Below are 144,179 nucleotides of genomic sequence, written 5' to 3'. Positions count from 1 at the left end.
TAAGTACAGGACTGAGAAGCTGGTGTGCAGGGTGCGGGGATTCAGACTCTTGCACCAGTGGGAACTCTTCGAGGGGATGTCAGACCAGTACAAAAGTGATGCATTGCACCTGAAACCGATGTCTGCAATATTCTGGAAGGCAAGTTTGATGGAGTTTTTGGGGAGGATGTAAACTAAATTGGCGGAGGTAGAGGTAGGAGCCGAAGTGAGAGGATTCAGGTTGGGACAGATGGTAAAAAAAAACTAAGACGGCATGCAGTCAGACTCTCAGGATGGGCAAGCAGATGATGGGACAGGGTTACAGCCACAGGAATGAGTATCAGTGCATTAGGGATGCGGAGACAAGAGGAATGGCAAATACAGTACTCAAGGTGTTCTATCTCAATTAACAGAGTGTAAGAAATAAGGTGGATAATCTTGTTGCACTGTTACAGACAGTTACATATGATGCTGTGGCCACCACTGAATCATAGCTGAAAGATAGTTGTAGTTAGCAGCTCAATGTACAAGATTACATGCATCGGAGGGAGAGGAAGGTAGGCAGAGTCGGTGGCGTGGCTCTGCGGGTAAAGGGTGGCATCAGATCAGTAGAAAGGTGTGACATAGGATCGGAAAATATTGAATACCTGGGGATCGCGTTGAGAACCTGCAAGTGCAAAATGACCATGATAGCAGTTTTTACAGGTCTCCAAACAGTAACAATAGGCCGGCTAGTGGCGTAGTGGCATCAGCGCATACCAAAAAGATCGGTGCAAAAAGCTTGTCACAGACGGCGCTCAGACGACTCCATCAGGAGTTAAGGGTGCGCGCGCGCGCGCGCGCGCACACACACACACACACACACACACACACACACACACACACACACACACACACACACACGTGTGAAATGGGAAGGGTGATGTTCTGATAGTCATGAGAGATTTCATCTTGCAGGTCGATTGGAAAAATCAGGTTGGTAATTGATCTCGAGAGAGTGAGTTTGTTGAATGTCTACGAGATGGCTATGAGAGCAGTTCGTCGATGAGCCTACTGCGGGATCAGCTGCACTAGATTGTGTGTTATGTATTGAAACCTATTCGATTAGGGAGCGTAAGTTAAAAGAACACTTCGGAAGCAGTGAGTACAAATCGACTGAGTTCAACTTGAAATTTAAAAGGGAGAAAGTAAAATCTGACGTAGCATTATTTCAGTCGAGTAAAGGAAATACAGTGGTATGAAAGAGTTGGGCAAAGTAAATCGGAATGAGATGCTGGAAGTGATGACAGCAGAGCAGCAATGCATGAGTTTCTGGGAAATTGAGGAAGGTGTAGAATAGATGTATTCTAAAAACGAAGGAGAGCGCCCAAGGCTGATACAGAAAGTTAAAGCTAATGTAAAAGCAAAAGAGAGGGCAAACAACAAAGCAAAAATTAGCTGGAAGATAGAGGATTGGGAGGCATTTAAATACCTACAGATGACAACTAAACGAATCATCCGGAGAGAAAGATGTAATATGAAAGCAAGCTAGCAAATAATATCAAAGTGCATAGTAAAACCTTTTTCAAGTATGTTAAAAAGAAATAAAGGAAGTGTTGAGAGTGGATTTAAGGCAGCTGGAAAATTATATATAATAACTGGGGATAAGGAGATGCCATGTGAACGAGATGAGTATTTTGCTTCAGTCTTCACAGTGGAAGACACCCGCAGGGTACCACATGTTGAAGTGTGTGAGTGAAGGGAAGTGAGTGCAGTTACTATTACAAGGGAGAAGCGACTGAAAAAGCTGAAAGACCAAACGGTACATAAGTCACCCGGAGCTAATGAATTGCATTCTAGGGGTTTGAAAGAGGTAGCATTAGAGAACGTGGAGGAATTAGTAATGATCTTTCAAAAATTATTGGAATCTGGCATGGTGCCAGAGGATTGGAAAACTGCAAATGTCACCCCACTCTTTAAGAAAGGAATAAGGCAGCATAAAGGAAATTATGGACCAGTTAGCCTGACCTCAGTAGTTGGGAAGATGTTAGAGTCAATTTTGAAGGATGCGGTCTTGGAGTACTTGTTGACTGAGGACTAAAGAGTACAAAGTCAGCATGGTCTCCTTAACGGGAAGTCGCGCCTGAAGAACCTGTTGGAATTCCTTGAGGAGATTATAAGTATGATAGATAAAGGGGTGCAGTGAATATTTCATATTTGGACTATTAGAAGACTCTTGACAGGGTGCCGCACATGAGGCTGCTTATCCATTTAATAGTCCATGGAATTACAGGAGAGTTACTAAGATGGTTAGAGCACTGTTTGATAGGTAGGAGGCATCGAGTAGGAATAAAATCATCCGTTTCTGCTTGGCTGCCAGTGACTAGTAGTGTACTGCAAATATTGGTGTTGGGTCAGCTTCCTTTTATGCTGTATATCAATGACTTAGATGATGGAACAGATGCCTTTCTTCCCAAGTTTGCATATGATACGAAGATTGGTAGGAGGGGTAGGTAGTGTTGAGGAAATATTTAGGTTGAATAAAGACTTAGGGACAGGTTAGGAGAATGGGCAAGATCTTGACACATGAAATAAAATGTTGGGAAATGCATGGTCATGCACGCTTGTAGCAGACAGCAATAAAACGAGAGCTTTTCTTTCATTTCTTTCATTTGACAGTAACCTCCAAAAGCTTAAGCATCAAGATCATCACTCTGACTATGTCCACTTAGATGACGGTCGCTGGGCTTGCGACTGCCTTTCTTTAGTTTGCTCTTACTCATCAATCCCAAAGATCAACTGGTCGGAAGCCAATTCTCGTTTTCCTTGCCGCGTCCTGCTGGATCCTTTTATCCTCGGACAGTGGAACTGTTTGAAGTTCACTACTCTCCAAACTTCTGAGGTCCGGGTTGGCCGCTGATCAAACCTCTTTTTTTCTGTGAGAGAGCCAATTTGATCGAGATATCAGCTTCCCAACTTTTTATTTCAGACATCCCCATCTCCCGATTTCACACAAGACCCATTACCTTGTAATACATCCGCCTCCTCCATACCTTCTTGCTCGAACTTTTCGCCCTGATGAAGGGGTGACAGTTCACTCTTTTTCATAGATACTGCCTGGCCTGTTGAATTTCACCAGCATTTTGTGTGTGTTGCTTAGATTTCCAGCATCTGCAGATTTTCTCGTCCTCGATGCCCATTCTAAACTAGGTTGAATTTAAGACAGTTCTCAATACGCTATTCTAACAAAAAAGCAAGAATGTCCAGAGTAATGTCACAGGGAAACACTAGGGTCATGAGCGGAAACGTCTAGTTGATCGTCCAAAGAAGAAAAAATAAAATAAATATTCCAATAGTCAACCAGTGCATTAAATTGATTCATAAATGGGTCTGAATGAAGAACCATGCTCCAATAGTCACCGAAATGTTTTAAGATAGAATGAAAACTGACGGCTGGTTTTATCAAATGATAAAGACCTGAAGAGTGTGAAATCATATATACTCAAAGGGGTGCTTCCTCTTCAAAAAGAAACTACAGCATCTTCAATAGGTGATGACCATAAAATGTGCGAACCATCATTAAGTACCCGCATTACTGAGAGCGTGCCATCTTATCATTTATGTAGCCAAGGAAGAGGTACAGGGGCCTGACGATATAGATTCAAAGTTTTAAACCTATCCTCTGCCAAATTTCTGAATGCAGCATGAACCCATGAATACCTCACTATTTGTTTTATTATGTTGCTCCTTTTTTGCATTACTTAATAATTTAATTTTATTATATTTTCCCTCCACAATCGCTCCAACAGTCCCCCAAATTTTTCGAACATTTTGTGTGTGTTGCACGTCATATTCATGTTAGAGCCATAGAACCATAGAACATTGCAGCACGGAAACGGGCCTTTTGGCCCTTCTTGGCTGTGCTGAACCATTTTTCTGCCTAGACCCACTGACCTGCACCCGGACCATATCCCTACAGACACCTCTCATCCATATACCTGTCCAAGTTTTTCTTAATTGTTAGAAGTGATCTGCAAAATCAGTTTTTATAATTAAATTCTACCGCAAGGTGGCAGTAAAAGTTAATGTATTAATTCCATTCAACTAGATTGAGATGTTTACTTGTGCCATTCAGTGGAAAAATAGTAATGCAGCTGTTTGAGAAGCAGTGAATACGAGACAGGACTACCATCAGACATTCTTTGATTCAGATGGGAAAACTGTGTGAACGGTCTAGCATCTTCCTTTGGTGGAATCAGCAGCTGCAAAGCAGTAGAAAGGTAAGTTTTCCATAAGTACAGTGGTTACACATCCCATTTAGTGGCCGATATTAAAACAATGCACGCAGAATATATTCGTTACCGTTGTGGTTCTTATTCTGTGCTACATGTTTTTGCACGCCGTTACGTCAGGCACATCGAATCTATGAGGTTTGTTAGGGCGTATTCTGGAGTTAGAGTATATACAAATACTACCTTTAGCAACCAATCTTTAGACCTGAACGTGGATTGTAGGTTAAATTCAAAATGCAGTACTGGACAATAGTTGCTTGGACATGTAAATACCAGTGTTTGAAATCCAGACAATGCTGATTAACATTAATTTTGTGTGCCTGGAGAATGGGTGCGAAGATGGAGGCATGAAAATTACATCTCATTCAACCGAGAAATTGCAGATACACTGTAGCACTAGAATTCTCCCCCTGCTTCTTCTGGTCATTAACATTTAACGTGTGATGTACTATTGGAATAAAGTACTGCAGGGCTGCATCATCAGCAAGTTGCTCGCTGGCGGAGATAATGAGGAAGAGCACAAGGTACTGCTGCCTGAGTTGATGGACGCTTACAATCAAATGATGAGTGGATGCCATAATCGCTTTTCTTGTGATAACAAGACCCCTTTGGACATTGTTAATCTAATGTGCCACAGGTTGGATTCGTTGATTTATTGGATGCGGGCAGAGGCTGATAGCGGGGCCTAATCCTCCACTGTAGCGAGGACTAGGCCTAAATGCCTATGGTGCAGCCCGTTTGCAACCAATCTGAGTGAAGGGAGGCAGCTGTAGCGCTTCACCGGGGATGGTGTGCGCAGTGTCCGTACGGAGTCTGAGCTACCTCCCAGACTTAAGCTCTCCGGAAAACCATCTCTGGGTCTGATTTGGTCGTCTGAAGCGTCACTCCATGGAATCGTGCCTCAACGGGGTCGCTCTCTTTACCTTTCGAGCGGTACCTGTGGAAGCGTAGCGCAGCTGTGGTGACTGAAGATTTAAAATGGTCTGAGGGTTCTCGACCATACACAAACACATTTTTCCGGATGTGTTTTCTATATATGTTTGTCTTTGCGAGTAATGCTCCTCTAAGCCTTGTAAAGTACCTAGCAGCTTGATGATCTCGTGTGTGATTACTATGTATGACTGTTGGTAATGAGCCTTTGCATTTTGACCCAGTAGTAATGCTGTTACGTTTGGTTGTGTTCATGTATGGTTAAATTTCAATTAAACTTGAATTGAATTGAGTTGGGTCAGCAGGGTTCTGCCTCCAAGATTGTCTCAAGTTGTTGAATAAAACAATTCTGTATCCATTAACGTGACATTTGCGTGCTCGTCCGGGATAACTTTGTAACCCATCATGTGGCGAGCTATCTTAGCAGTCATTGAACAAGTCCCATTCCTCCGACTCCAAACAAATCCTAAGCTGGTTCTCTGCCTCCCGCGACTACCTCTTTGTTGTATTGATATCTGGAGCATCTGCCTCTATGCAGGTAAGGGAAGGAGGGTCAACTGACCTGATTTATCAAAATGCGGTCTGGGCATAGAACGGTAGGGATTCCTATCTTTCAATAACAGTGTTCTATTGTGTTGGGTCTTTTGGTGCTGCAGGGATCTGATAACGGTAAACGGGCAGGAGTTTCTTCAGTCAAACCTGGCTAAAATCTCTAAATATGTACTAAAATGTCCCAGAATTTACCATCTTCTGTTTCTTGTTTGAAGATTACATCATGCAGTATCTCAAGCAAATCATTCCAGTTGGCCGCTGTAAACTGCAGCTGGGATGATGGAGGATAATTTCCTAGATAAACAGGATGGACAAAGTTTGACAGTTAGGTGTTCAAGCTCGGGAAAACCATCATTCGACACATCGAAACATCACCGAGAGCTTATTACGGCACCTCTAAGATTGCCTTTATTGGATCAGCAGTTCGATCCATCCACTGACTAGAGGAGACTTCGGGTCTGATCCTTATATCTGGCGCGCAGATAGTAAGCCATGTATCTAATACGTGAAAACAAACACAATTATATCTCATTTCCCTCTGAATCGGTAATCTTGTTCTGATGTCCACAATTTCATTCTCCAGTGAATGCGTATATGCTATCTAGATGCTGGGTAGATGGGTAGAGGAGGTATCATTACTCTGTGTTTCAGCTGTGCTTGGAAGTCGCCTCGCCGGCCTCACTGCTGGTAATAGCGATGAAACTTGGTCTGCTTAAATATGCCGTACCTGTTTGCTTTAGAGTTAAGTCTGCCGAGTCCTTCAGAAAGTCACGAAATTTTTACTTTCTACGTCATATGCAAAAGTATATTGTTTAAAGGGAAATTATATGCTGCATCTGCCAGTTAGTGTAGTTCCGAAAAGGTACATATGGAAGTGTTGTGTATCGACCGCAGGACGATGCCAAAAACTCGAAATATATAATAAAAGACGAACATATTCAGGATGATAAATTCTGAAAATATCAAGAGAAATCAAAACAATCCAATGGATTTCAGGATCTTGCAGCAATTTATGTCAATCTGATTACATTACACAAGCAAACATTATTCACCAAAATCTTGCTTTAATATACAAAGTCATAAGAAAGAGAATACCTCTATAAATACAGTTTTAGAGTCAGAGTCCTACCAATTAAATTGTGCAAAATCCATTATTAGAGATAGGAATATCCATAACAACCAATCGGATATATGTAAGGACCTGCTTAACATTTCTACTGCTAATGCTGTAGTTCCCAGCTGTATCCCCTCTAGACATAGATCCTCTCTCTCCCAGGTGTAAGGAATTTGTAGTTTCTCTTGACGTTTCTCTAGCTGTTGATTTTTTCAGGAAGTGTTCCTTATCCAATGTCCAACCCTCCTTCTTTCGCAGCCGGGCTGGGAACCTCCATTGCGGAGGTTTGAGAGCAGAAGTTCGTTCATGATTTCACAGCAGGACGAGAGCGATACAACACCAAACCTCAGCATCACTTTGTAAAAGGAAGCTCGGTATGGGCTTGAGAGTAACGCCCTGATGCTGAAAATGGGAAGCATTTTTAAAGTGATCGATGAAATAACTTACCTGAGGGAATACATGCGCAGACTATTTTCTAGCAGAAATAAAATTCGATAATCAGGGTTACAGGGGGATTTTACAGGCTTTGTGTAGGATTTCGTAAACGTTAACCAGCGGGTTGGGTCGGTGGTGAGTAAGACAAATTCGTGAGAGGACACGAATATAAGAAGAAAGATATAATGTTGTGTCATAGTGGGGTTTTATCGACATTAGTTAGACCTTTCGGAGGCTCCTTTCTTAGAAAAGGCTCCTTTTCTAAGAAACGGTGCACTGACATTGGAAAAGATACAGATGGGGTTCATGAGAATCTTCCATGAATGAAAGGGTTAACGTATTAGGAGCTTTATATTGTTCCTGGATATTCCCAATAGTTCTGAATAATTGGGTGGAAAATATCATTGAAACATACCGAATTCTGAGAAGCTTACGTAGAGTGTACTTGGAGAGGACTTGTTTTGTGGTGAGTGAGTGAAGGACCAGAGAGCACAGCGTCAGAATAGACGGCCACCCATTTAAGAGAGGGGAGGAAAAATGTCTTTATCCAATTGGTGGCTCATCTGCTGAATGCTTTGCCACAGATGGCTGTGGAAGCCAGTCCACTGTGTATACTTAAGGCAGAGAATGATAGGTTCCTGATTAGTCACGGGGAGAAGGAAGTAATCTGGGTGCAGTGGGGTAATACAAACGACATGATGAAATGGCGCAGCAGACTTGATTGAGAGTAAGGTCCTGAGGCTGAAAATGGGATGAAGCATTTTTAAAGTGATCAATGAAGTAACTTATCCGGAGGAATACATGTGTAGACTATTTCCTGAGAGAAATAAAATTCGAAAATCAGAGTTGCAAAGGGATTTTACAGGACTTTTGTGGGTTTCCGTAAAGGTTAAACTGCGCGTTGAGTCGGTTGTGATGAAGACAAATGTAATGTGAACATTCGTGAGAGGACACGAATATAAGAACAAAGATATAATGGTGTGGGTTTATAGAATAGTTTAATTCTGCTCTTATGTCTTTTGGTCTTATGGTAACGGTAACGTTGTTCCTGTGTCGGCCATTGCTACCTAATCTGCTGGCGATTAGAAGTTTTCTCTGCCCCTGTTTCATATTTGCAATATGTGCATTGTTCAAATCTCTGGAGATAACATTATTTTGTTGAAAATGAGCCGACTGGTTACTTTAAAGGTTTATTATTGGCAGTTCACTTCACATTATTTACTGTGTTGTGGCTGCAATTTCTGCAATACACTCAGGAATTGTCTCTCAATTTTCAGAATCCTCTTTGCCGCTTTACGAAAATTTCGGAGAAGAATATGACTATATTGACTAATTGCGCTTGAAGAAATGCAAATTACTATCATTAAGATTAAACATTTTATGGTTTCTTGCAACCACCGTGCTATTTCCCCGTATGTTCTGTAATTCATTTAATGTAACGTTGTAAATGGAATTCAACCCCCTCTGTGATTTGAAGTGAGATCCTTGCGTGAGAGGAAAAACAAAGCATAACTTCTCAACAGTTTGGCAGATGCCAGTGATGCAAAATGTAAAATGGCTTTAAATTGAATTTAGCGCTGTCTGTAAAGGTCTCGCTATTTGATACAGCTAAACTTCTAGCACGTTGTACTTGGTATGGTTTTTTCAACAAACGATGCAGTTTTTCAATTTTTTTTTTCAATCTATGCATCGGTCCTTGAAATACATTTGCTTGTATATTCTCCATCCGATTAACCATTATTTTTGAAAGAATTTTAGCGTCCACATTTAATAATGAAATAGGTCTATATGAGGAACAATCAGTAGGGTCTTTATCTTTCTTAAGTTATTAAAGAAATAGAGGCTTCATAAAATGTGGAAGGTAACTCTCCTAGCAGAAAAGAATCTTAAAGCATTTCCAACATATAAGGCGTAAGCAAATCTGCAATTTAAAAAAAAAATCGTACAGAAAAACCATCCAATCCAGGAGCTTTACCAGATTGCATTGAAAGAATAACTTTCTGAATTTCTCTTTCAGTAAAAAGAGCATCAAGAATTTGCTGATCTTCAACAGATATTCTAGGAAAATGAATCTTTTGTAAGAAGGCATACATATTAGATGAGTCAGCTGGAAACTGAGATTTATAGAGTTCACTATAAAAGTCTTGAAAAATGTTATTAATATCTTCATAATTGCAAGTTAAACTACCATCGCCCTTACAAATTTAAAAAAAATGTCTTTTAGCTCTACCTGCTTTAAGTTGAGATGCTAATAGTTTGCTACTTTTATCTCCTTTCTTTTTCAACCTTTTTATTAGTTTCATAAAATATAAATTAACATAGCAATAATACAAAATTGTTTGAAATACATTGTTATACTTAAGATGAGTAATTATAAAGCCATGTAGTATAAATTGACAAAACTCCCAGTCATAAAGGATAACAATGAATTATACAGGAAAGAAAAAAAACTTTATCTTTTATCGTTATTACTTTTATCTCCAAACACATAAAATTGACTTCTTAATTTAAGCAAATTTCTTTCAATAGGATAAGTTCATAATAAATTATATCGTGATTGAAGTTCAAACCTTTGTTTAAATAAATCAACATTCGGAGAAACTGCATAAGTGTTATCCAGGTCTTTAATTTGTTTTGAAATTCTATCAAACTCTACTTTTGTCGGTTTCTTGAACTTAGCCAAATAGGATATTATCTAACCTCGCAAGTATGCTTTAAGTGTATCCCATATGATGAATTTCGAGACCTCTGACGTATTATTAAAAAGAAAGAAATATTTTATCTGAATCTCTATAAATTTGACAAAGCACGAACTTTGTAATAAATTTTCTGGAAAGCGCCAAGGCAAGTTTACATTACTAACATCATTTAACTCAAAAGTTAAGCTTAAAGGTGCATGATCTGAGGGAGCAATAGCATCATATTCACATTTCTGGACTTTGGACAAAAATCGGAAATCAGCTATAAAATAACCAATTCTCGAATATTTATTATGAACATGTGAATAAAAAGAATAATCTCTATCATTAGGATGTAAATCTCTCCAGATTTCCATCAAAGCATAATCAATTAAAAAGGAATTAATAAGTGTTGCCGAACGACTCGGAAGCTGATGATTGGTGGAACTCTTATCAATCAAAGGGTTGAAACAACAGTTGAAGTCACCTCCCATCAGCAGCATATATTCATTTAGGTCTGGTAATAAACCAAATACATTAAAAAAAAGAAGTATCATCTACATTAGGTCCGTATAGATTAACCAAGACAATTTTTCTATTACAAATTGTTCCTTTAATAATTAAAAATCTACTATTATAATCTGAGGCGATGTCTTCCTGAATAAATAAAATATTAGATTTAATAAAAATAGATACTCCATTGTTTTATTTTGACAAGTAGTATGGTATTGAAGACCCTTCCACGTTTTGAAATATCTATTTTGATCGCCCGTTCTGATACGTGTTTCTTGAGCAAAAATTATATCGGGCTGGAATCGATTAATTATTTTAAAAGTCTTCTTTCACTTAATAGGGTGAATCCAGCCACGGACATTCCAACAAATAACGTTTAACTGGTTAAATGCCATTGAATGTTATTCTTAAACAGAACAGTACACGCATGCCATCGTGGGCTAATCAAGGGTGGCGGTGATGAGTATAAAGAAATAGAAAACACGCATGCTCCGGATCGCCATAATGGAGAAAAATACAGTACAGGAAATGTGTGAAAAAAATCCTACGATAAACCCCAAAATGCAAAAATACCCCCAAACCTCCCACCATCCCCAAAGACAGAAATCCAACACAGGAGAAAAAAGTCCGGGACGCATCCCCAAGAAGAAAAGCAAAAGGACGGAACTCCGCTTGCCGCTCAATTTAAATAATGATTTAAAGTTTTTACTCTCAATTCCGCCACCCCCCTTACAAAGAGAATACGTAACCTTAAGATAATAAAGCCCAGCAAAGAAGAAAAAATGTTTATACTTAATCATTGAAAATAAAGTAGGGAATGAAAAAAAAAGTCTCCAAAGAAGTCAAAGCAATGCGATTAGCCCAAACATTATAATCTCTAAAAAGCGAAAAGCAGAGCCATTATCTTTAAATTGCTACCTTACTTAATAAAATAATGAAGCTAATTATCTATTACTAAACACTCCATAATATAATAAAACAAGGTCTATATAAACTGTATGCAAACTATTACTAAATTAATAAAGAAAAAGGAAGATAGAAACAGATAACCAAACCAGTTAACCATCTATCCGCTGAATTAATTCACTCCGTATGCTAAATAGACTTCAAAAAAAGTCATTCTTTAGTCAAACCAAGAAGACCACCTCTTCTTTAAGTAATCCAACGATCAAAGGGTATCTTCATCATACAGAAATCTTCAGAGCCTGTTTTCTTTCAGAAAATTATTCATCAAATCTAATATCCTTCATAGATCAGCTGATTCCACAATAGAATTGACAAAATCCGATGCGGCTTCGGGATCCAAGAAGACACGAGGTGTAGAATCTTTAGGAAATAATTTTACTCTCACCGGATATTTCAGAGATAGAAAAAGTCTTTTTTCATGGGCTATCTTCATGATGGATATGAATTTGATCCATTGTTCCAGAACTTTCCATGGATAATCTTCTTAAAAACGGATCTTGCAACCGTTAAATTTAAAAACTTTCTGTTTTCTTAGAAATTTTATGATTTGGTCTTTAGCTTTAAAGCGAAGAAAGTTGAATAAAATTGGTCGAGCTTTATCTGACGAAGTGAAAATTCTGTGAGCTCTTTCAATATCGGGAGGCTGAGGTAGAATACCCGGAAACAGAGATTGAAACAAATTGGCAAAATAGTCCAAAAATTCCCGTACTCAGTACCTTCTTTAAGACACACAATTCGAATGTTATTTCTACGCATTTTTGAGTCTAAATCGACAATTTTGCGTTGAACCTGTTCCAAGCGGGTTGAACTATCCACAACCTGACGTTTCGATTCTTTAAAATTATTATTCAAGGAAGCAATATTTTTCTCAATAGCCTGTAAACTCTGTCGGAACGACTTCAACTCAGAAGTATTATTGTCCATTTTGTTATCGAGACCCATCAACGCACGTTTCAAACGCTCAGCCCAGACAGCCATATCTTCTGATTTTTCTTTCGATGTTTTTCCCTTTCCATTGCTGGGTTCAAAAAGCTGCTTCCACTTCGTAAAGAATACGAAATTATTTCCCTCCAAGATCCAAAAAAATAAGTTCAACAATTCAAAGTTTAGACTGGGGAAAAGGTTGAATTAAAGGCAGTCACAAAATTCAAAGTTGCTGGTGAACTATCCGCTGTATCAGATCCCCAACACCGAATTAACCTGCCAGATCTTCCTGTTTCTACCCTCACTGGCGCATGACACAGGGAAAAATGCAGGAATTGCTACGCTGGAAGACCTGCTTCCCCACTTTCTGCTTAGATCGCTAAATTCTCTACTGGGGAGTTCTTTGTTTTTCCTTTCTATGTCAATGTTATCAATATGTACCAGAACATCTGGCTGCTCACCCCCTCCGTCAAGATGCTGTTAGCGCTATGGGAGATGTCCGTGGTCCTGGCACCTGGGAAGTAACATATCATCCGGGTGTCCCGTTCATATCCACAGAATATCCAGTCTGTTGCTTTGAATGTTGAATATTCCTCTGGATGTTTCCTATCACGACCGCTCCCTTCTTCTACCTCTTTTCCTTCAGCAGCACGGACCCATGCTGAATGTCAGTGAACTGGTCTCATTAGCATTCACTTGGGAGGTCACCCCCGACAAGCGTATCCAAAACGGTACAATCATTATTAAGAGGAATAGACACAGAGGTGTTCCGTGCTAACGGACTATTCACATTCCCAGCAACACATATCAAAGTTGCTGGTGAACGCATGAGGCCAGGCAGCATCTCTACGAAAAGGTACAGTCGACGCTTCGGGCCGAGACCCTTCGTCAGGACTAACTGAAGGAAGAGTTAGTAAGATATTTGAAAGTGGGAGGGGGAGGGGGAGATCTGAAATGATAGGAGAAGACAGGAGGGGGAGGGATGGAGCCAAGAGCTGGAGAGGTGAATGGCAAAGGGGATATGAGAGTCTCATGGGACAGGAGGCCCAGGGAGAAGGAAAAGAGGGAGGGGGGGGGAAACCCAGAGGTTGGGCAAGGGGTATAGTCAGAGGGACAGAGGGAGAGAAAGGAGAGAGAGAGAGAAAGAGAGAGAGAGAGAGAGAGAGAGAGAGAGAGAGAGAGAGAGAGAGAGAAAATGTGTGTATATAAATAAATAATGGATGGGGTACGAGGGGGAGGTGGGGCATTAGTGGAAGTTAGAATAGTCAATGTTCATGCCATCAGGTTGGAGGCTACCCAGATGGAATATAAGGTGTTGTTCCTCCAACCTGAGTGTGGCTTCATCTTTACAGTAGAGGAGGCCGTGGATAGACATATCAGAGTGGGAATGGGATGTGGAATTAAAATGTGTGGCCACTGGGAGATCCTGCTTTCCCTGGCGGACAGAGTGTAGGTGTTCAGTGAAACGATCTCCCGGTCTGCGTCGGGTCTCGCCGATATACGAAGCCCTCCTGTCAAACAATTGTCACTGACCTTTGAGAAAACTTCATTGCTGCACTCTGCTCCTGCCTCTGATTGGTCCACCAGGATGCTCGAAAGTCCACGAAACTCTCCTTTTCAACAAATAACATCCATCTGCGAGAATCCTTGTCGTTTGTGCTTTGCTCCTGCCGCTATTTATGCCGTCGGAATGAGCCCGTGCGCCCGTGAAGTGTTACAGGTTAATACACAGGTTAAGACTGTCGTGAAGAAGACAAGTGTTGTATTTGCATTCACTTCAAGGGGAATACAATGTAAAAGAAATGAAATAACGCAGAGCCTTTATAAGTCATTAGTCAGGCCGCTCTTGAGTATTGTCAACTGTTTTGGGCCCCATATCTCAGAAAGGCTGTGTTATCATTAAATAGATTTCACAGGAGGTTCACGACGATAATTCCGAGAATGAACAGGTTAACGTATGAGGAGCGTTTGGTAACGTTGTCTATGGAATTGTGAAGAATGCACGGGGACCTCATTTAAACCTCCCGAATGTTGAAAGATGGGTCCACGCCTAGCTAGGTATGTCCGGCCGTTTGCCACTCCCTAGGGTTGGGAACCGTCTCGTTGTGTTCAGCATTCTGTGCATGAATTCCGGCCCTACGTACTGTTCCCGAGGAGAGTTCCCGGCATTGTGTTCCAGTTCCCTGCGTTCCTGTCTCTCAAGTCCAAGGCTCCGTGTTCCCGTGCTCTAGAGCAAGGCACTGTGCTCCTGTCCTCCACAAGACCAAGGCTCTGTGTCAGGCGTTCCTGTCCTCTCAAGTCCAAAGTTCCGGAGTTCCTGTCGACCTATGTCCAAGGCTCAGCTTTTCCTGAGTACCAAGTGAAGGCTTCGTGTTCTCGTCCTTTCCACGTGCTTCGTCCTGTGCTGGAGCTCCCTCGTACTGTACTGGAGTCCCCTTGTCTTGCCCAGGAGTCTCTCGTTCTGTCCGGTAGCCTGGCCGAGTCCTGCCCCGCAAAACCACGTCATGTCTTCGCCTAGTTCCGGAGTCCGAGCCCGAGTCAAGACCCAGGTTCTGTGTCCTTGTCCAGTCTCTGGCTCGGAGTCCGAAACCAAGCCTCATCATGTCTTCGCCTCGAATAACCCAAGCCATGTCCAGTCCTGTAGCCACGTTATGTTCTCGCCTAGTTCCGGGGTCCGAGCCCGAGTCAAGACCAAGGTTCAGGGTCCTTGTCCAGTCGCCGGCACGGAGTCCAAGCCCAGGCTGCTAGTTCCCAGCTTCTTGTCCTGGTTCAGCTTGCCTAGCCAATGTCATAGCCCAAGACTGCGTTCTTGACCCAGTTCTGTAGTCAAGTCCTGTTCCGAGTTCATCAGTGTCTGTGTCTTGTATGTGGGTCCGCTCCAAGCGCGCCCTCTTATGACAGAACTGCAGGGCACAGCATCAAAATTGAGGGGCAGCCGTTTAAAGCAGAGGTCAGGTGGATTTTATTTCCCCCAGACAGCAGTAAATCAAAGGAATGTTCTGCCACAGACTACAGTGGAGGACAAGTCAGTGGGTAAATTAAAGGCGGAATTTGATCGTTTCCTGATCTGTCAGAACATCAGAAGATATGGCGAGAAGACAAGAGTATGGGGCTGAGTGGGATCCGGGATAAGCAATAATGGACTTGCTGGGATTAATGGGCTAATTATGCTCCTATGTCTTATGGTCTCATGATCTAGGCGTCGCCGACCTGCGAAAAACCTCCTCACTGTGTTTTACGCTAGCCCGGATTGGGCCGCTGGAATTACAACACGGAGGGTAGATAAAATCAAGACTAGGCATAGAAAACAAAGTAGAGGCTTATTAAATATAGAAACAAAACAGGGCACGTGTGCATTGATACATTAGAAAAGACACGGGCGAAAATAATCACCTCAGAGTCCACCACTGCTGACCAGACCAAGACAACTGAAGAAGTACATAGTTAAACATCCATTTATCTGCTGCCTGCTAACCACTTTTCCATCTACTTTCATGCAGTGCATTTGTATTGGCAATTGTCGGGATGACTTACAACGGGCTGAAAAGCTAGAACATGTGGAAATTGAGAAAGAGGATGTAGTGGAGTTTTTGGAAAGCATCAAGTTGGGTAAATCCCCGGGTCGGGACGAGATGTATTCCAGGATACTGTGGGAGGCGAGGGAGGAGATTGCTGAGCCTCTGGCAATGATCTTTGCATCATCAATGGGGAAAGGAGAGGTTCCGGAGGATTTGAAGGTTGCGGATGTTGTACCATTATTCAAGAAAGGGAGTAGAGATAGCCCAGGAAAGTATAGACCAGAGAGTCTTACTTCAGTGGTTGGTAAGCCGATAGAGCGGATCCTGAGAGGCAGGATTTATAAACAGTTGGAGAAGTATAAAGTGCTCAGGAATAGTAAGCATGGCTTTACGAAAGGCAGGTCATGCCTTACGAGCCTGATTGTTTTTTTTTCTGGTTGTGACTAAACACATTGATGAAGGCAGTGTATATGGGTTTGAACAAGGCATTTGACAAGGTACCCATGCAAGGCTTATTGAGAAAACAAGGAGACATGGCATCCAAGGGGAAATTGCTTTGTGGATCCAGAACTAGCTTTCCCACAGCGGTTGAAGACAGGTCATATTCTGCATGGAGGTCGGTGACTAGTGGTGTGCCTCAGGGATGTGTTCTCGGACCCCTACTCTTCGTCATTTTTACAAATGATATGGATGAGGAAGTGGAGGGATTGGTTAGCAAATATGCCGATGACACAAAGCTTGGGGGAATTGTGGATAGTGTGGAGGGCTTTCGGAGTTACAGCGGGTCATTGTTAGGATGCAAAAGTAGTCTAAGAAGTCGCAGATGGAGTTCATTCCAGATACGTGTGAAGTGGTTCATTCTGGTAGGTCAAATACGAAGGCAGAATATAGCATTATTGGTAAGACTCTTCTCAGTGTGGAGGATCAGAGGGATCTTGGGGTCCGAGTCCATAGGACACCCAAAGCAGCTGCGCATTTTGACTCCGCGGTTAAGAAAGTTTACGGTGCATTGGCCTTCATCAATCGTGGGATTGACTTTAGGAGCCGAGAGGTAATTTTGCTGCTATATAGGACCCTGGACAGACCCCACTTTGAGTACTGTGCTCAGTTCTGGTCACCTCACCACAGGAAGTTTGTGGAAACTATCGAAAGCGTGCAGAGGAGTTTGACAAAGATGTTGAATGGATTGGAGAGCATGCCTAATGAGAAGAGGTTGAGTAAACTCGGCCTTTTCTTCTTGGAGCGATGGAGGATGAGAGGTGACCTGATAGAGGTGTATAAGATGGTGAGAGGCATTGATCGTGTGGATAGTCGGAGGTTTTTTTTCCCAGTGTTGAAATAGCTAGCATAAGAGGGCGCAGTTTTAACGTGTTTGGAAGTAGATGCAGAGATGATGTCAGGGGTATTTTTTTCACGCAGAGAGTGGTGAGTGGGTGGAATGGGCTGCCGATGATGGTGGTGGAGGCTTAAACGATAGGGACTTTTAAGAGACACACTTACAGGTACATGGAGCTCAGAAAAACAGAGGACTATGGGTAGCCCTAAGTTATTTTTAAGTTAAGGACATGTTCGGCACAGCTTTGTGGGCTGAGGTGCGTGTATTGTTTTCTGTGTGTATATTTGCTTTCATGCGTTCTAACACATCTGTGCAATATAATTTCTGGGTTAGTATGGTCTCGTTTGGAGTAACAGAATACAACAAATGGATAATCATTTTTCCCTCTCCTTATCTCGACATATCGTTAAAGTACTCCGGCATATCGACCATCTATGAGGAAACTGAATTAATTCATGCTGACACTGCCCGTTTATATGGTTTGCATCGTGATGCCCCCAAATAGCCGTTAGCACAATGCTATGACAGCTCGCGGCTTAGCAGTTCGGAGTTCAATTCCATTGTCACTGTTCAGGAGTTTGTTCGATCTGCCAGTAACCAAAGTCCAGAGAAGTTGCGGTTAACAGGATAATTTGTAAATGTCATTGTTTTGTGATGAAACAAGGGTAAAATAGATAGGTTGCTTGGCGACAAGTCTCGTTGGTCCGACGGACCTGTTCTCAACTGAATCGCTAAATTGATAAATAAATAAAACCTATTGTTCTAATTGTATTTTGTCACCGCACACGTCTACACAAAATGAAGCAATTTCTCGTCACACGTGAAGAGGAGATGACCATATGACTGAAAGACGCCAAATATCGTTCCCACTTTCTAGAATGGCCAGATAATTGGAGATCTGTAATGTTAAAATTAGCAGCCGGGAAGTTATAGGAATAAATCATTTTGGTGGAATAAATCCTACTGGTCTGCACTCGAGTTTCCTTGGAAAAGTGCAGAATAACTGGAGATAGCCAACGTGGTCTTGACAGCAGCAGATCTAGTCCGATCAATCTAATTATTTTTCGGGAAGTAACAAACTTTGATAACGAGGTCAATAGAGTATCGATGTAGTATGCATTGACTTCAGTAAGATCATCAGTATGGTCCCGCACGAGCGTAGAGGGTACGACGATGCCCGGAATCCAAATTCGTCCTGTCAGTAGGAGAGAGCACAATGGCGAGTGTTGTTTCTGCTATGAGTGGTCAGTGTCCAGCGCCGTTCCATTCCTATCAGTGTCAGTATCCTTGTATTTTGCAATATAAACGAATAATTTCGATGTAGATGTTCCCGGCAAATCAGCACATGTTGAAGTAACACCAAGGCTGATAGAGCTATTGATAGTTTGGAGGGTAATCTGAGGCTACAGATGATATCAATGCGTTGGAGAAAACATCAGGATAATATAAAGACTTCAATCCAGATAAATGTGAGATTATGCATGTTTGGAGTACTAACGTGGACAGGCATACATTTTGATGACAATTCCTAGATGGTATAAATCAAAGATATCTAAAGGAAAATATTAGCTTTACTTGTCACAATGAAGATAAGTTATCGCCTGCAGGCAGACTGACAGGAAGGGAAGGCAATAATAGCAGGTTGAGCATCACTGCTTTAGGGACGCAGGATCAAAAAGGGTAGCAAGTACGAGACTCAAAGTGTTATATCTCAATGCAAGGAATATACGGAATAAGATGGATAATCTTGTTTCACTATTACGCATTGGCGGGTATGATGTTGCGGCCAGCGCTGAATCATTGCTGAGGGATGGTTGTTTGTTGCAAGCTGAATGTTCAAGGTTACATTTTTTAGCTGAGAGATAGGAAGACAGACAGCGCGAGTGGCATGGCTCTGCTGTTAAATAATGATAGCAAATTATTAGAAAGATGACATAGGATCGGAAAATGTTAAATACTTGTGGATTGAGTTAAGAATCTGCAAGAGTAAAAGGACACAGCAATATATAACCCTCAAAAATGTAGGTGGGATGTGGACTACAGATTACAACAGAAAATAGAAAATGCGTCTCAAATGGGCAATGTTATAGTAGACGTGGGAGATTTCAACATGCAGATCAATAGGAAAGATCAGATTGGCAACAGACCTCAAGAGTGTGAATTATTTGAATGCCTACAAGATGGCTTTTTTTGTAATTTATTTTTTATTGAAGTTCGCCATCAAACAGATATTCCTATAAGATGTATTTCAGATAGTGTACATATATATCATATAATCATATTTGTCACAAATCTCCACATAATATTTATCTGAGGTATACACTTATAGAAAGGAGAGGAAAGAAAGAACAATCGAAAGAAGAAAACTATGTACAAAATAGGGAGTGATCTTTTGCTTACAGCATATTCATTGACTTGTGAGAATAAAATCAGGCCTATGAGGTGTTATTGACAATAGACAAGAGACAATAGATAATAACCAAAAGGTGCAGGACTAGGCCATTCGGCCCTTCGAGCCAGCACCGCCAGTCACTGTGATCATGGCTGATAATCCACAATCAGTATCCAGTTCCTGCGTTATCCCCATAACCTTTGATTCCGCTATCTTTAAGAGCTCTGTCCATCTCTTTCTTGAAAGCATCCAGAGACTTGGCCTGCACTGCCCTATAGGGCAGAGCATTCCATATATCCCCCACTCTCTGGGTGAAAAAGGTTTTCCTCAACTCCGTTCTATATGGCCTACGCCTTATTCTTAAACTGTGGCCTCTGTTTCTAGACTCACCCTCAGCAGGAACATGCTTCCTTCCTCCAGCGTGTCCAATCCGTTAATAATCTTCTATATTTCAATAAGATCCCCTCTCAGCCATCTAAATTCCAGCGTATACAAGCCCAGTCGCTCCAATCTTTCAACATATGGCTTTCCCGGGAATTAACCTCATGAATCTACGCTGCACTCCCTCAATAGCAAAAATGTCCATCCTCAAATTTGGAGACCAAAACTGCACACAGTACTCCAGTTGTGGTCTCACCAGGGCCCTGTACAGCTGCAGGAGGATCTCTTTGCTCTTATACTCAATTCCCCTTGTTATGAAGGCCAGCATGCCATTAGCATTCTTCACTGCCTGCTGTACCTGCATGCTTGTTTTCAGTGACTGATGTACAAGAACACCTAGATCTCGTTATATTTCCCCTTTTCATAACTTAACTCCATTTAGATAATAATCTGCCTTCCTGTTCTTACCAACAAAGGGGATAACCTCACATTTATCCACATTAAACTGCATCTGCCATGCATCTGCCCACCCACCCAGACTGTCCAAGTCACCCTGCATTCTCATAACATCCTCCTCACATTTCACACTGCCACCCAGGTTTGTGTCATCGGCAAATTTGCTAATGTTACTTTTAATTCCCTCAATTAAATCATTAATATATATTGTAAACAGCTGCCGTCCCAGCACTGAACCCTACGGTACCCCACTGGTCACCGCCTGCCATTCCGAAAGGGACCCGTTAATCGCTACTCTTTGTTTTTTGTCAGCCAGCCAATTTTCAATCCATGTCAGTACTCTGCCCCCAATACCATGTGCCCTAATTTTGCCCAATAATCTCCTATGTGAAACTTTATCAAAGGCTTTCAGAAAGTTCACGTACACTACATCTACTGGCTCTCCCTTGTCCATTTTCATAGTTACATCCTCAAAAAATTCCAGAAGATTAGTCAAGCACGATTTTCCCTTCGTAAATCCATGCTGACTCGGACCGAACCTGTTACTGCTATCCAGATGTGTCGTAATTTCATCTTTTATAATTGACTCCAGCATCTTTCCCACCACCGACGTCAGGCTAACCGGTCTATAATTCCCTGTTTTCTCTCTACCTCCCTTCTTGAAGAGAGGGACAACATTAGCCACCCTCCAATCCACAGTTATGAAGTTAAACCATTTTTGCCAGTATGAATCAAATTGATCCAACTTATGATTATCAATGCTGTTATCTTTTCCATTTTGTAAAAGTCCATTGTAATTTCCATCCATACATTTAATGTTGGGCTCTCTTGTGATAACCTTTTCCTGGTAACGGTCTTTTTACCAGCTACCAGCAGTATATTCATTAAGTAAATTATCTCTTTTCAACTATTCTTCAGGTATATACTTAATATCATATATACTATATATTTAATAAAGATTTCCGTCTATATTCCCCCTTACCTGTCATGGTCCGGTCCGTGAAGTTCGTATTCCGGTTCACGGTCCGGTCCATCGACACTTGCACCAGGTTTTCCTATCTGCCCTGTTTCTGTTCCTGTTCAGCACTAATTAAGGCAGCTGATGCCTGTTGGGTTTGGCTGCATAAATACCTTGAGAGACCAGAGCGTGGCTGCTGGATTATTCTTGTCTTTACTCCTTGTATCCGTTCCTCTGCCTTCTGTTTCCTCGCCTGAAGCCTTGCCGGTAACTGCCGCCTCGTCAAAAGTTCTTGTTTCGCCTTGCAATGCCTAAAACCCTGCCTTGTCTTGCCCGTAACTATCGCCTCGCCTGACGTTCTGTCTTGCATGCATTGCCTGAAGCCTTGCCTTGTCTTGCAGTCTTGTCCTGGAGCCACGCTGCACCTAACTCCCTTCCTGTCCTTTGCCTCGGCCAAGGTAAACCAGGCCGTCTTGCCGTTACCTTGGATTGGTTCTGTCCCTTCCTGTCCCTTGCCTCCATCGGGTAAGCCAGGCCGTCTTGCCGTTACCTGGGGATGGTTCTGTCCCTTCCTGTCCCTTGCCTCCGTCGGGTAAGCCAGGCCGTCTCGCCGTTACCTGCGGTTGGTTCTGCCCCTTCCTGTCCTTTGCCTCCGTCGGGTAAGCCAGGCCGTCTTGCCGTTACCTGCGGTTGGTTCTGTCCCTTCCTATCCCTTGCCTCCGTCGGGTAAGCCAGGCCGTCTCGCCGTTACCTGTGGTTGGTTCTGTCCCTTCCTGTCCCATGCCTCCGTCGGGTGGTGAAACGCGCCTTGCCCAGGAATACCGTGCCCTTCCCAGGAGTACCGCGCCCTGCCGAGGTGATCCGCGCCCTGCCCAGGAGTACCGCGCCCTGCCCCGGAGGAGCCTGCCTAGCCTCAAGCCTGAACACTCCAGCCTCCTGCCTAGCCTCAAGCTGAAGACTCTATGCTCCTGCCACCTGCCAAGCCTCGCTCAAGTCTCTAGCCTCCAGCCTCCTGCCAAGCCTCGCCTCAAGTCTCCAGCCTCCTGCCAAACCTCGCCTCTAGTTTCTTGCCTCCTGCCAAGCCTCGCCTCAAGTCTCTGAGACTCCAGCTTCGTCCTTGCCTAGTTCTGGGGTCCGAGCCAGAGGCAATACCCAGGTACTGGGTCCTTGTCCAGTCTCTGGCTCGGAGTCCTAGCCCGGGCTCCTAGCTCTCTTGCCTAGTCCTGTTCCAGGTTCCCGGTTTTCCTGTCCATGTCCTTCCCCTCGCCCTGTATCCTAGTCCTGTCCATAGTACTTCAGTGTCCGTGTCTTGCTCTTGGGTCCGTTTCCAGCCATCTCCTTATTACATTACCAGAATATGTATTATCTCCTTATCTCCTATATCGAAAACTTTTTCAAAATTTAGCTTGCTTGAGATGATAATAGCAACTCCTCTTCTATGTCCTGATTTATATGAGGAGAAAAACAAATTACTGAAGTCCATTCTCTTTAATTTTCCTTTCTCATTATCACTTAAGTGAGTTTCCTGTAAATATATTACATGGCCTTGTTCTTTTTTTTTTAAATTTTTGATAGAATTTTACGGCGTTTCATTGGATTTAACAGCCCGTTGGGTGTATTGGGTGTTATGTAACGAACCGGAAGCGATTAGGGAACATGAGGTATAAGAACCCCTAGTGGGCAGCGATCATTATGTCATTGAGCTCAAATTGAAATTTGATAGTGAAAAAGTAAAGACCATAAGACCATAAGATTTAGGAGAAGAAGTAGGCTATTCGCCCCGTCGAGTGTGGTCCGCCATTCAGTCATGGACTGATGCACTTTATCTAGTCATTCCCACTTCCCTGCTTACACCCCATATCCTTTGATGTCCTGGATAGTCAATAAACCGAATGACTTGACTTCCACAGCGGCACCTAACAACAAATTCCACAGATTTACCACCCTCTGACTAAAGTAGCTTCTTCGCACCTCAGCTCTAAATGGACGTCCTTCAATCCTGAAATCGTGCCCTCCTGTACTAGAATTCCCTACTATGGAAAATAACTTGGCCATATCTTATCTGTTCTTTGATATTCTTTGACATAAGGTCTGATGTAGAGTGGAGTGAAGAAAATTACAATGGTAGTAGAGAGGACCTGGCCAAAATAAATTGGAAGGAGATGCTGGCAGAGATGACAGCGAAGCAAAATATGCGCGAGTTTCCGAGAAAAATAAGAATGGTGCGCGATAGATGCAGTTCAAATAGAAAGAAGCGCACAAATGGCAAAATAGTAAAAACATGGCTGAAAACGGAATTCAAAGTTAATTTGAAAGCAAAAGCGAAGCCATACAACAAAGCAAAAATTGGAGGGTAGACAGAGCATTGGGAACCTATTAAAACCCTCCCGAAAACAATGAAAGACCCAGGAAAAGGAACAAATATGAAAACAAGCTTTCAAACAATATGAGGATAGATTGAAAGCACGTTGTTCAAGTATATAAAGTAATAAACAACTAAAACACCGATGAGAGTGGATATCGGACAGATGGATTAATGGAGGCAAAGAGATGGCAGATGAACTGGATGAGCATTTCGCATCATCTAAACTGTGGAAGACACTAGCAATGTGCCAGGTGTTGCAGAATGCGAAGGAAAAGAAGTGAGTGCAGTGACCTTTACAGGGGTGACGGTGCTCAAAACGCTGAGAGTCCTCAAGATGATTTGGTCACACTGAACAGATGAAGTAAACCCCAGAGTTGTGAGAGAGATAGCGTTAGACATTGTGGAGGCATTAATAATGTTCTTTGACGAATCATTAGCCACTGGCAAAGTTCAAGAGCCCATGCTATTACAGGAAAGTTATTCGCATAGATAAGACGATAAAACCAGAGGACATAGGAGCCGAAGCAGGCCATTCGGCCCATCAAGCCTGCTCCGCCATTCAATTATGTGCTGATTCAATTCCTCCAGATATACCCTTTGATGCCCTGGCTAAACAAGAACCCATCTATATCTGCCTTAATTGCACCCAATGATTTCACCTCTACAGCCGCTTGTGGCAACGGATTCCACAGGTTTACCACGCTCTGACTAAAGTAACTTCTCTGCATCTCTGTTCTAAATGGACTTCCTTCAATCCTGAAGTCTATGATTCTATAAGATACCCCTCATTCTCCTGAACTCCAGGGAAAACAGCCCAAGAGCCGCCAGACGTTCCGCATATGGTAACCCTTTCATTCCTGGAATCTTCTCAGATCCCTCGCCAATGTCAATGTTTTTATATTCTATCCCTCGAGAGATGAATGCCAACATTGCATTCGCCTTCTTCACTACCGACTCAACCTCGAGGTTAACCTTTAGGGTGGCCTGCACAGGTACTCCCAAGTCCCTTTGCATCTCTGCATTTTGAATTCTCTCCCCATCTAAATAATAGTGTGCCAGTTTACTTCTTCCACTAACGTGCATGGCCCTACACTTTCCAACATTGTATTTCATTTGCCACTTCGTTGCCCATTCCCCGAAATGATCAGCCAATGCTCCACCCATGCTAGTAGCTTCCCTGTAATTCCATGGGCTCTTGTCTTGCTAAGCAGCCTCACGTGCGGCATCTTGTCAAATGCCTTCTGAAAATCCAAGTACACCACATCTACTGTATCTCCTTTGTCTACCCTGCTTGTAATTTCCTCAGTAGTTTAGTGAGGCAGGATTTTCCTTTCAGGGAACCATGCGGCTTTGGTCTATCCTGTCCATTCCCTCCATGTACTCCGTAACCTCATGCTTAACAGTCGATTCCAACAGCTTCCCAATATACTGATATCAGGCTAACAGGCCTATAGTTTCCTTTCTGCTGCCTACCACCCTTCGGCGAATTTAAGTCATCCAGTCATCCAGTACAATGGCAGACTGTCGATCTTTGAAAGATCATTGCTAATGCCTCCGTAATCTCTCCAGCTACTTCGTACAGAACTGGAGGTATACTCCAACAGGTCCAGGAGATTTATCCACCCTCAGACTATTAAACCTCCTGAGCACCTTCTCAATCATAATTTTCATTGGACATACTTCATTTCCCTGAAATTTCTGAATGCCCTCAACACTGCAGATATCCTCCACTGTGAAGACCGTTACAAAATACGTTAAGCGTTGGCTGATTGTTAGTTATCACAGAGTGGGAATCGAAGAATCCTTTTCCCTTTGGCTGCTCGAGAGTTGTGGTGCTCGGAACGCTTCTGTTTATGCTAATATAGATGATTTAATTGAATGGCTTTATTGCCAAGATTACAGATGATACGAAGCTTGGTGGAGGGGAATGCAGTGTTGAGAAAATAGGTAGGATGCAGAAGGATTTAGACAGATTAGGAAACATAGGCAAATATGGCAAATGAAATACTATATTAGAAAATACACGATCGTGGTCTTTGGTAGAAGAAATAAATGTGCAGGCTCTTTGTCTAAGTGAGGAGAAAATCCGAAAATCTGAGAGTCAAAGGGACTGTGGGGCCTTGTGGAAGGCACCCGAAAGGTGTAAAGGTTTAACTTACAGGTTGAGTTGGTGGTGACGCAAGCAAACGGATTTTACCATTCATTTCAAGAGGTGGAGATTAAAAGAGTAGGGATGTGATTCCTAGGCTTTATAAGACACTGGATAGGCCTTATCTTGAGTTTTAAGAACTAATGTGCTGGCATTGGAGAGGTTTCAGAGGAAATTTACAAGCACCATTCCGGGAATAAAAGGGTTACCACATGAGGAAAGCTTCATAGCTCTGGGCCTGTACTCGCTGGAACTTAACAGGAAGAGGGGGGATCTCTTTGAAATCTTTGGAAAGTTCAATGTCCTACACAGATCAGACGCGGAAAGGACGATTCACCTGGTCGGAGATTTAGGATAGCACAACCTCTGGATGTAGGATCGCCTATTTGAAACAGTTCCGGAGAACTTTGTTCAGCCAGAGAGTGGTGAATTTTTGTAAGGTGCTACCACGGCAGCAGTGGAGGCTAAGTCGTGGGGTGCTTTTAATGCGGAAATTGATATTCTTGGATGACCACGGCATCACACCTTACGGTGCTAGGTCCGGGGAGTGGGGCTGAGGAGGCGAAAATTAAGGATCAGCCATGATTGAATAGCACAGCAGTGTCAATCGGTCAAGTGACCTAATTCTGCTCCTATATCATATGGTCTGATTGTCTTATGTTGGCAGATAATGTTAATATATTTCTTTAGTGCACCCTGCATGTAGTTGTCGTTTATGACGTCTGTATTTCTGACGCGTATTTTTATTCATCTACACTGCGGCGTCCTTTGTCCTATTTATAAGTCATCCCTCATATTCTGTGCCTGAATGCAAATATATCCTGGTGGGAATTTAGAGATGGGGAATTCTCAATGGCTTTAATCAATTTGTTTCTTTCAGCTTGTTCTATTTCACATTGGAGCGTTGAGCAGTCGCGCTAGCGCCAACGTAGAACGTAGCTACTGGGCGTCGATCATTATTGCGGCAGAGAAGCAGAACAAACTAACAGGGATAAATTTATTCTCCGTTTTCAGTGTCCGAAATTTGCGCGCCTGTCGCCCACGTTGTGCTGCATTAGAGATGGAAGTTTCCAGCTTAAAAGGCAACCTCGTTTTCCCGTAAGCGATCCGCGGATTTCCCTGTCGTACTTCTGCCAGGTTCAAAATACGAGACGACGTTGTACAATTGGGGACATCTTTGGGTGCAAGACCAAAGGTCGAAAAAAGGACAGGACGTCCGGAAAGATTAATGCCTTTACAAAATTTTATTTGAAGATACCTGGGATGATTGAGTAGCAAATAAATTTGCATTCGAATTGCGTTATTGTTGCATCCATATCAGAAATCAGACAGCAACTTGAATCCAACGCACAGGCCAGCCTCATAAATTCTTCAAAAAGTTTCGACTGAGGAAAATCGCATCGATACCAAACAATGATTTGTAGATAAAACTACAAGCGCATGTGCTGCAAATCTTATTCTGAAGATACTGCCGGGAAAGCTGAAAGATTCACAGATAATCACCATCTTCTCTGACAACAGCTGCTGTGCAACTTCAGATGATATAGCAAGATAAAAACCCATTAACAGTACGTGCATACATGACCCAGGAAGAGAGTTACAGTATACCAACACTTAAAACGTTTATACAGATACAAAACGTGTGAAAGGGAGGCGGGAGTGGATATCGGCCCGCTGTAAAACTTGCTGGCGGAGTGCTAACGGGGAACAACGAAATAGTGAAAGAACTGAGTAGGTATTTTCCATCAGTCTGCAATGTGGAAGACAACAGCGGTCTGATGGCTGTTCCGGGGCTCAGGGGGCATGCAGTGCTGGAATACCATAACTAGAAAGAAGGGTCTTGGGAAACTGAAAGGCCTGACATTAGATAAGTAACCTTGACGGACGATCTACACCCCAGAATTCTGAAAGAGATCGTGGAGGCGTTAGTAATGATCTTTGATGAATCAGTAGATTCTGGAATAGCGCCGCTAGACTGTAAAATAACAAATGTCTCCCCACACTTGAAGAAGGGAGAGAAGCAGAACAAAGAGAACTATCGGCCAGTCAGTGTAACCTCAGTGACTGGCAATCTATTACTCAGGATGAGGTCTCAGGCTACTTGGAAGCACATGAAGAAACAGACCATAGTCAGTATAGTTTTCTCAGGGGAAAACTTGCCAGAAAAAAAAATCTGTTGGAATTCTTTGAAGAAATAACAAACAGAATAGACAAAGGAGTATCTCTTTATGGCGTGTATTTGATTTTCATAAGGCCTTTCACAAGGTGCCACACATGCGGCTGCTTATCAAGCTACAAGGTCATTGCATTACTGGAAATATTCTAGCATGGATGAAGCACTTACTGATTGGCAGCAGGCCCAGAGTGGCTGTTGGGAATTAATGGCAACACTTCTGACTGGATGCCAGTGACAACTAGTGGTCTCACTGGAGTTCTACGTTGGGACCGATTCTTCTTACGTTATATGTAAATAAATTCGATAATGGAATTGGTGCCATTGTTGCAAATATTGCAGATGGTATGACAATAGATGGAGAGTTACGAAGTTTTGGGGAAGTAGAAATGCTGCAGTAGGACTTAGACGTATTAGGAGAGTAGGCAATGAAATGGCAGCTGAAGGCAGTATTGCGAATTGTAGAGTATGGAAATGCACTTTGGTAGAATAAATAAAAGGGTTGACTGATTTCTAAATTGAGAGAAAATACAAAACAAACTGAGCTACACAGAGAATTTGGAGTACTCGTGCAGGATTCACTAAAGGTGAATTTGCAGGCTGAGTCTGTGATGAGGAAGACATCTGTAATATTAGCATTTATTTCAAGAGGACGAGATATAAAAGCAAGGAGGTAATACTGAAACTTCATGAAGAATTGGAAGGTCCTGTCTTGGAGTATCCCAGGCAGATCTGTGCTCCTTAGAAAGAATTTTCAGAAATGTAAACGGCTCAAAGAATGTTCACGAAAATTCTTCTAGGATTACATGGCTTATCAGATAAGATGGCTGTGGGACTTTGCTTACTAGAATTCAGAAAAATGAGCGGTGACCTCTTAAAACTATTGAATGGTGCAAGGCCATGATGAGTGGATGTGGAGTGGATGTTTGCTGTGGTGGGAGACTATAGAACCAGAGGGCGCAGCCTCAAGATAGTGGGGCGACATTTTAGAATGAAAATAAGGTGGAATTTCTTTACCAGACAGTAGTGAATCTAAGGAATTCTTTGCCACAGGTAGCTGTGGAGGCCAAACCACTATGTATATTCAAAATAGAGGATAATAGATACTTGATTGGTGAAGGCATGAAGGGGGAGGAGGCAACAGACTGGGGATGAGAGGAAAATTTCATTCTGCCATGAAGGAATGTCAGAGCAGACTGAATGGGTCAAATAGCCTAATGGTCAATAGGTAATAGACAATAGATAATACACAATAGGTGCATGTGTAGGCCATTCGGCCCTTTGAGCCAGCACCGCCATTCACTGTGATCATGGCTGATCATCCACAATCAGTATCCAGTTCCTGCCTCATCCCCATAACCTTTGATTCCGCTATCTTTAAGAGCTCTATCCATCTCTTTCTTGAAAGCATCCAAAGGCTTGGCCTCCACCGCCTTCTAGGGCACAGCATTCCACGTATTGGATAGACATACGGACAGGAAAGGAATGGAGGGTTATGGGCTGAGTGCAGGTCGGTGGGACTAAGTGATATCCAAAGTTCGGCAAGGACTAGAAGGGCCGAGATGGCCTGGTTCCGTGCTGTAATTGTTATATGGTTATGTTTATATCTACCACTCTCTGGGTTAAAAAGTTTTTCCTCAAGTCCGTTGTAAATGGCCTAACTCGTATTCGTAAACTGTGGCCTCTGGTTGTGGACTCACGCATCAGCGGGAACATGCTTCCAGCCTCCAGCGTGTCCAATCCCTTAATAATCTTAAATATTTCAATCAGATCCCCTGTCATCCTTCTACATTCAAGTGTATACAAGCCAAGTCGCTCCAATCTTTCAACATATGTCAGTCCCGCCATCCCGGGAATTCACCTTGTGAACCTTCACTGCACCCCCTCAATAGCAAGAATGTCCTTCCTCAAATTTTGAGACAAAAACTGCACACAATACTGGTGTGGTCTCACCAGGTCTCACCAATACTCCAGGTACCTCAGGGCTAACGAGAGGGAATTCAGGAACAGCTATTATCGATCAACTATCAGGCTCTTGATCCAGGGGGAATGCTTTCGCTCCATTCATCCTACAGTCAATGGATACACTTCCAATGACTTTTCCACTGATGTGTTCTCTCTCTATATATATCTACAGATATAATGATTTGGGATGGAACCATTTATAAATCTTACTATATGGACTATGTGTACCTTGTTCATATAACCATATAACAACTACAGTACGGAAACAGTCCATCTAGGCCCTTCTAGTCCGTGCCGAATGCTTACTCTCACCTAGACCCACCGACTGTACTCAGCCCATAACCCACCATTCTTTTCCTGTACATATAGCTTTCCAATTTTACTTTAAATTACAATATTGAGCCTGCCTCTGCCACTTCTACTGGAAGCTCCTTACACATTGCTACCACTCTCTGAGTAAGTAAGCTCCCCCTCGTGTTACCCCTAAACTATTGCCCCCTAACACTCAACTCATGTCCTCTTGTTTGAATCTCTCCTACTCTCAATGGAAAAAGCCTGTCCACGTCAACTCTATCTATCCTCCTCATAATTTTAAACACCTCTATCAAGTCCCCCCCTCAACCTTCCACGCTCCAAAGAATAAAAAAAACAAAACAACTTGTTCAACCTTTCTCTGTAACTTAGGTGATGAAACCCAGGAAACATTCTAGTAATCCTTCTCTGTACTCCCTCTATTTGTTGACATCTTTCGTATAATTCGGTGACCAGAACTGTACACAATACTTCAAATTTGGCCTTACCAGTACCTTGTACAATTTTAACATTACATCTCAACTCCTATACTCAATGCTCTGATTTATAAAGGCCAGTATACCGAAAACTTTCTTCATCACTGTACCCACATGAGATTCAACCTTCAGGGAGCTATGCACCATGATTCCTAGATTCATCTGTTTTGCTGCATTCTTCAATGTCTTACCATTTACCATGTATGTCCTATTTTGATTAGTCCTACCAAAATGTAGCACCTCATACTTATCAGCAGTAAACTCCATCTGCCATCTTTCAGACTACTGTTCTAACTGGTCGAAATCTCTCTGCAAGCTTTGAAAGCCTACTTCATTATCAACAACGCCACCTACCTTAGTATCATCTGCATACTTACTCATCCAATTTACCACCCCATTAATGTATACGACAAACAGCATTGGACCCAGTACAGATCCTTGAGGCACACCGCTACACACCGTCCTCCAACCTGACAAACTGTTATCCACCACTACTCTCTGACGTCTCCCATCTAGCCACTGTTGAATCCATTTTACTACTTCAATATTAATACTTAACGATTGAACCTTCCTAACTAAACCTCCGTGAGGAACTTTGTCAAATGTCTTACTGAAGTCCATATAGACAACATCCACTGCTTTACCCTCGTCAACTTTCTCAGTAACATCTTCAAAAAATTCAATAATATTTATCAAACATGACCTTCCACAGCCAAATCCATGTTGGGTGCTCCTAATCAGACCCTGTCTATCCAGATAATTGTATATACCATCTTTAGGAATACTTTCCACTAATTTACCCAACATTGACATCAAACTCACAGGCCGATAATTGCAAAGTTTACTCTTAGAACCCTTTTAAGCGGTGGAACAACATGAGCAATACGCCCATCCTCATGCACCGTCCCCGTTTCTAATAACATTTGAAATATTTCTGTCAGAGCCCCTGCTATTTCTACACTAACTTCCCTAAAGGTCCTACAGAATAGCCTGTCGGGACCCGGGGAATTATCCACACTTATATTCATTAAAAGGGCTAATATTTCCTCTTCTTTAATCATCATGGTTTCCATAACTTACCTATCTCTTTCGCTTACATTACACAATTCAATATCCTTCTCTTTAGTGAATACCGAAGAAAAGAAATTGCTCAGAATATCTCCTATCTCTTTCGGTTTCACACATAGCTGTCTACTCTGATTCTCTAAGGGACCAATTTTATCCCTCACTATCCTTTTGCTATTAATATAACCGTAGAAACCATTTGGATTTATTTTCACCTTACTTGCCAAAGCAACCTCGTATCCTCTTTTAGCTATTCCAAATTCTTTCTTAAAATTATGTTTATAGTCATAGTCATACTTTATTGATTTCGAGGGAAATTGGTTTTCGTTACAGTTGCACAAACTACGAATAGAGTATAAATATAACAATATTAAACCAAACAAATTAAATTATAATGTGTAAATTATGACAGGAAATAAGTCCAGGACCAGCCTATTGGCTCAGGGTTTCTGACCCTCCAAGAGAGGAGTTGTAAAGTTTGATGACCACAGGCGGGAATGACTTCCTATGACGCTTGGTGTTGCATCTCGGTGGAATGAGTCTCTGGCTGAATGCACTCCAGTGCCCAACCAATACATTATGTAGAGGATGGGAGACATAATCCAAGATGGCATGCAACTTGGACAACATCCTCTTTTCAGACACCACACATTTTACAAACGCCATGTCATCCAGCATTACAGTATGGGTCTCCCAGTCTGTGTGTGGAAAATTAAAATCTCCCACAATGATAAACTACAAATATCTGCTATCTCCTTTCAAATTTGCTCCTCCAATTCTCGCTCCCCATTAAGTAGTCTATAATACACGAACCCTCTAATCTATCATGCCAGAGCACCGCTGTAATATTTTCTCTGACAAGCAATGCAACACTTCCTCTTCATGTAGCAATATCTTTCAATTTCCTGTTTTAATTCAGCATATTTCTAGTGTTTATCATGAATTGATTTCTGTAAGTTATGTGCGTTTGGAATTAACGTGTCTCTGAAATGAGTTGTTCTTATTTGTTTATCCTCTGTTATGTAAAAAACTGTTATTATGGTTTCTTCTGTAATAACTAACGGCAATAACATAATTTGTGGTATTCTTACTCCAGAACTTAATTATTAGACATATTACTATGGTGTTTGTTGCTGTTCATTACATTATTGTTGTTGTTATTATTTTTTTCACAGCTCAAGCTGATAAAACCTGAGTTACGGGCATAGCCAAGCACGCTCATTTATCAATGGGTAGGAACTTTCACACTATTTGAGTGGTGTTTAGTACTGTGCCTTTCTGTATATTTACATACCGTAAATGTTGTTGTGTAGGCCTAACTGTTTAATGCTATACTTCAGTGCCTTCGGGATGATGCCAGTTGTAGACATTATCATTTGGACAATGTATATGTACCCTGACCATTCTCTATATTCTTCCAGTTTCCTCTTTAAATTCAGCATAATTCTATTGTTCTTCACACTAATTTCTTTATGTCATGTGTATTTCGAATGGCTACATCTATTAATTCATATCCAGACGGTTATTATAGACTGTCCTAACTGAAGTTACGGTTCCATTGTTATATAATTTGTGGAATTCTGACTCTAAAAGTGGATCAGGCTTGTTTGTATTTTAAAGCAAGATTTTGATCAATGTTGTTTGCCACTAGACTGTTCCTGGGTAAGTGATCAGATTGAGTTAAACTCTTGCAGGATCCTGTAATGCTTTGGTTTATTTATGATTCTCTTGGTGTTCTGGGCATTTAGTGCCCTGAATTGGGCTGTCTTTTATTATGCATTTTTGACGTTTATGCCTTAACCACCACGTCTTGTATCGCCGCAATGAAGCCTCTGTTTCCAGGAAGAGGTATCCAATTCGGAGCCAAGTGTTCGACGCTTTCCTGTTGACACCTATTTTGCTCAAAATGTGGGAATGTCTTCCATGGGAAATTATACCTTTCGATCCATTAACATTTTCGTCTGCAGTGATACTTTTTCTGGTTTGTGCTTTCATTTTAGTTTTGCTGTGTGTATTTCTTATCTGAATTTGGTATGCTCGCAAAGACTGCTCGATCCTGTTGGCCTTGATGGAAATATATCCTTTGAAGTTTTATCTGAATGTTCTGGAATTTTGTTATGCCTCCTCCACTTTCTGTCCAAATTAGTGTTAATCAGAGCGCGTTCGAGTTTACATAGTGTTTTCTAGCAGTTGTCATACCAGTTCTTATTTTTCTCTGTAAGTATTCTTGATCGGTTTCAGAACAAGATATTATTCCAAAAGAACACCATAATATGGGTATAGAGAAAGTGTTTATTGACTTTGGTACATTTTACTGCTGACCTCTGCTTGTCATGTTTTCTGAAGCCTTGAAGTAAATTTTGGCGAAGATTGTCCCTTTATCACACTATGACACGTTTTCTTTGTTGATATCCCAGATACTTCAAAATTTCATGCTCATCCACCAGTTACATTATATCCTGCTGCTCTGTTTTGTCTTCAATTAGCTCTATTGCACCTTTTAATATCCTGCACATATCTAATCAAAAGTTCATGTGTCTATTTTTAGACAGTAGTTATACTATTTGAATTAATTGTTCCAACTTGACTGATGAATGACCTTATAATTTTAAATCTTCCAAGATATTATTATGTATTTGTTGTTGCTGTTGTGTTTTTTTTCTCAGCTCACGTTTGTAAACCTGCGGCACAGGCATAGCCGGTCACGCTCAGTTCTCAATTTCTAGGAACTCCTGGACTATTCTAGTGGTGTTTAGTATTATGTCTTTCTGACGATACACAGATGATGTTGTGTAGCCTAACTGGTTAATGCTACTGTGCAGTGCCTTTGTGGTGTTATATGCGATGACAGATATGTACTTTATGATCTTTATTTTCCTGTTACTTTGAAAGGAAAGGTTAAAAGTTTGAGAAAGCAATGGTTTTCAAGGGATATTGGAAGTTTGGGTCGGAAAAAGAGAGGGATCTTCAATAAATATAGGCAGCTTGGAGTTAATGAGGTGCTCGAGGAACATAATGAATGTAAAAAGAATCTTAAGAAAGAAGTTAGAAAAGCTAAAAGAAGATACGAGGCTTTGGCAAGTAAGGTGAAAATAAATCCAAAGGGTTTCTACAGTTACATGAATAGAAAAAGATTAGTGAGGGATAAAATTGGTCCATCAGAGAACCAGAGTGGATGGCAATGTGCGGAGCTAAAGGAGATCGGGGAGATTTTGAACAATTTTTTTTCTTCGGTATTCACTAAGGAGAAGGATATTGAATTGTGTAAGGTAAAGGAAACAAGAAGGGTAGTTATGGAAAGTATGACGTTTAAAGAAGAGGAAGTACTGGCGCTTTAAGGAATATAAAAGTGGATAAGTCTCCGGGTCCGGACAAGATATTCGCTGGGACTTTAAGTGAAGTTAGTCTGGAAATAGCAGGGGCACTGACAGAAATATTTCAAATGTCATTAGAAACGGGGATGGTGCTGGAGGATTGGCGTATTGCTCATGTGGTTCCATTGTTTAAAAAGGGTTCTCAGAGTAAACTGAACAATTATCGGCCTGTGAGTTTGACGTCAGTGGTGGGTAAATTGATGGAAAGTATTCTCAGAGATGATATATATGATTATCTGGATAGACAGGGTCTTATTAGGAACAGTGAACATGGATTTGTGCATGGAAGGTCATGTTTGACAAATCTTATTGATTTTTTTTTGAATGAGGTTACTATGAAAGTTGATGAGGGTAAAGCGGTGGATGTCGTCTATGTGGATTTCAGTATGGGCTTTGACAAGATTCCACACGGAAGGTTAGTTAGGAAGGTTCAATCATTAGGCATTAATATCGAAGTAGTGAAATGGATTCAGCAGTGGCTAGATGGGAGACGCCAGAGAGTAGTGGTGAATAACTGTGTGTCAGATTGGAGGACGGTGTGTAGCGGTGTACCTCAGGGATCTGTACTGGGTCCAGTGTTATTTGTCATATATATTAATGATCTGGATGATGGGGTGGTAAATTGGATTAGTAAGTATGCAGATGATACTACGATAGGTGGCGTTGTGGATAATGAAGTAGGTTCTCAACGCTTGCAGAGAGATTTAGGCCAGTTAGAAGAGTGGGCTGAAAAATGGCAGATGGAGCTTAATGCTGAGAAATATGAGGTGCTACATTTTGGTAAGACTAATCAAATTAGGACATACATGTTAAATGGTAGGGCATCGAAGAATACTGTAGAACAGAGTGGTCTAGGAATAATAGTGCATAGTTACCTGAAGTTGGAATCTCATGTGGATAGGGTGGTGAAGAAAGCTTTTAGTATGCTGGCCATTATAAATCAGAGCATTGAGTATAGGAGTTGGGATGTAATGTTGAAATTGTACAAGGCATTGTTAAGGCCAAATTTGGAATATTGTGTGCATTTCTGGTCACCGAATTATAGAAAAGATGTCAAAAAATAGGGAGAGTACAGAGAAGGTTAACTAGAATGGTACCTGGGTTTCATCACCTAAGTTACAGAGAAAGGTAGAAAAGTTAGGTCTTTATGCTTTGGAACGTAGAAGGTTGAGGGGGACTTGTTAGAGGTATTTGAAATTATGAATTAATTGTTCCACCTTAAAGATGAATGACCATATAATTTCAAGTCGTCCAAGATATTATTATTTATTTGCTGTTGTTGTTTCTTTTTTTCCTCTCCGCTCACCCTGGTAAACCTGAGGCATAGTCACATCCGATCAAGCCTAGTTCTCAATTTCTAGGATGGTGGTGTTTAGTATTGTGGTTTTCTAACGATGCACAGATGTTGTTGTGTAACCAAACATGTTAATGCTATTGTGCAGTTCCTTTGTACGCTTCTACGTGATGACAGATATGCACTTTGATAACAAATTTAATTCCAACTTTGCACCTTTAACTTTGGGTGGGTTTGGAATTTGAAACGCAGATCCTGAATGGTGCTGAAGGTGGGTACTCACAGTATTTATGAGAAGGGCAGTCGAATTGTCAATGAATTAAAGTCCACATAGCAAGTGCTTGAATTTTGGATTTTGTGGTAATTAATTGATAATCATACTGATAATAATTTTCTGAAGAATCTGCTTTTGTGCTACGCAACTTTAAGTCCAAAGGTATAAAGTATTAGTTTTAAATTAACTGGAATAATTTGGTGATTTTTGTATCTGTGGTTGCTTATGGCTGGGCTTCAAATTCCAGAAAAGAAAGGCAGGTGCAGTTATTGATAACATTTGCAAAATTCTACCTTCAAGTGCAAGAGTGTCGGAATCATGGGTCCGTTCGCTTCTCAAAACATGGAGCAGATGGCCTGGCAAGGAGAAAGCTGGAAAACTGTTCCAGGTTTTGCTATGCAGTTATACCCAAATGGAAATGGGAATGCAGACCAAAATGAACTGCTTTTCAAATACGATGACCACAATTCCACGAGCTATATATCGTGTTTTGGAACGGAAATGATGAGGGCATCAATCTCCGGGAAAGTTAATTAGGTGAAGGAAGTTTGCTGTTAAACGTGAAGGATCGGAATATTTTGAGGTTCGTGGTAATAAGAGCTGACGTCAGAGCCACCCCTTCACAGATTCTTGTTGCAAGGTTTTCTGCCTAAAATGGCAACCATGTTTGCTATTGGTGTGTCGATTCTGATACTGTGCAGTGACGCTTCCTGCTCTCATTGTCACCTATTTACGAACGTTTTTTTCTGGTTCTTTAATAGATATGCTCTATGTTGAATCGAGCCGTACACTGAATCGATATTCTTCCAGAAAACTACCGGTGAAATTCTTTTTGATTTATATGCAAGAAAGTGAAATGCAGATTTTGTGGATTCTTGTGTTGCTCCTGCACATTCCAAGCTGTAAGTAACTTTATTTTCCACTTTCATTGAACTATTCGCAACTTAAGATATTAAAATCTCTGAACGGCTTTGAGCCGTTTCGTAAGTGAGACCACTGCTGATTTGTTTCTGGGAGCCTCGATAGGAAAGGTGTCATTCTAATGTGGAGGATGCAAAGCGAGTTCATTACGATGGAGCGTAATGGAAACCGCGTACGCACTGTTTGATTTTTTTTTTTGCGGCAGGTATTTACACCAAATATACGATAGACCGATCTGTTGCCATATAACTATCAATGCAGGATTCAGTCATCTAAAGTCCATCCACAATTTAAACTCATATTTGTCTCCGTCACTCGAGTGTTAATATGAATAATTCAGTCACGGCTCGTTGTTAAGAGAAATAAGAGGAGCTATCTATAAAGGTCCTTTCCTCATTCTGTGCGTTGATCTGGGATATTACTCCATGTATCTGCCGGCTCAGGAGGCTTAAGGCTGATCTATTAGAAAGCCCATGCCGTTTTCAAGCATTGATCGCATTCAGCAGACTGTGCTGTCTTTGAATCGACATGTTTCTTCATATTAATGTTGATGTTCTTTCATGGAAGTTAGTTCAATCAATGAAACAAAGATAGAGTAGAGAATGTTGGAACTACAAATCAGAGGATTTATTTCTCTGCTACACGATCATCGAGATATCTTTTCAGATTCTCAGAGGTAATCCAAATGTAATTTCTGAATCTGATATGTTTTACGGATTCTGTTCTGAGCTAGATAAAAGATAAACGAAGCTGAAATGTCTTGTAAATTAACATACACATCAAATCGAACACCGAGGCATCGAAGACAGAAAACCAGTTATTCATTGCTTAGTTTTGTTTTTATTTTTTTGCATCGGTTGTAACTGAAGGCTCAGAATTGAAAGATCGTATTACCACAACGATTAGAAAAGACTCTGCCTTTGAGAATAATTATTGTTTCAATGCTGGTGCGAGATCTGCCAAATTTTCCACCATGACGAGGGGAGATAAAGTTGTGGAACGGGTAGATTGAATTGGTATTGGGACGGTGAATATATTGCTATATTTTTACATTGTTCTCTACAATTTGCATATCATTTCCCACGAAATTGTTTTCTATTTGCATAGACTCTAAATTAGGATAATAACGGCGTCAAAGACGATGGGGAGGATGCAGACGAATGGGGTTGAGAGTGAAAATAAATTAGACGTGATAGAATAGTGGAACAATCGCTCATCGTCTAAAATGCTGCATCTCTCCACTAACAACCCAGCTGGTCTCTCTGTCTAGAGCACGGATTTTGAACCTGAGTTACAGCGACCTCTTGCTTAATGATATTGATCCATTCCATAAAATACGTTGGTAAACCCTGCTCCAAAGAAATTCCGTGACCTGTTTTAAATGAACGTTGTTCAGTTGTTCAAATCTTCTCTTTAATTTCGTTATGAGGCTGAACATCAATGGCATATGTCATGAAATTTGGTGTTTTCTGTTAAGTATAACCTTAATGTATTGCAAAACATAAGAATGAAAAGTTGATAAATTACTATACATATCCACAAACAGATAGGCAGACAGACAGACAGACAGACACACACACACACACACACACACACACACACACACACACAAACACATACACAACGGGTGATTGATAAGTTCGTGGCCTAAGGAAGAAGGCGTCAACTTTATAAAACCTAGCACATTCATTTTTGCGGATCCATTATTTGTAGAAGTCAGCGTCTTGGACCTCCAGTCAGTGGTCCACAGAAGGGGTGATTGATGGGTTCACAGCCTAAGGTAGAAGGAGATGGGTTATTAACTTTAAACTTTCAGCGTAACCAGTCAAAGAGTTGCCCTGTCTGTCTATGTAATAGGAGCTGTATAACTCATCTCCTTCTACCTTAGGCCACGAAGTTATCAATCACCCCTGCTGCGGACCACTTTCTGGAGGTCCAAGACGCTGACTCCTACAAATAATGGATCCGTATACTTCACGACCGCTGGACTAAGCGCTTAAATGTATGAGGTGACAATGTTGAAAAACAAATGTGCCAGGTTTTCTAAAATTACGCCTTCTACCTTAGGCCACGAACTTACCAATCACCCCTCGTAGAAATGAGAAGAGGACAGGTCCTGGGTGATGATGGTTATCAGCGATGTATGGCACATCTGAGGCATCACGTTTTGAAGGTGTATTTGATGCTGAGCAGGCCAGTGTCTATGAAGGAGATTGCAGAGTTCAGAATCACAATCAAAATCAGTATCAGATATATTATCACAGGCACGTGTCGTAAGACTTGATAACTTCGCTGCAGCAGTACATTGCAATACACAGTACTAAAAAAGAAATAAATTAAAAAAGCAATTACAATAAGTATATTCTGTATATTAAATAATTAGATTAAAAACGAATTTTTGCAGCTTTATTTCGATCCTGTGCATGGTCCTCCATCTTCCTCTGGAACGTCTCCGAAAGATTCACAACAGACTTCTCAGTGAAATAATTTGCTTCTCGGGTAGTAACTGGGAAATTCGCAAGGAAGCAAACGAACCTTCAATACAATGTAACCCGTTTTAGTGCTCTCCTCTAGCTTCCACATGGTTGGGATTTAATCACCGTTTCGACCTCATTCCCCTTGGAGAAACTTCTGCATCTGAGCGCGGTGCAGAACACTTGCTGTAAAAGAGTTAATTTTATTTTTCTTTGTGTCCTGCTGCAGATACAAACATAACAAGATGCTGGGGGGAATCGGAAAGCGTTTTCAGGCAAATTAGTTCCTGTAGCATATTCTTCTCTCTCGGGGTTTGGCGTTTGTATTCTCCGGTGTCTCCATATTGTTTCCCGACAATAAAACGTATTTTTTCGCGTTGAACACAGAACATAACGCAGCATAATATCGCAGGGATAATGATGTTGTGCCCAACTTTTAACCAACTATTAGATCTATCTCACCCTTCACTCCTTCTTGGGAATATTTATGAAGTTGCCATAATTTCTACAATCGCCATATTTACCCTATACAGAACTGACTGTACTATTCTCAAAAACAGACAGACGGATTCCTCAACGTCTTTAGCATGGGTGGCAGTCGGAAAATGCATTTCACCGACTCTAAACTGCCTTAATGAACAAAACACCGCCCCATTTAACGGGATCCAACATCAAATTCGAAATACAAATTTCTTCAATATTATTGGTAGAAGCAGTTCCATTCCGCTGGGAAACTGTGTGGTCTATTTACAAGTAAAGAGATGTAGTTGATGGAATATTGAAATATTAACACAAGATACTGGTATTTCCTGCTACATCTGTGTAGAGATACAGACTGACACTTCGTGAATATGCTCTTTACATTCTATTGTTTGCGACGTATTTCATTTCGAGAGCGCAAATATTACTTTGCCAGTTATATTTCCACAGTATATTATACAAACTGTTCCGTATTAACCCAGAATAGTTCCGTTGGAAACTAATTTGCTTTAGGCTGCCAAATCAGCGGCAAGAGCCGGCCACAGCGACGTGTTTTCTCGGAGTTCGGCAACGCTTGTTCAAAGGCAGACCTTCGCTGGTTTACGCTCTCATTCAGGCGGCCCATTAAGTCGCAGCCCACAGCGACGGGTTTCTCGCAGGTCGGCGACGCTTGTTTTAAAGTACAAAAAGGAGAAGCGAGGCTGTTATTGTTAGGGCGGCCATTGCTTGGAGTCAGAGGGTCAGATTTTGGTTCAAAGGAGTGTTAGGCTCAACAGAGGCGTTGGCCTGGGTAACTTTCTGTTAGATTCCTTTTTATCTCTGAGTGTAGCAGATGGCCGTTCCGTGTTCTTCATGCCGGATGTTGGAGACCAGGGAGACCCACAGTCTCCTAGGGAACTACATTAGCATGGTGCATCCTGCAGCAGCTCTTTGAAGACCGCGTTAGGGATCTCGGGCAACAGTTGGACGCCCTTTGGTTTGTACGGTTGAGTGAGGAGATAATCGATCAGAGTAACAGGGAAGTAGTCACCTCTAAGCTGCAGGAGGCGAGTAGTTGGGTGGCTGTCAGGAGGAATGGAAATGTCCAGTGACATGGAAATGTCCAGTGAGGAGGTGATAGAGACTACATAGAGAGAGGTAGTGGGTAGCACCCCTGTGACAGACCCCTCAGAAATCGATATATCGTTTTAGATTCTTTTGAAGAGGCAGACCGGACAGAGGCGGACCACAGTGAACGAGACTCTAGCATTCTGCCCAGTGCCAAAATCAAGAGAGCAAGAAGAAATACGCTAGCTATAGAAGATTCCATCGTAAGGGGGGCGGACGAGCCGGACAAGGATGCCCGGATAGTGTGTTGCCTCCCTGGTACCAAAGTACGGTATGTCTCAGATTGAGTCCAGAGTATTCTGTGGAGAGAGGGCGAGCAGCCGGAAGTCTTGGTACATGTTGGTACCAATGACATAGACAGAAAAAGAGAGGAGGTCCTGAAGAAAGATTACTGGGAGCTAGGAAGAAAATTGAAAAGCCGGACCTCCAGAGTAATAATATCAGGATTGCTGCCTGAGCTGCACGCTAATGATGGCAAGAATAGCAAAATTAAGCGGACGAATATGTGGCTAAGTAACTGGTGCAGGAGGCAGGGTTTCAAATTCTTGAATCATTGGGATCTATTTTGGGGAAGGTATGACTTGTACAAAAAAGATGGATTACACCTGAACTCAAAAGGTACTAATATCCTAGCGGGATTGTTTAATATAGCTGTTAGGGAGGATTTAAACTAAGTTGGCAAGGGGAAGGAAACCAAGGTGTTAGGATCGAGGAAGAGGAAAATAGAAATAAGTCAAAAATACTGTGCAGCAAAGATGGTAAGAAGGACAGGCCGGTGAATATACAGGATAATTTGCTGCAAAATAGGAATATAGCACAAGTGGCAACAGGTACCGATCTAAATGTACTGTACTTAAATGCACGCAGCATTAGAAATAAAGTGGGTGATCTTGCTGCACAGCTGCAGGTTAAAAGGTATGACATTGTGGCCATCACCGAGTCATAGCTAAATGATGGATGTGATTGCAGCTGAATATCCCAGGATACACAGTGTACAGGAAGGATAGGAAGGTAGATAAAGTGGGTGGCGTGGCCCTGATGGTAAGTAACGATATCAAATCAATAGAAAGAAGGGACATAGGATCAGAAGAGGTAGAATCCGTATGGGTAGAATTAAGAAATGGCAAGGGTAAAAAGACACTACTAGCAGTTATGTACAGGCCTCGAAACAGCAGTCAGGAGGTGGACTACAAGTTGCAGCTAGAAATAGAAAAAGCGTGTCAGAAGGACAATGTCAAGATAATTATGGGGGATTTTAATATGAAAGTGGATTGGGAAAGTCGGAAGGTAATGGATCTCAGGAGAGGGAGTTTGTAGAATGCCTACAGGATGGCTTTTTGGAGCAACTTGTCCAGAAGCCCACCAGGGGACCGGCTGTTTTGGATTGGGTGCTTTGTAACGAACTTGAGGCGATAAGGGAGCTGGAGGTAAAGGAACTTTTTAAAAAAGGAGGGAGAGAGAAACCGGGGAATTATAGACCGGTTAGCCTAACGTCGGTGGTGGGGAAACTGCTGGAGTCAGTTATCAAGGATGTGATAACAGCACATTTGGAAAGCGGTGAAATGATCGGACAAAGTCAGCATGGATTTGTGAAAGGAAAATCATGTCTGACGAATCTCATAGAATTTTTTGAGGATGTAACTAGTAGAGTGGATAGGGGAGAACCAGTGGATGTGATATATTTGGATTTTCAGAAGGCTTTTGACAAGGTCCCACACAGGAGATTAGTGTGCAAACTTAAAGCACACGGTATTGGGGGTAAGTTATTGGTGTGGGTGGAGAGTTGGTTAGCAGACAGGAAGCAAAGAGTGGGAATAAACGGGACCTTTTCAGAATGGCAGGCGGTGACTAGTGGGGTACCGCAAGGCTCAGTGCTGGGACCCCAGTTGTTTACAATATATATTAATGACTTGGATGAGGGAATTAAATGCAGCATCTCCAAGTTTGCGGATGACACGAAGCTGGGTGGCAGTGTTAGCTGTGAGGAGGATGCTAAGAGGATGCAGGGTGACTTGGATAGGTTGGGTGAGTGGGCAAATTCATGGCAGATGCAAATTAATGTGGATAAATGTGAAGTTATCCACTTTGGTGGCAAAAATAGGAAAACAGATTATTATCTGAATGGTGGCCGATTAGGAAAAGGGGAGGTGCAACGAGACCTGGGTGTCATTATACACCAGTCATTGAAAGTGGGCATGCAGGTACAGCAGGCGGTGAAAAAGCGGAATGGTATGCTGGCATTTATAGCGAAAGGATTCGAGTACAGGAGTAGGGAGGTACTACTGCAGTTGTACAAGGCCTTGGTGAGACCACACCTGGAGTATTGTGTGCAGTTTTGGTCCCCTAATCTGAGGAAAGACATCCTTGCCATAGAGGGAGTACAAAGAAGGTTCACCAGATTGATTCCTGGGATGGCAGGACTTTCATATGATGAAAGACTGGATGAACTGTGCTTGTACTCATTGGAATTTAGAAGATTGAGGGGGGATCTGATTGAAACGTATAAGATCCTAAAGGGATTGGACAGGCTAGATGCAGGAAGATTGTTCCCGTTGTTGGGGAAGTCCAGAACGAGGGGCCACAGTTTGAGGATAGAGGGGAAGCCTTTTAGGACCGAGATTAGGAAAAACTACTTCACACAGAGAGTGATGAATCTGTGGAATTCTCTGCCACAGGAAACAGTTGAGGCCAGTTCATTGGCTATATTTAAGAGGGAGTTAGATATGGCCCTTGTGGCTATGGGGGTCAGGGGGTATGGAGGGAAGGCTGGGGCGGGGTTCTGAGTTGGATGATCAGCCATGATCATAATAAATGGCGGTGCAGGCTCGAAGGGCCGAATGGCCTACTCCTGCACCTATTTTCTATGTTTCTATGAACCTCTTGGAAGTAGTGATCATAATATGATTGAGTTCAGTTTCAAATTTGAAAAGGCGAAGCTGGTATCAGGTGTATGGATATTTCAATGCAACAGGGGAAATTGCAGTGGTATGAGAGAGGAACTGACCCAACTCAATTGGAAAAGTAAACTAAATGGAGGGACGGCAGAGCAGAATTGGATGAAATTCCGACAAGAAATAAGGAAAATGCAGGAAAAATATATTCCAAGAAAAAAGAAAATCATGAATGGAAAAATGGCACAAATGTGGCTAACGAGAGAGGTTAAGGCAAAAATAAAAGCAAAAGAAACGGCCAACAAGGAAGCAAAAATTAGTGGGAAAAATGAGGACTGGAAGGCCTTTAAAAACTCACAGAAAGAAACTAAGAAAGTCGTTAGGAAAGAAAAGATGAATTATGAAAGGAAGTTGGCGATTAACATAAGAAAGGATACTAAGAGTTTTTTTTTAAATATATGAAGAGTCAAAGTGTGACAAGGGTAGATATGGGACCGATTGACAATGATGCTGAAGTAATTATAATGGATAACAAAGAGATGGCGGAGGATCTGAATGCGTATTTTGCATCAGTCTTCACAGTGGAAGACATGAACAATATACCTGATAGCCAGAGGTATCAGGGAATAGAATTAGGTACGGTCAAGATAACTAGAGAGAAAGTGCTTGGGAAGCTAAGTGGACTAAGAATAGATAAGTCTCCCGACCCAGATGAGGTGCACCCAAGGGTTCTGAAGGAGGTGGTTTTGGAGATTGTGGAAGCATTGGAAATGATCTTCCAGGAATCAATAGACTCTGGCAAGGTTCCGGAGGGCTGGAAGGTCGCAAATGTAGTTCCGCTATTTACGAAAGGAAGGAGGCAACAAAAAGAAAATTACAGACCTATTAGTCTGACATCGGTGGTTGGAAAGATATTGGAGTCAATCCTCAAGGGCGAGGTTCTGAAATACCTCGAAGTGCATGACAAGATAGGCCGAAGCCAGTTGGTTTCATGAAGGGAAGATCCTGCCTTACCAACTCATTGGAATTTTGTGAGGTAATCTCGAATTAGATTGACAAGGGAGAGGCTGTGGATGTTGTGTATTTGGATTTTCAAAAGGCCTTCGATAAGCTACCGCATATGAGGCTGCTTAATAAGATGAGAGCCCATGGAATTATAGGAAAGATATTGAAATGGGTGGAGCATTGGCTGATAGGCAGAAAGCAAAGGGTGGGAATAAAGGGATCCTATTCTGATGGGTTGCCGGTTACTAGTGGAGTTCCGCAGAGGTCGGTTTTGGGGCCGCTTCTTTGTACGATGTATATCGATGATTTGGATTATGGATTAAATGGTTTTGTGGCCAAGTTTGCGGATGACACCAAGATAGGTGGAGGAGCAGGAAATGTTGAAGAAACGGAAAGGTTGCAGAGAGACTTAGTCAGTTTAGGAAAGTGGGCAAAGAAATGGCAGATGAGATACAACGTTGAAAAATGTACGGTTGTACATTTCGGAAGAAGAAATAATCGGGCACATTATTATTTAGTTGGGGAGAAAATTCAAAAATCGGAAGTGCAAAGGGACTTGAGGGTCCTCGGGCAGGATACCCTAAAGGTTAACCACCAAGTTGGATTGGCGGAAAGGAAAGCGAATGCTATGTTGGCATTCATTTCAGGAGGAATAGTGTATAAGAGTAAGGAGGTGTTGATGAGGATGTATCGGGCATTAGTAAGACCTCATTTGGAATACTGTGTGCAGTTTTGGGCCCCCTATCTTAGAAAGGATATACTGATGTTGGAGAGAGTTCAGAGAAGATTTACGAGGATGATTCCTGGAATGCAGGGGCTAACATGAGGAGCGTTTGTCGGCTCTTGGATTGTATTCATTAGAATATAGAAGAATGAGAGGGGTTCTCATAGAAACGTTCCGAATGTTGAAAGGGTTGGACAGAATAGATGTGGAAAGGTTGTTTCCCTTGGTGGGTGAGTCCAGGACAAGAGGCCATAGTCTTAGAATTAGAGGGTACCCAGTTAAAACAGAGATGAGGAGATTTTTTTTTTAGCCAGAGGGTCGTGGATTTGTGGAATTCGTTGCCACATACAGCTGTGAAGGCTCGATCATTGAGGGTGTTTAAGGAGGAGACTGACAGGTATCTAATTAGTCAGGGTATCAAGGGATATGGGGAAAAAGCCGGAAATTGGAACTAGATGGGTGAATAGTTTAGCTCATGGGGGAGCTGCGGAGCAGACTCGATGGGCCGAATGGCCTACTTCTGCTCTTTTGTCTTGTGAACTTGTGAACCTTCCTGGGGAATGCCACAGAGACCAGGTTTCTGGCACTGAGCATAGGTCCGTTGTGGAAAAGGGAAGTAGGGATAAGAGGGGAGCGGTAGTGATGGGGAACTCAATAGTCACAGTAACAGGGAGGAGATGCCGCGAACGTCAACGGCGCAGCCGAATGTTATGCTGCTTCCCAGCTGCCAAGGTCCGGGATGTTACGGCTCTCGTCCAGAACATTTCCAAGGGCGAGGGAGAGCAGCCAGATGCCTTGGTACGTTTCGGTACCACTGTCATACGAAGGCGAAGTAAAGAGGTGCTGGACAGAAGGCTTAGAGAGTGAGGTAGAAAGCTGCAAAGCAGGAACTCCAGAGCAGTAATTTCTGGATTGCTGCGGGTCGAAACTGGATGTTTTGGCAGATTAATACGTGGCAGAGAAACTGGCGCAGGGGGCAGGACTTCAGGTTCCTGGATCATCGGAATCTCTTCTGAGGGAAGTATGACCTGCACACGAGTGAAGGGTTGTGCCTGAACCCGAGGGGTACCAATATTCCCGCGAGCAGGTTTATTGGAGGTGTTGGGAGAGTTTAAAGTAATTTTGCAGGTGGCTGGGAAGCGGAGTGTAGGGACACAGGATAGGATGAATGGTAAAAAAAAAAGAAAATATAACATTCACTCAGACTTTCGGGAAGGCATGCAGATGAAAGGACAAGAATGCACCCCTGCTGGGTGAGTCTCAGAGCATGTGTGATGGTGAACCAAAAAGGGCAGCAAATACAGAACTGAAGTTTTATATGTAAACGCACGGAGGATAAGAAATAAGGTGAAAGATCTTGTTGCAGTATTACAGTTTGTCAGGTATGATGTCCCATTACCTAATCGTGGCTGATAGTTGAGGCATTCATAATGACCTTGAGTATTGTAAACAGTTTTGGGCTCCTCATCTGAAAAAAAAATGTGCTGGCATTGTAGAGGGTTTAGAGGAGATTCACAAGGATGATTCCAGGAATGAAAGGATTATCATCCGAGGAAAGTTTCATGGCTCTGGGTCTGTACTCGCTGGAAAATCGAAGGATGAAGAGGGTTCTTATCGAAAACTTTGGAATATTGAAAGGCCTGCACAGAGTAGATTTGGAAAGTATGTTTCCCATGGTGAGGGGGGCAACAAGAGGGCACAGCTTCGTAATAGAGGGGCGACCATTTAAAACAGCGGTGCGGAGAAAGTTCTTTACCCATATGTTGGTGACTTTGTGGGATTTGATACCACAGGCAGCTGTGGAGCCAGGCCTGTGGCTGTATTTAAGGCGGAGCTGGGGAGTGGGGCTGAGTTGAAAAAAAAAGAATCAGCAACACTTGACTTGGGGAACAGGCGACGGTCCAAACGGCCTAATTCTGCTCCTATGTCTGATTGTCTTATGGTCTTTTTGCTCAATGCCGAGGGGTGGGCTGAACCTTGTTTCTCAGGATTTCCGGAAAGGTGCGACTTCATCTGAATACTGAAGTACTGTATAACCGCCCAATGAAATAATCATAAACACAAGAGATTCTGCAGATGCTGAAAATCCAGAGTAACACACGCAAAATACCAAAAGAATTTAGGAGACCCGACAGGATCCATGAAAATAAATTTAGATTGGATAGTTTAGGCGGTGCCCATTGTTTTGGAGCCCTGATGAACCGGACTGAAAGTTATTTATTTCCCTCGGTGGATCTGCCTGACATGCTCTAGTATTTTGTGCGTGTTGCAGTGATTGATTGAATCAATCAATATTTTAATATCCATACCAGCGATATGATTTTCACACCGTAAGTAAATATTTAAGCTCCCATATCTTGTTGTCCCTGAAAGGTTGTTTGCGAATTGCCTTCTTCAACTGCTGCGGAATTCGAGGTATCTGTATAGCCACAGTCCTTTTTGGTGGAAGCCAGCAATTTAACATTGCAACACGAAGAGAACGAAACATGTTATCAGTATATTACCAAGTATGTTGGTGAGTCAGAATAGTGGGTGGCTCGTTGACATGCTTCTATTTCGCCTTGGAGAATGGAGACCGTAATGATAAAAATCCTATATGGAAAATTTCAGAACTAACAAAAGATCAAGCAGACACTATGGCAAATGTTTAAAGGAAGAAACTACAGAATCAGCTTCTTCAGACAGTATTGGGTAACTCTGCTGGCTGGGCAGCATCCTTGCAAAGCCAACTTTTAGTGTTGACAAATGATGTCGGCGCTGAACATCGATAATTAAATCCTCTCTATACCTGTCCCCTAAGTTGATGAATTCCTCCATCAATGTCCGTGTTTTTCTCTGGATTTCCAGCATCTACCGAATCTCTTGTGTTCATGATTTCTTGCGGAGAATATAGGAGTAGAATAGGAAAATAAGCATTAAAGGATGATGTTTGGAATTTATTTGATTTTTTTCTGATGGCGACACGGCGGTTAATAAGGATATCGCGACCTATTATTCGTATTGTTCTGTTACATTTGGTCGATGATTTTCTGGAGATATTAAGCAAGGACGTTACACAAGTACCCGTTTTTTTTTAATTGTTCCTTGAAAGAATATCCAGCAGTTCCGTATAGGGTGCGCACCATTGCAAACGATTGTACGATTGACACGTTAGTCTTTAGAAGATTGAACAACTTTCACGTTTGCTTTATCTGAGTTTTGATGTCGCTGGACGTCGAAAATACACTAAAAAAATTGCAGATGCTAGAAATGCAGATTAATATACACAAGATGCTGGAGGAACACAATAGCTCAGGCAGCATCTGCGGAGGGGAGTAAGTAGCTGGTTTTGTTGATTATTCAACAGACTTGATATAGGCCGCATTTCGCTTTGTAAGGCTGCGGGTAAATGCTCTTTTAAATATCTTTTCACAGCTGGAACCATAATTTTAATCTGAGGTACACAGAATGCGTGAAATATTGCTGTGCAACGCAATCTAAGAGGTTAACATCTAAATAGATTTTGAAATTAAAATGATAGATATCGAAAATCGGGACCTATTCCATATAACTTGTTTAATATTGTCTTAATAGATCATTATTGAATCAGTGGTAAATATAGTTCTGGATTTGAACATATAAAGATGCAATATCCTCATCATGATTATGTGACATTCGTATAACGGGACTGATCATGGTCCACGATTGCTCTTGACAAATTGTTCGAGGGATGTGGTTGCCATTGTCTTCTTCTGAGCGGTCTCTTTACAAGGCTGCTGACACCAACCATTGCAAATACTCTTCAGAGATTGTATGCCTGACGTCAATGGTCGCATAGCCACGACTTGTGCTATACAGCAGCCGCACTTGACACGCACCGTACCATTTTACTTTCTTTCTTTTTCAATCTTTTTTATTGATATACATAACAATGATATTGATACAAAGAGATCGGGATTACATTAATAACGGTTAACGTATGCAGACACAGACTCAGAGTAACATATTTAATTTAAACCTCCCAATCTCTCAATAACTGAACATGAAAAAGAATAAAAAAAATGCCCCCTTCACTAAAAAAAAACAGAACAAAACTAATCTAAACAAAGACTGCGCTGCCATATTTCATCGGTTGAGAGCATTATTTATCATTAACTCCGCTCCTCTATACACAAACAAAAAGTTATTAAAAAGGATTCGGAAAAGGTAAACTTGCATCATATGAAAATATTGAAACAATGGCCTCCACGTTTCTTCAAATTTAACCGAAGAGTCAGTGGTAACACTCCTATTTTTTTTTGAAATGTAGTTGGGGGATTAGCATCTTTCCATTTAAATAAAATGGATCTTCTGGCTATTAATGTAACAAATGCAAATAGATGACAAGCTGAAGGGGATAAATGACTTAAATCTATCATAGGTAAACAATAAATTGCAGTAATAGGATGACGTTTTAAATCAATACACAAAACTACTGAAATAATATCAAAATGTCTTCCCAATATTTTCCAAAATAGGGCAAGACCAGAACATATGTGCCAAGGAAGCTACCTCAGAATGACAATTGTCACAGACAGGATTTATATGACCATATAATCGAGCTAACTTATCCTTGGACATATAGCCCCTATGAACCACCTTCACTTGTATCAAAGCGTCCCTAGAACATATTGAAGAAGTGTCAACCAGTTGGAGAATATTCTCCCATTTCTCTGTGGGTAAAGATACCTGAAGTTCTCTTTCACATTCATTCTTAATTTTATCAGACATACCTAAACGTATTTTCGTAATTAAATCATAAACGATTGCTATTAAACTCTTCTGATAGGGGTTTAAACCTAAAAAAAAGTTTTCTGTAATTTCAATTTGATGTGATAGCGGAGAACTAGGTAACATACCTGAGAAAATGTAATCTGCATAAGTTATATTTATTAGACAACTGTCCATGAATACATCACGAAAACATATTATTCCATTCCTTTTCCATAAAAGAAAAGCTTTATCGGTTCTGGATGGTTGGAAGAAAAAATGAATATAATGGAACTTCTTAGGATAAATTTATTCAATCCAAAATATTTTCGAAAGTGAAACTGTTTTCGTATTGTATGCTTAATTATTGTGTTAATCATTTGTTTATTCAGTTTCATAAATGCAAAGGGAAGTGAAGCCCCTAAAATAGAAGCCAATCAGAACTCCTGTACAGACTCACACTCGAGGTTCACCCATCGTGGACATTGAATTTCATTCAAACCTTGTGTCCATTGTCTTCTTCTGGGCATTGTCTTTACAGGGCGGGTGACACCAACCACTGCAAATACTCTTCAGAGATTGTATGCCTGACGTCAGTGGTCGTATAAGCATGACTTGTGCTATACACCAGCAGCACTTAACACGCACCGTACCATTTTAAGTAAGAGTCTATGACAATAGGTCCATCTATTGGAGTCAATCTGTTAAATAAAACTAACGACTTAAGTGTCGTATGGCTAGCGTCTAATGAAATTCACCCATGAATTCGAAACTCTATATAATCGACAATGATAGTATTATGTCCCAGAGTCTATATCTGACCTATTGTAAATTTTTGCATTGACACAGCATACTTGCTGCACTAGCGGCTAAAACATAAGCCAATATTGAGTGTTCCGCCATGTTGAGCGTGTAATTTATTTGAACAGCCATGATTCCAGCATCTGAAGGTGCTCACAGCTGTTAGCCCATTATCAAGGGTTTCATCATAATCAGAGAAAATGATGAGATAATGATTGTCCAAAATCAGTTATTGCTCGTTTTGAACTAAAGGTATCCATATTAAATTGTAGTACATGCCTGCAGCCCATAGATGCACATCACCATAAGATAGCGGGTAGAATGGATATTATGTTTCGTCTTAGTGCCAGGTCAAGGACGTCTCGGATCAGATCCACAGCATTATAAAGGGGAAGCGTGAGCAACCAGAAATCTTGGTACACATGGCACCAATGCCATACAGTAGGTAGCAATAGGAAGGAGACCCTTAAGGTCAATTTAGGAAGTGAGGCAGAAACCTGAAGAACAGGAGCTCCAGGGCAGCAAACTATGAACTGCTGCCCGTCCCACGGGCAGTGCTGTGAAGAGTAGGATAATTTCTTTGAAGAATGCCTCGCTGAAGAAATAGTGCTGGGGTTGGATCTTCAGATTTCTGGATCATCAGGACGTCTTCTGGGGAATGTATAACCTGTGCAAAAGTGACGAGATGCATCAAAACTGGAGTTCGACTAATATACTTGCAGGCAGTTTTACTGGAGCTGTTGGAAATGTCATGGCCCGGTCCGTGAAGTCCGCATTCCTGTTCACGGTCCGATACGTCGATCCATATTCCCGGTTTTCCGGTTTTTCGTTGTCCTGTCGTGTGCCTTAATTGAGACACATGATTCTGATTTTGGGCTGACTACATAAACATATCCTTAGTTCAGCTTCAGTTGCTGGACTGTTCCCTTCCCTTCCTTTCACCTTTTTTATGTGTCTGGAGCCTTGCCTTCAGCCTGTGTCTGGAGCCTTGCCTCGCCTGAAGCCTTGCCTCGTCTCAAGCCTTGCTTCACCTGTAAACCTCGCCTGCAATCTTTGCCTGCACCGCTGTCAAGTTCTACCGTTGGAGCAAGACCGGAGCCTTGCTGTGTCTAGACAAGGAACTGTCTTTCGTTGTTTGGAGCTGTCTTTGTGTTCACGCCTTCGCTAGGTAGGTCTGGACTTTTGTCGCTACCTTGAGTTGAGAATTGTCTCTGTGTCCACGCCACCGCTAGGTACATCCTGCCGTTTGCCGCTGCCTTGTGTTAGGAACCGTCTCTCGGTGTTCTGTGTACGAGTCCCGGCCCTACGTCCTTCTCCCGAGGAGGGGTACTGACTGTGCAGAGTGCCCCGGCTCCATGTCTCTTTCCAAAGGAGGGGTCCCGGCTAGGTGTTCTATGTCTCTGTGTTCCTCTCTCTCCGAAGACCAAGGCTCTGTGTTCCATGTTCCTATTCTCCCAAGATCAGGCTCTGTGTTCCATATTCCTATTCTCCGAAGATCAAGGCTCTGTGTTCCATCTTCCTGTTCTGCCAAGACAAAGTCTCTGTGTTCCTGTTCTGCCAAGACAAAGTCAAGGCTTCGGGGTCTAGTCCTGTCCTTGTGACTCGACCAGTCCAGGAGTACCTCGTCCTGCCCAGGAAAGCCTCGAAGAATCCAAGCCTCATCCAGTCCTGTAACCACGTCATGTCTTCGTCTAGTTCTGAAGTTTGACCCCCAGTGCAGACGCAGTTTCTGGGTCCTTGCCCAGTCTCTGGCTCGGAATCCATACCTAAGCCAGAAAGAAACCAAGGTCTCGTCGTGTCCTCGCGTCGAGCAACACAAGGCTCGTCGTATCATCGCCTCGAGGAACCCAAGCTTCGTCATGTCCTCGCCTAGATCCGAACTCCGAGTCCTAGTTAAGACCCAGGTTTCGGGTCCTTGGGTCTCTGGCTTGCAGTCCTTGTCCAGGTTCCAAGTTCCTCGTTCCGCGTCCAGATCTCGCTTCTCTCTTCTCTCTTCTCTCGTCAATTCTGAGTCCAAGTGTGTGTTCTTGACCCAGCTCCTAGTCTGTATCCAGTCCCGTCCCTAACCCTAGTCCAGTTCCGAATGCTTCAGTGTCTGTGTCTTGCATTTGGGTCCGCTCTCAGCGCACCCATTATGACAGGAAACGGTTTAAACTAATTTGGCATGGGCTGGGGAGTGGGGGGTAATCCAGAGTGATAGTGCAGAGGATGGCAGTTAATTTACAACTAAATGCAGTGTGTAGTATGGCTATTAATAAGGGTAGACATACAGTATCATAAACTTAGAAAATACTGCTGCTGATGGAAATCCAAGAAAATAGACACAAAATGTTGAATGAACTCAGCAGGCCAGGCACCATCCATGGGAATGAACGAATTGTTGACTTTTCCGGTCGAGACATTTCTTCAGGACTGGACAGGAAAGGGACGACTCCGGAAGTTCTCACATATGATAGGGCATTGTTATATGACAGGGTCCGTTGTTATTTGTCATCCAGAACAATGATCAGGATGATAATGTGGTAAATTGAATCAGCAAATTTACTGATGATACAGACATTGGAGGTTTAGTGGACAGCGAGGAAGGTTTTCAAAGCTTGCAGAGGGATTTGGACCAGCTGGAAAAAATGGGCTGAAAAAAGGCAGATGGAGATTAATACAGACAGGTGTGAGATATTGCACGTTGGAAGGACAAACCAAGGTAGAACATACAAGGTATATAGTAGGGCACTGAGGAGTTCAGTAGAACAGAAGGATCTGGGAATACAGAAACAAAATTCCCTAAAAGTGGTGTCACAGGTGTCACAGGGTCGTAAAGAAATCTTTTGGTACATTGGCGTTTATAAGGCATTGGTGAGTCCGAATTTGGAGTATTGTGTGGAGTTTTGGTCAACAAATTACAGGAAGGATAGTAATAAGGTTGAAAGAGTATAGAGATGGTTTACAAGGATGTTGCCAGGCTTGAGAAACGGAGTTACAGGGAAAGGTTGAATAGGTTAGGACTTCAATTCCTGGAGCGCAGGACAATGAGGGGAAATTTGACAGAGGTTTATAGATTTATGATGGGTATAGATAGAGTCAATGCAAGCAGGCTTTTTCCACTGAGGCTGGGTGAGAAGGAAATAAAAACAGAGGACATGGGTTAAGGGTGAAGGGAGAAAAGTTTAAAGGGAACTTTAGGAGGGGCTTCTTCACACAGAGAGTGGTGCAAGTCTGGAATGAGCTGCTATTTGAAATGGTAAATGCGGGCTCACTTTTAACATTTAAGAAAAACTTGGACAGATACATGGATGAGAGTTGTATGGTAGAAAATCTTATACATCATTTAGATATTGGTGAGCACGATGTTTTGGGCTTCAATGAGTCGTAGCTAAAAGGTCGTAAATGGGAGCTTAACAACCAAATATAAACATTGCATCACAAGTGCAGTCAGCTAGGCAGACGTGGCTGGATAGCTCTACAGTGAAAAAGAAAATCAGTAGAAAGTGATGAAAAGGGAAGGAAGACGTTTAATCCCTGCGGGTAGAGTTGTCAAACTGCAAGGGTGAGAAGACTCGGATGGGAGAGAAATACAGGTTTCCTAACAATATCCATGATGTGGTCTGCAAATTACAACGGAAGGTAGAAAAGGCGTCTCAAAAGGGCAATGTTACTTTAGTCATGGGGAATTTCAATATGCAGGTAGTTTCGAAAATTAGGTTAGTGCCGTATCCCAAGAGAGACGATTTGTAGAATCCCTACGAGTTTGGCTTTAAAGAGTACTGAGTGGTTGAGCTCGCCAGGGGAAGGCTATTCTGCATCGGGCATCAGAACACTGATTAGAATAGGCAGCTTTGGCAACAGACCCTATGGAGACAGTGATCTTGATATGACAGATTTCGCTCTGCAAGTTTGTAGAAGAAACTAAAGCGAGGAGAATCAGTAATGAGTTGGGAAAGAGAATTGTTGAGGCACGTGAGCGGAGATCATCGACGCTGAATGAAGGGGACTCGAGCAGGGATGACGGCAGAGCAGCAAAGGCTACTGTTCTGGAAGAAAATCAGAATAGATAGATGCGAGATAGACATATCCCAAAGAAGATGCACTCCAAAAGCAGAATGACCATAAGACCATAAGACAAAGGAGCAGCAGTCGGCCATTCGGCCCATCGACTCTGCTCCGCTATTTTTTCTTGAGCTGAACCATTTCCCATTTAGTCACCCCCCCCCCCCCCCCCGCCGCGGACAAACGTTCCTCCTATGTTAAACTTCTCATTCCCGGAATTATTCTGGTGAACCTTCTCTGTACCCTCTCCAACGTCAGCACATCTTTTCTTAAATAAGGAGACCAAAACTGTCCACAGTACTCCAAGTGAGGTCTCACCAGCGCCTTATAGAACCTCAACATCACATCCCTGCTTCTATACTCTATTCCTCTAGAAATGAATGCCAACATTGCATTCGCCTTCTTCACTACCGACTCAACCTGGAGGTTAATCTTAAGGGTATCCTGTACGAGGACTCCCAAGTCCCGTTGCATCTCCGAACTTTGAATTCTTTCTCCATTTAAATAATAGTCTGCCCGTTCACTATTTTTGCTAATGTGCATAACCATACACTTTCCAACATTGTACTTCCTTTGCCACTTCTCTGCCCATTCTTCCAATCTATTTAAGTCTCTCTGCAGACTCTCCGTTTCCTCAGCACTGCCGGCCCCTCCACCTATCTACGTATCGTCAACAAACTTCGCTACAAAGCCATTTATTCCATAATCCAAATCGTTGATTTACAATGTTAAAAGAAGCGGCCCCAACACGGACGCCTGTGGAACACCACTAGTAACCATAGCTAACCAGAATAGGATCCCTTTATTCCCACATCTGTTTCCTGCCAATCAGCCAACGCTCTATCCACGTATTTAAATTTCCGGTAATTCCATGGGCTCTTATTTTGTTAAGTAGCCTCATGTGTGGCACCTTGTCAAAGGCCTTCAGAAAATCCAAATATACAACATCCACTGCATCTCCCTTTTCTAGCCTACTGGTGATTTCGTCAAAAATTGTAATAGGTTTATCAGGCAGAATTTTCCTTTCAGTAATCCATGCTGAGTTCTGCCTATCTTGTCATATGCCTCCAACAACGTCCCAAACACCGATGTCAAGCTAACAGGTCTATAATTTCCTTTTTGCTTCCTTACCCTCTTCTTAAATAGCGGAGCGACATTGGCAATCTCCCAGTCCTCCAGAACCATGCCAGAATCTATCGAGTTTTGAAAGATCATCGCTAATGCCTCCGCAATCTCCACAGCTATTTCCTTCAGAACACGTGGGTTCATTCCATCTGGTCAGGGAGATTTATCTATCTTTAAACTATTCAGCTTTCCCCGTCGAAATTGTGACTGAGCACACTTCTCTTCCCTGCCACGCTTGAGTTTCCGGTATACTGCTGATGTCTTCCACAGTGAAGACTGATGCAAAATGCTTTTTCAGTTCTACTGCCATCTCCTTATATCCAATTAAAATTTCTCCAGCATCATTTTCTATAGGTCCTATATCTACTCTCACCTGTCTTCTACTCTTTATATACTTGAAAAATCTTTTAGTATCCTCTTTAATATTATTTGCTAGCTTCCTTTCATAGTTAATCTTTTCCCTCTTAATGCCCTTCTTGGTTTCCTTTTGTAATGTTTTGAAAACTTCCTAATCCTCTGCCTTCCCACTATTTTTTGCTTCCTTGAATGCTCTCTCCTTTGCTTTAACTTTTGCTTTGACTTCTCTTGTCAACCACGGTTGCATCCTTTTTCCACTCGAAGATTTCTTCTTCTTTGGACTATGCCTGTCTTGCACCTTCCTCACTTCCCGCATAAACGCCAGCCACCGCTGCTCTGCCGTCTTTCCCGCCAGTGTCCCTTTCCAGCCAACTTTGGCCAGTTCCTCTGTCATGCCCCTGTAATTTCCTTTACTCCACTGAAATACCGACACATCAGATTTCGGCTTCTCTTTTTCAAATTTCACAGTGAACTTAATCATGTTATGATTACTGCCTTCTAAGGGTTCCTTCAGCTCAATCTCTCTAATCACCTCCGGTTCATTACACAATACCCAACCCAGTACAGCCGATCCCCTAGTGGGCTCAGCAACAAGCTGTTCTAAAAAGCCATCTCGTAGACATTCTACAAATTCTCTGTCTTGAGATCCAGTGCCGACCTGATTTTCCCAATCCACTCGCATGTTAAAATCCCACACAATTATCATAACACTGCCCTTCTGACAAGTCTTTTCTATTTCCAGTTATAATTTGTAGTCCACATCCCTGCAGCTGTTAGGGGCCTATAAATAACTGCCATCAGGGTCCCTTTACCCCTGCGATTTCTTAGCTCAACCCATAAAGATTCTGCACCTTCCGATCCTATCTCACCTCAGAATGGCAGAGCAGTGGCTGACAATGGAAGTCATAACTAACATAAAAGAAATTGAGGGGGCATACAGCAATGCGAAACTTAGTGGGAGGTTAAACGATTTGGAAGCTTTCGAATATTAGCAGAAGGAACGAAAAAGCCATAAGTAGGGGAACATTAAAGATGTTAGTTGGCCAATAATATCAAAGGGGTCACATTTTTTCAGAGCTATAAAGACAAAAACAGATTCAAGAGTGGATATTGGAACGCTGGTAAATTACGCTATTAATGGGGGACAAGGAAAAATCAGACGAACAACATAACCCATTTTGAATCTGCCTTTAACTTTTTCCACCGAGGTTGGATGGGACTGCAACAGAGGTTATGGGTCAAGCGTGAAATGTGAATGATTTCAGGGGAATATGTGAGGAAACATCTTAACTCAGAAGTTCTGAGAGCATGGAACGAGTTATCAGCCTCAGTGGTCTATGAGAGCTTGACTTCAACGTTTAATCGAAGTTTCACAGGTATATGGATGATAGGGGTATCGAGGGCAATGGTTGGTGCTGTTCATGTGGATGGGAGTAGAGCGTTTAAAATCATCCGGCATGGAATAGAGGGGCCGAAGTTCCAGTTTCTCTCTGAACTTTTCTACGATTCCACGACTCTAAATACAGCTTGAACTGTTGAATTCCTCCAGCATTTTCTGAGAGCAAGAAATAACAAGGAAGCGTGGAACATGTTCATACTGTTTAATTACGTAGTCTGCTTTCTGTCTGCTTTACGTTGTTTTAATATCTAACGGCATAATTTGGGCTCAGGTTACACAATTAACCATTATCTCTTTTTTTTTTAAGATTTCGGAGAAGTCAGAATGGTGGGAGACCTCTCACGTTGCGTAGGAGATTTACAAATTAAATTCCGAGATCAGTGGCTGCCCGTCTGTAGCAGTCAGTGGAATACTGTCTATGGGGATACCCTCTGTAGACAGGTTGGATGTGGTTCTTACGACAATTTAGAAGTCAGGCCTATTTCACCAGAAGACGGTCCTGTCCTGCTGAACAACCTTCAGTGCAAGGGAAATGAGACTTCTTTATTGGAGTGTTCGTTCACTGTTTCAAACCTGGAGGAATGCCAATCTGGGACCATCGTATACATCTACTGTAAAGGTATTTGCGGTCTGCAATTTTGTCCAATATTCTCGTTCACTGACTTTAATCCTTGGATTTAACATCGCCCAAAGAATTCGTAACTTTGTTACAAGCTGACTTTCTTCCATGTCTCTGCAGTCATGGTAACCAACCAAACCAAAGTTCTAGTCATGGCAGATGCAGACTGTGAGATAAATTTTAGTCTTTGTCTCATAACAGCAAAACGTATCCTGCTCTAAGCGGCATTTGGGCGTAGAAAATTGTATTTCCGTCAGTTTTCATTTTCTTTTCCAGCTGATAGTCCCTGATTGGGGTTACGCTTCGACCAAATTATCCAACAGTTTTCAGAAGTTGCTGTCCACATTCTTCTGGCCAGTTCACGCTAATCTAATCCGTGTTCGGTTGTGTAGCTTGTGTGGCGTGCATATCAGGGTTCCGATTCAAATTGTGTTAGGAACTGATCATGCTGACACCACCCAGCTTGCACATACAGGCACCTCCTAGTCTCCACCTAGCCAACAGGATTCCCCTGCCTCTGGTTCAAGACTAATCACCAGTTTAGAAAACTGCCAAATTGGGGCTGGCATAAACATCTTCTACCTCATTTATTAATCATCTCAATCACGTTCTGCTGCCTTCTTCCTTAAACTTTGACTCATCAAGTAACCAGCACCCTCCGCTTTAAATATGCTCACTTACTGAGTCTAAACAGCCGTCAGTGGCAATATGTTTCACCGATACATCACCCTCTGGCAAAAGAGATTTCTCTACGCCCTTTTCTAATCCGACGTCTTTCATTTCTGAGAGTATGCTCGCTGGTCTTTGACTCCCCTGCTATAGGGAATATCCTCTCCACAGCCACTCTACCAGTGGGCATACAAAAATAGTAATACTAGAAATAGTAACACTTCACCTGTGAAGCAGCTGGGGTAGTCTCTCTGTTTCCGGTGCTCTCGAAGCGGACTTCTCTGCATTGGAGAGAAGTATCTTAAATTGGGGGACTGCATCGTCAAGCGCTTCTTCTTGATCTGCAAATGTGGAACTTCCCGGTGCTAAAATATTTTATTTTCTGAGTCGATTCCAACATCTCGGCTCGTGGCTTTCTCATTCCAAACAATGAGAGAATCCAAGCAAGGCACGTAGAATGCAGGAGGATCTCAGCAGGGCAGACAGCATCTATGGAAAAGTTTAAACACGAAGAAAGGTCTCGGCCTGAAACATTTCTCCACAGATGTTGCCTGGCCTGCTGAGTTTCTCCGGCATTGTGCGTGTTTTGTCTCTTCTATTCCCCTGCCTTGCCTCTTACCTCTTCTCGACTGTCGGTCACCTCCTGTTACGTCCCTTCCTCCTTCTCGTTCTCCTATGGCCCACTCTCCTTTCCTGTCAGATCTTTTCCTTTCCAGCACTTTACAGTTCCTACCCATTTAAATTCCCCTATCACCTTCTAGCTATCCTCCTTCCTGTCGCCCCAACACTGTAGCGTATCTTCTCCCCACTTCCTTCCCAATCCTGATGACGCGCATCGGTCAGAAATGCCGACTGTGTATTGTTTCCATAGATAATACCTAACCCGCTGTATGTTATAGGTATTTGTGATTTTATTTTGTGGAAATGTTGTTACTCAAAGATTTTGTTTACCGCCTGTTAGTCCTTCCTTGATATTGCTGTTTAGGCCAATCTCTCCACCACATTTGAAGGCCGCGATGCGAAAAAAAAAACAGAATTTAAGGTGGAGCCATCCAGATTCAAAATGCTTGATTTTCCTGTTCGCTGGTGGCTCCATCTGCTCCCTCCCCCCAGTAATATGATAATATGTTCCACATGCAGTTCGAGTGCACCGAACGCGTTAAAATACTTCCAGCATTCGCGTTCTGGTGCTGGAGAGCGCAGGCAACCCAACAACGCAGAGCGATTGGTTAGATGAGGTCAAATACATTTTCTGACTCCTCCATTATCTTTTATGTCACTGAATCAATCGATAGACACGTAAATCAGTGCAATTGTACTTAAATTAAGAGAAGAAATCGTGTCTTCTGTGGATCTACTAGCAAATAGTTATGATCATCATATCCAATTCATTCAGCATGTAATATCGAAAAAGCATAAGGTTTGCAGAATGTATATTCTCAATATTCAGTCCATTTGATTTCAATTTTAACGAATGGATTTGAGAAGAATTTGTGGTTTTCTAGAAGTAGACAGCAAACCTTCAGCATACTAAGGCGTTAGTTTAGAATGAACATTTCTTGAACCAGTGGGTATTGTATTTGTGTATTTTATTACCCCCAATGCTGCAGAGTAATTGCGTTTATTTAAACACGAGGTTGTTAGGTTGTTCATCAGTCAGGGTGTGAATGGTAATTCGGAGAACGCAGGAGAATGGAGTTGAGAGTGATGATAAATTAACCATACGGAAATGGCGGATCAGTCTCACTGGGCCGCATGAAATAAATCTGTTCCAATATACTATGTGCTTTTAATCTAAATACAACTGGTAAAATGTCGATTTTCACATTTTCTTTTTAAATTTGTTTCCTCTTCTTTTGGAAATTTGAACATATGACGAAACCAAAAACATGACCTGCAGAGAAAAAAAAATGTTTTCATGTTTATTGTTGCATTCGGCTTTCCCGTTTGCTGGTAAGTCAACACGCTGAAATACCATGCACTACCGACCAGAGGTAGTCAGCTATGTGCCTTTCCATTGTACTGGCTGACGAGTATGGCCATCCACGTCGGTCTACAAAAGGGGATCATATCCAGAAAAATAAATGACAGGCTACTGCTCACGGCGACAGTATATCTGAAAACATATAAATTGATAACTGTGTTGACAGTTTGATGGAGTATAGTTCCGCAGTACTCTTTCAGTCACCTGGATCTCCTCAAAGGATATGCAATTTTAGCATTCATCCCGAGAGTAATAGAGCATGAAAGCAAGGAAATAATGCTGAGGATGTGTGAGGCATTAGTCAAACCTCACTTGGAGCATTTTTGTGACGCTTCTTTACTAACGAATGTACAGGCATTGTGGAGCGCCAAGAGCAGGTTCACGAGAATGATCCCGGAAATAAAAGGGTAGAGAGGGCTTGATAGCTCTGTCCTCGCTAGTAAAAAGGGTAAGGAGCGTTTAATAGCTCTGTCCTCGCAGAGATTAGGAGGAATTTCTTTCGCCAAAGTCTAGTAAATCTGTGGAATACGTTGCACAGCTTACTGTGGAGGCTGTGTTATTGGATATACAGTACTCAATGTGGATTGTAATATGTTCTTAATTAGGTATGGCGTCAAAGGTTACAGGGAGAAAACAGGAGAATGGGGTTTGATAGGGATAATAAATCAACCATGATTTGTTGGAGCAGATTCGCTGTACCGTATAGGCCAATTTTGTTCTTATGTTGTGGAGTTTCGTTTACATATTATTTTATTCTCTATTTATACAGGTCAAATATTTCCGTCAGCGAATAATGCGTCTTGTATGAATCCGTTAAATCCTGTTTTAATTTAACAGTATCTGAGAAGGACTAACTCGATGCATTTTTTATATATACAATAGATAAAGAACAAGTGGTTCTGTCAGATGGAGGCAGCCCTTGTGCTGGGAGAGTAGAAGCAACCAACTACCCACCTTTATTCTTCATTATCTGCGGTCGTAATTGGGATATGAATGAAGCTGATGTCCTGTGCAAATTCGCCGGCTGCGGTGATGCTGTATCGTCATCGGGGAATTCACAATTTGGATATTCACAGTGGCCCGTTCTGCAAACTGAAATTAGTTGCAGTGGTACCGAGAATAACCCCTGGACGTGTGAAAGGAGACAACTGGCTCATCCTAACTGCTCTAAGGAAAGTGAAGCAGCCGGCGTTGTTTGTGCAGGTAAATTCTTGGATATTCTAGGAAAACTTAAAATAGAGCGGCACCTCTCCAAAACTACCGACGGACATAACTGAATAAGAACTGACCCGTCTAAATTGACACATACTCGTCCAAGCAGTATGATGGCTCACAGCTGCATGTGAACCTTTTACTGTAACTAAGCAATTTTAAAGAGTCAGTCTCTAGACAAGTCAGTAACTTTGAATGGAATGTAAAAATATAGGAAAACGAAGCAGAGGAAAGTATATGTTTGATCTCGACCCAGAAGACAGAGATCTATAGAGCAGCGAGATTAACCATGCAGTAAATACAATTAAGGAAGGCATTTATCTGTGCGTTTATTTGTTTGTTTGCTTGTTTGTTTATTTATTTGCATATTAACAGCTAATTTACTTACTTATTCGTTCATTCGTTCATTCATTCATTGACAGGTACAGTATGGAATAGACCCTTCTGGTTCAGTGAGGCACATCGCACAGCAACTCACCTAGTTAATCCTTGCGAAGCACAGGATTTCTTATGATGATAAATTAGCCTACCAGTCAATATTTCTTTGGACTGTGGGAGGAAATCGGAGCATATAAAGCCAACCACACTGTCAAAGGGAAACATTATGTAATATAAGTAACACACTTAGGTTTAAACACATAGCTTAATATAGTGTATTCTCTCTGAGAGATGATGACAAAAAAAAAAGTAGTCGGAAGTACATGTTTGGAAGCAGAAGTATTTGTGAAGCCATATGCAACAAATAAGAAGAGACATGCTGCACATACTCAGTATTTCTGAGAGATTATATGTGTTCGCGGCAGACCAGATGTCATACCACTCTGATGCACACAGGAAAAAAAAATATGTTCAGGTGTGTCGCTTAAAGAGGATAGAGAGGTCAACTGAGTTGTTTGTGTTCCGTGTGGTCACTCTCCGGATAAAGAGATCTCACACCTACAACGATGACTGTGCATTCATATGTATTACAGACGGTCGGGTGGGTGGTGAGATACCAATATTTTCCGTTTTAAAAATGTATAAAATGTATCAAGCTCATTGGTAAGTAAGGTTGTTTTGATTATGCTGTCTGACTTTGTTTTGTCATCTGCTGTCGCAAGCAAGCTCTGTCACGACTGATGGCTGGTCTGGCAGTCGATGTTTGAGTAGTGTTGTCTCCTGACTTACCCCATAACTTTCCAGGGGGCGTTTATCGATTTCTGGTAAAGGTCTGTGAATGCTGCAGGACTAAATGTTAGTGAGGAATGGGCTTCCCGCTTCATTCATGACTTCCGGTTTGGGAATACTAAGATTATCCTCTTTGGTGCACAGTCCTCAACAATGCACCTAAAGCTTGTCATGGCGGTGACCGAGCAGGAGCGCAACCTGGCAGGCGGATGTACCGAAGTGTAGACGGGGTTAGATCGGCCATCTACCTCTAGGCGAGCCTGATCTTGACTTCTGTGGTATTCTCCATAGTATCAGTAGATTATCACAGGGTCAGATTTAATATAATTGACGTTTGGCAGGTCATGAATTGCGGAGCTGTTGCTTTGAGGCAGCAGTGTGGTGTAATCCATAAGAATAAAATAAAGCAAATTATAAGAATAAAAATACATAAATTAACAAAACAAATGGTCCAAAAGACTGAAACAATAATAAAGTGAGGTAGTAAACATGGGTCCATTGTCCATTCAGAAAGTGGATGGCAGAGGAGAAGAATCTGTTCCCAAAACTGGCAGTGTGTGTCTTTATGCTGCTGTACCTCCTCCATGACGGTAGCTCTGAGAAGAGAGTACGTCCTGTGTGTTAGTTTCCTTCATGACAGATGCAAACTTTTTGACGCATCGCTGTTTGAAGATGCGCTCGATGATAGAGAGGATAGAGTCCATGCTAAAATTACAAATTCTCTATCTCTTTCCGATACTCTGCAGTGGCCCCTATATGCCAGGTCTGCATACAAAATGTCAAAACACGCTTCACAGTACATGGCAAGAAAACTGAAAGAGAATTTGTTGAAATGCTAAGTTTTCTCAAACTTCAGGTGAATTCAGAAACTGTCGTGCGTTAATCTTAGAATTATACCTTGAACCTGGAGTTTAAATTTCTGCTAATTTACCGCAGGACACAGAATGCCCAGACTGGTTGATGGATACGACGAATGTTCCGGAAGATTGGAAGTACAGCATGGAGAGTCGTGGGGCTCTGTGTGCGATTCAAATTGGGATTTACAGGATGCCCGCGTAGTGTGTAGATCATTGAAATGTGGGGAAGTGATCTCAGTAATCGGAGGGGCATACTTCGGCGAGGGCAGCGGTCTCATGTGGCAGGAATCCTATGAATGTGAAGGCAATGAGACTATTTTGTGGGATTGCGCAACCAAGTCAAGAAATGAACACAATTGCACGCACAGAAGTGCTGTGAGCGTTATTTGTTCAGGTAAGTACTTCAGTCGTTTATTCGCCTGGATTCAGGAAGCGGAGAGAATTGATAACAAAGAGTTAACAAAGTATTATTCGCGAAACTTTTAGCGATTTAATTCGAACTCCTGTACAGACAAGCAACAATAAAACAAGAGAGGCTCTATAAGAATTCTGCATTTCAAATGTCAAAGTTGAAAGTAACTTCATTTACAAAGTTCCATCTACTGCGCTAAGATTCATTTTCTTGCATGAACTGAGAAGCAACTGAAGTCAAAAAGCAGATAAATTATGCAACAACAAAAAGGTAACAAGAAATAAACAATACTGAGCACAGTTGTAGTGCCCTTGAAAATGATGTGGGGGTAGAAGGATGGGTTGGCACGTTTGCAGACGACACAAAGGTTGGTGGTGCTGTAGATAGTATACAGGATTGTCTATGATTGCAGCGAGACATTGATAGGATGCAAAAGTGGGCTGAGAATTGGCAGATGGAGTTCAACCCGGAGAAGTGTGAGGTGGTACACCTTGGAAGGACAAACATCAAGGCAGAGTACAAAGTAAATGGCACGATACTTGGTAGTGTGGAGGAGAAGAGGGATCTGGGGGTACATGTCCACAGATTCCTGAAAGTTGCCTCATAGGTGGATAGGGTAATTAAGAAAGCTTATGGGGTGTTAGCTTTCATAAGTCCAGGGATAGAGTTTGAGAGTCGCGATGTAATGATGCAGCTCTATAAAACTCTGGTTAGCCCACACTTGGAGTACTGTGTCCAGTTCTGGTCGTCTCACTATAGGAAGGATGTGGAAGCATTGGAAAGGGTACAGAAGAGATTTACCAGGATGTTGCCTGGTTTAGAGAGTATACATTATGATCAGAGATTACGGGAGCTAGGCCTTTACTCTTTGGAGTGAAGGAGGATGAGAGGAGACATGATAGATGTGTGCAAGATAATAAGAGGAATAGATAGAGTGGATAGCCAGCGCCTCTTCCCCAGGGCACCACTGCTGAATATAAGAGGATTGGCTTTAAGGTAAGCGGTGGGAAGTTCAAGGGGGATATTAGAGGAAGTTTTTTTTTTAACTTGGAGAGTGATTGGTGCATGGAATGCACTGCCTGAGTCAGTGGTGGAGGCAGATACACTAGTGAAGTTTAAGAGACTACTAGACAGGTATATGGAGGAATTTTAGGTGGGGGTTTATATGGGAGGCAGGATTTGTGGGTCGGCACGACATTGTGGGTCGAAGGGCCTGCAATGTGCTGTACTATTCTATGTTCTATGTTCTATGAGTCCATGTTCAGTAATCAGTTCAGTACTGAGCTAAGTGAAATCATCCACGCCTATAGGAAGAATCGCGAGAGTCTCGGCTGATACCAAATGACATATTCCTCACAGCTTGGAAGCAGACTGTTATCATGGATGAAGTCACATTCCATTACACTCAATCCCGCCGAGGTCAGTCGGCTTTACACGTGAAGATAGGGGCTGAGGGAGAACTGGATCTGCCACGATTAAATGTCAGAGCAGGATTGATTGCCCAAATGGCTTCATTCTGCTCCCATATCTTATAGTCGTAATTTGTTAGTACTGCCCACGAAGGATTGTGGGAACAGTATGTGGACAGGCTGACGACAGGGCAGGCCGACGACAGGACAGGCCATACTGAACCTATTACCAAGCAAAGACATGCTATGTCTCAGATGTGTCCCTGGGCGAGCATTTGGGAGATAGTGACCACAGCTCCATGACTTTCAGTACAATCGTGTATAAACTTTACTACAGAATGGATGGGAAAATATTTAATTGATCGAGGGTATTTACCGTGATATTCGACAGCAAATTGATAACGTTAATTTGGAACAGATGTTCTCGTGGACATACACAGGAGAAATACGGAGGTAGTATCTTGAGAACCTTTGGTCCATTGAAATTGAGAGCAGAAGGTGCGGTTGAAGGGACTGTGCTTGACAAGAGGAAGAGTACTGCATTACTAATGCCCAGGAAGCAATATTCAGACTTTTGGCAGTAATAAGGTAGCCAGAAGGGAGAGAGAACATCAAGGTTGTTTTATGTAATTTCCAGTGAAACAGAAGGAATTACATGTTACGTCAGACATGTTGCGGCAGAAAACAAACTCAATTGTAGTTCACAAACAAATATAAAAGAAAAAGAAATTTTTCATACATAGGTTGATGGTAAGTCAATAAATTGACTCTGGACGCGTGAGTACGTAAGGTGACAGGAAATTATAAAGTAGTGTTGGTGATGTGTGTGGTGGGGTCAGTCGGTACTGGAAAGGATAACAGTTTTCCCCAATTCTTTTAATTCAAAAGGTCAAAAAGGACTGCGGTTAATTGGTGGCATGAATAGATGTTCGGGTAGAGTGGAAGTCTTAAGGGGTGAAACATGGGGAACGGTCTGCGATGTCTTCTGGGATTTAGAAGATGCGGCTGTCGTCTGCAATCATCTCCATTGTGGAGCCGTGCATTCAGCGCCCGTGGGAGCATTCTTTGGTGAAGGAAATGGTCCAATTTGGAAAGACGTCACTGAATGTCACGGTAATGAAATGCGTTTGAATGACTGCCGCATTTCATCATGGAGAGACCACCCCTGTACACACAAAAATGACGCCGGCGTTATCTGTTCAGGTAGGTGAATTGCCGTTAAGTATCAGCCGCGCTTATCGAAACAATAGTTTGAAAGTAATAGTAATAGCATCAATTCAGAAACAACGAAGTGAGCTATACCTTATAACACATTTTATACATGGAGTATTTGAAATTATGTACTCTTTCATCAGTTAAGCTAAAAGAATTAATTCAAAATAGTAATCGAAAGATATAAACATGAATTTTGGACTGGATAAATGCAGAACCTTAAACATTAAGATAGGTGCAATAGAGCTAATAGAATACAAAACAGAGGAGTAGGATACAATTACACTGATGCATGAATATAAAAAAATTAAGTATCTGGGATATCAATCAGGAAAGGAAGTAGATCCCGTTGGGAAAAATGAAACTGTTCGGCGGAATTTACCCCAAGGGTTAATACAATCTACCAGACAGAGCCCAACAGTAAAAAATATAACAAAAGCAAAAAATCATTTCGCTTTACCTATATTAATATATCCTTTTGACATGATATTTTGGCCCGAAACTAATCTGGTACATTTACAAAGAAAAAATAAGATCTGAATTGACAACTTCAGAAAACAGTATGTACATCGAATACGCTGAGGTTAACTCTGTCCAGGGCAAAAGGGGGAATAGGAATATGTGACATGAAAAATCTACACATCTGTCACATAAAACTTGTAAAAATATACTTTCATCAACTAAACCAGGAATCAGTACTCCAGTCACGCATATGCAATTCCCTTATGAAATATACACCAATAAACCTAAATGCGACCACAGCCCAAATAAGGGAAGACTTATCACTGTTGAAGAAAATGTTAGCCGACGCTAGAGCATGACCCTCTAGGGAAGACATCCCCACGATTTGAGCGACCAGGTGTAGACAATGAAGCATAGAAATCCTGGCTCAGAGCTGGAGTCTTCCTCCCAGAAATAGAGGGTTATTTCTGGCAATACAGGATCAGGAGGTTAACACAAGTAAGATCAGAAATACACACCTGAAGAGAAAGAAATTCAAAGTGATAAACGGAGAAAATGCCGGGGGTGGGGGTGTGAAGAAACAGAAGTAATACAACAAATTATAGGATCCTCTTGCTGTTCAACACAATCTGATTACTTATGCAGGCAATATTAAGTGGCAAACATCATTCATCTGAATTTTACTGGAAATATATTATCATAAATAAAATCTACCGAAGTAAACATTCAAGTCTGATCTAGCTTTAGAGTCAGATCAGACAGATACCACAAATTATATTATGATCAAACACTTATTACAGAAGTAGAATATAAAATTACCGTCAGGATATAACAATACAGGATAAAAAGCAATAACACAAGTTTTAACACAGATAACGTAAAAAAATGAGTAAGTGAAAAGCACCAGAAATATGCTGAATTAAAAGAGGAAATTGGAAGAATTTGGAATATGAGCAAGGTACACATCGCACCGATAGTAATAACAGCTGGTGTCATTCCAAACTCACTACGCAATAACATAAAACCGTTATGGCTACACAGTAATGTCTACATACATCTTCAGAAAGCCACAATATTCAACACCACAAGAATAGTCCGAAAGTGCCTCGTAATTGTCAATTGAGCCTGGTTAGCTATAAACATACCACAGTGAACGCAAGCTTGAGCAAATGAGAACAAAATAAATAATAATCATAATAATAGTAAAAAAAATGTGTAAAACAGGAGAAGTACGCTGACTAAAATGAGGGAATTGAAAGACGATAGAACTTGAACAAGGAATACAGAGATTTTTCCCAGAAACAAGGAGTTGCTTCTGGCAAGACAGGTTAACTCAAAGGTATTATGAATAATACATAATATAAGATCAAAAAATAAAAGACGATAAATGCAGAACATGCCGAGAGAAACCAGAAAGAATCCAACACATTACAAGATTCTGCAGCAGTTTAACTCCATCTGATTACTTGGAGAGCAAAAATCAAGTGGCAAACAGCATTCACCAAATTCTTGCTTTAAAATACAAACTCATAGACATAGAAACATAGAAACATGGAACACCTACAGCACAATACGTGCTCTTTGACCCACAAAGCTGTGCCGAACATAACCCTATCTCAGAACTACCTAGGCTTTACCCACAGCCCTCTATTTTTCTCAGCTCCATTTAGCTATCCAGGAGACACTAAAAGTACCCTATCGTTTCCGCCTCCAGCACCGCCACCGGCAGCCCATTCCACGCACTCCCAACTCTCTGCGTAAAAAAAAACTAACCCCTGACATCTCCTCTGTACCTAATTCCAAGCACTTCAAAACTATGGTCTCTCGAGCTAGGCAATTCAGCACTGGAGAAAAGCCTCTGACTACCCACACGATCAATGCCTCTCATTATCTTGAACACATCAGTCAGGTCACCTCTCATCCTCCGTCGTTCCAAGGAGAAAAAGCCGAGTTCACTCAATCTATTCTCATAAGGTATGCTTCCCTCAGGGAACATCCTTGTAAATCCTCTCATGATGTATGTCGTACCTTATTATAAATGCAGCCCTGCTCTGGATTTCGAGTCAGCGTCCCACAAATTATGCTACGACAGAACAGTTATTACAGAGAGGACAATAACGATCAAGATATGATAATAGTCATAGTCATAGTCATACTTTATTGATCCCGGGGGAAATTGGTTTTCGTTACAGTTGCACCATAAATAATTAAATAGTATTAAAACCATAAATAATTAAATAGTAATATGTAACTTATGCCAGGGAATAAGTTCAGGACCAGCCTATTGGCTCAGGGTGTCTGACTCTCCAAGGGAGGAGTTGTAAACTTTGATGGCCACAGGCCGGAATGACTTCATATTACCATCTGTGTTGCATCTTGGTGGAATGAGTCGCTGGCTGAATGTACTGTGCCCAACCAATACACTATGTCGTGGATGGGAGACATTGTCTAAGATGGCATGCAACTTGGACAGCATCCTCTTTTCAGATACCACCGTCAGAGATTCCAGTTCCATCCCCACAACATCACTGGCCTTACGAATGAGTTTGTTGATTCTGTTGGTGTCTGCTACCCTCAGCCTTCTGCCCCAGCACACAACAGCAAACGTTATCGCACTGGCCACCATAGACTCGTAGAACATCCTCAGCTTCGTCCGACAGATTTTAAAAGATCTCAGTCTCCTCAGGAAACTGAGTTCAACAACCGACAACAAGATACGAAATTGATATAGCCATTCCAAACACACATGACATACAGAAATCAATGTGAAAATCACCAGAAATCTGCCGAATTAAATGAGGAAACCGAAAGACATAAACAGGGTATATTAGTAGTATCTACAACTGGTATCATCTAAAACTCACTACACAATAACATTAAACAAAAGGACTACACAGCAAAATCTACATAAATCTCCAGAAAGACACAATATTAAACACCACTTGAATAGTCAAAACGTTACTAGAAATTCAGAAATTAGTTTGTTTGGGTATGCCTCTACGTCAGCTCTAACCAGCTTGAGCAGAGAAAAATAATGTAAATTTATCATAATAACTGTTGGACTATGGAAACTGCCTTTACCTCTTTATACTTAAATACTGTGAGAGTTGCAAGGCGTGTAAACAGCTGGCGTTATAAGACCGTGAGACAATGGAGCAGAACTACAGCATTCGACCCATCAAGTTCGATCCTCCATTCCCTCATGGCTGAGTTATTATCCCTCCAATCTAGATATTCCTGACTTCTCCTCACAACAGTTGACACACTTACTAACTAACAATCAATCAAACTCGGCTTTAAATTTACCCAATGATTTTGCCGCCACGACCGTCGGTGACAACGCTACGAATTCATCTGGCTAAATGAAATCCTTCTAATTGTGGTCCGCACTGATAGATAATTATATGGGGTTAAATATTCTGGAACTCCATATGCATAATATTGGGTTATGCACGCAGGATTCCAGGATATTGAGTCAATATATTTTGCCGCGAATAAGAAGTAGAAAACTGCAGATACTGGAGATCTGAAATGGAAGAAAGGAATTCTGCTGATAATCAGCCCATCAGGTAGCATCTGAGGAAGCTCAAAACATGTGCGGCTTTGAGGGACATGTCCGTTCATCTGCTCTGGAAACATGAAAAATATAACTTGAGTTACGGTAAAGTAAGAAGAACGGTGGGAGGGTACACAGGGAATACCTATGCGAATGAAGGTTCTGACTATCCAGGTGGAACATTTACTTTGATAGACGCTGTCACCATCGTAGCTGTTTGTCATGGCGAGCAGTCTAAGAGACTGTGAGCATAGGCCAACAAGGGACTTGTGACTCGAGGCCCGAACATCTGCGAGACCTAGTGTCCAGTACCCAGGAATGGATGTTGCCGGTCCGAAGGCAGCCTGACCCGGCGTCCTTTCCGTGTGTGTGTGAGAACGACTGGAGAATAATAAAACCATAAGATACAGGAGAAGCATTAGACCATTCTGCCCATCTAGATAGCTTCGCCATTCCAATATGGCTGATTCCGGATTCACCTGCCTTCATGCCATATCTTTTGATGCCTTAAAGGATCAGGAAGTGATCGAATTCCGCCTTAAATATGCCGACAGACTTGGCCAACCCCGCAGTATGAGGCACAGCATTCCATGGGTCCATTGCTCTCTGGCTAAACGAATTCCTCCATACCTCTGTCCAAAAAGATCTCTACCACTCAGTTTTGAGGCTGTGCCCTGTGCTTCTTTATACAACACCCTAGGCAACATCCACTCCACGCCCACCTACTTTGTTCTTTCAACATTAGATATAATTCAATTAGATCCTCCCGCATTCCTCTAAATTTCAGAGACTAAAGGCACAAAGCTTCCAAGCTCTTCTCAGACATTATCCCCTTCATTCTCTGAATTAACCTCGGAACCTCCTTTGGACACTCACCAATGACAGCACATTCCTTCTGAGGTATGGGGTCCAACATTATGCAACATGCAGTGTGACTAATGTCTTATAAAGGCTGTGCATTATTTCTTTGCTGTTACTATATATCCCTCTTGAAATAAATGCCAACTTAGTATTTGACTTCTTTACTACAGACTCAACTTGCAAATTAACCTTCTGGGAGTTTTGCACGAGGTCCCTAAGTTCTAAATCCCTCTGCACCTCTGAAGTTTGAACCTTCTTCTCATTTAGATAATTGTCCACGCTATTGTTTCTTTTACCAAAATGCATCATTATACATTTCTTAACACGGTTTCTGTCGGCAACTTTTTTGCCCATTGTTCTAGTTTGCCCAAGTCCAGCTGCAATGGGATATCTGCATCAGTACTCACCACCTCTCCATCTTTCTTCGTATCATCAGTAAACTTTGCCACAAAGCCATCAATTCCATTATCCAAATCATTGACAAACAATGTGAAAACAGTGTGAAAAAGCATTTCAAGATGATATTGTATACATTTCCCTGACATCAAATGTTCCTATTGAAAAGCAGTTTTCCCAATAAAGACCACAGATTCACATCACTCGTCACCGGTAGCCACCCAGAAAAGGCCTCTTCTATTCCCACTCACTACCTCCTACCTCTCAGCCATTTATCGGTTCATGTCACACTATTTCCGGAACGATATGGGATTCTATCTGGTCAAGCAGCCTCATGTATGGCACCTTATCAAAGGTCTTCTGGAAATCCAAGTGAAAGACATCTACTTCCTCTCCTTTTCCACATTGCTTGTTACTGGCTGGAAGAACTCTAATAGATCTGTCAGGCAAGATTCCTCTTTCCGGAGACCATGGTGATTTAGCCCTGCACGGCAGAGTGTACTCTGAACGTAGAATGGAAGTTGCTTTGCTATTGTTTTCTTGTTTTTGCTGTTGCTACTTCAGTGTTTCTGCCCAGCATTGTGGGAATGCTGGGTTGACGTCGGTGTGTATGGAGATAGTAGCGGGCGGCCCCTAGCTCTTTGCTAGTATATGTTAGCTGTTGATGCGTTTCACTAGATATTTCAAAGTTCATCTAGTGAATCAATCTCTATCTAAACCTGATTCGACATGCAGAGGCCAATGAGCGATGTCAGTTGGTGTGAATAGTCACCGACTAAATTCTTGAACAGGGAGATAGAAAAGTGATGTTTGCTAGAAAATTTAAACAAAATAGAATATTCGCAGTGTCATTAGACGTACTGAGCATCTGAAGAGCCAAAAAATCTGAGTTCGTGGCATTAAGATATCAGCAGTAGCCGAGGAATGCAATTCAAAATGGCCTCGTGATTGTGGCTTCATCTTCTGGTTGTTTGCGGGAACAAATGCAAGTCATCTGCTACTTGCAACGCAATGCAAATTTTAAAACGATTTCCGTACAATTATTGAATTATATAATAGTCACGCGCTGGAATCAGCTTTTTATAAAAGCTGCAACCAAGGGCAATTGATTTGTACAACGTAGAAATACCACGGAAATTGTCTTTGAGTGATATATTTTACAAACAATTTAAAAGCGACTTAAAGTAACGAACAATTGGGAGATTTCATTCTACAATGTGAAATATGAGGGCTAGTTGTTTTTCTCTCTGTGATGTTAGAAAAATATCCTCTCATCACTGCTACATTTAATAAAATTGTCACGGAAACAGATAGGGGAGTGCGGAATTTTGTGGCATACCACAAAATAGTTTCCAGTTGTCAAATATTGAATTTCCCAGCAATCCCTCTCCATTTTACATGTTTCGATAAAACACATCTCTGCAGTGTTCTCGCGTCACACGGCATTAAAGTTATCATGACACCGTGACTGTGTATTTACTACATAAAGATGCTGTGCCAAGAAAACAATACTGAAATACATTAACCAATATACAGCAATGATTCAGAATGCACCTGCTGATATGCTTTTATAATGAAAAAAACGAACATTTTCGTTCATCCAAGATTTATAAATATTGATAAAAATATTGAGATTTTAATATGAATGAATTGGTGTAATCTATGTTAACCTAACAAAATAAAATATAAAAAATAAAGGAATATATAAGTAAGAATGTAGCTCAACTAAATATAATATTAAAGTTAAGTAACTACATATGATAATAAATGAAAAATGTGCAGTGCTGAAACTTCGCGGGAAAATAATTATTGAATTTTAATTATCTATAATCCACATTATTCATATACAAATTTGAATTTTTGGCCGACAAATTAACGGTAATTTCAAAGAAATGCATACAATAAATTAATTTAAATAATTGAAGCCCATGCATAGAAACGGTATTACAAGGAGTTTTCGGCTCAGCTGCAGTGTTTAAAATTTGTAAACTTCTCTGTTGAACATATGTGCCTGAAATGAAAGATGGAGGGATGGAGCCAAGTAACCTAAATTGGTATCTTAGTGTATGTTTCTGGTAACATGCCCATCTGAGGTTCACGAAACTCCGGCCAAACTTCCCTCCAAGATGTCCTAAATTATCCCATTCCTTGAATAGGAATCACTTAGTGAGAGGCTCCATTGGTCGAATTTATATTTTTTTTCTACAAAAAGATAGCCTCTCACTAAAGATTAAACAAGATGGGGAGAGGGAACTTAATATGACTTTTGTCAATGAAGATTGGTTGCGAGCTTTGAAAATGGTTAATTCTTCTTCGATATGTGCCAATCATTGTCTAATTCAGTTTAAAATTGTTCACCGTTCCACTTTAGCAAAGGACAGGCTATCCAAAATATTTCCTAATATCGATAATTATTGTGAAAGGTGCAAAGATGAAGTAGCTACTTTGTCACATATGTTTTGGCCATGTCCCTCATTGAAATCTGTTTGCAAATCTTTATATTATACAATTTATAAAGCTCTGAAAATTAATTTACAACCTAATACATTGAGTGATCTGTTTGGAATAGTTCAACATCATATTCAGGGAATTTCATTTTCAAACCAATATGGAATTGCATTTGTTACATTATTGGCAAGAAGGGCTATTTTATTGAAGTGGAAAGACACCTCTGCTCCTGCAGTAATTCAGTGGTTTTCCCAAGAAATATTATGTCTTAGTTTGGAAAAAAAAATTAGGAATAGAACTTTTGATCCCCAATTTGATTTTGAGAGAAGGTGGGGCTCTTTTGCTCAATATTATCATTTAATTTTAATTAATATACATTGTTTCCCGCCAATTTCATGTTATATAAATGTGATTTGGTGTTTGTTGTTTTATTTTTCTTTATATATATATATATATATAGTGTGTGTGTGTGTGTGTGTGTGTGTGTGTGTGTCGATATATATATATATATTGTAAGACGTATTGCTCTGGGAGTTGGTTCCTGATGGGTATTTTCCCTCTCTTTTGTTTTGTAGATCGTGGGATTTTTTTTAGTTAGTTGGGGTTCTCTTTTTTCCTTTTTATCTTTAATTTTTTTTTCATTAAAATATGAGTAAGTTTTTTTCTTTAGCTTTATTAATTATATATATATATATATATATATATATATATATATATATATATACACACACACACACTAGATATATACAGTTATATACATATACTATATTTTTTTTTAATTAAAAAAAAGCATTCCTTGAGTCTGCCAAGTTTCCTCTTGCCAACGCAGTTCTGACATGTTCTTACAATACGTTAGAGCGCAAGCGTTTCATACTATTTATTTCAGGTAACCGTCGCATAGCATATTTGCAACAGTTTCTAATTTAATTCATTTTGAACAGCTTGGTCACTTACGGATGTGCACTGTTGTTTGCAATATGCTGGTGCTGAATGTCGAAGGACATCAATAACCAATTATATTTTTCAGCGGATCACTGGCATTTGCGGCTAGCTGCTGGAGAGGGCCGATGCGATGGCCGAGTGGAGGTTTATCACAGCGGTGTCTGGGGCAGAGTGACTGACGATTTGTGGGATTTTAAAGACGCAGATGTGGTATGCAGACAGCTGAAGTGCGGCTCCGCAGTAAATGTTTACAACCACGGGAAGTATGGAATCGGGAAAGGGCCTGTGATAATGAGCAACGTCAGTTGTATTGGAGGTGAAATCTACTTCTGGAACTGCACTTTCACACAAGTGGACCATTTACCTCTCGGTGGTGATGTTGGTGTCTTTTGTTCTGGTAAGAACATTCTGTTCCTTCATAAACTATGTATTCTGTACCGTCATAGAGTGTGTATTCTCTGTGCTAATATGCCATTCACATGGATCCCATTTGCTTATTTATCACCTTATGAACAATGAAGTAAAGATCAAACGATACGACTTTCTCAGGAACGAGTTATAAGAAAGGATAATTTATCACCACTTTAGCCCTCTTGATTCCCAGTTTCCATATTTGCAAGGGAGGCAAACATCTGCCTAATACTGTTACAGTTAGCTTATCCACAATACTGTCGTGGTGGAGGGTCTAGACCCAGAACGACCACTCTGTATTCCTGGGAAAGATGACTCCTGCCCTGCTAAGATCCACCAGCAATTTGTGTGTGTTACACTTCATTTGCAACATCTGCAGAACCTCTTACGTATATCACAATCTACAGTTATCTTTATTTACAGGTCCATGTTGACATTTTGATACGATTGTTCATCGCCACAGTGAGAGCCCCAAACTGATCTAATTCAAGGTCACAATCACATTCTAAGCGCAGTGTTAATCACAGCTAAATAAGTATATATGTCGCAAACTCCTGCCAGAACAAGTCTGTGAAAATTTGAACCACAGACTGGAAGGAATTAAGAAAGATTGCACTTTCAAAAAGTGCAGAGGAATATTGAATGGATGTGAGCAATTTGCAATCCATCCCAAATATCCTCAGTTCTTCAAGGAACAAGTTGCGAAGCATGGTTGTTCATAGACTGTTTGCTCTGCTGCCATCAGGCGGAGGCTACATAGTATCCACGCCAGACACATCAGAAACAAAAACTGTTACTTTTCCCAAGCAGTCAGGCTGTTCAACAACTCCAATAACCATCACACACCTCGACACACTCAAACCCCACTGCTTTATCATTTCCTGTCAGAATAACCTTATGTACAGACAGTCCTGTTCCTTGTGTCACATTATAGACATTATTTTACATTTATTCTGTAGGTTTATTATTGTGTTCTTTATCTTACTGTTTTTTTTTTTATTTACCGCTGCATTCTAAACGGAGAAAAAAGTATTACGTTCCCCTATTCAATTGTGTACTGGAAACGAAATTAAACAATCTTGCACTTGACCTTGAGTTTACAGATTGAAAATACCCATAAGGCAGCGCTCTCCTTTCTTATAAATGGCCAGTGGTTTGAGAATTTATATTAAGCAAGGTAATGAATTTACACTTGACAATTATCTGTTCAGGCTGCTTGATTGCAAGCCTTAGTCAAGTTGTTTCCAGAAAGCCAATTCATTTAATTAATATTATTTCGTGCTGCAGATAATATTCCCGTAAGGCTGGTGAATGGTGCAAGTCGTTGTGCCGGAAGGGTAGAAGTTTATTACAACGGAATCTGGGGCACCGTGTGCGATGACGCTTGGGATTTAATAGATGCACATGTCGTCTGCAAGGAACTGAATTGTGGACATGCTGTTAATGCCACAAAGTCCAGTTGGTTTGGCCAAGGCTCAGGTCCTATCTGGATGGACAAGCTCAAGTGCTCAGCGAATAATTCGGCCTTGTGGCAATGTCCGGCGAGACCATGGGGCGAGAACGATTGCATTCACAAAGAAGATGCTGGAATTATCTGTTCGGGTGAGGAATTACTTAAGGCATGCAGATATGCGGATGATTTTATCTCTCTATAATGAAATTTGTACTTGACATACCAGTGTAAAATAATTTCGCTATGATATTGGATAAAATTGGCATTATTATCTCTTATCGAATAACCACCAACACTACCACCAAAGCCAAAAAAAATCCAACGAGTTATCTACAAATAAATTGAGAAATATTACGGTAAAATATATTTTTAAAATTCATTCTGATATCTGTCGCAGTTTAAAGGGAAACGATACTAATCTATCCTCTCTCGAGAGAAGACGAAAGCGGCACCTTCGACCTCGTCTGTCAGCGTTTGAGCGAGGCCCCTCTCCCTCTACCTCACACTTGCTCTTGCTGGAGGAAGGTGCAGGGATCGTGGTTTCGGGGCAGGATTTTATCAGCACGTATTGGTGCTTGGATTCATTTTTTTTAATAGGTCTCGGCAGATCAAGTTATATGCGTTTCCGGTTTCTGGTTACTGCAACTGAGACTGGCTCTGTAAGTTAGAAGAGAAGGGACGAGTAGACGCACGCTGTGGTGAGAGGGGGTTCATTAGTTTGGGGAGCGGACAAGAGGTACTGTGTGTGAGAGCAAGTTTTCCTGATGGTATGCTCCCTCCTGGTGGTCACAGTCTAGGATATCTCAGCATTATTTAGTGGGAAAATGAACATCGAGAGATCGTGGATCATGTAGGTTCCAATGACATGAGCAGGACGAGTGATGAGGTTTTCACGAGGGATTGAGTGACGTAGTTGTGAGTTAAAGGGCAGACGTCCATGGTTGTGATCTGAGGATTGCTAACTGTCCCATATGCTGGTGAGACCAGTCTAGGGAGATAATGCAATTTAATACCTGGTTAAGATCATGCAATTTAATACGTGTGTAAGAGGATATCTTGCACCTGAACTTGAGGGGGACTAAAATCCTAGCGGAAAGGTATGTTAATCCTGCATGGTGCGCTTGAAACTAGAGGTGTCGGTGGATGGGAGTCATAGTGCCAGAACATTTAGTGGAGAGAATGTGGAGACAAATGTTGGTAAGACCTCAGACGAAGTTAGGAATCAAAAGGCTGAACATGGTGCCACTAGTGTCCTGAGATCCAGGTATTTCAATGCAAGACGTATCGGAGCAAAGACGGATAATAGTGCGGGAGAAGTGGTCACTGGTTTGCAAATAGAGACCATGTGTAGTCAGGAGATGCTGAGGCTGTTGATAGGGCAAAATTTCAGTCAACAGGATGTGCTGCAACGTGAATGGTGGACAAAATCAAAAAAGGGTGAGTACAGCACTGAAGATATACTATTTGAATGCACAAAGTACACAGAATAAAGTACGAGGGCTGATTGATATGTTCGCAGCCTAAGGCAGATCGTCAATTTGAGAAAACCTAGCATATTTATTTTTCAACATAGTCCCCTAATACATTTACACACTTAGTCCAGCGTGGAGCATACGAATCCCTTCTTTGTAGAAGTCGGCGTCTTGGGCCTCCAGCAGGGCTGATTGATACATTCGTGGCCTGAGGTAGAAGCAGATGAGATATAGAGCTCTCGTTGCATGCACATGCAGTTCAGCGCTTTGAGTGATCATGGAACAAATTTGAAACTCATCTCCTTCTACCCCGTGACACGAACTTATCAATCACCCCACGTTGATGAACTTGCAGCATAAATGCAGATTGGCAGGTGGGATGTTTTAAGTTACACCTAAGCATGGCTGAAGGACGATTACAGCTGGGAACATAATGTCCAAGGATACATATTGCATCGAAAGGACAACCAGGAAAGCAGAAGAGGCGGCATTACTCTGTTGGTTAGAAATGAAATCAAATCATTGGAAAGACGTGACATCGAGACGGAAGGCGTTGAATTATTGTGGATAAGCTAATGAACTGTAAAGATAAAAAATACACTGATGGGGTTTGTATACAGACCTGTAGACAGTAGTTAGGATGTGGCTTACAAATTATAACGGTGATAGAAAATGAATGCCAATAGGCAGTTAGATTCAAAAAATCAGGTTGTTGCTGCATTCTAGGAAGGGGAATTTCTGGAGCGCTAACAAGATTCCTTTTCACAGAAGATCGTAGTTGAGCACATGAGAGGATCGTGTATTCAGGAGTGAGGGTTCTGCAATGAGCCAGAGCTGATTTCAGACCTCAAAGTAAAAGAACCGTTCATAATATAATGTTATCGAATTCACCCTGCAATTTTCGAAGGGGAAGCTAAAATCAGATGTATTAGTTTTACAGTGGAGTAAAACGAATTACAGAGGCATGAGAGAGGAGTTGGTGAGAATTTACTGGAACGGAACCTTGGCAGGTATGACGTCCGAGCCACAATGGCTGGAATTTCTGGAAGCAATTCGGACAGCACTGGAGATATACATCTCAAAGAGAATTATTGGATAGGAACGATGACACGACCGTGGCTAACAGGAGACGACAAAGCCAACATGAAAGCCAAGGAGAGGGCATAAAATAGAGGAAAAAGTAGTCGGAAGCTATTGGATTGGCAAACTTTGAAATACCAACATAAGGCAAGTAAAGTCATTAAGGAGGTATACATGGGATAAGAACACAAGCTTGCCGATAATATTAAATAGGCTCAGAAACGTTTCTTCAGATGCATAAAGTGTAAAAGAGAGGTGAGACTGGATATCAGAGCGCAGTCAAACGATGCTGCAGAGTTGTAACAGACGACAACAAAATAGCAGACGAACTGAATAAATATTTTGCATCAGTCTTCACTGTAGAATACGCAAGCACTATGGTGGAAGTTCCAGATGTCAGGGGACATGAAGTGTGTGAAGTTACCATGATTTGAGAGATGGTTCTTGTGTAACTAAAAGGTCTGAAGGTACATGTCTCCTGGACCAAATGGTGTACACCCCAGTGTTCTGAAAGAGGTTGACGAAGAGATCGTGGAGGCATCAGTGATGATCTTTCAAGAATCTGTAGATTCTGGAATGGTTCCAGAAGTCTGGAAAATTGTACATCTCCTGAAGAAAGGTCTTGGCCTGAAAAGTCGACTAGTTCCATTGAAGTTTCTTGATCTACTGAGTCCTTACAGCATCTTGTGTGCGTTGCTTTGGATTTCCAGCTTGGACACAATTTGTCCTATTTACAATTCCGTTCATGTATGTTATGACTTTATGGAAATATACCCAGTAAGACGCTGCAATAATTCAGATTATGCAGTTAAGATTCATTTTTTTCCCCGAAAGATTGCACTGCACTACTTGACTGTGCAAGGAATGCAAATTTGAGACACAAATATAAACCTTTCTACGCTGCTGATGTAAAAGCTCGTTATGGTCTACGGTTGTTCTTTGCCCGTCGTCTCCAGCAATGACAGAAAACCTGTGCCGGAGAGTATTATTTTAACTGAAAAGCTGTTGCATTGGGATAGTTCCATTCTCTCGACCTTGGAAGTCCGTGTCCAGTGGTACTAGTAGTCGCACAAACTGGGGTCTTCGGTAGTTGCAGAGAATGACCAGTTCTGTGTCTCGCCATGCCACTTCAACATAGGAGCACTAGAAAATAAGAAATAGGAGCAGGAGTAGGCCATCTGGCCCGTCGAGACTGCTCCGACATTTAGTAAGATCATTGCTGATCATGCCATAGATTCATCTCCATCGACCTGTATTTTTCCCAAAGGCCTTAATTCCCCTGCTATGCAAATATCTATCCAACTTGTCTTAAATATACTTAATGAGGTCGCCTCCACTCCCTCAGTGGGCCGATAATTCCACAGATTGATCACTCTCTGAGAAAAGCAGTCCCTCCTCATCTCCGTCCTAAATCTACTCCGCCGAATCTTGAGCCAATATATCCTAGTTCTAGTATCACCTACCAGTGGAAACAACTTTCCTCCCTCTATCTTATATATCCCTTTCATAATTTTATATATTTCTGTAAGATCTGCTCTTCTGAATTCCAGCGAGTACAGTCCAAGGATCCTCAATCTCTTCTCATTGTCTAACCCTTCATCTCTGGTTTCAACCTGGTAAACCTCCTCTGCACCACCTCCACATCCAGTATATCCTCCTTTAAGTAAGGAGAGCAGAATTGCATGCAGTACTCCAGGTGTGGCCTCATCAATACGCAGCATAACATCCCTGCTCTTCAATTCAATCCCTCAAGCAATGAATTCCATTTGCCTTCTTGATAGCCCGCTGTTCCTGAAAATCAAATTTTGAGATTCTAAGTCCCTCTGCACTGCTGCGTGCTGCAATATTTTACCACCGAGATAATAATCTGCTCTTCTGTTTTCAAGTGGATGACCTCGCATTTACCAACATTGTATGCCATCTGCCAGACCTTTGACCACTCACTTTACCTATCCATGTGTTCTCTGCAGATTCTCTGTATCTTCTGCAAAATTTACTTTTCTGCTCAATATAGAATCATCAGCAAACTTAGATACAATGCACTCGGTCCCCTCTTCCGGATGGTTAATGCATACCATGACCTATACGCCTGAGGCACTCCACTCTCCACTGTATACCAACCACGGTAACACTCATGTATCCCATCTGGTTGCTTTCTATTAATTAACCAATCCTTCACCCATGCTAATATGTATCAGCTTCAACTCTATGCATCTGTATCTTATGGATAAGCCTTTTATGTGGCAACTTATCAGACGCCTTCAGGAAGTCTAGGTAAATAATGTCCATCTGTTCCCCTCTATCGCCTGTGTTCGTTATATTCTCAACGAGGACTTGCCTTTTCTGAATCGATACTGTGTCTGCCTGATACATCCATTTCTATCCAGATGCCACACTATTTCTTTTGAAATGATAATCACAACTGCAGATGTTAATCTAACTGGCCTATAGTTACCTGCTTTTGCCTAGATTCTTTTTTAAACACTGACGAGATATTCGCCATCTTCTAATCCGCCGGGAGCTACTCAGCGTCCAGAGAATTTTCCTCAAAGTTTTACTTTGACTTTAACTTCTGCCAATTGTTGATGATGGTGAGGAGACTATGAGTGAGGTTGATGTTCTGGAGCATGTTGATATTATTGGAGCGGTAGTGTTGGAGTTGTTAAAATATATTAGGAAGGATAAGTTCCGGGCGCCTGACGGAATATTCCCAAGGCTGCTCCACGAGGCGAGGGCGGAGATTGCTGAGCCTCTGGTAGGGATCTTTATGTCCTCGTTGTCCACGGGAATGGTACCGGAGAATTGGATGGAGGCGAATGTTATCCCCTTGTTCAAAACACGTAGTAGGGATAGTCCGGGTAATTATAGACCAGTGAGCCTTCCGTCTGTGGTGGAAAAGCTGTTGGAAAAGATTCTCAGAGATAGGATCTCTGGGCATTTAGAGAATCATGGTCTGATCAGGGACAGTCAGAATGGCTTTGTGAAGGGCAGATCGTGTCTAACAAGCCTGATACAGTTCTTTGAGGAGGTGACCAGGCATATAGATGAGGGTACTGCAGTGGATGTGATCTATATTGATTTTAGTAAGGCATTTGACAAGGTTCCACACGGTAGGATGTTTGGCCAGGATTGACTTGCCTGCAGAAGGCAGAGGGTCGTGCTGGAGGGAGAACATTTAGATTGGAGGATTGTGACTAGTGGTGTCCAACAAGGATCTGTTCTGCGACCTCTACTTTTCGTGATTGTTATTCACAAACTGGATGTGGGGGTAGAAGTGTAGGTTGGCAAGTTTGCAGATGACACAAAGGTTGGTGGTGTTGCAGATAGTGTAGAGGATTGTAAAAAGATTGCAGAGAGACATTGATAGGATGCAGAAGTGGGGTGAGAAGTGGCATATGGAGTACAACCCGGAGAAGTGTGAGGTGGTACACTTTGGAAGGACAAACTCCAAGGCAGAGTACAAAGGAAATGGCAGGACAAAGCAAAAAGTATCAAATACTGGTCTTAAGGTGTTGTACTTAAATGCACGCAGCATAAGGAATAAGGTGGATGATCTTGTTGTACAGCTACAGATTGGCAGGTATGATGTTGTGGCCATCACTGAGACCTGGCTAAAGGATGCATGTCTCTGGGAGCTGAACGTCCAAGGATACACGGTGTATCCGAAGGATAGGAAAGTAGGCAGAGGGGGAGGCGTGGCTTTATTGGTAAGAAATGATATTAAATAATTAGAAAGAGGTGATATAGGATCGGAAGGTGCAGAATCTTTATGGGTTGAGCTAAGAAATAGCAGGGGTAAAAGGACCCTGATGGCAGTTATTTATAGGCCTCCAAACAGCTGCAGGGATGTGGACTACAAATTACAACTGGAAATAGAAAAGGCTTGTCAGAAGGGCAGTGTTATGATAATTGTGGGAGATTTTAACATGCGAGTAGATTGGGAAAATCAGGTCAGCACTGGATCTCAAGAGAACGAATTTGTAGAATGTCTGCGAGATGGCTTTTTAGAACAGCTTGTTGTTGAGCCTACTAGGGGATCGGCTGTACTGGATTGGGTATTGTGTAATGAACCGGAGGTGATTGGAGAGATTGAGGTGAAAGAACCCTTAGGAGGCAGTGATCATAACATAATTGAGTTCACTGTGAAATTTGAAAAAGAGAAGCCGAAATCTGATGTGTCGGTATTTCAGTGGAGTAAAGGAAATTACAGTGGCATGAGAGAGGAACTGTCCAAAGTTGACTGGAAAGAGACCCTGGCGGAAAAGACAGCAGAGCAGCAGTGGCTGGAGTTTATGTGAGAAATGAGGAATGTGCAAGACAGGTCTATTTAAAAAGAGAAGAAATTTTCGAGTGGAAAAAGGATGCAACCGTGGTTGACAAGAGAAGTCAAAGCCAAAGTTAAAGCAAAAGAGAGGGCATACAAGGAAGCAAAAATTAGTGGGAAGAGGGAGGATTGGGAAGTTTTTAAAACCTTACAAAAGGAAACCAAGAAGGTCATTAAGAGAGAAAAGATTAACTATGAAAGGAAGCTAGCAAATAATATCGAAGAGAACACTAAAAGCTTTTTCGAGTATATAAAGAGTAAAAGACAGGTGAGAGTAGATATAGGCCCGATAGAAAATGATGCTGGAGAAGTTGTAAAGGGAGATGAGGAGATGGCAGAGGAACTGAACAAGTATTTTGCATCAGTCTTCACTAAGGAAGACAGCAGTATACCGGACACTCAAGGGTGGCAGGGAAGAGAAGTGTGCGCAGTCACAATTACGACAGAGAAAGTACTGTGGAAGCTGAACAGGCTATAGGTAGATAAATCTCCTGGACCAGATGGAATGCACCCTCCTGTTCTGAAGTAAGTAGCTGTGGGAATTTGCGGAGGCATTAACGATGATCTTTCAAAAGTCTATAGATTCTGGGATGGTTCCGGAGGACTCGAAGATTGCAAATGTCACTCAGCTATTTAAGAAGGGGGCAATGAAGCAAAACGGAAATTATAGACCTGTTAGCTTGACATCCATGTTTGGGAAGTTGTTGGAGTTGATTGTCAAGGATGAGGTTACAGAGTACCTGGAGGCATATGACAAGATTGGCAGAACTCAGCATGGATTCCTTAAAGGAAAATCCTGCCTAACAAACCTATTACAATTTTTTTGAGGAAATTACCAGTAGGCTAGACAAGGGAGATGCAGTGAATGTTGTATATTTAGATTTTCAGAAGGCCTTTGACAAGGTGCCACACATGAGGGTACTTAACAAGATGAGAGCTCATGGAATTACGGGAAGGTTACATACGTGGATAGAGCGTTGGCTGATTGGCAGGAAACAGAGAGTGGGAATAAAGGGATCCTATTCTGGTTGGCTGCCGGTTACCAGTGGTGTTCCGCAGGGATCAGTGTTGGGGCCGCTTCTTTTTACATTGTACATCAACGATTTAGATTATGGAATAGATGGCTTTGTGGCTAAGTTTGCTGACGATACGAAGATAGGTGGAGGGGCCGGTAGTGCTGAGGAAACGGAGAGTCTGCAGAGAGACTTGGATAGATTGGAAGAATGGGCAGGGAAGTGGCAAATGAAGTACAATGTTGGAAAGTGTATGGTTATGCACTTTGGCAGAAAAAATAAACGGGCAGACTATTATTTAAATGAGGAAAGAATTCAAAGTTCTGAGATGCAACGGGACTTGGGAGTCCTCGTACAGGATACCCTTAAAGTTAACCACCAGGTTGAGTCAGTAGTGAAGAAGGCGAATGCAATGTTGGAATTCATTTCTAGAGGAATAGAGTATAGGAGAAGGGATGTGATGTTGAGGCTCTATAAGGCGCTGGTGAGACCTCACTTGGAGTACTGTGGGCAGTTTTGGTCTCCTTATTTAAGAAAGGATGTGCTGGCGTTGGAGAGGGTACAGAGAAGATTCACTATAATGATTCCGGGAATGAGAGGATTAACATATGAGGAACGTTTGTCCGCTCTTGGACTGTATTCCTTGGAGTTTAGAAGAATGAGGGGAAACCTCATAGAAACATTTCGAATGTTAAAAGGCATGGACAGAGTGGATGTGGCAAAGTTGTTTCAATGATGGGGTAGTCTAGTACGAGAGGGCATGACTTAAGGATTGAAGGCGCCCTTTCAGAACAGAAATGCAAAGAAATTTTTTTAGTCAGAGGGTGGTGAATCTATGGAATTTGTTGCCACGGGCAGCAGTGGTGGCCAGTCATTGGGTGTATTTAAGGCAGAGATTGATAGGTATCTGAGTAGCCAGGGCATCAAAGGTAATGGTGAGAAGGCGGGGGAGAGGGACTAAATAGGAGAAAATGGATCAGCTCATGATAAAATGGCGGAGCAGACTCGATGGGCCGAATGGCCTACTTCTGCTCCTTTGTCTTATGGTCTTATGGTCTTATGGTCTTATGGTCTTATGGACATTTGGTAGTGTGGAGGAGCAGAGGGTTCTGGGCTACATGTCCACAGATTCCTGACAGTTGCCTCACAGGTGGATATGGTAGTTAAGAAAGCTAATGGCGTGTTAGCTTTCATAAGTCGAGGGATAGGGTTTAAGAGTCGCGACGCAATGATGCAGCTCTATAAAACTCTGGTTCGACCACACTTGGAGTACTGTGTCCAGTTCTGGTCGCCTCACTATAAGAAGGATGTGGAAGCATTGGAAAGGGTACAGAGGAGATTTACCAGGATGCTGCCTGGGTTAGAGAGTATGCATTATATTCAGAGATTAATGGAGCTAGGGCTTTACTCTTTGGACAGAAGAAGGATGAGAGGAGACATGATTGAGGAGTACAAGATAATAAGAGGAATAGATAGAGTGGACAGCCAGCACCTCTTCCCCAGGGCACCACTGCTCAATACAAGAGAACAGGGTTTTAAAGTAAGGGCTGGGAAGTTCAAAAGGGATATTAGAAGAAGGGTTTTTACTCAGAGAGTGGTTGGTGCGTGGAATGCACTGCCGGAGTCGGTGGTGGAGGCAGATACACTAGTGAAGTTTAAGAGAATATTAGGCAGGTAAATGGAGGAATTTAATGTGGGGGCTTATATGAGAGGCAGGGTTTGAGGGTCGGCACGACATTGTTGGCCGAAGGGTCTGTACTGTGCTGTACTATTCTATGTTCGTTTCTTTCAGTGCGCTAGAATGCATTCCATCAGGAGAAAGGGACTTTTCTATCCTCAGGCCCAAAAGTTTACTCAGCACTACCTCTTTAGTGATAACTATTGTATCGATGTCCTCATCTGCCATTGCATCTATCACATCTCTCTTTGGAATTTTAGACTTATCTTCCACCATGAATACTGACACAATATAGTAATTCAAAGCCTCTGCCATTTCGACATTGGTCAATATGAATTCCCCTTCTCGTCCGCAAAGGGACGTGTGTTCACTTTAGCTACTGTATTCGGTTGATATTATTATAAATATTTTACTATCCATCTTTTTTTATGCTGTTCTATTTTGATAATCTGGCTTCCCTTTATTCATTGCTCACTTCCTGATTCTTTGTTGCTTTTTAAAGTTTTCTCAAACTTCCAGTTTCTCATTTGTCTTGACGACTTTGTATGCAGGAACAACTAGTTTGATACCTTCTTTATTTCCTTAGTTATCCAGGGCTAGCTCTCACCACCATTACTCTCCTTGCCTTTCAGTGGGATATACTTTGTTGAGCTCCGTGAAAAATCTCTTTGAAAGTTTCCCACTATTCCTTAATCATCTCACCACATAGCCTGTGTTCCCAGTCTACACGAGCCACGACCTGCTTCATCCCATTGTTCAGGGATAATATACTGGTTTTAAATCGAACTATTGCACCTTTCCTGGCCATTGGATGGAAACATGGAAACCCTATACCACAATACAAGCCGTTTGGCCCACAAAGTTGTGCCGAAATGTCCATACCTTAGAAATTACTAGGCTTACCCATAGCCCTGTATTTTTCTGAGTTCCATGTTCCTATTCAAAAGTCTCTTAAAAGACCATACCGTATCCGCCTGCACCACTGTTTCCGGCAGCCCATTCCACGCACTCACCACTCTCTGAGTAAAAAAAAAACTTACCCCTAATATCTCCTCTGTTCCTAGTCCCCAGCAAATTAAACCTGTGTCCTCTTGTGGCAACCATTTCGGCCCTGGGGAAAAAAAACAAAAAAAAACCTCTGACTATCCATAGGATCAATACCTCTCATCATCCGAGTTCACTCAACCTTTTTTTTTCATAAGGCATGCTCCCCAATCCAGACAAAATCCTTGCAAATCTCCTCAGCACTATTTCTATGTCTTCCACATTCTTCCTGTAGTGAGGCTACCAGAACTCGGTACAGTACTCCATGTGGTGTCTGAGCAGGGCCCTATATAGTTGCAACATTACCCCTAAGCTCCACTTCACAATTATCTGGGTTGAACACCATCTGCCACTTGTCAGCCCGGTTTTGCAATGTCCCACTTTAACCTCCGACCGCCCTCCACATTATCCACAACACCTCCAATCTTTGTATATTCAGCAAGACACGACTCATCCTTGACAAAGCCATGCTGACTATTCCTAATCGTATTACGCCTTTCCAAATATTCATGAATGCTGCCTCTCAGGATGTTCTCCATCAACGTACAAACAACTGAAGTAAGACACCCTGAATTATAATTTTCTGGGCTATACCTACTCCCCTTTTTGTCTAAAGGAAAAAAATCCGCAACCCTCCTGTCCTGTGGAACCTGACCCGTCCCCATTGATGATTGAAAGACCGTCGTTAGAGCCCTAGCAATTTACTTCCTTGCCTCTCATAGTAGCCTGGCCTACATTTCATCCGGTACCGGCGACTTATCTAACTTGATACTTTCCTAAATCTCCAGCCAATCCTCTTTCTTAATATCTAGAACATGCGCAAGCTTTTCAGCACCAAAATCATTTTCCATATTGAATACTTAAGTAAAGTATGCATTAAGTTGCTCTGCTATTTCCTCTTGTTCCATGCACACTTTCCCACTGTCGCACTTGATAGGTCCCTTTCTTTCATGTTGTATCCTCCTGCTCTTCACATACTTGTGGAATGCTTTGCGGTTTTCCTTAATCCTGTCAGATAAGGCCTTCTCGTGGCCCTTCCTGGCTCTCCTAGTTTCATTTAAGCTGCTACCTGTTAGCCTTATAATCTTCCAGATCTCTAACATTACCTAGCTCTATGAAACTTTCGGAAGTTTTTCTTTTTTTCTTGACTAGATTTATTGCAGCCTTTGTACTCCGTGGTTCCTGTACGCTACCGTAACTTCCCTGTCTCATTGGAACGTCCCTATGCAGAACTGCAGACAAATATACGCTGAACATTTGCAATATTTCTTCCGTACTTTTCCCTGAGAACAGTTGTCCAGTTTAAGCTTCCATTTTCCTGCCCGATACCCTCATAATTCCCCTTACTCTAATTAAACGCTTTTCTAACGTGTCTGTTGCTATCCCTCTCCAATGCTATTGTAAAGGAGGTAGAATTATGATCACTATCTCCAAATCTTGTCCCACTGTGAGATCTGACACCTGACCAGGTTCATTTCCCCATACAATCATGTACACTCTCTCCTCTTGTAGGCTTATCTACATTTTGTGTCAAGAAACTTTCCTGAACACACCTAACAAACTCCACCCCATCTAAACCCCTTGCTCTAGGGAGATGCCAATCGATATTTGGGAAATTAAAATCTCCCATCACGGCAACTCTGTTATTATTACCTCACTCTTGATCTTATACGTCCACACTGTCGGAGCTGTCTTTGCATGCTAGCGCAAGCAGGTGAGTATCCCTCTACGATACGGTCCCGCCCGCTACCCTCGCCTGATTCAGATTTCCTGTCGAGGCGGTGCACCATTGTGTTGTTGACGTTGCATGCAAACAGCCACTTCGAGTCTTTGGTTAGAGCTGAGTGTCCAAAGGTGAGATTGGACACCATAATCCCCATCATCAGAGGCGCTGCATGTCCCTGATCTCCATATACGCACATCACAATTAATTATTAACCTGAATCTATAATCAATATTCAGGTTTGTTCTTTGTTCTTCAGATCACAGGGAAATAAGGTTGGCAAATGGGAAGAATCCTTGCCAGGGAAGACTTGAGGTTTTCTTTAACGGAACATGGGGAACAGTTTGCTCTGACTCCTTTGGCTTGGAGAATGCACAAGTGGTTTGCTCCCAGCTCAACTGCGGCTCGGCAAAATTAATAGAAAACACCGCTGCATTTGGAGAAGGGAAAGGACCGATCTGGCTGGATGACGTGAGATGTCGGTTGGGTGACTCACTTTTATGGCAATGCCCATCTTCAGCGTGGGGCCAACACAACTGCAAACACGAGGAGGATGTTGCGATTATTTGTTCAGGTAATTATACAGTCATAGCGTTATATACTGCGAAACAGGCCTATCGGTCCACCTACCCGTGCAGAACTCTTATTCTTCCAAGGGCTTCTTGTCCCTGCACCACAGATCTTCATTTCGATCTCATCCACGGACCTACCCAAATCTATCTTAAACTTTGAAACAAATCTGCTTCCACCAGTTCCGCAGGCAGGTCTTTCCACCCTCTTACCACACTCTGAGTGAAGTAATATCCCCTCTTATTTCCCTTAAAGTCTTCACCTTTTACCCTTAAACCACGATATGGATTTCTAGTCCCCCAAAGCTACAATGGAAGAAGCCTACTTGAATGTATCTTATCGAATCCACCCAGACTGGTGAATATTTTAACAAATCTCGCCTCATTCTTCTACATTCTAGCGTATAAAGATCGACCTTAATTGTATTAATTACTATAAACATAATGACCAGCATTTGGAATATTTCACTGAAATGATGAGTTGAATTTATTTTACAGAAATATGGCCATCGAAACCGCTAATTGAGGAGTTTCAGAAGGAGAAGACAATAAAGCCATTTCCAAAAGCCTCAAGTAATCACTGATGTTTTAATTATTCAAAATAGGCAACATGTATACATTTTCTTTCCCTCGCTTCTTGTTTTAAGGCGTTTTCTCTGTTCCTGGTTTCAGAAGGACGCAGACTTTTCCTCCCTCAATTTCACTTTTCCGTTGTCAACACCCTTTTTGTCGTGTCAGTGCCAGGGAACATTTAAGTGAAATGCAAGCCTTGCGATGGTCAAATTCGCTGCTATAGCAAAGCAATGGAACAAACTTGCTGAAGGCTTTTTCATCAAAAGTACGAGATAGACTAAATTTAGAGATTATCGGCACGTTAAATTGCAGAAGGACCGAAATGTGCGTGCCAGACATTACCGGCGTATGGCTCAGTTGTCAATAAAGCAATTCAGCGTTAAATGCAAAGGCCATAAAGGTGTCATTACAAATCCTGTTGAATTTTATGCTTAATTCTGAATTCCAGCGTAAGTGGACAATATAAGATATTGCATACCTTTATGCATATTTGTTTTCAAGAGGAAGATTGATTCCACTTACATACCGAATGAAAGATTGTCAGAGCGGATAAACATAATTCTATCAAACGCTTTGATCATCCACATTATTGACGAATTCATCCAGGAACAATTAGTACCCCAAAGTATTAAACACGTGACTCAGCGGAATCGGTTGAGGGGGAGAAGTGGGTACGTAACACTTGCAGTACAAGTTAGTTCACAAGTATGAACTTGTGCGTCTTTTGTTTCAGACCTGCGGCTCGTGGCGGGGTTCGATAATTGCTCTGGAAGAATTGAAGTTTTCTTCAGTGGGACATGGGGAACTGTCTGTGACGATTCATGGGACAGACACGATGCTGCTGTCGTCTGTCGCCAACTAAACTGTGGGGATCCAGTCCTGGCTTCCGGGGGGATATTATTCCCTCTTGGAAACCGCACTATTTGGATGGACGAGGTCAAATGCAAAGGGAGTGAGCATTTTCTGTCGGATTGCCAGTTTTCTGCATTGCATCGTCATGACTGTGGGCACAAAGAGACCGTTGGAGTGATATGTTCTGGTCAGTGAACAAATAATGTTGTTACTTTTCGTCAATTCCACTTATTTTCTCGTTATATCTCTACCTCTGTTAAACAAACCAACAAGAAACCCCGATATCTTCGAATGGGTATCACAAAATTAACCTTTCCAGCATTGTTTGTCCTAGTCCTCAGCTGCTTGTGCCGTTCTACATCTATGTTCAGCACAACTACCTTTCTCTGCATATCTGCTTTACTTATTTGAGCATTAATTTCCCTTGGACCCGATGTTTTACATCCAACTTTCAATCTTCTTACATCTTAAAATGTTACACACTATTCGCGCCCCTGTGTTAATGGTGGTATTCGAATTGAAATCTTCACATGATTTCGAACTCCCGGCAACAAGCCTGGGTGAGATAAGCATTTATATACCTTTATCTGCACTGAGCAGTACTTATAAGTTTACGTTTCATATCATAATGTTCAGAATTTACATCAAATCCTGACAAAAGCATGGACATGTCACAATGCAGACTGCCAATTTTTGTCTGCTCTGATAGCTGAATCCGTGATTTAATGAAAAGCATGTTTTGTAATATTGATTTCCTGGGAGATACAGCACGCTCAGAATCATTAATGGCCCAAGAAGACCGCGCCACCCAATTACAGTCAGGTGACCAATTCGCCTAATAACCCTTACATCTTTGGAAAGTCGAAGGAAACCCACGCTGTCAGGGGGAGTAGGTACAATTCACTTTCAGACTGCATTGGAATTGAACCGAGGTTTCCGATGCTATGCGCTTCCGTGCTGCTCTTGACAAAATATATTTAAAATTGTTTAACGTCCTTCTTTCAGATCATCAGCCACATACTCCTACTTTTCGTAATCTGAAAGCCTTCATTTACGCCATCCCTTTCATTCTTGGTTCTCTTCTGGTCATCGTTTCTCTCTACCTGATCAAAAGCCGACGAAGACAGTTCCAGTATGGTTGGTAAATCTACTATCATAAACCGTGATGAATAACTGTAAGCTAATTTAAAATGCATCATGTTGATTCCTTGCAATATGGTATGTTCACCAAGAAATGAGAGTTCATAAACACAAATAGACTCTAAGTGGCTGTCTAGAATACTCAGGACTCAACTACTTCGGCGTGGATTGTAAATGTACTTTTCCTTGGTAAGATGAGCCAGAAAATACAAATTGGCGCTACAACGCAGCTTGGAGGGTACGGTTGCATGCTGCGTATGTAAGGCGAAATGATGCTGTCAGGCTTATCTGCTCGCTAGATTGACGGAAGAAACAGATCACGGAAGTAACGTGGAGGTTGTTGCAGAAATAAACACATTCTGGGAATTGGGATGACATTATTATTGAACTCACAGCATTACGGCCAGTAGAGGCCCTTCTGCGTCCGATGTTGTGCAGACAATTTAACACACTCCAATTTCGGTATACCCCAGCTCGCCCACCAAGCCCTCCACTTTTTTCTATCACCTGTATGTTTATTTAATTGGTTCGTGGGTGTCCCTCATGTATCTGCCTCCACCACCACACGTAGCAAGACGTATCACTTGCCACTTTGTGTGTAAAAAAAATGCGCCCTATACTTCCTTCCAGTCACCTTCAAATTATGTTCTCTCGTATTTCCCATTTCTGGTCTGGGATAAATACCTATTTTATCGAATTGATCTATACCTCTTACTATTTTGCATACCTCCAACAAGCCACTTCTTATCGTCCTTCACTACAGAGAGAAAACACTTGTTCGCTTACCCAATGTTTAGCAGACAATTCTGAATACTGTTGCATGTTGCAGATTGTCTGCTTAACAGAGATCAGTTAGTACAGACAAATATTTCATTATGGTTGAGATGATGTAAGCATTGTTGGTTCACTGAGAAAGGATCCTGGACTTTGGAACTTCTGCAGATGAATTTGATGAAGGCACAGACGATGTAGCTGGATTTATTACTAATTCTATAACTCAAAGGAGGATTGCGAAGTATGTCCCCTCTTCCCCCCCCCCACCCCCACTCTGCTGGATATAAAGAAAAAGAGGACAATAGCAGTTTAAATTTCTGTCCGTCCTGTTCACCGGATAAATTTCCCTTTTCTGGTATTTCAGACGATAAGAAGTCACGGCCTTCTACACACAGGTTTGCTGAGCCTTTTTATGAGGAGATCGCCTTTCAGGAGACTGGGCCTGCAGTTGGTAATTATATTGAAACAGTATGCATCTGTTCTCTCTTAGTGTGAGTGAATTATTTTGTTTCATTAAATACAGGTTTTTCTTTCATCAGGAGAGTCGCAATCCATTAGCTCAGCAGATAAATTAGAATATTATCTGGACGGTGATTTGCATGGCTACCAAAATGAAAACATGGAAGGTTAGTTCGCTAAAATTTTACCCCACAATAGTCTGATCAGAAGATAGCGAAATAAGTCATGGTCTCCGAATCAGACGTAAAGACGTTACAACACACAGCAACGAGAATAATTAGAATGAAATCAATCAACTGCAGACAGAGGAAATTTGAACGAGAATACCATAACACATTGGGGCAGATTTTAGCCTTTCTTCTCTTCCAGTATACTACCAAAAGAAGTATTGAAAATAACGGGAAATCTAATTATTTTGACAATACGTACACAAACAAAGAACAACAAGGAACAACAATAAAGCTGAGGCAATATTTCAGATCGAAACAGCTTCATCAGGAATATCTCAATCGAAATACAGACGTTTTTGCACACAAATCTTATCAGCACGCACACAATGCGATCACGTTTTCTTTCAAAGATGTACGTATTAACTATTTTTTTTATTGAGGCTTTTATCTCTGATGCTTTATCGTAGACTTTGAAATGCTATTACTTTCCTCAAACACACAAAAAAAAACTCATTACAATAGATAATATATTTAATGATATGACCGAGGAAACTATCCCTGCCTCCTTTGGAGGATGCATAATAAAGAGGCTGCCAGGAATGCATCGTGATATTAACCGAGTTTGGTAAGAAGGACTGTAAGAACAAAATGTGTTCGTTCAACGGCGGTATACTCGCTACATATCCCGTTAACTTTAGCCGTAGTCAACTGAACGGGCCATAGAACACGGATCAGTGCAATAGACGAACTTCTGGCTCACGATGCTATGCCAAACTAGTTAAATTACTGATTCGGCTTCCAGCATAAATGTCCCAAAGAACACTAGTCACTTACCCCGTGACACGTTAAAAGACCAGCAGAAATAGAAAACACTTTGGAGTCCGGTATTCCTATTCACTAATGCGATTTATTTAATAACAACGTAATAGCGTGATATAAATGCAGATATATCAAACAGGTTAGAAATAGTATATATAGCTATGCGTCTGGAAATATAGACAGTAAGCTTCCTCAAGCCCAGGTGTAAATGGATACAGTCTTACGGTGATGAGTAAAGTTCAGTTCAGTTCGTGGTATTGAGTTGAGTAGTGATGGAGAGAGAGAAGTGTCTGGTTCTTCAATTGAGCTGATACCGTCGATCTTCCCGTTGTCCTCCGAGTTCCTTTAGAAGTCACCGATAGTGACCATAACAAAGTGGACCGTTCTTCTGTGGTCGAATTATCAACCCATGCGAGGGAGGACACACAAATAACTCTCCACCGGTCACACCCTTTTCATTCTGGAAGAGCCACTGATCAATCCGCCTGATCGATCCTCAAAAACCCACCTTTTCTGTGGGCACAACAAAGCTCACTCAGTGTCCAAAACCACGTGTCTGTGTGTCCCTTATCTGACCTTCTATTTACCTCACCATGCTGTACACCAGTTGTCTATCAAGTAGCTCCTCCCTTCTCTCTCTGTAAGAAGTTAGAAGCCGCCAGTGTCCTTGCAGAAGTGTAAACATGCCGCAGAGAAACCATAACACCATCTCAATGCAGTCTTCGCCTCTCTCCCTTCATAACAAAGTGTCTGTGTGGACACCTCTCTCTCTCTCTCTTTTTTAAAAGCACAGTTCACAGGGATAATTCAAGATCCCATCACACGCCCTTCCTTTTCGAAAAAGAAATTTGACGAAGGAAACATTTTTAGTTTAACTGTAGATTACAACGTTTAAATCAATACACGTATAATCATCAGATAGAAACCATAGAAACCATAGAAACTACAGTGCAGAAGCAGGCCTTTTGGCCCTTCTTGGCTGTGCCGAACCATTTTCTGCCTAGTCCCACTGACCTGCACACGGACCATATCGCTCCATAAACCTCCCATGCATGTATCTGTCCAATTTATTCTTAAATGTTAAAAAAGAATCCGCATTTACCACCTCGTCTGGCAGCTCATTCCATACTCCCACCACTCTCTGTGTGAAGAAGCCCCACCTAATGTTCCCTTTAAACTTTCCCCGCCTCACCCTTAGCCCATGTCCACTGTTTTTTTTTCTCCCATTGCCTCAGTGGAAAAAGCCTGCTTGCATTCACTCTATCTATTGCCATCATAATTTTATATACCTCTATCAAATCTCCCCCATTCTTCTACGCTCCAGGGAATAAAGTCCTAACCTATTCAACCTTTCACTGTAACTGAGTTTCTCAAGTCCCGGCAACATCCTTGTAAACCTTCTCTGCACTCTTTCAACCTTATTTATATCCTTCCTGTAATTTGGTGACCAAAACTGAACACAATACTCCAGATTCGGCCTCACCAATGCCTTATACAACCTCATCATAACATTCCAGCTCTTATACTCAATACTTCGATTAATAAAGGCCAATGTACCAAAAGTTCTCTTTACGACCCTATCTACCTGTGACGACACTTTTAGGGAATTTTGTATCTGTATTCCAAGATCCCTCTGTTCCACTGCACTCCTCAGTGCCTTACCATTAACCCTGTATGTTCTACGTTGATTTGTCCTTCCAACGTGCAATACCTCACACTTGTCAGTATTAAACTCCATCTGCCATTTTTCAGCCCATTTTCCAGCTGGTCCAAGTCCCTCTGCAGGCTCTGAAATCCTTCCTCACTGTCTACTACACCTCCAATATTTGTATCATCAGCAAACTTGCTGATCCAATTTACCACATTATCATCCAGATCATTGATATAGATGACAAATAACAGTGGACCCAGCACTGATCCCTGTGGCACACCACTAGTCACAGGCCTCCACTCAGAGAAGCAATTCTCTACCACCACTCTCTGGCTTCTTCCATCGAGCCAATGCATAATCCAATTTACCACCTCTCCATGTATACCTAGCGACTGAATTTTCTTAACTAATTTCCCATGCGAGACCTTGTCAAAGGCCTTACTGAAGTCCATGTAGACAATATCCACTGCCTTCCCTTCATCCACTTTCCTGCTAACCTCCTCGAAAAACTCTAACAGATTGGTCAAACATGACCTACCACGCACAAAGCGATGTTGACTCTCCCTAATAAGCCCCTGTCTATCCAAATGTTTGTAGATTCTTTCTTAGTACTCCCTCCAATAACTTACCTACTACTGACGTTAAACTCACCGGCCTATAATTTCCCGGATTACTTTTCGATCCGTTTTTAATCAACGGAACAACATGAGCCACTCTCCAATCCTCGGCACTTCACCCGTAGACAGCGACATTTTAAATATTTCTGCCAGGGCCCCCGCAATTTCAACACTAGTCTCCTTCAAGGTCCGAGGGAACACTCTGTCAGGTTCCGAGGATTTATCCACTTTAATTTTCCTCAAGGCAGCAAGCACCTCCTCCTTTTCAATCTGTACAGTTTCCATGGTCTCACTACTTGATTCCCTCAATTCCATAGATTTCATTCCAGCTTCCTTAGTAAATACAGACGCAAAAAACCTATTTAAGATCTCCCCCATTTCCTTTGGTTCCGCACAAAACCGACCACTCTGATCTTCAAGAGGACCAATTTTATCCCTTACAATCCTTTTGCTCCTAATATACTTGTAAAAGCTCTTCGGATTATCCTTCACTTTGACTGCCAAGGCAACCTCATGTCTTCTTTTAGCCCTCCTGATTTCTTTCTTAAGTATTTTCTTGCACTTCTTATACTCCTCAAGCACCTGATTTACCCCCCGTTTCCTATACATTTCATAAAATTCTCTCTTCTTCTTTATCAGAGTTGCAGTATCCCTTGAGAACCAAGGTTTCTTATTCCTATGCAACTTGCCTTTAATCCTGACAGGAACATACAAACTCTGCACTCTCAAAATTTCCCCTTTGAAGGCTTCCCACCTACCAATCACATCTTTGCCAGAGAACAACCTGTCCCAATCCACGCTTTTTAGATTCTTTCTCATTTCTTCAAATTTGGCCTTCTTCCAGTTCAGAACCTTAACCCTAGGACCAGATCTATCCCTGTCCATGATCAAATTGAAACTAATGGTGTTATGATCCCTGGAACCAAAGTGCTTCCCTACACAGACTTCTGTCACTTGCCCTAATTCGTTTCCTAACAGGAGATCCAATATTGCATCCCCTCTAGTTGGTCCCTCTATATATTGATTTAGAAAGCTTTACTGAACACATTTTACAAACTCTAAACCATCGAGACCCCTAACAGTATGGAAGTCCCAATCAATGTATGGAAAATCAAAATCCCCTACCACCACAACTTTATGTTTCCTGCAGTTGCCTGCTATCTCTCTGCAGATTTGCTCTTCCAAGTCTCGTTGACTATTGGGTGTTCTGTAATACATTCCCACTAATGTGGCCATACCTTTCAGATAACAGGGCAAAAACGTGTACAATTTCTAACTTGACATCTGGATTAACAATCAGCTATAATGTTGTCAGTACCTTTCACGTGTTTTATTTTCAGGTCATATTATTGAAATATCAGACTCCAGTTTAATAACCTTCTATTCTCATCCTTTATTTTAGTTAGAAACACTAACGGATTGCGGTCTGTGTAAACCACAAGTGGTTTCTGGGCAGGACAAACATAGACTTCAGAATGTTGTAAAACCAGAATAAGTGATAGCAACTCTTTTTCAACAGTGGAATAATTTTTTTCCGACGCACATTAAATTTCTTTGAAAAATAAGCTACCAGGTGTACAATGTCATCCACACCTTTCTGTAACAATACTGCCCCAGCAACTTCGTCACTAGCGTCTGCCGCTATAGTTCGGAATGGGTTGAGAGTAACGTCTTGATGCTGAGAATGTGATGAGGAATTTTTTATAGTGATCGATGAAATAACTTACCTGAGGGAATACATGGATGGACTGTATTGTAACAAAAAAAAAAAAAAAAAAAAAAAGAAAATCAGAGTGGCAAAGGGATTTTACCGGCCTTGTATGGGATTCTAGAAAGGGTAACCTGCGGGTTGAGACGGTGGAGAAGAAGACAAATGTAACGTGAATATTCGTGAGAAAACACGAATATAGGAACAAAAATATAATGGTGGGGTTTTATAGAATTATTTAATTCTGCTCATAGGTCCTTTGGTCTTATGGCAACGGTAACTTTGTTCCTGTGTCGGCTATTGCTACCTTACCTGCTGGTGATTAGAAGCTTTCTCTACCCTTGTTTCCTATTTGCAATATGTGAGCTATTAAGATCTCTGGAGATATAAATATTTCGTTGATAATGATCCGAATGGATACATAAAAGATTGATTATTGGCAGTTGACTTGACATTATTTATTGTGTTGTGACAGAATTTTCTGCAATACACTCAGGAATTGTCTCTAACTTTACAGAATCCCCTTTGCCGCTTGGTGAAAAATTCGGAGAAGAATATGACGATATTGAATAACTGCGCTTGAATAAATGAGAATTACAATCATTTAGATTAAACATTTTATGGGCTGTTGCAACCACCGTGCTATTTCCCCGTATGTTCTGTAATTCATTTAATGGAATGTTGTAAGTGGAATTCAACCCCCTCTGTGATTTGAAGTGAGAGTCTTCCGTGAGTGGAAAACAAAACAAAACTTCTGAACAGTTTGGCAGGTGCCAGTGATGCACAATGTAAAATGGCTTTAAATTGAATTTAGCGCTGTCCGTAAATGTCACGCTATTTGACACAGCTAAACTTCTAGCACGTTATACTTGCTTATGGTTTATTCAACAAACGATGCAGTTTTTCAATTGTTCTTTCAATGTATGCATCCGTCCTTGAAATATATTTGCTGAAATATGTTTCTCGACTCTTGATTTTTTTTTTTTGAATGGGCGACCTTCCTAAACCCAACACAAATACTGGGGCATAGGCTGCCGACAGTCTCTCGCCAGAGTTCTGTTGGGCCATGATTTCAAGTAGTTCACAGAATAGACCATCTTCTAGGCGAAGATACTTCCTCTCCCAGGGATGGGATCTTTGGAGCTTTTGTTAGTGTACTTTAGCTCTGAGTTTGTTTACGAAATGGGTTTTCTAACATCATGTCCAACCCTCCTGCTTTGGGAGCCGGGCTTGGGACTCTCCACGTTCTAATGACGTATAATTGAAATAAGTTCGACAAACCAATAGTATGCATAGATGGGTAACATTGTGAAATATCTTTTCTAATTGCCAGATGATTGGTATGTCATTCTGTCGTTATTTATTTGTTCATAGTGTCTCCACTTGTAAGCCTCAGGAGTTTTCTATTCCTTGTGAACTGTATTAAAATAACCCAGTTTTGAAGATTGCTGTCACATTTGTGTTTGGTAATCAGATACTGATCTACTATTATTATTATTTTTTAAACAGGAACTAGTTTACAGTTGAGGTAAATAAAGATCCTGACATTTCAAACCGGACTTTATGAATCAAAGCCGGACTTCCTGTTATCTCTATTTTATTTCTTCCCGAAAATTCCAGCATGTGTCAACTGACAGAGTACCTTGCATCAATACACAATATAGTCACGAGGGATGATCTCTCCTACCACATAATTAAATGAACAATACTATAACTCATCCCAGGTGAAATAGAAACGATAATCTGCGCTTTTGTTCTTGTAGAGCGTGACCTAAGAGTAATATCCCATGCACCATTGATTGCAGGCCATGATCGTCAGGGATTTGGGCCTTTTATATGATTGTATCTTTTACTGCTTACGTTATTTGATGTGCTATATGTGATTTGAGCTGGATGTGACTACTTTGGCATTGTGTTTTGCACCCTGGCCCCGGCGGAACGCTATTTTATTCGGGCGTATTCGAGTCTATGGCTGAATGAAAGTTAACCAAAATCATAGAGTTGGACAAATGGTGGAGGCATCTGTCGTCAAGCACTTTGGTTCGAGAGAAAATAATTCAGTTACCTTTAAAATTGTTACGGAGAAGGATAGAGACGATTCACTACTAATGTCCCGAAGTGAGGTTAATGACACTTTGGACTCTCAGGAGAGACATTGCAGCTCTTAAAAGGTCGTACAGACATATATCTGCATTTTATTGTAGTCTTCTATGTGACACCACTAGTAACGATAGCGATGTCCGTTATGGAGAAACTTCCCACCCCTTACCATAAAACTATAAATAAGGTTATGAAACAATTCTTCTGGCCTAGTTTGAGGAAAGATGTTGCAATGTTTTGCAGGACTTGTCACAATTGTCAGGTTGCGGGTAAACATAATCAGGTCACCCCGGTGGCCCCATTGCAGCCTATTCCTGCATTTGGTGAACCCTTTTCAAAAGTTATTGTAGATTGTTTCGGCCCATTGCCGAACACTAAACGGGGGGGGGAGGGGGGCATCAGTATTTGCGAACTATCCTGTGCACCGCATCAAGATTTTCCAAGACAATACCTCTCCGAAATATCAAAGCCAAAACTGTGTCAAAGCCAAAACTGTGTCTTTTTAACGCGCCGTCCCGCCAATACAATTCCAAGGAGGACAATTGCAGCCCAGAGACCAGCTTCCCACCGTCCTGTGTGGTGCCAACTCGCAATTGGGAGATTGATTCCATAGTAAAAGAGGCCCAACGGGATGACACTGACCCCGGCAATGGACCTGCCGATCGCCTTTTTGTGCCTAATTCCGTCAGTGTTCAGCTTCTGCAGTGGGGGAACACATCTTGTTCCGCCTGCCACCCCGGGAGTGATCGGACACTGCCTCCCCTGAAAAGACACTTTTGGTGGCCTTCCATGGATGCAGATACCCTTTACTATGTCTCTGCATGTTCCGTCTGTGCCCGCGTAAAAGCCTCCTACCGGCCACATGCTGGATTACTTCGTCCCCTACCTGTCCCTGGTAGTGCTTGGCCGCACCTTGCCCTAGATTTCGTCACTGGTCGACCCCATTCACATGGAAACACCACCGTACTCACCGTGGCAGACGGGTTCTCCAAGACGATGTACTTTGTAGCCCTCCCTAAATTCCCTTTTGCTCAGGAGACCGCAGACCTTCTCGTCCGCCAGCTCTTACGCCTCCACGGAATTCCCGCGGACATCATCTCCCGTGGGGGTCCCCAATTTGTCTCGCAGGTATTAAATTCCTCCCTCAAGCCCTGGTGCCTCTGTTAGTCTGTCATCCGTCTTCCATCAGCAGACAAACAGGCAAACGGAAGGGGTCAACCAGGATTTGGAGGCGGCGCTACCTTTCATAAAAACCAACAACCCGTCCACCTGGAGTGACCACTTCGCGTGGGTAGAGTACACCTAAGCTTCTCTGGTTAGTAGTGCCACCGGAAGGTCTCCTTTCGAATGCTCCTTTGGGTCCCAACCCCCGCTGCTCCCCGTTCAAGAAGAGGAGATTGCGGTGCCGTCTGCTCAGGCCCACATTGGTCAGTGCCGCAATGTTTGGGAGGACACACGCACAGCCCTGCTCCGATCAGCTGATCGCAACAGGAGGATTGCCGTTCGACATCCGACTCGGGCGCCTGGGGTTCCATCTGGGCAGAAGGCGTGTCTCTCGTCCAGGGACAATCTTCTCAGAAACCATAAGACCACAAGACAAAGGAAAAGAAGTAGGCCATTCGGCCCATCGAGTCTGATCCGCCATTTTATCATGAGCTGATCCATTTTCTCCTATTTAGTCCCACTCCCCTGCCTTCTTACCATAACTTTGATGCCCTGGCTACTCACATACCTATCAATCTCTGTCTTAAATACACCCAATGACAAGGCCTCCACTGCTGCCCGTGGCAACAAATTCCATAGATCCACCACCCTCTGACTAAAAAAAAAATTCTTTGCATTTCTGTTCTGAAAGGGCGCCCTTCAATCCTTAAGTCATGCCCTCTCGTACTAGACTCCCCCATCATGGGAAACAACTTTGCCACATCCACTCTGTCCATGCCTTTTAACATTCGAAATGTTTCTATGAGGTCTCCCCTCATTCTTCTAAACTCCAAGGAATACAGTCCAAGAGCGGACAAACGTTCCTCATATGTTAACCCTCTCATTCCCGGAATAATTCTAGTGAATCTTCTCTGTACCCTCTCCAACGTCAGCATATCCTTTCTTAAATAAGGAGACTAAAACTGCCCACAGTACTCCAAGTGAGGTCTCACCAGCGCCTTATAGAGCATCAACATCACATCCCTGCTCCTATACTCTATTCCTCTAGAAATGAATACCAACTTTGCATTAGCCTTCTGCACTACTGACTCAACCTGGAGGTTAACTTTAAGAGTATCCTGTACGAGGACTCCCAAGTCCCGTTGCATCTCAGAACTTTGAATTCTTTCCCCATTTAAATATAGTCTGCCCGTTTGTTTTTTTCTGCCATAGTGCATAACCATACACTTTCCAACATTGTACTTCATTTGCCACTTCTCTGCCCATTCTTCCAATCTATCCAAGTCTCTCCGCAGACTCTCCGTTTCCTCAGTACTACCGGCCCCTCCACCTATCTTCGTATCGTCAGAAAACTTAGCCACAAAGCCATCTATTCCATAATCTAAATCATTGATGTACAATGTAAAAAGAAGCGGCCCCAACACTGATCCCTGCGGAAAACCACTAGTAACCGGCAGCCAACCGGAATAGGATCCCTTTATTCCCATTCTCTGTTTCCTGCCAATCAGCCAACGCTCTATCCACGTATGTAACTTCCGCGTAATTCCATGGGCTCTTATCTTGTTAAGTAGCCTCATGTGTGGCACCTTGTCAAAGGCCTTCTGAAAATCTAAATATATAACATCCACTGCATCTCCCTTGTCTAGCCTACTGGTAATTTCCTCAAAAAAATGTAATAGGTTTGTCAGGCAGGATTTTCCTTTAAGGAATCCATTCTGAGTTCTGCCTATCTTGTCATATCCTCCCAGGTACTCTGTAACCTCAACCTTGACAATCGACTCTAACAACTTCCCAACCACGGATGTCAAGCTAACAGGTCTATAATTTCCTTTTGGATTCCTTGCTCCCTTCTTAAATAGGGGAGAGACATTTGCAATCTTCCAGTCCTCCGGAACCATGCCAGAATCTATCGACTTTTGAAAGATCATCGCCAATGCCTCCGCAATCTCCACAGCTACCTCCTTCAGAACACGAGGGTGCATTCCATCTGGTCCAGGAGATTTATCTACCTTTAGCCTGTTAAGCTTCCTCAGTACTTTCTCTGTCGTAATTGTGACTGCGCACACTTCTCTTTCCTGCCACCCTTGAGTGTCCGGTATACTGCTGTCTTCCTCAGTGAAGACAGATGCAAAATACTTGTTCAGTTCCTCTGCCATCTCCTCATCTCCCATTACAATTTCTCCAGCATCATTTTCTATCGGTTCTATATCTACTCTCAGCTGTCTTTTACTCTTTATATACTTGAAAAATCTTTTAGTATCCTCTTCGATATTATTTGCTAACTTCCTTTCAGAGTTAATCTTTTCTCTCTTAATGACCTTCTTGGTTTCCTTTTGTAAGGTTTTAAAAACTTCCCAATCCTCTCTCTTCCCACTATTTTTTGCTTCCTTGTATGCCCTCTCTTTTGCTTTAACTTTGGCTTTGACTTCTCTTGTCAACCACGGTTGCATCCTTATTCCACTCGAAAATTTCTTCTTTTTTGGAACATACCTGTCTTGCACATTCCTCATTTCTCGCATAAACTCCAGCCACTGCTGCTCTGCTGTCTTTCCCGCCAGTGTCTCATTCCAGTCAACTTTGGCCAGTTCCTCTCTATGCCACTGTAATTTCCTTATTCCACTGAAATAGCGACACATCAGATTTCGGCTTCTCTTTTTCTAATTTCACAGTGAACTCAATCATGTTATGATCACTGCCTCCTAAGGGTTCCTTCATCTCAATCTCTTCAATCACCTCCTGTTCATTACACAAAACCCAATCCAGTACAGCCGATCCCCTATTAGGCTCAACAACAAGCTGTTCCAAAAAGCCATCTCGCAGACATTCTACAAATTCTCTCTCTTGAGATCCAGTGCTGACCTGATTTCCCCAATCTACTCGCATGTTAAAAATCCCACACAATTATCATAACACTGCCCTTCTGACAAGCCTTTTCTATTTCCAGTTGTAGTTTGTAGTCCACATCCCTGCAGCTGTTTGGAGGCCTATAAATAACTGCCATCAGGATCCTTTTACCCCTGCTATTTCTTAGCTCAACTCATAAAGATTCTGCACCTTCCGATCCTATATCACCTCTTTCTAATGATTTTATATCATTTCTAACCAATAAAGCCACCCCTCCCCCTCTGCCTACCTTCCTATCCTTCCGATATACCGTGTATCCTTGGACGTTCAGCTCCCAAAGACATGCATCCTTTAGCCAGGTCTCAGTGATGGCCACAATATCATAGCTGCCCAATCTGTAGCTGTACAACAAGATCATCCACCTTATTCCTTATGCTGCGTGCATTTAAGTACAACACCTTAAGACCAGTTTTTGATACTTTTTGCTTTGATTTCATTGCAACTTTATTGCACTGCAACTCATCCCATTGGCTACAAATTTGCCCCATCACCTGCCTGTCTTTCCTGACATCTTTAGTGCTCACTATCTTAGATTTATTTCTGTTTTCCCCTTCCTCCTAAGAAACTCGCCCCACACTTCCTGGGAAATTTGAAATCGGAATAACATCAAGCCACAGCAGTCCCACTTAAGCTACCTAAATCTATGCACATCCGGCCTACATTTCACGTTTCCCAATTAAAACCAGTTTCCATTCTCCCTTGTGTCCTCTGACCGACCACCAGCCGGCATACACCGTCCGGCGGCTACTGGATGTACGCCGTCCGGCAGGGAACTACAATACCTGTTCGACTGGGAAGGGTACGGCCCAGACGAGCGTTCCTGGTTTACCCACTACTTCATCCTGGATCCTTCCCTCATCTAGGACTTCCATCGGGACCATCTGGACAAGCCTGTGGGTTCGCCTGTAGGCACCCGTTAGGGGGTGGGGGGTATACTATGATGTACCGTCGGGCAATTCCGAATCCCTGCTATTATATCATTGATTTTGCCTTAATTCCTTTCGGCTGATTCCCAATTATTGCTAGTTCCATTAATTTCAGCACACCTGGCTCCCATTAGCGAACACAGGATAAGAACTTTGGCGTTACAGCCATTCTTCGCCAGTTCGGTGGTCAATTCTAGTGTGTGTAAACCTCGTTTACCCATTCCTTAGGACTGTCAGTTCTAAGTTCCGTACCATTCCCCGGAAAATCTACGTCAACCTTGTCTCCGTAAAGACTCTCCTGGATACCTGTTCCATGTTTCCGACCGTGCCTGCGCCTCCGGACCCAGTCTCCGTGCCTGTGTCCTGCACTTGTGTTCGTCCTCAGCCACGTCCTCGAACCCTATGAACAAATACAAGTTCAAATGGACTAAAGCCAAGTGATTCCTGTATTGACTCCATTAATAAATAAAAGCAAATAAACTCCCTGTTCCCAATCATTTTCATTTTCAATACAGTAGGTCTAAATGATTCTTTTGAGGGCAGAATGGAATCTTTCTAAAGCCCGAAATGTTTCTGGGTGGTACGCAGACGACGTAATCTGTTTGGCTCCCAATTGATAAACTATTTGCTGGAATATTCCAAATGTAAAATTACTTGTTTCATCAGACTGAATTTCTTTAGGGAAACCAAATAAAGCCAAAAAAAAAACTTGTGAGATATTTCGACACAGTTTTGGTTTTGATATTTCGGAGAGGTGTTGCCTTGGAAAATCTTGATGTGGTGCACATGATAGTTCGCAAATACTGATGCCCCCCCCCCACTTTAGTCTTCGACAATGGGGCCAGACAATCCACAATAACTTTTGAAAAGGGTTCACCAAATGCAGGAATAGGCTGCAATGGGGCCATTGGGGTGACCTGATTAGGTTTGCCCGCAACCTGACAATTGTGACAAGTCCTGCAAAATATTGCAACATCTTTCCTCAAACTAGACCAGAAGAATTGTTTTATAACGTTCTTTATAGTTTTATTCACACCTGGATGACCATCCAAGGGCATAATATAGGCCAAAGTTAGACAATCATTCCTATAAACTTTAGGAACTAAAACCTAGTGAACAATTGCCCATTTCTCACTTGCAGGAACATCATGTGGTCTCCTCTTCCTCATTAACACTCCATCTTTAATACAATACCCAAATGGCTCCTTCGTAATCTGATTATCTGAGAGAGCTTGTTGTTTTAAAGCTTCAATCTCAGGGTCTGTGCTCTGATCTGCTTTAAACTCCTTTCTAGACAGAGATACATCTTTCTCATCAGGTTTTATAACTGGATCCTGGTGAAACAATGAAGGCAGAAAAGTCCCTGACACGTCATCAAAACCTGAATCCCGATTTGGGCTATAATGGACAACAGAACCATGCTGCAAAGAGCTATCTGTATTTGATGACTTCTTCGTCATACTTCGAGTTGCTGCGCAGGAGGGATAAATGTTAGAATCCATTTTTGAATCATCAGTCATTGGCTTAGTTGTCAGCTGCACAGCAGGAACAACGTCACCACCTGTTAGGTCATTTCCTGACAACAAAGAAAAAACTTCCAGCTGTAAACTGGGCCGTAGTCCTATCTTAACCGGTCCTGAAACTAACTCTGAACTCAAAATTACTTCGTGAAGAGGTACAGAAACAATGCCATCCTCAATGCCTTGAATAAGATTTACGTCACTTCTGGCAATCTCAGCACTAAACTCTAAAACGCTGTCTAACAGGAGTGACTAAGAAGCCCCAGTAACCCGAGGAATTTTCACTGGTACTGGGGTTACCCCTTCCTACACTGACACATGATCGAATTCTTCCCTAATCTGGTCCGACATCTTAGTCTGTGACAGAGCTTCATCAGCATGTTCAGACCACTGTGGGTTTATGGCCATTTCAACACGCTGAACACATGCATCTGGAACTGTCTCACTATCCTTTTTATTCTCCAGAAGGAAACAGTTAGCCATAATAAGACCAGCTTTCCTACAATAGTAACAAGTAAGACCAGAATATTTCTCCTTCACTTGCTTCTCTTCATCCTTACCTTTGTCACTAGACCTAGATTTAATTTCTGCTTTACCCTGACTGTCCATGCTACTCTTTTGGAAGGACTTACCTGGGGTAAACGTGGCAGCAGCCTTATCATCTAACTCTGCCTCTATATCATTAAGGACGCACTTTTTTAAATTCTTCAGTTAAAACCAACTCTTTCAAGTTGTTAAAATTACCATCCACATTTTTGGATCATCGCTCAAAGCATTCAGACTTCTCTTAAGCAAATTCCACATAAGTCTGGTTTACAGATTTCTTCAAGTTTCTAAACCTTTGCCTGTAGGAATCTGGAACCAACTGATTGGTTTTAAGCACAGCCTGCTTCACGGCCTCATAATTAGCTGCATCTTCAATTGATAGGACGGAACAAGCCTGTTGAGCTTTCCATAGAACATAGAACATAGAACGTAGAATAATACAGCACATTACAGGTTCTTCGGCCCAGAATGTTGTGCCGACCCTCAAGCCCTGCCTCCCATATAACCTCCCACCTTAAATTGCTCCATATACCTGATTAGTAGTCTCTTAAACTTTACTCGTGTATCTGCCTCCACTACTGACTCAGGCAGTGCATTCCACGCACCAACCACTCTCTGAGTAAAAAACCTTCCTCTAATATCCCCCTTGAACATCCCACCCCTTACCTTAAAGCCATGTCCTCTTGTATTGAGCAGTGGTGCTCTGGGGAAGAGGCGCTGGCTATCCACACTATCTATTCTTCTTAATAGCTTGCACACCTCTATCATTTCTCCTCTCATCGTCCTTTTCTCCAAAGAGTAAAGCCCTAGCTCCCTTAATCTCTCATCATAATGCATACACTCTAGACCAGGCAGCATCCTGATAAATCCCCTCTGTACCATTTCCAATGCTTCCACATCCTTCCTATAGTGGGGCGACGAGAACGGTACACAGTACTCCAAGTGTGGCCTAACCAGTGTTTTATAGAGCTGCATCATTACCTCGCGACTCTTCAACTCTACTTCTCGACCTATGAACACTAACACCCCATAAGCTTTATTAACTATCCTATCTACCCTGTCCTTTAATTACACTTTATGAAGGAAAAGGCCAACCCCTTTTTTGCCAATGTAAACTCTGAGCAACTTTCTGAAATTGCTGGAAGTATTTATCTACCACAGCCTCATCAAATGGAGGGACCTCTTGACTGGCAGCAAACAGTATAACCGATTCCCTAGAACCAGAAGTTTGGCTCTGGAGCCTTAACCCCTATATTTCAAATTGTAATTCAGAGTGGATTAAAGAAAGACAGCGTGTCACGTCGCATTCCACAGGTTCCACTCATGTAAAACAAAATAATAGTCGCCCAAGATCTTGTCCGTCGAGTCGTTCGAAATCCACATACGAATTATCACCAAAAGCAACCGGTCACAGGAATATCGATTTGAAGTGGTTACCAAACAACATACCCAGGCTAGTGTAACACACAAGTGGTCCCACAGGATATCCCCAAAATCCACTCCTATGGATTATATGAAGTGACAGTCACACTTTCAGTATGCCTGGTATCCTGGATTAACCCAATCTCTAGGGTAATGGGTAAGCTTGAGACTTCCCCCATTTTAGAGCAAACTTGCTCCGGCAGTTCGTAGTTGCAAGTCTTGTGAAGACTGTGAGAGTAACTGTACCCTCTGTCTCTCTCTGTCTCTGTCTCTCTCTCTCTCTCTCTCTCTCTGTTTAAGTCCGCAGTCAGCAGTGTCAGCCTATGACTGACGTCACAGTCCCGCCTCACTCAGGCGCTCTTACAGAAACATTCTCAGTAAACGACCGCAGGTTCGATACACATTATTGTTAGATTACTCTTCCAATCCATAACAAAATCAGTAAGTAACTTGAATCCAACGCACACGCTGGCGCTATACATCCCAGAGCAGAGTTAGATTGAGCAAAGCTCACCGACTTTATGGATAAAAATACAACAGCATGTGCTGCAAACTGTTTTCTGCGATACTTCCTGAGAAGCAAGGAGATATGCAGATAACCGACTACTGTTGAGACCGGCTGCTCTGTAAGTTAAGATGACTGTGCAAGATAACTACTCATGAACAGTGTGTGTAAAGCAATGCAGACATAAGGACGAACAAAATGGAAGTCTATCAGGAAGGTTTCCAGGAAACTCAAGAACCACAACACAGAGTGCACGAAGAGCGATTGCCTCTCAACCATCAGTCTGGATACGGGCGCAGAATTTCACTCATCTTCATAACCCCAACATTGATCACACTATCAATTGATTGAACTGATGAGGTCGATATTTACTGTGCATTATTATTATACATATTTTTTTCTCATCCAAATTTGTTAACCCTGAGGTAGAGGTATAGCCAGGCACACACATCGCTCAATTGTTAGGAACATAGGACATAGAACATAGAACGCCTACAGCAGAATAAGGCCTCTCGGCCCACAAAACTGTGCAAAACATGCCCTTACGCTAGAAATTACCTAGCGTTACCCATAATTCTCTATTTTTCTAAGTCTATGTACCTATCCCGGAGTCTCTTAAAATACCCTATCGTATTTGCCTCCACCATCGTTGCCAGCAGCCCATTCCACCACACAACACTCTGCGCAAAAAAAAAAAGAAAAAAATGCCCCTGACATCTCATGTGCACCTACTTCCAAGCCTTCGGGTTTTCCTTAATCCTGTCCGTCGTCAAGGTCTTCTTATGGCCCCTTCTCGCTCTCATAATTTCATTCTTAAGCTCCTTCCTGTTGGCCTTATAATCTTTAAGATGTCTGTTATTACCTCGTTCTTTTATCTTTTTACCAGGTTTTCTTTTCTTCTTGACTGGATTTACAACAGCCTTTGTACACCACATTCCTGTACCCTTCCATCCTTTCCCTCTCTCATTGGAATGTACCCATGCAGAACTCCACGTAAATATCCTCTGAACATCTACCACATTTCTGCCGCATATTTCCTTGAAAACTTCTGTTCTCAATTTATGATTCGGCGTTCCCATTGATAGCCTTACAGTTCCCTTTACTGCCATTAAATGTCTTTCTAACTTGTCTGTTCCTATCCCTCTCCAGTGATATGGTAAAACAATAGAAATGTCTGCACTGTCTCCAAAATGCTCTCCCACTGAGATATCTGACACCTGTCCGGGTTCATTTCCCAATACCAGATCAAGGGTAACTGCCCCTCTGGTCGGTTTATCTACATATTGTATGATGAAACCCTCTTGAACAGACTTAAAACATCCCACCCCACCTAACCTCATTGCTCTGCGGTGATGCCATTAAACATTTAGGAAATTCAGATCTCCCACCACGACGGCCCTCCTGTTATCGAACCATTCCAGAATCTGTCTCCCTATCTGCTCCTTTATGTCTCTGTTCCTATTGGGGTCAATAAAAATACCAGTGGAGTTATTGACCTCTTCCTGTTCCTAACTTTCACCCATAGAGACTCCGTGGACAATTCCTCAATGACTTCCTCCATTTCTGTAGCCGGAACCCTATCTCTGATCAGCATTGCCACGCCCCCGCCTCTTTTTCCTCCCTCCCTGTCATGTCTGAAGCATCTATATGCTAGAAGGAAGAGGTCCTTCGGAATATCCGAGTAGCGTTTATATTTGCGGTTTTCTGGATATTTAAATAAATATTACTGTGCTGGCCAAATTTCTTACTATTTAGTACTGCCTTTGAGATTATAGCCTGACATGATATTTCTTCGCATCCTGAGAGAGACTAGTGCAAAAATTTCAGTAGCCCTGGCAGAAATATTTCAAATGTATTTAGCCAAGGGTATGGTGTCATAGGATTGGAGAGTGGTTCATGTTGTTCCGTTGTTTAAAAAACGCAGCAAAAGTAATTGCAGGCCGGTGCGCCTGACATCAGTAGTAGGTAAATTAATGGAAGGTGTTCTGAGAGATCGGATATACAAGTATTTGCACAGCCAAGGGCTGATTATCCATTTGGATGTCTTCCATAGAGGGTCATCGTCTTCCATTGGTCAACATTCTCTTCTATGGTGATTAGCTATTTGTTTTTTTCATTTGTGTTTTGCTTTCATTTATGTTTAGTGGTATGTATTTCAATACAATTATATACTTGGACGGAGTGTCAAATCCTGAAAATATATCCTTTGAAGTTTGAACTGATTATTGTGTATTTTTATGTATGTTATTCATTTTCTTCCTTCTATTTTGTGTAGTGTTAATCTAAGCGTGTTACAATGTACAGAGTGTTTTCTAAAGAAATGTCATTTCAGATCTTACTTTGCTTTGTAAACTTTCTTGATCAGTTTCAGACTGATCAAGAGAATACGTCAATATGTGGATAACCAACATGCTTATTCACTTTGTTATTTTCATTTACTATTGATCCCTCTTGGCAGATCGTTACAAACCTAGAAGCAACTTCGGTCAAAAGTTTTTTCCTTCATCGCACAATGATCGATTTTGTTTGTTGATATCTTACATGCTTATATCTTTCATTTTCATCCATCGGTGCATTGTATATTGCTGTCCTGTTCAAAACTCCTTTAACCCTAATGCACTTTTCATTATGTTTAATGTTCTACCACTATCTGAGCAATTATACATTTCTGATGTATTTAGATTATAGTTCGAATATTTGAATTAATTGCTTTCGCAGGGTTCGCCGTGTTGATTGTTTTCTTTGTGCGATTTTTATTGACTCCATGCTATTGTACTACATCTCCGATGAATGTCTGCAGGAAAATCAACCTCTTAGTTGGATATGATGCCAGATATACACTTTGATTATTAATTTACTCAGACCTTTGTACTTCGAACTGTGATTATAGTTGGAATCTGAAAAGAAGATCAGAATCTTGTTGAAAGCGTGTGCTCACAGTATAATGAGCCCTTGAATTGTCAATGACTGAAGACCATGGAGCAGTGCGAAAATGTTGGATTTTGTGAATGGTTCATTAACGGTTACGATATTCTGAAGGGCCTTTTTTCGTGCTATGCGATTTTACGTCCAAAGACAGAAAATATATGTATATATATATTTTTTTTTAATTAAATTACCTTGAAGCATTAGGGCGTTTTACGTCTCTAGATGCTCACTGCTGCAATTTAAAATTCTGGGAAAAAAAGGCAGGGACAGTTATTAACAAAACTTGCAAATATCTAGTTGCAGGTGCCTGAGTTCTGCAATCATGGAGACGTTTGCTTCCCAAAACACAGAGAGGACATTCCAGCCAGGACGCTGAATTCCAGAAAAAAAACAGTTCCAGGCATTTGCTGTACAGAACTGGAGGTCTGGAGTTAACTAAGCAACTTTTCAAATATGATGACCATAATACCATCAGGAATGCCTAGCTTTGAAATCGATAAAATTGAGGACATCGTCATCAGTTGAAATTAAGCTGATGAAAGAAGTTTTGCATATAAACGTGAACGATTAGGAACATTTTGAGAACCGGGACTTTCAGAACGGTCGCAGCCACACCCCATCAAAGATTCCTGTTGCAAGTTTTACTGCCTGAAATGGCAACAATGTTTGCTATTGGTGTGTCGATTATGGTAATCTGCAGAAACGCTTCCACCTCTCATTTCCACCTATTTAAGAGTGTTCTTCAAACGACTTAATAGAGACATTCTCTGTTGAATCAAGTAGCAAACTGAACGGCCCTTCTTCCAAAGAACTATTGGTCAGGTTCTTCTTCATCTATGTGCAAGAAAGTGAAATGAAGATTCTGTGGATACTCGTATTAATCCTACACATTCCAAGGTGTAAGTAACTTTATTTTCTGCTTTCCACCAACTGTTCAAAATTCAATATGTTAAAATATCTGAACCGTTTCAGAGGTTTGACTACCGCTGAATTGCTTCTACTCTTCCCGACAGAAAGGTTGCCGTTATACTGGTTAGGATGCAGAAATATTCAGCAGTGCAGAGCATAACGATAAAGAATATTGCCTCAGTTTAATTTTCTTTGGAGTGGATTGTAACAACAGAGACACAATGGATCGATGTGTTACCATTTGACTTTGTCTGCAGGAATCAGTCACATAATTCATCAGCATTGTTCAGTGACTTTGAAATCTTATTTTTGTCTCTCACTTTCGGGTTAATGAGTCGTTGTTCATTGTTCAATCAAAAAAAATCGGGAGTCTACGTACATAAAAGTTATTGCACTTTTAATGTTCTGTGCGGTGATCCGGGATTTTTCCCCATGCACCTTTCTGCTGACGAGGATTAAAACTTATATTTGGCGGAACAGCAACAAAGAACAGACCGTTTGCAAACATTGGTCGAAATCAGCAGCTATTGCTCTCTTTGATACCTCACGGGGCATTTTATATTTATGTTGATGTTCTATCGTGGAAGTTAGTTTGCAATTTTCTTCCGCAGTGAATTGTATAAATCTGCATTCCAGTCTCTTGAACATAATATTAATCAAAGTGAAAAATCATTTCATTGCAATTCACGAATTTAACAGTTTGCCCTTCCAACCAGATTGGATAAGGATTTAGTAGAGAATGTTGGAATCACAAATCCGAGGAATTATTCTGTAATAATGAGATATCCAAATATCTTTTCTGATTTTCGGCGGGCATTTCAAACGCCATTTTGAGATCTAATTCGTTTTTTCTGATCCTGTTCTTCGCTGTATGAATACAAACGAAGCTGTCCATACTTGTAAATGGGACATCAAGTCATCAAATATGTATGTGTGTGTGTGTGTGTGTGTGTGTGTGTGTGTGTGTCTGTCTGTCTGTGTGAATTAGATGAAATTTGTCTCCTGCCGCGAATAAATATAAAAGCAAATTACTGTAGGAAATCAGAGAGATTCTTCAGGCATATGAGTTCCTTCAGCATCGTGTTTCTTCTGCAGGTTTTAGCATCTGAATTCTTTAGTGTCTTCATATGGATTCCCATGGAATGTAGCGTGCTTTCCCTGTTATAAAACAGAGAAACCAAAACAGTATAGCAGCGCACGGGCTTTTTAGCCCACGATGTGATACGGAACTTTTAACCATCTATAAAATCAATCAAACCCTTCTTGGGAATATATCGTACTTGCCATAATTTCTGTAATCCCCATAATTAACCTATAGAGAAGCAAAACATGTTATTCTTTTTTCAGAACAGACAGACGATTCCTTCACCACCTTCAGCACGGGTAGAAACCGGAAAACGCACTTCACCGACTCTAGGCTGCTCTAATTAGCAAAGCAAGGCGCTATTCAAAAGTTTCCCAAATGAAAATTAAAAAAAAAATCTCAATATTATTGGTAGAAGCAATTGCTTTTCTGTGCGAATCGGTTTCAGTAATAAGAAAGGCGGAGTATTTAATGGAATTCTGAAATAATAACACGCACAAAACTAAAATTCTCTGGTGCATTTGTGGAGAGAGAAAAAGACGGGCTCCATGATTATGTGTTTTCATTCTATTGTTTCCTTACGTATTTCATTCGAGCGCACAAAGAGTATTTTTTCCAGCGATTGTTCCAGATTATATTAAACAGACTGTTCCCCATTAACCCAGAATGGTTTCATTCGAAGCTGATTGACTTTACGTTCGATGGCGATGAGCCCATTGAAGCTTATTTCGCAGAGTTTCCAGAAAAATGGTACTTTATCGGAGGACTGTGGTTCATACTATCTATCCGGCGAATGAAAGAATCATAAACATGAGATTCTGCCGATCCTGAAAATCCACTGTAACACACCAAGTACTAGAACAGTTCAGCAGGTCAGACAGGATCCATCGAAAATAATACACAGTGGACATTTTTGGCCAGGACACTTCATTGGCAGTGCTGATGAAGGATTCAGGCCGAATTAAAAATTGTTTAATCCCTTAAAATATCCTACTGAGCCCTTCCAGCTTTTTGTGCGTGTTGCGGTGAATGAACAAATGAATGTTTTAATATGCATTCAGCGGAAGTGGCCTTCGTATGATCAGTAAACATTTAAAATCCTATAGTCTGTTGCTCCAAGAACGTGTATGCAAGCTGCCTTCTTGAGTTATTTTCTTACCCACAGTGCTGTTTGCAAGAGGCCAGCATTTTAACGTTGCAATAGGGAAGAGAAGGAAGAATGTTGTCAGTTTATTATCAAGTATGCTGGCGAGTAGAAATGGTGAGTGGATTGGAGGGCAACCTCGATCTGCTGGCGTCAGCATGCTTCTGTTGTCTCTTTGAGAATGGACATAGATGTTGCAAACAAAAAAAAAATCTATATCGAAAATTTCACCACGAGGGAACAATAAAGCAAAAACACCATGTCCGAGTTCGAATAAGCACACTACAAAAACAGATTACTGTAGAGAATCCGGAATGAGGCGGCTTCGATGGACTGAATAAACAGTCGATGTCTTTGGACTGATGAAGGGGATCGACTGGAAACGTCGATTCCTTTCTTTTTGGATGATGCCGCCTGCCCGTCTGAATTCCTTCATGAATGTGGGTCTAGTATTCTGGAATCTCTCGTGTTTGCAGAGAAAATACGAGTAGAAAATAAACTTTAAACGATGATGCTTGGAAATCAGATTGTTTTTTCTGATGGAAACTCTGCGGATTAATAAGGACATTGCAACCGATTTCTTGGGTCTGTTCTGTGATATTTTGTCAATTATTTCTGGAAATTTTGAAAAGGAACTTAAGCAAGTATCTGATTATTTTTGATTGTTACTTTAAAGATTGTCCTCCCGTTCCCCGATTAGGATACAATCCGCTGCAGAAGATCTTGCTACGGTTTCAGAATATAGAAAAATTATCTTTATTGCCTTATATTCCTATTGATGGTACCAGCAATCCAACAGACACAAGAGATTCTGCCGGTGTAGAAATGCCGAATGCAACATATAAAATGTTGCAGCAGTTCCACAGATCAGAAAGCGTCTACGACGTGAAATAAGTAGTATATTTGTTAACAATTTTCTGGTGATATTTTCCTGGGCGTTTCACAAGCACTGCGTTCTTCTGCTTATTACTTCAAAGAATAATCATGACTTTCCTCGAAGGGCAGAATAAATAATCTGTTGCAGGGGCTGAATTCCATTCACAAAACAAGCCTTCAATACCGACTTCATTCTCCTGTGTAAAGCTGCGGAAATATCCACTTTCAAATATTTTGTACAGCTGGAACTATTAGATTATTTTTTGAGGGACACAGAAAGGGTGAAATATTGCGGAATAAGACAGTCTAACGAGCTAACTTCAGAAGATAATTTTGCAATCGAAATGAGAGATGGTGGTTGGGTCATAACTGGAGCTCAATCAGTGCAGCAAGTCTGCAGTTTTGCTCTGTGGTAGGTCCAACCAGGATCGGTGCTTTACGCTGAGCGATTGGGCACTGAGGAGTGCCGTAGCCCAAAGGCATCTGGAGCTATAGGTCCAAAGGTCGTTGAAGGTGGCGTCACAGGTAGAGAGGGGCATAAAACAAAACACTTTTGGCACGTTTGGGCATCGAGGGGGAGAGGAAGAAGAGAGCCTTCCGAGGTACCACCAATGCGGCAGAGATTCTCGAGATGGCTGTGGCTCAAAAGAGGGGAGCTATGGCGTCATAAGTAGCTAGCCATCTGGACACAAGCTGGGGTCTGATCAGCCGCGGCTGGGTCACCTGGAGGAAGGTGTATGATGTTGAAAGACCCGAAACACCCAATGATTCCAGGAACATCACTGAAGATGTGTCCAGAAGCATCAGAAAATGTATGCACACAGAATCCAGTTTTCTGCATTCGAGCACACACACATAAATTATCAGCATCATCATTATGGACCATGTTGTATGACGTGGGCGATTATGGTCTTATTAATGACCATAAATGTTCTTGACAAATGTTTCTACAGAAGGGATTTTCTATTGTCTTCCTTTGGGCGTGTCTTTACAAGACGGTAACCTCAGCATGTGTTAATGATCCTCAGATATTTCATACCTGGCGTCGGTGGTCGAGCGTTCGTACAACCAGGATTTGTGATATGCACAAGCTACGCATACGATCATTCACCACCTTCTGCCATAGCTTCAGGAGATCCTGATCCTGAATGATACGCAGATGTCACTCCTCGCTAAACGGTGAACTGAAGGTATATATTGCCCTATATACAGTATAAGGCCTGGAACTGTCACTACAAGCGAAAACATTCACGGATGTTGAAGCAGATTTTGTACTGCTGAAATGTTCATAATTACTTTTGCACATTTAATGTATCAACTGCTTATTGTTTTCTAGACATACTTTGAATTTCAATTTTATCGCTTTCATGCAGATTTTGTTGTTTTTTATGTTTTGTGCAATTTCACAAAGATGAAAGCGCAACGGCTTTACGTGCTTAATTAAATAAAAACATCTGCCACCCATGCACCTAACACGTACATTACGTTTTTTTTTTTGTCAGTAGGACTTTCCTACAATAGTTCTATTTTTGCAGTCCGGAGGTTCAGGTACTCCAGTTTCGGGTTTTCATCTCAGGGTTAGCAACCCACACTGGTAAAATTAAAATGTTATGGGAAAACAATCAAGAACCATTCTACATCTGAAACAACTCATTCCTGTGACCACCTGGGACTTGCGTGACTGACAATAGTGAAATCTGAAAGTGTGTTATTGACATGAGCAAGGAAGCCCTGAATACCGTCAAAATGAAAGGCCTTCATACCTGCCCTAAACGCTAGAAAAGTAACGGGAATCAAATGAGTAAATTGGTGGGTTGCTCTGTTCGTTGGGGAGTGTCAGTTCGGTGCTTTACCTCTGAATATATAACTGAATTATAGCCATTTTATCTGATGTAATACCATATGACTTTCTCCAACTGTCCCTTCCACATTTTTCAACTGCGAATCTGATGATTCGTCTTGCTAACCATATATATTAAACTGTCACAGTTTTTTTCAAAACAAACTATTAGGGTAATGCAATAGAGGACATCGCTATCGTTACAAGTGGTGTCACATAGAAGCCCACAATAAAATGCAGATAAATGCCTATGCAGCCTTTTAAGTCTGCTCTGGCATTTTAAAAAATGGCCCCCTGATGTCCATTCACCCGCATTCTGCCTGTAACGTTGACGTTTTTGCTAATCAAGAATCTATCAACCTGCATACGGAATATAACCAAAGACCTGGCCTCCACAGCCGTGTGCAAAGCATTTTAGAATGTCTCTATACTCTGGCGAAACGAATTCCTTCTCAAACTTTTTTTTTATACAAGGAACATCACGCTATTCTGAGGGAGGGTCCTGTAGTCATAGAGACATCCACGATAGGAAACCTCCGCTTTACATCCACGGGGGAAGTTCCAGAGGATTGGATGGCAGATATTGGTCCCTTATTCAAGAAAGGGAGTAGAGATAGCCGAGGAAATTATAGACCAGTGAGCCTTACCTCAGTGGCTGGTATGTACATGGAAACGATCCTGAGAAGCAGGATTTCAGAACTTTTGAAGAGACATAATACGATGAGGAATAGTCAGCATAGCTTTGTCAAAAGCAGGTCATGCCTTACGAGCCTTAATGATTTTTTTCAGAGGATGTGACTATACACGTTTATGAAGGTAGATTAGTAGATAGAGTATATATGGATTTCAGCAGGGCAGTTGATAAGACACCCCATGCAAGACTTATTGAGAAAGTAAGGATGCATGGGATGAAAAGGGATTCGCATTACTTTGTGGATCCCCAAATTTGGCCTGCAGAAAGAAGAAAAAGAGTGGTTGTAGACGGGTCATATTCTGCGTGGAAATCGGTAACCATTGGTGTGACTCAGGAATCTGTTCTGGGACCCATTCTCTTTCTGATTTTATTTATAAATGACCTGGATGTGGAAGAGTCAGTAAAGTTGTTAATGACACAACGGGTGGTGGTGGTATGGATAGTGTGGAGGGGTGTCAGTAGTTACAGCGTGACATCGATCGGATGGAAAACTGGGCTGCGAAGTGTCAGATTGAGTTCAACCCAGATAAGTGTAATGTGTTTCGTTTTCGTAGGTCAAATATGATGGCAGAATATAATAGTGATGGTAGACTATTGGCAATGTGGAGGTTCAGAGGGATCTTGGAGACCGAGTCCATAGGACACTCAAAGCTGCTGCGCAGATTGAATCTGTAGTTAAGAGAGATTGTATTGACCTGCATCAACCGTGGGATTGAGTTTAAGATCCGAGAGGTAATGTTACAGCTATATAGATCATGGTCAAAGCCCACTTGAATGTGAAAACTATAAAAAGGGAGCAGAGTAGATTTACAAAGATGTTGCCCGGATTGGGAAGCATGCCTTACCACAGGGTTCCCGAAACGTTTTTGCAATGCGGACGTTTATTATTGACAATATTCTTGTGGGGGGTGGGGACTGTGGTGTTGCAGGGTTGCCAGCGGACAAGAAGAGCAGTCAAATACATAGAAACATAGAAACATAGAAAATAGTGCAGGAGTAGGCCATTCGGCCCTTCGAGCCTGCAACGCCATTTATTATGATCATGGCTGATCAACCAACTCAGAACCCCGCCCCAGCCTTCCCTCCATACCCCCTGACCCCCGTAGCCACAAGGGCCATATCTAACTCCCTCTTAAATATAGCCAATAAACTGGCCTCAACTGCTTCCTTGTGGCAAAGAATTCCACAGATTCACCACTCTCTGTGTGAAGAAGTTCTTCCTAATCTCGGTCCTAAAAGGCTTCCCCTCTATCCTCAAACTGTGGTCCCTCGTTCTGGATTTCCCCAACATCGGGAACAATCTTCCTGCATCTAACCTGTCCAATCCCTTTAGGATCTTATACGTTTCAATCAGATCCCCCCTCAATCTTCTAAATTCCAACGAGTACAAGCCCAGTTCATACAGTCTTTCTTCATATGAAAGTCCTGCCATCCCAGGAATCAATCTGGTGAACCTTCTTTGTACTCCCTCTATGGCAAGGATGTCTTTCCTCAGATTAGGGGACCAAAACTGCACACAATACTCCAGGTGTGGTCTCACCAAGGCCTTGTACAACTGCAGTAGTACCTCCCTGCTCCTGTACTCGAATCCTCTCGCTATAAATGCCAGCATACCATTCGCCTTTTTCACCGCCTGCTGTACCTGCATGCCCAATTTCAACGACTTTCAATACGTTTCGTTTGCCCCGAAAAAAAAAAGACCACAATGAACGCGCATGCCTGTACGTGGCAATTTTTTCCCCCACTACACATCCTTTCTGACGATTCTGTTCGCGGGGGGGCGGTGTTAATCACGAGGGGGATATAGGCTATAAACGGCTAATAAACTCAATTTCTCAATTTCGCTTCTAAAAGGGTTTGTCTAATGAATTTAATATTAACCACAGAGCGCATATTTTCTTCCCATGAATATAGTGATAAGTCAATTATCAGGAGAGGAGATGGGAGCTTGAAGCAAGTGTTGAACGAACTTCCAGTAGGAGTGGTAAAGGCAGGTTCGATTAAAGAAAAATTGTATAGGTGTATGGACCGGAAAGGAATGGAGGGCTACGGGCTGAGTGCAGGTCGGTGGTACTAGATGAGAGTAGCGTTCGGCAAGGACTAGAAGGACAGAGATGGCCTGTTTCCGTGCTGTAATTGTTATATGGTTATATAAGTCACTTATAAGTCAATAGCATCATAACATTTTAAGTAATATTTGGATATTAAACACACAACACATATTTTCCCCACATGAACATATTAAATCATTGCAACACACCAATATCACTGAATCAGTGGGAGTCCTGGGCTTGTTTTCCTGCAACAAGACGGTCCTATCAAGGGGTGATGGGAGACAACGATACTCGAAGGAGGTTCCTTATGTCCAGTCTATTCCGCAATTTAGTTTTTGTTGCATTCATTGCAGAGATACGTTTGAAATGGAAGAAACGTTTTCAGTGCTTTCTTGAGATCCAGTGCTGACCTGATTTCCCCAATCTACTCGCATGTTAAAATCCCACACAATTATCATAACACTGCCCTTCTGACAAGCCTTTTCTATTTCCAGTTGTAGTTTGTAGTCCACATCCCTGCAGCTGTTTGGAGGCCTATAAATAACTGCCATCAGGGTCCTTTTACCCCTGCTATTTCTTAGCTCAACCCATAAAGATTCTGCACCTTCCGATCCTATATCACCTCTTTCTAATGATTTTATATCATTTCTAACCAATAAAGCCACCCCTCCCCCTCTGCCTACCTTCCTGTCCTTCCGATATACCGTGTATCCTTGGACGTTCAGCTCCCAGAGACATGCATCCTTTAGCCAGGTCTCAGTGATGGCCACAATATCATAGCTGCCCAATCTGTAGCTGTACAACAAGATCATCCACCTTATTCCTTATGCTGCGTGCATTTAAGTACAACACCTTAAGACCAGTTTTTGATACTTTTTGCTTTGATTTCATTGCAACTTTATTGCACTGCAACTCATCCCATTGGCTACAAATTTGCCCCATCACCTTCCTTTCTTTCCTGACATCTTTAGTGCTCACTATCTTAGATTTACTTCTGTTTTCCCCTTCCTCCTAAGAAACTCGCCCCACACTTCTCAGTTCTAAGTTCCGCACCATTCCCCGGAAAATCTACGTCAACCTTGTCTCCGTAAAGACTCTTCTGGATACCTGTTCCATGTTTGCGACCGTGCTTGTGCCTCCGGACCCAGTCTCCGTGCCTGTGTCCTGCACTTGTGTTCGTCCTCAGCCACGTCCTCGAACCCTATGAACAAATACAAGTTCAAATGGACTAAAGCCAAGTGATTCCTGTATTGACTCCATTAATAAATAAAAGCAAATAAACTCCCTGTTCCCAATCATTTTCATTTTCAATACAGTAGGTCTAAATGATTCTTTTGAGGGCAGAATGGAATCTTTCTAAAGCCCGAAATGTTTCTGGGTGGTACGCAGACGACGTAATCTGTTTGGCTCCCAATTGATAAACTATTTGCTGGAATATTCCAAATGTAAAATTACTTGTTTCATCAGACTGAATTTCTTTAGGGAAACCAAATAAAGCCAAAAAAAAAAACTTGTGAGATATTTCGACACAGTTTTGGTTTTGAAATTTCGGAGAGGTATTGCCTTGGAAAATCTTGATGTGGTGCACATGATAGTTCGCAAATACTGATGCCCCCCCCCCCCACTTTAGTCTTCGACAATGGGGCCAGACAATCCACAATAACTTTTGAAAAGGGTTCACCAAATGCAGGAATAGGCTGCAATGGGGCCACCGGGGTGACCTGATTACGTTTGCCCGCAACCTGACAAGTGTGACAAGTCCTGCAAAATGTTGCAACATCTTTCCTCAAACTAGACCAGAAGAATTGTTTTATAACGTTCTTTATAGTTTTATTCACACCTGGATGACCATCCAAGGGCATAATATAGGCCAAAGTTAGACAATCATTCCTATAAACTTTAGGAACTAAAACCTAGTGAACAATTGCCCATTTCTCACTTGCAGGAACATCACGTGGTCTCCTCTTCCTCATTAACACTCCATCTTTAATACAATACCCAAATGGCTCTTTCGTAATCTGATTATCTGACAGGGAATGAGGAAAGGTGCAGCTGACTCCTATCGCCAAATCATATCGTTTCCTCGCTGCCCGGTAGCGCATGCTTTGCGGCCCGGTACCGGTCCGCGGCTCGGTGGTGGGTCCGCTGCCTTACCAGATTAGATGAATGAACTTGGCCATTACTCCTTGGAGCGACGGAGAATGAGAAGTGACTTGATAGAAGTATATCAGGTGATGAGAGGCACTGATCGTCTGGATAGTTAAATTCTTTTTCCCAGGGCTGAAAACGATGTAATGAGCGGGCACAGTTTTAAGGTGCTTGAAGTAGGTACAGAGAGGATATCAGGGTTAAGCTTTTCACGCAGAGAGTGTTCAGTGCATGGCATTGGTTGCCTGCGATGGTGGCAGAGGCATTTACGATAGGGTCTTTTAAGAGACTCCTGGATAGGTGTATCAAGCTTAGGAAAATAGAAGGCTATGGACAACCCGAGGTAATTTCTAAAGTAAGTACATGTTCAGCATTGCATTATGGGCCGAATGACCTGTATCGTGCTGCAGTTTTCCTATGTTTCTATGTTTATATGCTGCATTCTATCTAGCCCTTTCAATATCCAGTTTGTTATCCCTTCATTCGTCTTAACTTCAACTAGTCCAGGCGGGGAGCTATCAAACTCATGTCGTGTGTTAACCCTTTCGGTCCCGAGATCCTAAAAGCGAAACTTCTCCGGGTATTCTCCATTTGTAGCATGTTCTTCGTCATTTTTCACGATCTGAGCAGCTCACAGTACTCCACGTGTGTTTCTACCAATACCATATAAAGTATTGCCGTTTTAATTTAGCGTTCAAGCTCTGGAAATGAATGCTAATATTCCATTTGCCTTCCCTAGTACCAATTCAACCTGTAGGGTACACTTTTGAAAACGCTTCACGTGGACTCTCAAGTCGCTTTTTTTTTAAACTCAGACCAGAATGTGCTTCTTTTTTATAAAATAGTTTATGCATTTATTCCTTCTCCAAAAGAGCATGTCTTTGGGAGAAAAACAATAAAGACTATACTCTATAATTACACTATAAAATACACTATATTTCAACTGCCACTTCTTTGCCAAATCTCTTAATTCATTAAAATCTTTCCTCAAAGTCCCTGCTTACTCAGCACCACCTTGCCACCCCACCCCCATCGTACGAACGGCGGACTGGGCCACAAATGCATCAAATCCTTATCTAATTCATTGATAGATAAAATGACAGAAGTGGTCCCAACACGGAGACCTACAGCACATCACTAGTTACAGAGAGCAAGCCAGAATAGTCCCTTTTATTTCCACTCTTTGTTTTCTGCTAGTCAACGTTTTTTTTTCCCTTTCACAACTCTGTCATGTGTTCCAGCTAGCACCTTCAGAACCCTACGATGTATTCTTTCTTGTCGAGGAGACTTGTCTGCATCAGATCTTTCAGCTTGTCAAGAACTTTCTCTTATTAATAGCAAATTCACTCAATTCTGCCTACTGACACTCTCCAACTTCTTCATAATGCTTGTGTATTCCACGTGAAGTCTGACGCACAGTACTTATTAGGTCTGTCCAGAACGGACCTCGATGAATGTACTGGCCTGAAATGTCGACTGTTTATCCAGTTCCATGAATTTCAGAAGTACAGAGAACATTTACAAGGATGTTATCGCCTCTGAGGGACCTAAGTTAAAAGAAAGGATTGAATCGCTTAGGACTTTACTGCTTGGAATGTGGAAAATTGAGTGGAGATTAGATTGAAATATACTAAATTATGAAATATACTAAATCTGAAGGGTAAATGCAGGCAGACATCGTCCGAGACAACTTATTCGGTTGTGTGGGACTACAACCAGAGGTCATGCGTTAAGGGTGAAAGGTTAAAAATTTAAAGGGAATATAAATGGAAACCTATTCACTCAGAGCGTCCTGAGAGTATGGAACTGGCCAGAAGCGCAACTGATGTATGCAAAGTTTGATAGGTACATGAATAGTAAGGATACGGAGGGCAATGATCCCTTGCCAAGTCAATGGGAGTATGCAATTTAAATGATTTCACCATGGGTTGGAAGGGGCCTAAGGTCCTTGTCTAGGAGCATGACTCTAAAGGCTGCCTTACCTGCTCAGCTCTTCCAGAATTTTCTGCGAGCGAGCAGTAAGGGGGATGTTCGGAACATAATAATACTATTTAATTAGTTTGCTTAATTTCAGTATACTTAGGTTGTTTCAATAACTAATTTATCACTTGGGCTGAGACTACACCGTTAATCATTATCTTTTTCTTTAAGATTTCGGAGAAGTCAGAGTTGTGGGCCCGGGCTCACCTTGCGGAGGAGATCTACAAGTTAAATATGGAAGTCAGTGGTTGCCCGTCTGCAGCAGTCAATGGAAAGCAGCCTATGGAGAAATGCACTGTCGACAGAATGGATGCGGGTCTTACGACACTTTAGCAATCAGACCTATTGGGTCCGAAGACGGAGCCGCCCTGCTGAGTAAGCTTCAGTGCAATGGGACAGAGACATCACTGTCGGAGTGTTCGTTCACTGTTTTGAAACAGGAGGACTGCCAATCTGGAGCGATCGGATTCATCGTTTGTAAAGGTATTTGGGCTCTGCATTTTTCTTTAATATTATCGTTAACTAAATTTGATCCTTGAATTTAAAGGCTATGTAGTTATGGGAATCAACCAAATCGAAGTTCACGAAATGAATGATGCAGACTATGAGATAAATTTTATTCTTCATCTCATAGAAAACAGCAAATTAAAGCTGCTAGAATTGTCTTTTGGGAGTGGATCTTTGACATTTAACCGGAATTTTGTTAATATTTGTCTTTGTTTACCCCGTGGTTGGTGCTGGTACTTAGGCTAACCTCTACACCACCTTTCAGAAGTCTCTGCCTTCATTCTGCTGGCTAGGGCACAATGAACAGTGTTAGTTCAATCAGTACAACCCGTCTGCATCACTATTCGAATATGACCGATTTATTATCCCTCTTAATCCCCTTTTCCTCCCATCTTCCATAAACATAGATGCCTTGATTAATCAAGAACACATCACCTTTTACTTTAAATATATTCACTGACTTGGCCTTTATAGTCTTCTTTGGCTAAAACATTCATCCTCATCTCTTTCAGAAATAGATGTAGCTCAATCTGAGGGTATGCCATCTGATGCATAGAGGAAACGTTTTCCACTTTATCATTTGGCATGCAAATAACCATACCAGAGATAGCACTTCTGCGAATCTGCTGTGGTAGTCTCTTGTGGTCAGCCCTCCTGGTGCGGCGTCCTCTACATTGGTGAAACCCGTCGAAAATTGGGGGACCCAATCGTCGAGCACCTCCGCTCGATCCGTCGAAACCGAAACTTCTCTATCGCCAAGTTTTTAAATTCTGATTCCAATTCCCTTTCCGATATGTAGCTTCATGGCCTCCTCTCGTTCGACGATGAGACCAACCTCAGGGTGCAGAGCTGGATGAGCAACACCTTATATTCCGTTTGGTTAGCCACCATCCTGATGACATGAATGCGTATTTCTCCTTCCGGTAGAAAAATGCCCAATATCAGAATATCAGAAACACTACGCTTCTCTTTGTTTTCCAACCTATATTGAACTGCCTATCATTTTCTCTTAGGTCCCCTCCTCTTTTCTGTTCTCCTATGGTCCTGCCAGATTTCTTCTTCTGCAGCTGTTTATCTTTTCTGTGCAGTTGTCAGTTTCTAGATATCCTTCTTCCCCTCACGCAAATTTTATATTCTGTCGTCTCCCAGTTCGTTTCTAGTCCTGATGAATTCTCTCGGTGCGAAATGTCAACTGTTTATTCATTTCCATAGAATGCTATCGGACTTGCTGAGCTCCTCTAACAATTTGTGTTATACTCTTGTTGCGATGGGTGATTTTCACTTTGCTAAAATTGACTGGCAACTCTTTAGAGCAAGGAGTTTAGATGGTGTATAGTATGTCAGGCGTTTTCAGGAAGCTTTCTTGACGCAATAGATAGATATGTCAACTGGGGGACAGGTGCTAATTGATCTGATATTGGGAAATGAACCTGGTCTGTTGTTAGATCTCTCAGTGAGAGAGCATTTGCAAGTAGTGATCACAACTCTATCTCGTTTACCATAGCCCTGGAGAGGTTATGGACAGAAAATCTGGGAAAACATTAACTGGGGCAGAGGGAAATATGATGCCATTGGGCAGGAACTTGGTATTATAAATTGGGAGCAAACATTCTCAAGGAAATGCACAGCAGAAATGCAGCAGATTTTCAGGTAAGGTTTGCATGGCAATCGGCATAGGTGAGTTCCATTGAGGCAGGCGTTGAATGGTGGGGGAAAGAACCTGGGTGTTCAAAGGATTTAGAAAATCTAGTTGAGGGAAAATGAAAAGCTTCCAAAAGGCTCAAAAAACTACGTACTATTAGAACTCTACAACATTACAAAGGGGGCGGGAACGAACACAATAATACACTTACGGGGAGATAGAAGGAGCCATGAAAATACACTGGTGAGCAGGACTACAGAAAAGTACGAGGTATTCTACAAGTATGTGAAGAGCAAGAGGATGAGCCGTGTGAGAGTAGGATCAGTTATGAGTGCTAGTGGAAGCAAGTGCGTGGAGCCGGAGGAGATAGCGGAGGTACTTATTGAATGTTTTGTTTCAGTATTCATCACTGAAAATGATCTTGGCAATTATGGAGATGACTTACTTTGGACTGAAACGCTTTAGTGTATCGAAATAACGAAACAGGATGTGCTGGAGCTTCTGAAAGATATTAAGATGGATAAGTCGCCGGTGCCGGACGAGATATACCCCAGGCTACTGTGGGGATGGAAGCGAGGGAAGAGAGTGCTGAGCCTCTGGCGATGCTCTTTACATCATCAGTAGGGACGGTAGAATTATCAGAGGACTGGACGGCTGCAAATGTTCTTCCATTGTTCAAAAAAGGGAGTAGAGTTAACCCTGCAAATTATATACCAGTGAGTCTTACTTCAGTGTTAGGCAAGTTGTTGAGAATGTCTTGAGAAAGAGGCTTCATGAACACTTGGAGTGTCATAATCTGATTAGGGGTAGTCAGCATGGCTTTGTCTAGGACAGGTCATGCCTTACCAACCTCAATGAATTATTTGACAATGTAAGAAATCAATGTAAGTTTCAATTTTTGTTCTTAACTCTTCATTCCTGGTCTTTGAGGACAGAGCTGTGAATGGCAACATGATCTGTGTTTTGTACTGTGTTTTAGAGGTGGGAATTCTGGGTGACCTCCAGTCTTCCGGATAAACACATCTGCACCAGGTGATGCAGGCTGAAGCTCTCAGAGGTCGGATCGGGGAACAGGAGCTGCAGCTCGAAGACCGGTTCATACGGGAGAATGAAGAGGTGACTGACAGGAGATACAGGGAGGTCATCGCTCCCAGGTAGCAGGAGACAGTTAACTGGGTGACTCTCAGTTGCAGGAAGGGAAAAGCGCAGCCGCTGCAGAGTAACGCTGTGACCATTCCCCTCAACGACAACTATAACAGTTCAGATACTGTACGGGAGAACACCTACGAGGAGAGAGCCGCAGTACCGGGTCCCTGGCAATGAGTGCGGTGCTGTGGTTCAGAAGCGAAGACAGATGAGGAGGAGTGCAATGGAGAGAGGAGATTCCAGAGAGAGAAGAATATAAACGAGATGCTTTGGGCTCGGTAGGGACACTCGGATGTTCCCAAGAGTCAGGATCTGGGATGTCATAGATGGGTTTCAGGCGTTCTCAAAAGTATGGATGAGCATCCAGATGTCCTGCTTCTTAATGAAACAAATATAGAAACAAGGAGAGGGTTTAGAAACATAGAAACATAGAAAATAGGTGCAGGAGTAGGCCATTCGGCCCTTCGAGCCTGCACCGCCATTTATTATGATCATGGCTGATCATCCAACTCAGAACACCGCCCCAGCCTTCCCTCCATACCCCTTGACCCCCGTAGCCACAAGGGCCATATCTAACTCCCTCTTAAATATAGCCAATGAACTGGCCTCAACTGTTTCCTGTGGCAGAGAATTCCACAGATTTACCACCTTCTGCGTGAAGAAGTTTTTCCTAATCTCGGTCCTAAAAGGCTTCCCCTCTATCCTCAAACTGTGACCCCTCGTTCTGGACTTCCCCAACATCGGGAACAATCCTCCTGCATCTAGCCTGTCTAATCCCTTTAGGATCTTATACGTTTCAATCAGATCCCGCTTCAATTTTCTAAATTCCAAAGAGTACAAGCCCAGTTCATCCAGTCTTTCTTCATATGAAAGTCCTGCCATCCCAGGAATCAACCTGGTGAACCTTCTCTGTACTCCCTCTATGGCAAGGATGTCTTTCCTCAGATTAGGGGACCAAAACTGCGCACAATACTCCAGGTGTGGTCTCACCAGGGCCTTGTACAACTGCAGTAGTACCTCCCTGCTCCTGTACTCAAATCCTCTCGCTATAAATGCCAGCATACCATTCGCCTTTTTCACCGCCTGCTGTACCTGCATGCCCACTTTCAATGACTGGTGTATAATGACACCCAGGTCTCGTTGCACCTCCCCTTTTCCTAATCGGCCACCATTCAGATAATAATCTGTTTTCCTATTTTTGCCACCAAAGTGGATAACTTCACATTTATCCACATTAAATTGCATCTGCCATGAATTTGCCCACTCACCCAACCTATCCAAGTCACCCTGCATCCTCTTAACATCCTCCTCACAGCTAACACTGCCACCCAGCTTCGTGTCATCCGCAAACTTGGAGATGCTGCATTTAATTCCCTCATCCAAGTCATTAATATATATTGTAAACAACTGGGGTCCCAGCACTGAGCCTTGCGGTACCCCACTAGTCACCGCCTGCCATTCTGAAAAGGTCCCATTTATTCCCACTCTTTGCTTCCTGTCTGCTAACCAATTCTCCACCCACACCAATACCTTACCCCCAATACCGTGTGCTTTAAGTTTGCACACTAATCTCCTGTGTGGGACCTTGTCAAAAGCCTTCTGAAAATCCAAATATACCACATCCACTGGTTCTTCCCTATCCACTCTACTAGTTATATCCTCAAAAAATTCTATGAGATTCGTCAGACATGATTTTCCTTTCACAAATCCATGCTGACTTTGCCCGATCATTTCACCGCTTTCCAAATGGGCTGTTATCACATCCTTGATAACTGACTCCAGCAGTTTCCCCACCACCGACGTTAGGCTAACCGGTCTATAATTCCCCGGTTTCTCTCTCCCTCCTTTTTTAAAAAGTGGAGTTACATTAGCCATCCTCCAATCCTCAGGAACTAGTCCAGAATCTAACGAGTTTTGAAAAATTATCACTAATGCATCCACTATTTCTTGGGCTACTTCCTTAAGCACCCTGGGATGCAGACTATCTGGCCCTGGGGATTTATCTGCCTTCAATCCCTTCAATTTACCTAACACCACTTCCCTACTAACATGTATTTCGCTCAGTTCCTCCATCTCACTGGACCCTTTGTCTCCTACTATTTCTGGAAGATTATTTATGTCCTCCTTTGTGAAGGCAGAACCGAAGTAATTATTCAATTGGTCTGCCATGTCCTTGCTCCCCATAATCAATTCACCTGTTTCTGTCTGCAGGGGACCTACATTTGTTTTTACCAGTCTTTTCCTTTTTACATATCTATAAAAGCTTTTACAGTCCGTTTTTATGTTGCCTGCCAGTTTTCTCTCATAATCTTTTTTCCCCTTCCTAATTAAGCCCGTTGTCCTCCTCTGCTGAACTCTGAATTTCTCCCAGTCCTCAGGTGAGCCACTTTCTCTGGCTAATTTGTATGCTTCTTCTTTGGAATTGATACTATCCCTAATTTCTCTTGTCAGCCACGGGTGCACTACCTTCCTTGATTTATTCTTTTGCCAAACTGGGATGAACATTTGTTGTAGTTCATCCATGCAACCTTTAAATGCTTGCCATTGCATATCCACCGTCAATCCTTTAAATGTCATTTGCCAGTCTATCTTAGCTAATTCACGTCTCATACCTTCAAAGTTACCCCTCTTTAAGTTTAGAACCTTTGTTTCTGAATTAGCTATGTCACTCTCCATCTTAATGAAGAATTCCACCATATTATGGTCACTCTTACCCAAGGGGCCTCTCACGACAAGATTGCTAATTAACCCTTCCTCATTGCTCAAAACCCAGTCCAGAATAGCCTGCTTTCTAGTCGGTTCTTCGACATGTTGGTTCAAAAAACTATCCCGCATACATTCCAAGAAATCCTCTTCCTCAGCACCTTTACCAATTTGGTTCACCCAATCTACATGTAGATTGAAGTCACCCATTATAACTGCTGTTCCTTTATTGCACACATTTCTAATTTCCTGTTTAATACCATCTCCGACCTCACTACTACTGTTAGGTGGCCTGTACACAACTCCCACCAGCGTCTTCTGCCCCTTAGTGTTACGCAGCTCTACCCATATCGATTCCACATCTTCCCGGCTTATGTTCTTCCTTTCTATTGTGTTAGTCTCTTCTTTGACCAGCAACGCCACCCCACCTCCCCTTCCTTCATGTCTATCCCTCCTGAATATTGAATATCCCTGAACGTTGAGCTCCCATCCCTGGTCACCCTGGAGCCATGTCTCTGTGATCCCAACTATATCATAATCATTAATAACAATCTGCACTTTCAATTCATCCACCTTATTACGAATGCTCCTTGCATTGACACACAAAGCCTTCAGGCGCTCTTTTACAACTCTCTTAGCCCTTATACAATTATGCTGAAAAGTGGCCCTTTTTAATGCTTGCCCTGGATTTGTCGGCCTACCACTTTTACTTTTCTCCATAGTACTTTTTGTTTCTACCCTCACTTTACACCCCTCTGCCTCTCTGCACTGGTTCCCATCCCCCTGTAGTGAACTAACCTCCTCACGCCTAGCCTCTTTAATTTGATTCCCACCCCCCAACCATTCTAGTTTAAAGGAGAAATTTTAGGGAACCTTGATAGTAAGCTGAAAAACAGTACTTCCAGGGTAGTAATTTCCAGGTTGCTGGCCACAAATGCTCGTTTAGGATCATTTGTATGATCGTGATGGTCGGCGGAGGCTTATGAGGCGCTCTAGGGTTGTTTTCAGGTGACAGACTGGCAGGCACTCTGTGAGCCATATGGAGAGGATATTGATGGGCTCACAGAGTGCATCACTGATTACATCAGCTTCTGTGTGGACTGCAATGTTCCTACAAGAACTGTCCTTTGTTAATCAAATAACAAGCCATGGGTGACAAAGGACATTAAGGACATCCTGAACGCTAAAAGGAGGGCTTTTAGAGATGGAAATAGGGAGGAGCTGAGGGCAATACGTAGGAACCTGAAAGCCAGGATCAGGGAGGCTAAAGACAGGTACAGGAGGAAACTTGAGTGGAAACTCCCACAGAACAAGATGAGAAAAGTCCGGAGGGGGATGAGGATCATCACTGGGTTCCGGCAAACTAGCAACAGAGGAGCGCAAGGCAGTGTGCACAGGGTCAATGAACATAAACTGCTCTTTAACAGATTTGACGTTGTGGCCCCTGCCCATCCCACACATGAGCCATCTGTTGTCGGCCCTCAACCAACACAAAATCCACTCTCCCCTCTTACACCTCCTCACAGTCCGGCACCCTGCTCTCATGACTATACTCCTTCCCCATACGAAACCACCAGGATGGGCTTCACAGCTGAAAAGGTGGGAAGACAGCTGAAACGTCTCAACCCAAGCAAGGCTGCAGGACCGGATGGCGTCAGTACCAGGGTGCTCAAAGCCTGTGCCCCTCAGCTATGTGGAGTACTTCGCCATGTATTCAACCTGAGCCTAAGGCTCCGGAGGGTTCCTATACTGTGGAAGACGTCCTGCCTCGTCCCTGTGCCGAAGACGTCGCGCCCCAGCGGCCTCAATGACTACAGACCGGTGGCATTGACCTCCCGCAACATGAAGACCCTGGAGAGAATTGTTCTGGAGCTGCTCCGGCCAATGGTCAGGCCACACTTAGATCTCCTCCAGTTCGCCTACCAGCTCCGACTAGGAGTTGAGGATGCCATCCTGGACAAGCCAGCGAGCACTGTGAGGGTCATGTTTTTTGACTTCTCCAGTGCGTTCAACACCACCCGCCCTGCCCTGCTGGGGGAGAAGCTGACAGCGATGCAGGTGGATGCTTCCTTGGTGTCATGGATTCTTGATTACCTGACTGGCAGACCACAGTACACGTATGCTTACAACACTGTGTGTCCGACAGAGTGATCAGCAGCACTGGGGCTCCACAGGGGACCTTCTTGTCTCCCTTTCTCTTCACCATTTACACCTCGGACTTCAACTGCTGCACAGAGTCTTGTCATCTTCAGAAGTTTTCGGATGACTCTGCCATAGTTGAATGCATCAGCAAGGGAGATGAGGCTGAGTACAGGGCTACGGTATGAAACTTTGTCACATGGTGTGAGCAAAATTATCTGCAGCTTACTCTGAAAAAAGACTAAGGAGCTGGCGGTAGACATGAGGAGATCTAAGTTACCGGTGACCTCTGTTCCCATCCTGGGGGGTCAGAGTGGACATGGTGGAGGATTACAAATACATGGGGATACGAATTGACAAGAAGCTGGACTGGTTAAAGAACACGAGGCTGTCTACAAGAATGGTCAGAGCCGTCTCGATTTCCTGAGGAGACTGAGATCCTTTAACATCTGTCGGACAATGCTGAGGATGTTCTAAGAGTCTGTGGTGGCCAATGCTATCATGTTTGCTGTTGTGCGCTGGGGCAGCAGGCTGAGGGTAGCAGACACCAACAGGATCAACAAACTCATTCGTAAGGCCAGTGATGTTGTGGAGTTGGAACTGGACTCTCTCACGGTGGTGTCTGTAAAGAGAATACTGCCTAAGTTGCATTCCTTGGTCAATGTCTCCCATCCACTACATAATGTACTGGTGGGCACAGGAGTACATTCAGCCAGAGACTCATTCCACCGAGATGCAGCACAGAGCGTCAGAAAAAGTCATTCCTGCCTGTGGCCATCAAACTTTACAACTCCTCCCTTGGAGTGCCAGACACCTTGAGCCAATAGGCTGGTCCTGGACTTATTTCATAATTTACTGGCATAATTTACATATTACTATTTAACTATTTATGGTTCTATTACTATTTATTATTTATGGTGCAACTGTAACGAAAGCCAATTTCCCCCGGGATCAATAAAATATGACTATGACTATGACTATGACTGTGACTATGTAAAAACGCTCCAATAAAGTAAGAAGAGCACAATTTCGCAAGAGAATGCGTGGCTGCGGAAATGGTGGAGGCGAACAGAGGCTCAGTGATGAATCATTGGGATTTTTTCTTGAGGACGGACGATCTGTACAAGAGAGGCGGGTTAAGACTGAACGTCTTTTTCCGGAGGGTTTAAACTAATGTTTCCTGTGATAGCGCTGAGGATCGGGAACTGGGTAAGAAACAGCGACGGTGCGTAATGAGTCTGCAAGCAAGGAGGGGCTGATCGTAGGGCAAATTGCAGAAAAAAGGATGAGTTACAATTTAAATGGCAGGCAAAAGAGAAAAAGATGAATATAGGTCTGAAGGTGTTATATCTTAATGGGCGTTCTATGTGGAATAAGGTAGATAAACTAATAGAACAGCGACAGACTGGCATGTATGACGTTGTGGGCATCACTGCATCCTGGCTGACAGAAGATCACAGCAAAGAGCTTAGCGTCTAATTGTACACATTGTATCTAAGCGACAGGCAGGTAGGCAGAGGTGTTTGTTTGGCTCTGTTGGTCAAAGCAGAAATCAGATCATGAGAAAGTGATGGCATAGTGTTGGAATGTGTTGAATAGTTGCGGGTGGAGCTTAGGAATTGCAACGATAAAAATACCCTGAACAGTAGTCAGGATGTGGGCTACACATTACTGCGGGAGATAGAAAATGCATATCAAAAGGGCAATGTTCCGATAGTCATGGGGGATTTTAAGATGCAGGTAGCTTGTGAATATTAGGGAGGAGCAGAATCGTTTAGAGACAACCATTAGAAAAGGTGACTGTTTAGAGCAGCTCGCTTTTGATGCCACAGACGGGGCATTTCTCCCGGACTGGGCGTTGTACAATAAAGCGCATTTTATTAAACATCTCACGGCAAATGGACCTTTAGGGGTGGTAAACAAATAGACGGCAAATATACCAGAATAAAATTACTGAGAAGTTAGAAGAATATTAGCATTTAAGAACCAACAGAAGACAACTAAAATAAGTAATTTGAACAGGACGGTAGTGTGGTGGATAGAACAATGCTCCAAAGTTCCAGCGAGTTGGCTTGAATTTCCGCCGCAATCTGTACTTGAGGGCACATAATTAAATTGACTGCAGTCAACATGGTCTCCTTCAGAGAAAACCCTGCCTGGCAAATCTGTTGGTATTCTTCGAGAAAATGCCAAGCAAGGTAGAGAAAGGAGAATCAGTCGACGACGTCATACACACAGTGGATCAGTAACTGTTTGAATCTTCAGAAGGGCTTTGACAAATTGTCACACATCGGGTTGCCTAACAATTAATTAACCCATAGTGTTACAGGAAAGATACCAGCGCGGATAAAATAGTGGCTGATTGGCAAGAGGCAACACCTGGGATAAATGGAGTCTTCTCTGGTGGAGGGGAAGGTAGCTTTTAGGAAGTACAATAGCTACAGAAGGACTTAGACATATGGAGAGAAACTGTAAAGAAATGGCAGGTGTAATGAATTGTATTATCATGGACCTTGATAGAAGAATTTACATGATTAACTCATTTTAACATGGAGACAAGTACAAAGATACCGAGGCGCAAATGAATTTAGGAGTGCCTGCGCGGGATTCCATGAAGGTTAATTTGCAGGTTGATTCGAGATGAGGTAGACACATGCGATTTGGCATTCCTTTCTAGAGGACCATTATGTTAAAGCAAGGATGTAATGTTGAGAATTGGTAAGTGTGACGTGTCCTGAATTATCCCTATGAACTGTGCTTTTGAAGAGAGAGAGAGAGAGAGAGAGAGAGTTGTTCAACACCAGACACCTTGTTATTAAGACAGAGAGAGAGAGGCAAAGACTGCTTTGAGATGGTGTTATGCTTTCTCTGCAGCAGGTTTCTACTTTGCAAGGACACTGGCAGCTACTGTGTTCTTACAGAGAGAGAGGGAAGGGAGGAGCTACTTGATGGACATCTGGTGTTCAGCACAGTGAGATAAATAGAAGGTCAACCGACAGACTTACAGACACATTATTTTGGACACTGAATGAGCGTTGTTGTGCCCACAGAAAAGGTGAGTTTTTGGAGGATCGATCAGGCGGATCGATCAGTGGCTCTCGCAGTGTGAAAAGGGTGTGAACGATGAGGGGTTATTCGTGTGTGCAACCCTCGCCTGGGCTATAATTCCACCACAGAAGAACGGTCCCCTTTGTGGTGGCCACAGTCGGTGGCTTCTAACGGATTTCGGAGGACAACGGGAAGAATGAAAACGTCAGCTCACCTGAAGACTTAGCCCTCTCTCCCTCTGTATCACCACTCAACTCCATACCACGAACTTCACTGAAGTTTACTCATCATCGTACAGCTATCTATTTGCCCCTAGGCCTGAAGAAGCTTGGTTTTCATATACTTCCACACTTATACATATCTAATCATATCTAACTTGTTTTATATATCTGATTTTATTTTACTGTATTGTGTAGTTACTAATAAATACCATTAGTTAATAGCAATAGCAGACTCCAGAGTGTTTTTCATTTCGGCTGGTTCTTTAACCTGTCATGGGGTACGTGACAATAAGACACTGGAGACGTCTCACTTGGAGTATTGTGAGTAGTCCTGGGACAGATATTTAAGGAAAGGTATGCTGACATTGGTGAGGGTTCAAAGGAGGCTCTCAAAAAAAAAAAAATCCCGGTTTGAAATGACAGTCATATGACGAGCGTTCAATGGCTCTGGGCCTTTTCTTGCTGGAATTCACAAGAACGGGAGACATAATTAAGTCTTAAAGCCTGTAAACAATGGATGTGGAGCGTATATTTTCTATGGTGGGCAAGTACAAGACCAGAACACACAGCCATGGTTTCGAGGGACGTCATTTATTGAACGAACATGAGGAGATTTTATTTTAGCCAGAAAGTGGTACGTTTGTGGAATGTGCTGCCACGGCGGCTGTGGAAGCAAGGTCAAATGGTTTATTTAAGGCAGGGGTTGATGATTCCTAATTAGTCTGTGCAGGGAGGAGGCACGAGATTAAGACTGAGAGAACAATTGGATCAGCCATGATGAAATTGCGGTGCAGACTCGATGGACCAAAGGGGCCAATTATTATCCTATGTCTATGATCTTAAGGAAATCAGTAATAAGCCATAGATATTGGAAACCGATTACACTCTGAGGAACTGTAGTTCTGCCATCCTCTTTTGATCTCTTGGATCTCTGAAGGCAAATGCAATGTTGGCATTAATTTCATGACGGCTAAATTATAGAAACAAGAGTTCAATGCTGAGATTTTATAAAGTATCTGCCAGATCTTACATGAGGGGTTTAGAGCAGTTTTGTGCCACTAATCTAATGCTGAATGTGCTGACGTTCGAGAGCGCCCAGAGTAGGTTGACAAACAATCACGAGAAATGCTTGTTGGCTCTGGGTCTCTACTCGCTAGAATTTAGAATAATGCGGAGGGATCTCATTGAATACGATTGAATTATGAAAGACACAACCAGAGTGGATAGGTAGAGGATGTTTCCTCTCATGAGGGAACCTGGACCAGAGGGCACAACCTCAGAATAGAGGGGCGTCGATTTAGTTCAGTGATGAAGAGGATTTCTTTTTAGCGGAAGTGTGATGAATCTGTGGAATTGATTGCCACAGGTGACTGCGGAGGTCATGTAATTGTATGTACTTAAAGCAGAAGTTTGTAGGTCTTATGTTAGCTAGGGTGTCTGTGATTACGGGACAAGGCAGGAGACTGTATTTAGGAGGGGCCATGGATCAGCCACGTTTTGGTGGAGCCCACTCGTTTTGCCGAATGGGTAAATTCTGTTCAAATGTTTTGCCGCCTTTTCATCTTTTATTGTTACGTGTTATTTATAAAGGTCATATATTTCTGTCAGCGAACTGAACTTCTTCTATGAATGCCTTGAAACATGTTTCAATTTCGCAGTGTCTGTGGAGGACTAACTCTATGCATTCTTGTTTTTATACTACAGAGGGGCAATACTTAAAGCTGTCAGGTGGAGGCAGCCCTTGTGCAGGGAGAGTGGAGGCAAGCAGCATGTTACCTTCTTTCATGATCCTCTGTGGTCGTAATTGGGGTATGAATGAAGCCCAGGCTGTGTGCAATTTCGCCGGCTGTGGTGACGCCGTATCTGCATCAAGGAATTCACAATTTGGACATGGACAATGGCCCGTTTTCCAAGCAGAACTTCAATGTAATGGTACAGAGGGCGACCCATGGAGGTGTGAGAGGAGACTGTTAGCTCACAGTAACTGCTCTAAGGAAACCGAAACAGCCGGTGTTATTTGTTCGGGTAATCTCCTATTTTTTTGTATTCTCCATAAAATTGGGATATCGGAACAGGCCACCAAAAGCACCGACGGACATAACTGGGCAAGAACTAATCGTTTATCACACATACTACCGATCAGAATGATGGCTGAAATCTTTATGTGGCCATTTTATTGCAACTAACCGATTAGACAATTCAATGTCTAGACAAAATTCTAATGTAGAATCGAATGTAAAAATATCGAAAAATGAAGCAGAGAAAAGGTAGATATTTAATCTGAATGCAGAAGCAAAGTTCCACGTATCAACTGGATTTATCAAGTAGTAAATATAAAGAACGGAGTGGGCATTTATTTATTTGCTTATTTAGCGTTACAGCGCCCTTTTGGCCAATGGGCCTGGTCGCCCAGTAACCGACGTATTCAGCCCAAGCCTAATCACAGAATAGTTTACAATTTGAAATTAATCAATTAGTTGGTTAGTCCGTCTTTGGATTACGGTAGGAAATCGGAGCACCCGAAGCAAACCCCAGCTGCTATTGAGGAACATTTTGTAATATAAATAACGCACTTATGTGTAAACGCAATATTTAATGTGTGAACTCTGTGAAAAATTATAACAAAATTTCTCCAAATTACTATTTTGGCAACAGTTGTGAGGACATATACAGCAAGTAAGAAGAGGCTGACTGTATTTGTTTAGCAATTCTCAGAGACAATACTGGTTACGGACAAACCCGTTGCCTTATAAACCGCGATGCATGCAAAATGTATACCTTTTACACTGCGTCGCTTAAACGGGACTGAAACAGGGAGGTAGCAAAATATTTGGAAATGCGCCGAGCTGCTGATCTGCACAGGAGTTAAATTCACGGCCTGGGAGAATATTCGGCCCATAAGTTATCCGTGTTATCATCCTCCGGACGACAGGTCTTACATCTGCAACGATGACTCTGCATTCAGCTACAAATCAGGCCGCGGGGTGCGTGGTGGCATTGCAATCCTTCCCCGTTTTCAATGGGTAAAGAATGCGTTAACCTCTTTGGGTAAGGATGCTGTTGCCAGTAGCGCTGCCAGACCTCGTTTTATGGTCCGGTATAGCATGCAAGCCCTGCCACGACTGACGGCTGGAATGACACTCGTGGTTTGTCGAGTATACTATAGTCTCTTTGGCATCCATGAGACACCTCCGGAGGCCATTTCTCGATTGCTTGTAAAGATCAGAGTCGGTTGATTTGAATGTTGCAGACCTCAACGTTATCAGTCAGTTTAAACATGAGAAGACAATAAGACCATAAGACAAAGGAGCAGAAGTCAGCCATTTGGCCCATCGAGTCTGCTCCGCCATTTTATCATGAGCTGATCCATTCTCCCATTTAGTCCCACTCCCCTGCATTCTCACCATAACCTTTGAAACCCTAGCTACTCAGATACCTATCAATCTCTGCCTTAAATACACCCAATGACTTGGCCTCCACTGCTGCCCGTGGCAAAAAAAATTCCATAGATTCACCACCCTCGGACTAAAAAAAATTCTTCTCATTTCTGTTCTGAATGGGCGCCCTTCAATCCTTAAGTCATGCCCTCTCGTACTAGGCTCCCCCATCATGGGAAACAACTTTGCCACATCCACTCTGTCCATGCCTTTCAACATTCGAAATGTTTCTATGAGGTCTCCTCTCATCCTTTCCAACTCCAAAGAATACAGTCCAAGAGCGGACAAACGTTCCCCATATGTTAACCCTCTCATTCCCGGAATCATTCTAGTGAATCTTCTCTGTACCCTCTCCAACGTCAGCACATCCTTTCTTAAATAAGGAGGCCAAAACTGCCGACAATACTCCAAGTGAGGTCTCACCAGCACCTTATAGTGTTTCAACATCACATCCCTGCTCCTATACTCTATTCCTCTAGAAATGAATGCCAACATTGATTTCCGGCTTCTGAGCAAGATTTTTCAGTTTAGTACAGAGTCTTCAACACACTTACAGATTAAACCAGTGATTGTAGTGACAAACACATCTAGATAGGTAGTTGCACAAATAAACATGGGCTAGTGTACGCTCTCAGGCACAAAGAAGGTCATCTGTTTCCTTGAATCACTACTTAATTAAATTCTGTAATATATCCTCTCATCTCAGCTTCTGCTTCTATGTACGGGCAAGAAACAGTCTCAGGTGGTATGATTTCCAAAGTAAACACGGTTAGTTCTGTTGGCTTCGCTGCGAGATTCCAAATGAGTCCCTATTTGAGTCGGCAGATGATCACAGGATCCTGGTTAATCTCACTGTCAAGGATCCGCCATGTCTAAATGGCGGAGCAGACTCGATGGACCAACTGGTCTAATTCTGCTCCTCTGCCTTATGGTGCTCTGATCTTATGGCATATGGAATGTCCAGGTTTTTGTTGTTGTTGTTGTTTTCTGTCAGCAGTCTGGTGCAATACACAACAATAAAAAGTACGCAAATTATAATAAGAACAAATATAAAAATGAATTAAAAAGAAAATAAAACATTACAAAGAGCAAGGTAGTATACATGGGTTCCCCGTCCATTCGGTAATCTAATTTTGAGAAGAAACTGTTCCCAAAATATTGAGTGTGTTTCTTTGGGCTCCTGCATCTCCTCCTTGATAGTAGTAATCCGAAGAGGTCCTGAGTGTTGGTTTCCTTAACGACAGATTCTACTTCTTTGGGGCGTCGCTGAAGATGCTCTCTGTGATGGAAAGTCAAAGGTGGTGCTGTCCGTGTTTGCACTATTATGCAGTTTTTCCAGATACTGTGCAGCAGAGCCTCCACAACAGACTTTGATGTAACCAGTCAAAATGTTCTCCACGGTGCATCTGTAGAAATATGTGAGAGTCTTTAGTGACATACTAAGTCTCCCGAAACTCCTAATGAATTTAGTTATTGTCATGCTTTAATCTGCGTATTATCTTTTAAATCTGGAATTTTATTTTCATCTAATGTACCGCAGGACATAGGAAGCCCAGACTGATTGATGGATACGACGAATGCTCTGGAAGATTGGAGATACAGCATGGAGAGACGTGGGGCACCGTGTGCGATTCGAATTGGGATTTACAGGACGCACGCGTGGTGTGTAGATCGTTGAAATGTGGGGAAGTGATATCAGTATTAGGAGGGGCATACTTTGGAGAGGGCAGTGGTCCCATGTGGCAGGATTCCTATGAATGCCAAGGCAATGAGACCATTATCTGGGATTGCGCAACCAAACCAAGATATGGACACAACTGTTCGGGTGGAAGTGCTGTGAGCGTCATTTGTTCAGGTGAGTGTTTCAGTCGTTTATATAGCTGGATTTACATAGCGGTGAGAACTGACTGCAGGATTAAACAGTGCATTAGTCCAGATGATTTGGTTGGT

General features: G+C 42.2%; 1 protein-coding gene across 1 annotated transcript; it reads left to right on the top strand.

Annotated features, from left to right (window-relative positions):
- The first annotated feature begins 37,636 nt into the window (after positions 1-37,636).
- On the top strand, positions 37,637-102,028 carry LOC140196132 (scavenger receptor cysteine-rich domain-containing protein DMBT1-like). The gene is made up of 14 exons (XM_072254868.1): positions 37,637-37,752; positions 59,214-59,525; positions 63,061-63,381; positions 65,494-65,808; positions 68,124-68,438; positions 77,198-77,509; positions 78,811-79,125; positions 91,570-91,884; positions 92,378-92,452; positions 93,186-93,491; positions 94,310-94,441; positions 95,583-95,669; positions 95,758-95,844; positions 101,160-102,028. The coding sequence occupies exons 1-14, from the start codon at positions 37,692-37,694 to the stop codon at positions 101,213-101,215; spliced, it is 3,009 nt and encodes a 1,002-aa protein (XP_072110969.1). The 5' UTR covers positions 37,637-37,691; the 3' UTR covers positions 101,216-102,028.
- The last annotated feature ends 42,151 nt before the right edge of the window (positions 102,029-144,179 follow it).

Source organism: Mobula birostris, chromosome 4, assembly GCF_030028105.1.
Source record: "Mobula birostris isolate sMobBir1 chromosome 4, sMobBir1.hap1, whole genome shotgun sequence".
NCBI lineage: Eukaryota > Metazoa > Chordata > Chondrichthyes > Myliobatiformes > Myliobatidae > Mobula > Mobula birostris.
The sequence above is the reverse complement of the archived record's forward strand: the minus strand, read 5'-3'. Positions and strand labels throughout refer to the sequence as shown.

Excerpts from the sequence above, each read along its gene's own strand:
- LOC140196132 (XM_072254868.1), top strand. The coding sequence starts at position 37,692 with ATGCAAGAAAGTGAAATGCAGATTTTGTGGATTCTTGTGTTGCTCCTG. Across the intron at positions 77,510-78,810 it reads TGTTGGTGTCTTTTGTTCTG|ATAATATTCCCGTAAGGCTG; the intron begins GTAAGAACATTC and ends TTCGTGCTGCAG. Across the intron at positions 92,453-93,185 it reads GCCATTTCCAAAAGCCTCAA|ACCTGCGGCTCGTGGCGGGG; the intron begins GTAATCACTGAT and ends CTTTTGTTTCAG.